This window comes from Pygocentrus nattereri, chromosome 21 (genome assembly GCF_015220715.1).
Source record: "Pygocentrus nattereri isolate fPygNat1 chromosome 21, fPygNat1.pri, whole genome shotgun sequence".
In the NCBI taxonomy this organism is placed as follows: Eukaryota; Metazoa; Chordata; class Actinopteri; order Characiformes; family Serrasalmidae; genus Pygocentrus; species Pygocentrus nattereri.
This window is the reverse complement of record NC_051231.1, coordinates 19855873-19988725: the sequence shown is the minus strand read 5'-3', so window position 1 is coordinate 19988725 and position 132853 is coordinate 19855873. Positions and strand designations below refer to the sequence as shown.

Below are 132853 nucleotides of genomic sequence, written 5' to 3'. Positions count from 1 at the left end.
GCCTGAGGAAACTTAAATTGGAATTAAATGAAATACTTGATAAGAAGACAATTTATGTTGCAGAGGTTGCATCTGGAAAACTTTGAACATGGAAATAAATCTGGAAAATTCCTGGCCAATCAGTTAAAACTGAATAAAGAAAAAACAGCTATTCACTCTATTAAAGACTCGCTCGGTAATATTACTCATGACCCACAACAAATAAATAACTCCTTTAAAGACTTTTATGAAGCCTTATACTCATCACCGATTAATCCATCTGATGCTGAAATAGAAGAATTTCTTAATTACAAATCTTCCTAAATTAAATGAGGATCAGATTACAACTCTTGATTCACCGTTTTCATCATCTGAATTCTATAAGGCAATACAGCACCTTCCAAATAATAAAGCCCCAGGCCCAGACGGTTTCCCAGCAGAATTCTATAAAGAATTTTGGCCTGTGTTAGAACCTACTTTTTTCAGGATGGTGACTCAAATCAAGAATAACCACAAAATCTCTCCAAACATGAACTCGGCCAACATTAGCCTGCTTCTTAAACCAGGCAAAGACCCAACACTTCCATCTAGCTATCGCCCAATCTCTATAATTTAGAACATGTTATTCATGATGGGACCTTTATTTCATTTGAAGATCTTATTTTAAAATATGAAATTAGCAGTAGCAAATTTCTGGAATATCACCAATTGAGGTCCATCATACAGGCAAGATTTAATCTAAATCTAGAAATCCCTGTGTGGATAACACTTTCTAAACCTCTATACCCCTAAACTGTTATCAAAAATATACAAGTTATTATTAAAAATTAATGATTCAATATCCCTTCCAATTACAAAATGGGAGAGAGATCTTTCCATCATCCCAGATGAAAACTTCTGGACACAGATATGTCTAAACACTTTTAAAATGACTAAAAATCCAAATTTACAACTTATACAATACAAAACTCTCCATAGAATACATTATACAGGGCACAGAATGTTCCAAATGGGCCTCAGAGAAACAAATATATGCACTAACTGCACAGGTAATTATACTGAAAATTATATGCATGCTATATGGTCTTGCATGCCTGTTCAGAGATTTTGGCAGACGATATGTGAAGACTTATCCACATGGTTCCATTGTGATATCCAAGTCTCACCAAAACTGTGCATTTTAGGTGATAAGTGAATTAAACATAGAAACGAATATATCACATATAGTTCTTACTGCCATATGCATCACCAAGAAAACTATCCTCATGAAGTGGAAATCAAAAAATTATTTATGTATCACTCACTACAGAAACCTACTTTTAGACCACATTACTCTGGAAAGAATGTCTGCTACCACTAAAAAACAATTGACTACATTTGAATCCCTCTGGTCCCCACTGATCAGCTCCATCACGTGATGGGGGGTAACCGGCTGTAGTCTTGTCTTGTGGTGTACCCAGCAGGTGGCTGTGGGTGGGCTGGGGGATTTGGGTGTCTGATGGCTCTTGGACTGGAGATGGGGGCTGCCGCTCTGCGGTTCCTGTGTGCAGGCCCTGTTGTTGATGGTGGGGGGCCTGGATGTGTGTGCTCACGGTCTTGGGGTGGGGATCTGGGGGCCCGTGGGGGTGGGTGCTGGCCCCGTCCGGGGGGCTGGCCTCCTCTGTGTGGGCCGGGGTGCGGGGTCTGGGGCCTTGGCGCCTGGGGTCGCCCGTCTCCCGTTTGGGCTCCTCCCTGCGCTGGAAGGGTCTGTGCCCCCCTGGGCGGACCGCCGGGTGGTGGGGGGTCTGGGGCGCGCCGGGGTGTCTGTCTGGCATTCCGGGATTCTGGATGCCTCCCGGGAGGAGGGGTGGGGCACTCAAGTAGGGGGACAACCACATAGGGCCGGTTGGTTCTGGACCCAGGAATGTATATGGGTGGGTGTGAAGTTTGTTGCGGGTGAGTGTGTTTGTGTTGGTATGTGTGTGTGTGTGTTTATGTGTTTGTATTGAAATCGGGAGTATGTGTATGTGCGATAATTGTTGTCTCTTGTGTGCGTGTGGGGGTGTATGTTTTGTGCTGTGTCAGCTGTGTGGGCGGGCGACGGCCTGGAGCAGGTTGGTGTCCTGGGGGCGTGGCCGCTTCGGGACCAGGGCCGGCCTTCCCTGCGCCGCGGCCGGGTGTAGGAAACCGGGGTGCCTAGTGAGCTAGCGCCAGCTGGCTCTCTTCCTCCGAGGGGTAGTTCTCTGCCTCTCGGTCTTTCTTATCCTGACCCTTCCCCTCCTCCCACTCAGTCAAACATCACACTACACATGGGGGTTCTGGGGGAGGGGGGCCCATGCTGCAGTGAGTAGGGCCATCTACCTGGCTCTGCTCGCGGTGATGCGTGATGTCCCACTCCTCCCCTTTTTTTCCCCCCTTACAATGACACATTTCATGACACAGTACAGTACACACAGGGCTTTGGGGGACAGGTGTCACTCAGTGGATGGTGGGTGGCGCTGCTGAGGTGACCTCACTTATCTGCTCACTGCTACCTGCCCCTCAATTTTATTTACACATTAGACATTGAGGGCCTTGTGGGGGCAGTGTGGCAGTGTGCTGTTATTCAGTACTACATTGCCTCTATCCCTCCAATTTTAATACCCCGGTTTGGTGCACCCTGCCTGGTGGGGGAACTGGCCGGTCGTTCGGGGCCGGGGTGGCTGCCTCCCTGGGTTGCCGCTGGCCCGTGCTGCCGCTGGCCCGTGCTGGTGTCCACCCGCTGACACTTTGAGTCCATGTATGTTCCGTGTGTGTGCATGAGTGGGTGACTGGCATGTGTGAGTGCGGGTGTGGGTGTGTGTGGGTGCATGTGAGCATGTGTGTGTGTGTGGACAGCTGGGCCTGGGTCTATGACTTGCTGAGCCTGGACATCTGTGGTACATGGTGGTGGGCAGGAGTTACCGCTCCCCGCTGCGTGCTGACTCCGCCCCTCCCCCCCGGGGGTATGGGTGTCCTGTGGGTCCCTGGGTGCATGGCTGGACATCTTGGCGTGGTCCCTGCCCTGCTCCCTTGGCGGTTGTGTCCTGAGGGTGGTTTGGGCCTCTTTGGCCTCATTGGTCCTGCCGGGGGTCGGCCGGTCTCGGGCGCCTGGGGCCTCAGGGGCCGCATGCTCGGCTCATGCTGGGGATGTTGGCCTGCCGGGGGGGGGTGGGCTGCTCATTGCCTCTGGCTCTCCGGTCACTTGCCCTTTGTCTGTGGGCGCTCTGTCTGGGGCCTCCATTCTTTGTCCTCTGGGGCGTGCACGCGGTGGCCATCGGGGCGTGTGGCCTCAGGTCTCCTGAGTTCCTAATGGGCTGTGGATGGTCCGGGTCCCCCGGGTCCTTCCCTATCCGTCTTTGGACCACGGGGGCATGGTTGCGGCTTCTTGCCCTCATTGCTGAGCACATTCCATGACACAACACGTGGACGCGTATACACACATATACACATTGCTGCAAACAGTAGAATTGTGTGTGGTGGGTGGGTGTATATGTATATATGTATAGATATGTAAACGTGTATGTATGTAGCAGCAAATAGTAGAATTATGTCTGGGTGTATATATGTATAGATATGTGAATATGTATGTATATCTGTATCATTTTTTTTCCCTTCGCTTTTTTTTTTTTTTTAATTAATCAATTAATTTATTTATTTATTTTTATTTAGTTGTCTTATTTACTTATTTTATTTGTTTTTTCTCTCTTTTTTTATTTTATTTATTTTTTCTTATTTATTTATTTATTTATCATTATGATTTATTATTATTATTATTATTATTATTATTATTATTATTATTATTATTATCTTTTTTTTTTTTCTTTCTTTCTTTTTTTTTTTTTTTTGTCTTTCCTCCCTTCTTCTCTTTCTTTCCTGTCCTCTTTTATTGCCTGTCAGGCCTGGCCAAACAAATAAAATACAAACTTTAACAAGAATAGGCTTTAGTAACCTATAGAGCTTTTTCTTGTGAAAACATATGTTTGGTACATCAGTACATTCGGATTACCATTCCGATTGCAAAAATGGCCAGACATGACAGGTTTAAAAAAAAATAATAAAATAAAAAAAATTAGACACATGAGTGCTGCTGTCATAAAGTGCTTCACACAATGTTAAGGAGTCAAGTGCAAGTTTAATTCCAGGTTCAAAGTAGATAATAACAAGCAGAGAGTCAGAAATCCAGAAAAGCAGGCAACAGATAGCAAACAAATCCAGAGGGGGCAAATCCAAAAGAATAGTCAATAACAAAGAAAGTGCAAGGTCAAAATATCAGAAAACTGAATCAGAAATATAAACGGACAGATTTGCGGATAAACCAAACAAGACTTTGCAATAAACATGTGCAAATGCAGGGTATATATACAAAATGGCCAACATAAAAGGTCAAAGGATCAAGAGACCATCTAATATTCTGGAGACAGCGACCTCCCGTGGCAGGCAGCAGATGTGACAGCTGCCAGCATTGCTGCAGAAGTGGAGGAAGTGGGAGGTCAGCCTGTCAGTGTCAGACCAAGATAAACTTGTTCGGCAAGATGGTGTCCAGCATGTGTGGTGGCACCCTGGTGAGGAGTAAGACAACTGTCTCTTGCCTTGCTGAAGGTAAAGGTGATGGACTGGCCAGGTATGTCTCCAGATCTAAAGCCAATTGAGCACCTGTGGCACATCCTCAAGCAGAAGGAGGAGGAGCACAAGGTATTTAACATCCACCAGCTCTGTGACGTCATCAAGGAGGAGTGGAAGTAGCAACATGTGCAACTCTGGTGAATTCCATGACCAAGAGGGTTGAGGCAGTGCTAGATAATAATGATGGTCGTACAAAATAGTGACACTTTGAGCACAATTTGAACATGTTCACTGTGAGGTGTACTGACTTGTGTTGGCAGCTATTTAGACATTAATGGTGGAGTGTTATTTTCAGAGGACAGTAAATCTATACTGCTATACAAGCTGTATACTGACTACTTTATAGAAATGAAACTTGGATATAACTTAGTATTGTCCTATGAAAAAATATAATAAAATATTTGCAGAAATGCTGGTGATGTTCTCAATTTTGTGAAATACTGTAAATGCTTAATGTAATGCATTAGTTACGTGTTTCAGGTAAACTACATTACAGCTCTAAATACTGCAACCAAACTTTCCCCTCATAACAGTAGTAACAGAAATAATTTTTTAGTTTATAAATAATGTTTACAATTTTTTGTGTAGGCCAGCATGGTAGATAGAAGTCCTAAACCTAATCATCATAGGTTAGTGTATACTGCCGTGGCATAAATGAACCTTTTATGTCTTACCTTTGATGACTTGATGCATTGAAGTAAATACTTGACATATTGACAGAGCCCATTTTAGTTTTTGTAGTAAAACAGTATTATAATGACAAGATTTGCAGACCGGTGAAGAGAACAACTTTTTTTTTATTAATTTTTGGCTTTGGATAGGTAGAAAACACATGCTTTAACACCTCAGGTACAGCTTTTGGCCACCGCTAGAGCATTAGTTACTGGTATGCAGATAAAAAAACTTATAGCAACAATAGAAGTAACAATTGCTAAGCAGTGATCAGAGAGCTGAGAATATAAGAGATTTTACATAGAGATTCTGATTGGCCATAATAGAAATTTCATCATATTAAAAAATGCAACTTGATAAATATTCTGTCCCCATTGATTGTGTATGCCTGTGATCAATCTGGCCTACCCATGGCTACACCAGTGCCTCATAATCTAGCCAATATTTAAAGAACCGCATTCAACTTAGAATGTTTTACACTAAAATATAATGACTGATTACCACACAAACAAATTATCACAAGGCGATGACAAATTACCACATGGTACCTCACATCATTGAGACCATTTTTATGCACTTAATAATCCAATCATAATCAAATTTCTGCAGTTATTTGATTATTCAAATGGTCATGTAAACAGCATACTCTGATTTCTTAGATTGGAGTAAGGTCTAGAAGTCTGATCAAGAAAGCTGGATTTTAGATTACTAATCAGATTTCTCTGTGCGTGTATGCTCTTATTCAGATTTCTTTTGGATTTCTCAGTTTATGCATGTGTGAAAACAGGCCACAGTACTGGAAACCAGCAAAAACCATTTAACACATTACTCACAAGACTGCAACAAAACTTTTGGAGCAATTCTGAAACCATGTACATGCTTAATGAAATAAGGATTTAAATATTTTTTGTCTTGTACATGATGTATGTTCATATTTTCAGGTAACGTGGCATGATGTTTTTAAAAAACATTTACATCACATCCTTTTCTGTGAATTTATTGTCTGGTTGCAAAGCAGACATCTGATTATTGCCTGGCTCATGTTAACCCAAAGATTTCCTGTTATCTGAATGTCCAGGTGCACATAAATGCATTGAACGATTTACTGACAAAATCTGATTTTCTGCAGTTATTGGATTATTAGGTGCTAGCAAACACACTCATTAAAATGCTCCATTGAAAGTCGTTATACACCCTTTCAAAGTCTGTAAACAAAGATGATGTTGCAAAGATGTGCAAATTAGGAATCATTTTATAGATTTTTTTGGTGCTATTCATGACAAAAGTGTCTGAATGTTGTGTATACAGTTGCTATTTGTCTGGTAATAGCTTGGACAATTTAATTCAATTGGGATTCACAGGGCTAATAACTATGATTGTATACACTGCACCTAGTTATTGTGACTATTGCTTGAAAGTTTTATATACCACTGGTTTGTAGCTCTAATTAAAGGAGAAATGTATAAGATGAGGTATCCTATGGAATTCATACTTCACATTCCAAACAAAGAGGGGGCAAGAAAGTTGTGGTGCCCACAAACCCTCGCTAAATGGCCAATGTAAGCTTTATCAGCTGTTTACTTACCAGACTAGATGAAATATTGCACATTTGCTGGAATGAAACATCAAACATCTTTACTCATTAAAAGCTGTCTCCAGTGGTGGAAAGCAATGCTAATATTAACTCTTTTTGCTTGTATTTATGTCAGTTCTTTTCTTTGCTGCTGAACGTGGTTTCTTGCCATGAGTGGGCAGCAGTGGTGATAATGGTCACTTGCCAAGAGCTGCAGCTTTTGTTGCTGTTTACTCAATGCTACAGTGACTCACTATCGTCTGTTGAGGTAGAAAGTAGCATTATGAGACACAGTGGGCTGGGGCTAGCTGGTTAGCATGTTAACTTGAGTGGATATCTTTGCAGCACAATACATAGACATATTTGAAATAACAACTTTATAGCAACATTATTACTTCACATAACTAAAAATCTTTCAAAATTTCCCTTTCACTGTTACACACCTTACACATACTCTCTCTAACTGCACTTCATTCTGCCCACTCTAGAATAGGGTAATGAGTGACAGCCAGGGATGTCAACTTTTACATTTTTGTTAGAGTGAGATTTCAGCTGTTAAGGCAGATCATAGGGTGAACAGTATGGGTGCGGGGAAAAAATCGATTCTTAGATGCATCGTGATGCGGACGTGAACGATTCTGAATTGATTTACAAAAATTGATTTTCTAAATTTTAATTTATAACGTAATGTTGAGGGAACAAAAAGGGCAGAAGCGTGTAGCGTCCGGACAGTCTGTGGCAGCACATAACAAAAATAACTGGATGAGCGAGAAATCTGACCGGCTCCCTCTGCATTAAAGCCTGGTTAGAGCAGGATCAACAATGAGCCATTTTGTCCTTTCAACAAAAATCAGACCACCTTGGTAGCCACAACATTTATATTGTATGTCTCAGTGTGCGCTAATGTCCTGGTATAGGCAAAAATATTATGAACGAAAACACAGACTTGCTTTGCTCTGCTTTAAACTTTAGCTCAGCTAAGAGCTCTTCGAAGCTTCTGCTTCACAACTTTTTAGTGTTTGACAGTCTCTCATCGCAGATGTAATGTTCCAGGAAACCAACTAAGGTGCATATGAATGTGAATAAGTCTCCAAATGTTCGTGTTGGCTAAATCTCTCTCTGCCTTTTCATTTGCTACTAGCCAGGAGAGACTGTGTTCCTAAGTGACCTGCAGTCTTGTTGAGAAACGGGGCTTTCGGGCTGTTGCACACATTCCGTCTCGCAGATATTTTACTGACACAGTGACCCCTGACTCTCTACAACGAGACCAAATCTGAAGTTATAAAATCACTAAAGAAAACAGGCAGAACAGCTGTAACATGCTGCGTGGACATCCATTATCACTGGATTTTATTTCATGATAACAGCACATTTTATCGCAGATGAGTGGCAGCAGCATCTCATGTGCACCAAACAAAAGCAGTGAATGAAAGCCTTCCAGTTCACTTGCCACATCACTTCCTTTTGTTTTATTAATAAAAGATATTGGAAGTAAATTCATTATAGATCATTACAAATACTTTGTTTTAAAAGTACCAAGTTAATACACAGTGAGAAAAAAGGAGATCCTGTATAGAAAAAATGACCCATAATCATTTTAGTCACATCATGGCCCTCTGAATTATAATTGAATCGAATCATGAGGTGCCAAGAAATTCCCACCCCTAGTGGACAGCATGGAGTTGGGGTCCACAACATTTGATTTGATTTTTTATTTTTTTTTAATACCGCTATTTTTAAATCTGTTCATAGCCACTGAAATTCCAATATATATGTGAGAGCGGTAGTAGTACAACTGGCCCTAGCAGGCCTAGGCCCAACCACTTTTTACATTGTCCCACCCGAAACCATGTTAAAAATTTCTTTCAATATTAAAGGTTTATGAATAAATAAAGCACAAATTAAATTACCTTCAAAATATATAACATTCGAAACTCTCCATTTTGATTGGTTGAGCTTCTCATCACTTTGGTAGGAGAAATGGGTTCGTGGATACTGTCAACATTTTGGAGATTAATGTGGGGAGGATCATTGTGTGGATTTCAGGATTATAAGCATATAAATGCACATAACATTAAATAAATACAGCGACTAAAATTGATTATCCAACATGGCACAATTACAAGGTGTAAATGCTAGAAATCACCAGCATATTGAAATTATGTTGGTTGTTATTGCTTGTATGTGTAAAGAGATACTTTTTTTTATTTTTAGTTATTTATATTATATATATATATGGTACTATGGACTTGATTTCAGTCTCCAAAGACCACTGAAACATCGTTCAGCCTCAGCTGAGGTCAACTGAAAAGTTTAATTTGTGATTTCCTTAGCTTTGGTTTTATTTTAGATTTAGTTGTATCAACATACAGTTTAAAACTAGAATAGCTTATGATCTGTTAAGTGTGCCTGATGGATGCACCAGTGAAAATAAACAGCAGGTCACGTCTGAGAAAAGCTCTTGCAGATAAGTTGCTTTTCTTCTTCCAATTTAGGTGTAAACCTTTTCTAGTTCAGATCAAAATCTATATCTTACACAGCGAAAATGCAAAACAATTTTGAAGGTTAACCAAAATTTAACCAAATAAGATAAAGATTCATTAGCAGTTGTAGTTTTTTTAAGCTACAAAAAATGATATCAATTAAGAAATCAATGTGAAAGCCTGCCTCCTGCCAAATGCAGATAAATGTTGGAGAAAGATTTGCCTCATTCACCAGAGAGTCTATTGTGCAAAGATAGACTACTCCATGTGGGAAAACAGCAGTGATGTACACAAATCATGTACTTGAGTTAAAGTAGAGATACTCAAGGTAAAATATTGTTCCAGTAAAAGTAGAAGTTCCTCCCTTTAGAGCTCCACTTGAGTAAAAGTACAAAAGTATTGACCTACAAATGTATTTAAGTATCAAAAGTCTTCTTCTTCTTCTTCTTCTTTCGCCTGCTCCCTTTAGGGGTCGCCACAGCGGATCACCTGCCTCCATCTTGCCCTATCTACTGCCGCCTCTACTGCCTCTTTTACACATGTCCACCTTCACTACATTCATAAACCTTCTCTGATGTCTACCTCTTCTCCTTCTACCCGGCAGCTCCATCTCCAACATTCTTTGACCAATATATCCACTATTCCTCCTCAACACATGTCCAAACCATCTCAACCTGGCCTCTCGGGCTTTATCTCCAAACTGCTCTACCTTCACTGTCCCTCTGATCTGCTCATTTCTAATCTTGTCCATCCTTGTCACTCCCAACGAAAATCTCAGCATCTTCATCTTCGCCACCTCCAGCTCAGCCTCCTGTCTTTTAGACAGAGCCACAGTCTCCAAACCATACATCATAGCAGGACGCACTACTGTCTTCCCTTTCACTCTTGCTGCTATCCTTCTGTCACACATCAGCCCTGACACCCGTCTCCACCCACTCCATCCTGCCTGCACCCTCTTCTTCACCTCTTTTCTACACTGTCCATTGCTCTGGATGGTTGATCCAAGATATTTGAAGTCATCCACCTTTACGATCTCTACTCCTTGCATCTTCACCTTTCCACCTGCCTCCCTCTCATTCACACACATGTATTCCATCTTGTCTCTACTGACCTTCATTCCTCTCCTCTCCAGTGCAAACCTCCACCTCTCCAGATTCTCTTCCACCTGCTCTCTACTCTCACCACAGATTACAATGTCATCTGCAAACATCATGGTCCATGGAGCCTCATGCCTGACCTCATCTGTCAACCTTTCCATCACCATTGCAAACAAGAAGGGGCTCAAAGCTGATCCTTGATGTAACCCTACCTTCACCTTGAAACCATTTGTCACTCCAACTGCACACCTCACCACTGTCTCACTATCCTCATACATGTCCTGCACCACCCTAACATACTTTTCAGCTACACCTGACTTCCTCATACAGTACCACAGTTCCTCTCTTGGCACCCTATCAAATGCCTTCTCTAGATCCACAAAGACACAATGTAGCTCCTCCTGACCTTCTCTGTACTTCTCTACCAACACTCTCAACGCAAAAATGGCATCTGTGGTACTCTTTCTGGGCATGAAACCAAACTGCTGCTCACTGAACTCTCGCCTTAGCCTTGCTTCAACAACTCTTTCCCATACCTTCATGGTGTGGCTCATTAACTTTATACCTCTATAGTTACTGCAGCTCTGCACATCACCCTTGTTCTTAAAAATGGGGACTAGTACTGTGCTTCTCCACTCTGAAGAGTGGAGAAGCAGAGTACTAGTCCCCATTTTTAAGCATCCTCTCACTCTCCAGGATTTTGTTAAACAACCTGGTTAAAAAGTCCACTGCCTTCTCTCCTAAACATCTCCATACCTCCACAGGTATGTCACCTGGACCAACTGCCTTTCAATTCTTCATCATTTTTAAAGCTGCCCTCACTTCCACCTTACTTATTCTCTGCACTTCCTGATTCACTATCTCTCCCCCATTGTCCTCCTCTCTCTCTCATTTTTCTCATTCATTAGTTCTTCAAAGTACTCCTTCCATCTACTCAACACTCTCTGTTCACTCACTAGTACATTTCCCTCCCTATCCTTTATCAGCCTAACCTGCTGTACATCCTTTCCAGCTCTATCTCTCTGTTTAGCCAAATGATACAAGTCCTATACTCCTTCTTTACTGTCCAGCCTCTCATACAGCTCATCATAGGCCTGAGTCTTTGCCTTTGCCACCATTCTTTTCAGTTGTCAGTTGTCCAGAACCTCCTTGAGGCCGACCAAAAGTCTTTTTCCATGGCTTCACCAAACTCTTCCCAAACCCGGGATTTTGCTTCTGCCACTGTTGCGACTGCTGAATCGGGAGTCCTTTGGGCCATTCAGTCCCTAAAGGCCTCTTTCTTCAGCTCCTCCCTCACTACCAGTATCCATCAGGGGGTTCTTGGGTTACTGTCCTGAGAGGCACCCACAAGCTTTTGGCCACAGCTATGCCTGGCAGCTTCCACAAAAGAGGTTTTGAACAGGGTCCATTCAGACTCCATGTCTCCTACCTCCTCTGGGACATGACAAACGCTCTTCCGGAGGTGGGAGTTAAAATCATTCTGAAAAAAGGCCTCCGACAGTTGTTACCAGGACACCCTCTCTATTCGCTTAGGCCTACCCTTCCCTGCCATCTGATTCAACTCACCACCAGATGGTGATCAGTTGACAGCTCAGCACCTCTCTTCATCCGAGTGTCCAGAACATATGGTCCTAGGTCAGATGAAACGACAACAAAGTCAATCACTGACCTTTGACCCATAGAGCTTTGGTACCATGTACACTTATGAACATCTCTGTGTTCGAACTTGGTGTTTGTCATGGACAATCCATGCCTAGCAGAGAAGTCCATAACAATTAACCACTCAGGTTTAGATCGGTCAGGCTGTTCTTCCCAATCACGCCTCTCCAGGTCTCCCAGTCATTGCCAACATGAGCATTAAAGTCTCCCAGTGACTATGGAGTCTGTAGGCAGGACCCTTTCCAGAACCCTACCCACTCGTTCCAGGAAGGCCAAATACTCCAACCCGTTGTTTGGTGCATAAGCACACACAACAGTCAGAGTTTTCCTCTCTGTGATTTTAATTCACATTGAGGCGACTCTCTTGTCCACCGGGACAAACTCCAAATGCACAGCCAGCAAACGGGGGACTCGTGAGTAGTAGTGAGGCCTCCCTGCAATCTCCCACTGCTTATATGGCACTGCACCACTCCTCCATTGTGGACTTTGCGGGTGGTGGGCCCACATGGTCTCCCCACATTGCCTCTTCTGGCTGAGCCCGGCCAGATTACATGGGCTGCTTGGCCACCAGGTGCTCACCAAGGGACACTACCCCCAGGCCTGGCTCCAGGTGTAGGTACTGATGACCCTTTCCTCGGCAGGGTGCTTGATCGTCTATGTCCATTTTTCCTACAAATTGGCATATGTTTAATATGAATTCTGACTAGTAAGAGGTCCACCTTAGATGTCTGAAATTGAGTTATAACTAGTCAGAACACAAATTATCTATCAATGAGTGACATTTTCATAATGGAAGTCTGTAATAATTATTGTTACTAGTAAAGAGGTAGAAGTTAATGTCTGTATTTACATTAAAGAGATCTGTAATTTATCATTTTGACTAGTAAAAATATAATTTTCATTAGTGAAAATATAATTACATTAAAATTAAATTACAGATAGATATAATTCTTATTTCTTCTAGTCAGAATGATATTTTGACTGGTTGGAATTATGTTTTTACTAATACAAACTGAGTTACAATTTGTATTGCTGGTGGCATTATGGGCTAAAACAGCTTGCCATAGACTGCAGTGTTTGAATGATGCTTACAAACATCTCAGTTAATGCATCATTTGTTCTATGTGTATGAACTGCCTGTCTAGTTAGCAAACATATGATACTGCTATTGTACTGTGCTATAAGAGATGCAAGAAAGCATGGGGGGATGATGGAACATTTAAAATGAGAAATATATATATGACTTAACTCAGTTACTGTCATATTTCACTCAGCTACAACAGATTTAACTAGAGAGGATTCATATGGTTCTTGATTTAACTCAGTTACTGCTGCATTTCACTCAGCCACTGTCAGATTTAACAGAGAGAGTTCAAACAATCATTCATTTAATCTTCTGGCACTGTTATTGTACTGTGCTATATTAAACCCCACAAAAGTCCACATTGAAAAAAGTAATTCCGCATCTCATAGTGGTATGTGGCCAACAATGGCATGAAGCTATGCAAACATTGGCTGGTGCCAGCAAAAAGGATTGATTATCAGAGGAGAGCTTTAGCAAAATAGATTGTTTATTTAAGGTGGGAAGGAGCAGGAGGGCAGTCTAATCTTTTGGATTATATACTGAAATTCAACAATGAGATTTTTGACATCCATGTCTCCCAAAAAAATCAACATCTGGTTCATTCCACTGCTGCAGTCAATGCCAAAAGTTAGGAAACCTGAGCTCTTGATGGAGTGTTTCACTTACCAGTGTGGTCTATGGACCGTTGCTGCTTGGCAAAAAGATCTGTTGTGGCAGTATTGAAAACAATGGAATGTCCTGTTTGCCATTGTCCGTCTACCGCAAACATCTGTATGCAGCATAACAGCAAGAGCCTCCCGAAAAACAAAATAAGAAAAAGAGATTGAAAATCAACAGCAACATGAAATTGGTTTTATCCTTCTCAGTCGCCCTTCTCACTGTGTCTGACTGCTTTGCAAAAATAGGCTACGGGTGGATGTGGAAAGTTGACATTGTGAATTGAGTTAACACAGACCTGCCACCCTTGGGAAAATATTTTAACGTTTATAATGTTAGCCTTACATTACATAATTTGCCTGCTTGCTTGTGTGTTCAACTGGCAATTAAGTTTGCAAATTAACACTGTAACAGGGAGCAAGGAGGCGGACGCATATGTGGAAATAAGCGACATTTATTATGGGCAAATCCAGGGTCATAGATTAAATGGTCCAGGGTCATAGATCCAACACGGATTGATCGGGGGACAGACATGACAGACCAGAATCAAACAAGCAGAACAGTACAAAGACCAATACATCCAACAAAGACCAGCAAACACAAGGGGCAAACACAGGGCTTAAATACACAGGGTGAACGAGGGACAGGCGGGAAACAGATGGAGACAATCAGGGGTGGAGTCACAAAACAAGGGGGCAGGACTACAATCAAAACCACATGGACTGGACTGGGAGGGGCCAATCGTGACAGTACAAAAAGGTGCACAACTCTGAGATGTGCCAAAAAAAAACTAAACAAAACAAAACCAAACAGACATGAAACCAAAAACAGAACCAAACTAGACAGGGACAGTAGCCGGGACAGGCACAGACACAGCAACCAGAACAGGAGCAGGAGAATGTGGAACAGGAACCATGGGCACAGGAGCAGAAACAGGCAGAGAAGCAGAAATGGGAGTGGAAGCCAAAGGCACAGAAGCAGACAAAACAGGAACATATATAGTATTTCCCCATCTGCTATTCTGTGTCTGTGAAAATTTCTACTGTTGCTGAGTTTGCAGGCAAAACTAATCATGATTATCCTTGGTCTATAGGAAAGTATAGGCCAGTCCCAAACGGTGCACTTGCATTCCTGCAGTCTACAATTGCATACGCACACAAGGTTTGAAGGGTGTCACATTTTCTCTTTTTAGCAATCATAGAGGTTCTCACCAGCATCTTCTAAGCACCCTTATTGCAGCATTCCGTGAAGACAGCAACAATGCAGACTCAGCAACGGCCTATTATGCAAAATTCTTTGAGACACAGGTGAGGACCAATCAGAATGGGCTGTTTTGTTTACAGCTTTCTGAACATTAGAGCAGAGATGAAGAGATGTTCAGATATGAGTAAAAATGTATATGTTTGCTAATTTGTTATCAAGTGGCATTATGCTTGTAATCCAAATTAAGCCACTGTATTGAAGGAAATTAGCTCATTTAAAAACACAATTATGACTGACGCACAGCAAATGGTTTATAAAGATCAACTGACCCTTACTAGTCCCACGGCGGGGAAATTTCACCTCCACATTTAACCCATCTGTGCAGACCCATCACATACACACTAGCACATACACACAATACACACATAACCCATCACATACACACTAGCGTACACACACACACACACACACACTAAGGGTCAGTGAGCACACTTGCCCAGAGTGGTGGGCAGCCCTATCCACAGATTTGGTGTCTTGCCCAAGGCACCTAATTTAGCAGTGTGTATTTGGAGTGATCTTGTCTAGGCAGCCATTTCTAGGGAGAGTAGACCCCAATAAATCAAGCTAAATCATCTCCATTCATAGACAGCTTGTCTCACTATAGACTGGTAATACTAAAAGTCTTCAGATATCTCTTATTTGTGAGGCATGGTTCACATCAGCAGATGCTTCTTGTGAATAGTTTCAAACTACACATCCAATCTCATTTCATTGACTGGTATGCTAACTCCTGATTTCACTTAGCTTTTGTTGAAGTCAGCTTTTGATGAAGTCACCTACACTGAGGATGTTTAAATGATGTATTAAATGTGTTGACAAGAACAATACATTATTATTTGTTGTGTTTATTGCGTAACAGATTGTGCTTGATCTTCATTGTAACTTAAATAACACCAGAACATATTTTAAGATGTCTTTATAAGTGTAGGTAATTCCAGCATCCTAGAATTAACAGTACATTACGTCCTGTTTCATTCCTTACTGTCAACAAACTTACACTTGTGGCTAGTACACTACATACATACATACAAAAACTTAGAGAAAAATAACTTTTCAGAAATAAGGTCAGTTTACTAAACAGCTATTACAACAATTAAGCTTCTAGCATTTAATTTGCCACATCATGATTATACATGTATGAATGCATGTGTATGTGTGCATAGCCAAGAGAACTGTGATGCTCTAAATTAACTGAATGGCTGAAGAGGAGATGATTAGTATTACATAAGCTGTATTCTTACCCCTTGTCCCTGTGACACAGCTCTGGAAGATCAACAAGTACAAACTCTGTACTTGGTACTTAATTGCTGTTGCTAAAAATAACCTCTTGCTCATTTTTTTTTCTTGTGTTCGTATATACAGCAAATGCAAATCTTGCAGAATACTCCACATGCAGGCAAACCTTGGCTGGTTTACTGTGTCTTGATGTAATAATTTAATGAAAAATATGCACATGACAGACCTATTATTTCTACCTTCCTCTTTAGGCAGTAATGCCTCTACTTTATGGGAACATATAAGAAAATGAAACTGCACACTTTAATTAACATTTTAAATAGCCTCAAAACCTCTTGGATAAATCCACTCTACATGTCTTCTCTGTGGGTTAGGACAAGAATAGATCATTCAGAGGCAACAGCTTGGTAGAAACCACCATGAGCACAAATCAATTTTTTTTTTCTTCCAGCTAATGTGGAAAGCACTTCATAGATTGGCTTACTGCTGCTTGCTTTTCTCAGGTTGACCCCTGACCCTCATTAGAAAGCAGCCTATTGGATTTCACGCCATTGTGATAGCACCACAAATAGACACTGACCAAACCTGAGATCAGCAGTTTTTTTTCCCTCCATTCCCTCAGACTTGGTCAGAGAAGAACTCAGACACAGAGATAACCACGCCACCTGCCCGCTGTTCCCCTTGCTCGACTATCTGGAGTGCAGCTGGAGGTATTTTTAGCCAAGTACTGCATACTGTGCTTGTGAGGCTCCTTTCAGAAAGATCCAAAATGGTGCATTCTGCTCATGTTCCAAAACACATGCAGATCTCAAAGTGAATAAATGGATGATGGCCTGCTCAGATCCACAGGCTCTACAGTAGCTCCACTGTGCTCTGTCTCAAACTGATTGCATTATAGTGGTGTTATCATCTGTCATTGTAAGGCAAAATAATGAACATGCCCTCACGTGGTTCAAATTTGGAAGCTTGGTGTGTGTGTGTGTGTGTGTGTGTGTGTGTGTGTGTGTGTGTGTGTGTGTGTGTGTGTATAATTTATTTCATGCTAAAATGTAGGCGGTAATCCAGTCTCTCATGCTTGTGATGTTAGATTGGTCTGGGTTACCATGTCCAATTTAAATGGAAGCCAGTCAGGTTTTTTCTAGTTTGCTTTTGTTCCATTCCCCTTGGATAAAAATGAGGCAGTGGTTTTGCATTCAGCAGTGTGCAGGACTCAAACACTATCCATCTTCTCACAGCTTGTGTAGACATTTTGTATTGTACTTTTCAGTAACTAGCTTTTTCAAGAAACCAGATGAATGTTCACAGGATCTATTAAATCTCATAATTGAAAGAAAAAAATGTTGTAAATGACTATCCTTTGGTTAATGTAAGGAACCTCAAAGAATGTGATCCTGGCAAGGAATGGCTTGTTTAACCTAAAATGAGATCTGAATAGCATTGCCTATCCACATTAACATTCAGGGTGTTTGGTCCTACTCTTTGTGTTTAGCAGTGTCAATAGGCAAAAAAACACTCCACTGCACCTCAGTAGGTCTTTCAGACGTGTCTAGCTGCTGAGATGATTCATTACATTACATTACCAGCATTTGGCCGATGCTCTTATCCAGAGCGACTTAAAATCTGATCATTTTTACACAATTGGCCTGTGGGAGGAAACCGGAGAACCCGTAGGAAACCCACGCAGACACAGGGAGAACATGCAAACTCCACACAGAGAGGACGCTGGTCGCCCGGCCGGGGAATCGAACCCAGGCCCTTCTTGCTGTGAGGCAACAGCGCTACCCACCATACCACCGTGCCGCCATTCGCTGAATAGAGCATGAGAAAATAATTTTTGTCGCTCTTTGTTTCACACAAAAGTGGAGAGTGGAGTGACTTGTCAGTACCTTTGTTCTTTCATCATTGAACTTTTGTTAGCACTACACTGGCCAAACAGAATGGCACAGCTCTTAATCTTGTCATAATATGATGCTTTGTGATGGCTGCCAGAGCCTCTGAAGAGCACAGTATTGATTTAGAGGACGCTTGGCAGAAAAATTGAGATGCTACAAGGGCTTGTATTTATAAAGTGGCTCAGAATTTACAGTCATGGAATCAGCATCATCTTCCATACAACCATTTTAATCACTCTTTTAACTGCTGTCATACACTGAAAGTTAATAAGTGGCCTGAGGAGGCTAGACTATAACTGACACTGTTACCTGTACACTATATCAGAGGCTTGCATCCATGCTTTTAAAGTAATACTTCCGTTTCTTTCACCTTTATCTTGTCTGTTACATCTCTATTTGTACCATGAATTACTGCAAACAATTTTGGTGTTTCCCTATTCATACAAAAACAGAAATCCTTTGGGCAGTTGCTGAATTCTTCAGTCAAATATATCTGTGAATTTAGCTGTACATTTGTATACAGAGATGGGTCTAGTTTCCAGAGGGTTATTTGTGGTAATACTTTAGCAGCAGAGTGATGTAGATGGAGTTTTTAATGGGTTCTCCTGATTGCATTATACAGTCATATGCAAATGTTGAAACACCACTGATCATACAGTTTCTTAATTGTCTATGTGAAAATAAGACAACACATCCTCTACAGGATATACAAATGTAAAGTGTTTTTTCTGCAAGTTTTACTGCACAAATTATTTGTATTTATATATTTATAAGTTATTATAAGTAACAAATTAAAAACATATGAAATGTGCCATAACTTTTACGTATACCTCATTCAGAAAATTCAGGAAATAAACTGTAATTATGCTTAATTAACAAAATGCAGCAAAACATTTGGTTGACATTGCTTCATGTGGAACATTTACATCTGCTGGAAGAAAACATTTTCTTTCTTTTTTCAGAAATGCAGCCTTGGTAGATAAAATCACTAAAAAGACCAAACAAAGTTAAAGTCCTTAAAATCCCTGGCTTATTACATACTAAGGCTTATTATGCAGTAACTACAGGGACTTCAGTACAAGTGTAACGAAACTGGGCCAGTCACGTGCTCTTGGTTTCAAACAAGCTTTTGAGTTCACATAGGGGTAGACAGTTTTCCCCATGTAATTCCTAGTAATTCAGGAATACATACTGCACAAAATTTAAAAAAGGAATGTGCATTTGAAGGCTACATACCTAACATCGTCCATAACATCTGACTACATAACTAAAGATAGAAGCTAAAGCCCACAGATCACAGTCAGAAATGGGGAAGCCTCATCCACTTGCTATCCATGTATAAGATGGAAATAAAAGATCAACATTGGTTCTAAGCTGTACGGTAGGTAAATGTAGGCCTATGTGCATTTTAAACATAACAGGAAGTGTGTATGTCCCAATGAGCCTTTTTCGGGTCTTATTTGGCAGGAAAACATTGATTAGATTTTCACATGTCCCATTACACTCTAAAGCCCATTAGGATTTTGTGTTATCATTTTGGGCTTAATCCACAACCTGCAGCCAATAAACAGCAACAAAGAAAAACTTGGTTTACTGGTACTTGGACATGGACATTTGTGCAGAATACTTTGAAAAAGTAAAGATGACTGAAAACTGAATACAGTGTCCTAAATGTAGACATATGTAAACATAAAGTATTAACATATTCAAAATACATTTAGAATACATACTGATAAGACACATGGGAAAAACTACAATGTGGTAATGTTTATTTAATTCACATTGTTCTTCACTGTTACTTCTTATGTAACAGTGAGAAAGGTTTTCTTATGCAATTCTGTTACTATGTTTTGTGAAAAATTGAAAATGAAAAATGAAATTACAAAATTCTCAACATAATTTTGGCTTTCATCACCTGCTTCATTCCACTCCTGCTTCCATAATACAACTACATCTGCATGAACTAAGCAAACAACTCTCAAGTGCTAAGCTATGTGAAGGCTTAAGATAGATAGATAGATAGATAGATAGATAGATAGATAGATAGATAGATAGATAGATAGATAGATAGATAGATAGATAGATAAAATAGTTAATAAACATTTATATATGTGCTTATTTGAAAGATGGTATACATGTTATTGTGTTTAAAATGTAAGAAGTAACTGTCTAGCACCCGCACTGTCTCTTGTAAAATGTCCGGAGTGTGGCTTGGTGCTGTCATGTTGAAATAAGCATAGATGTCCCTGAAAAATATGTCACCCAGAAGGGAGCACACTTTGATCCAAAATGTGTATATAACTTTCAGTGTTAATGATGCATTTAGAGGTGTGCAATTACTCATGCCATGGGCACTTATACAGCCCAAAACTGTGACAGACACTGGCTTTTGAACTTGCTGATAACAGTCTAGATAGCCCTTTCTATCTTTGGCCCATTATTTCCATAAACACTCTGAATGACTGACTCATCAGACCACTGTGCATCAGTCCATTTCATATTGAGTTTGATCCCAAAATAATCAGCAGTATTGTTCACATACAGCTTTCACTGTGTATAGTACTGTCTTAAGTTTTAATGATGATATTTTCATGATATTTTGATGATATTAAGTTGTATTTGTATATGTAATGACACACAATGTTTATTGAAAAGGTCCTGCCAAAGTATTCCTGAACCAATGTGATTATATTTGTCACAGAAGCATAACAGTGTTTAATGGAAATGCTGTTTGAGGGATCAAAAGTCATGAGCATTCAGTTTTGGTTTTTGACTTGCCGATTGCACGCAGAGATTTCTCCATTCACTCAGTCTTTTGATGATATTATGACTGATACCAGGTATAATAACTAAAATCCTTGCAAATGCTCATTTCAGAAGTTTATAAAGTAAAACAGCAAAATCTTGCCTTTGTATGGTTTTCATTAAATATTGGTGAAAGTAGATTCACAAATTTACACAGCTTTCTGTTTTTATTTTTTTTATTTTACATACTCTTCCAACTATTTGTAATTGAGTGTTGTAGGTGCATTTGAGCACCTATTTGGTCATCACAGTCTCTTTCCTCACCAGAATTTAGTTTGTGAGGGTTTCAGGGGTTCAGAGGGTCAGAGACCCACACCCCAGGCCCCCCTATATTTGCACTTTGGTTAGACCATTGAGGATAATGAATCTCCAGGACCTGGATTAAGGATGTGTGAATCTACTGTCATGCTCTGTCCTTTGCTCTACTCTCATTATTTCAAGCCACTGTGCAATTCCACATTGAGACTGATCACTAATGAGATCTGAACACATGACCTAGTGACTCAACTGGAAACAAAGAACCCAGGGCTGTAGATCACAGCCAGACCATGCCATCCATGAACATCCATCTTGTGTTGAAGTCCTCCATTGCCGCCAGCCAATGGCATTCTACGGGCTGTCACCCCTGTGCATGCTCCTCTGGACATCATTTGTCTTCATAGACGAGCACACTGTGGAATGGCTTACATGAGTTTATAGCATCAAGGTCCATTTACATGAGTTTGTACTGAGGGCTACAAAACGATGTTGGTCATTCAAATGGAGCATGAAGTGCATATCCACATTGTGTATGGTGTTGTAACCACAAGGTTAAAAAAAAATACTCTAGTTTATATATCTGTCTAACTATGCATGTGTGGATCTGGGGGGGCATTAGACAAGTTGAGAGTAAAAATGCAATGACTAGAAAAAAGACATTGTATATTACAAGTCATGAAGAAGTTGTTTAACTCTGAAGACCAGTGCTTTAATTTCAGAAGAATATCCTGTGGCGCCGGTGAGAAGTCTGGGTAATAACAGTATAACTGTTGAGATAAAAGTCACAATCGTTATTACCTGTGCTTGTGAATAATCAATTTAATCTGTTCATCTGTGTCATTAATCTGTTCTCTTTGAGTAACTTTGTTGTCATTTTATTTTGTGCTATTTTAAATTATTTTTTAAAGTAAAGTAATATTTATAGATTGCATTTGGGGGACCAGAGGAACCAGTGCTTTTCTGTATCCATACTAAATTTGTTTTCCTTGGGCCAGCTGAGGACTCTTCCACTAGCATGCGCTGTGCCACAGAGATGGAATTAATCTTCCTGTCAGTGAGCATGAAGTTCTTCGTCTGGGTCAGTGGAGGAAGCTCAGAACACAAACACAGAATCGAGGCAATTGATACTATTGCCACCCTGGCCTCTGCAGAGTTGATCTTCCGTAGGCAAACAGATTGTTAGCCTAAAGAAGAAAATTTTTACCATACAATTACGTGCTGTAGCTCACTTAACACAGAAGAGTGGAAACGATGTGTTAAAATGTTTTAAAATTAAAATAAATTAAAATCTGTGCTCCTTTGTTAGCTTGTATGTGTATACATTCTTGGAAAATGTCATGCTATCTGCCTAACACAAATGGTACATGAGTAAATACAAACTGAAAGGTTAAAATAGCAAGGTGCAATGATTCGTAAGGGATCCTGCAACAGAAACATTTGTGACTCAGTCTAAACACAGTACTTTACAGAACTCTGCTGCAATTAACAATGAAATTGGCTTGATATAAATCCATGACATGAAGAGAGAGAGCAATATTATCGTACAAGGGCAATTAGAATTACTTAAATATTTATTAGGTCACTTGCTCAAAGCATGAACTATGTTTTTCTTTGACAGTACTCATATTTTCTTTCCTAGCCTCATGATTTTATTATTCTTTTTTTTTTATTCTGAAGATTAATAGCACACCCATGACAGTAACTTGCTGGTAAGCTTGCTAGTTCATTTTGTAGACATGTAACGTTGTTTCGATGGGTCCCATGACAAAGAAATGACAAATGCAACTTAGCTTCACACTCCATTGAAGAAGCTGAGGTCCAGTGCTATTTATTAGAAACCAGAGGAGCAATCACAAGAGGCAATGCACAGATGCCACCACCTGTTTGTCTGGAATAAGTACACATATAAATAAACATAAATCCTGAATACTCAGGGAGAACATTCAACATTGTAAAGCTGAGGAAAATATGAGTTTGATCCTAGAACAATCATACAGACACAGCAAAGGGCACACGGAAAGCAGAAGTCATATCTTAATGATGCAGTGGGCTGGCGAGAGTGAGTTGAGCACTCAGTCATGCGTCAGCGTTGCAAAACGAGATTTGTTCACATGCTTGAGAAGGTGACACTTGCAATGCCCTCCTTCAGACTTTGCACGTTATTAGCAGGCCAACTGTTCCACTGATCAAATCATGAAGAATTACAGACCCATTTAGATCTGAAAATGGAATTCACATACAGACAAATTTCTGGGTTAGAAGAGAAAAGTGCTGAGAGCATGAATTTGGAGTCAGCATAAGTTGCTACCGAAAGAAAGAAACCTGACAAACTATTCCCCACACTGAACAATACATAAATAACAAAATGGTGGTATGTGGTCATTGTGTATTTATTGTTTCAGAGTTTTTTTATATTAATTATATTTTATTCCTCTCATGTGTTTCCATATGAACTCTTGAACCTCATGATCTGTAACTGGCCTAATAACCTGTCAATTGCTTCACAAACACCTAACCTACCCCTTAATCTCCTGAATCTGTCATGTACTCATACTGAACTTTTCACCTGACATATCTCTGTATACATCCAATACATTAAGTATTCGCCTCAGACTTCAGTATTTAGTTTTCTTTTTTTTTAGTTTAATAAAGTCAGTACAGAGGCCTACATTAACAGATTTTCCAGTTTATTCAGTTACATTATATTGCACTATACATTAACATCATTTTTTTTCTTTTCATCTCCTTACAGTTTTACCATGCATTAGAGCATTGCAGACAATTCAACAACTCAGTCCATAAACTTGTATGGATTACTTGGTGATTTAACCCCTTAACATCCCAGGCTTATTATCCTAAGGCTTAATATTCATTAACTGCAGTTTACTATAGTTAACTTCAATGTAAACTGGCTGAGCTACTCATAAATTACAGAAGTATGTAATAAAGCTTATAAAAATAAAAGGCATGTTTTTGTCTATCAAGGTACAAGCAACGTAAATGCACCCTCAAAGGTACAACAGTGGTTTTAAGGTCTAATTGTGTACCTTAAGTTAGTTTTTCCCATTTGCAAAGTCTGCATTTGTACCTTTTCATAACCGAATGTTTTAAAACAGAACAATAAAATAAAATCTTTCTTATGTGCCACAAACAGGGTTCTTCTGGAAATCTTCTCACTGATTAGTGAAGTATACAGTAAGGAAGATTGTTTCACCTGAGCAACCTGGAGACAGCTTTCAATCACTCTTTTAGCCCCTGAAACGAATTGATCCTCTTCAAACTAACCATTACATCTCAGAAAAATGGATCTCACCTGTTTTTGAGAGCAGCTCACCCAGAGAGTGATGACTGAAATTCATTCTGCAGAGAAAGGCCCTTGTCCCTTGCCACCGATCTCTCGGTTTCTTCAAATGGACTAGGCTGAGTCGGAGACAGCTGAGGCCCCTCGCCGTCAGCCCATAAAATATTAATCTGTGTGCTAGGCCTCCACAGCAGGGGCCACTGAGCCTGGTTAAAAACAGACACTCCCTTCCTCACATGTACAGGCACTAATTAGGTACAGCATTATAATTACTGTGGCATTATTTTCATTTTTACACCTGTTATGAGCTTGACCTAACACAAGTCCAAACCTTGAATTTCTGAAATGTTAACTTTATAGGGAACAGAAAAAGAATTCTTACTCAAATTAAATTTTATTCTGAGTAATGTTTATTTTAAAAGGTTCACACAAAGGCAAGGGCAATTGGCAATTTCAAATGGAAAAAAGATTTAAATAAAAATTGATTATTTTGATACAACAGTGACGCAGTGCTTTTCAAGTGACCAAGAACATATCTATTTTTTTCTTTGTCTAAGTAACAGTGGTTTTAATATTTGCACTTGACAAGCATACCTGCTTTGGAATCCAGTTTCAGTGGTGTAAGAAAGAAAACTGACTTTGTTTGGACTAATGATGCCATTGCAGTTGTTTGAGTCACACTGAATGGTTTAAAGTAATTTGCAGTTTAACTTACATTTACATTTACAGCATTTAGCAGACGCTCTGATCCAGAGTGACTTGTGAAAAAGACAGTCCTGAGCTCAGGTACTGCTAGAAAAAAAAGTCACTGTAGATACCCAGAAAAGAGGAACAGAGTTGAACACAGAACTCTGTACCGTACAATACAATACAGTAAACTACAATACAGAGCAAAATACAATAAAATATAATATATAAGTGCAGCACAATATATTGCAAACAATATTTAATTCAATGCTCATTTAAGTGTTGTGAACTCTTACTAGCACTGAAATCCTCATGAGCCCATAAATGGGGGTAAGTCACATTTCCACACCAAACCATATCTCTTAGAGTTAATTAAAGCTTATTGCAATCCACTAGTGACTTAAGCATCAACTGGCTCAAATTCTGGTTTGGTTGCACCCGTATTTCGTTTCTGAAATGTTCCTAAAAATTTTCAGATATGTTGTTACAGGCGTGCTGTCTAATGAAAAATAGTGGATAAATTAGTGAAAGGTTTTTTTTTAGCAAGGGACACTACAGATCATTTAGGCACTACTTTCTTTTTAAGCCCTCGGTATTAAATCCATGATTATAAACTCCACTACCACAACTGTACTTCTGTCCTCAAACAAGAACTGTAAGCTCTGATCTTTTAGGCACAGATCATGCAGTTTCAAATGCAAACAACTGTAGGGGTGACTACATTAGGCCAATGTTGATATAACAAGACCCAAAGGGTCTTGTTTCTGTTGTACGTTTACAGTGGCAAAAATGTTCTCAGCATGAAGAAAAAGGGACGTGATCTGTGAAGAAAAGAGGCTTCACATGAAAAGTTCACAGGCATTCTTATGACAACTGACAGGCACAGATGTTCCACTGAGAAAAAAGCATGTACATGCTGCAAGTACGGTGAGTTATTCCCCTAACTGTCTTCACTCAGATACATTAGAACTTTTTTCTTTTTTTCTTAAAGAAGAGTGTTATGGGCCTTCACATTAAATTTTCAGGCAGAGAAGCAAAGAGGCCAAGTTCTCACTCCAAACCCTCTCCAGTCTGTTAGTAAATTTTTAATAAATACATATTTTCACTACACTGAATTCCATATCTAGTCTAGAAACTCAGTTCCTGTTTGAAAGTGCAGTTAGATGCAGTTAAAGGAGCATAGCAAGAACTGCAGAACTGTAAGTCTGTTGTCATGTGTTAAACCTGGTGGGACAGCATAATGCAGTATTATATAAGAATTAGTCAAACATGACTTTAAAAAATGCAAGTGAAAGTATGAGGTAGCTTAAAACAAAAAAAACTGCTTTGTAAAAGCTCATAGGTATGTTTAAAGATTCAGCAGACATACTCTCTCTGTTTTCCATAATATAACCTAGAGGGTCAAATTTTTATGTAGCAATCAAGCCTGGAGTGGGAATGCAAACTGACACGTCCAAAATGACTGTGTGGATCAAACCACCAAATTGCATTAGCAAGTGGTTCAGAATAGATCATACTTATAGCATTAGTGTCATTTGTTAATGATTTATGTTTCTTCATAGCACATAAGAAATGTCATACTGGATACGCAATAGACATACGATAATCTTATACTTCAGCTTCTTGTACATTTTCTTCAATCCTGAAGGCTAAATAACATTCACACAGACACCTACTATATGTACTAAAATGCTGCCATGCTATTATAGATAAAGAGTTGCTATAATCTTTATTATTATCATCACTAGAGCATATGAAAGTGTGTCTTAATTGAGGCAAGGACAGATGCAATATTGTCTTTAATGGTGTTAAGCAAGCACAAAGCTGTATCTTGACAGAATTGCTCAGGTAACACTGTGAGGCTTACATGGTAATCAATACATATTCATTGAACAGGCGGCCTAGAAACAACAGACGCCCACTGCTTTCTCATAATGTAGTTGGACAGAGATAATTTGAGCAGGAAAAATGCAACCATCTGCAGTAAACTGGCTCAGTGGAGAAAGCGGAGGACATTTTCTTGACTGACTGCTTGGCCAAAAAAAAAGTAAGAAACCTTTTATCCCTTGTGTATTGAACCAAGGTCAAGATTAATGGGTTGATTGTGTCTTGCTGTATTGGTGTCTTTCTACCGTATTGCTAGCTTAGACACTAACCTTTGGCTAATGGATGCTTTATTGCTTTTTGCAATTTTACCAAATAGTGATGATCAATATTACTTACAATAGAGATTATGGCTTTGGTTTAAACCTAAAACTGCTCTTTTGTAAAAGATTGCTGACTGAATCTAACTGAATGCTTCAGTTTTGCATAGAATATATGGCTGTTGACCATCTGAGGCCTAATAAGTATTTATGAGCTTTCCAACAAAATGCTTCTTATGCTTCTTATGTTTCTTATGTGTTCTTATGTCTCTTAAATGTTTCTTATGTGTACTTGTGTGTTAAATGTTTCAGAAGAAGTACATCTACAATCTACATATTTGTCTTATGCTTTACTTAAATGTTGCTGCTTTTTATTAAATTAGAAAAATGAGAAAATGCATTGATGTCTTCATGAATCATGAATTATATTTGATACACACACACACACACACACACACACACACACACACACACACACACATACACACACATTTTCTAAGTTGCTTGTCCCTCTGGGTCACGGAGGGAGCTGGTGCCACTTATATAAACTCTTTAAAAAGAAGTTCTTTGTAGTGATGCCAGAGAAGAACCAGTTTTAGCTTCCAAAAATCTGTCAGTGGATTGTTCTTTAAAGTAATACTCCAGGCTTTTTCAGTCTTATCTGCATCTGTAACATATGGCCTCTTACCCTGGACAATAATCTCCACATATTTCTGTTATCTGTTTTATATACATACATATATATATATATATATATATATATATATATATATATATATATATATATATAACATACTCCCAGAAGAGTTGAAGCTGTTATAGCTGCAAAGGGTGGGCAGAAATGCACTGCGCAACTTTAATGAACAAAAACAAACTAAAACAAAAATGGAATATAATATCAAATAACAAATACATGGCTTTTATGAAGTACACACACTTAGACTGGACAACCAAGGTCTGAAAGAAAGGGGTAGATATAGTTACAGACGATCTATAAGCAGGTTGGAACCCTAATAGGGAAGACGGGCAAAAGGGCAGAGCAAAAGAACCAAAACAAAAAAAAAAGAATGCACATGGCTACCACACAGGCAAAAAACCAGGCACACTCAGAGGGGCATAGAGGAAACTGACAATATATAGGTTTGTTTTCATGGTTCACAATGTAACCATTAGTAGATACAGTATGCTCAAAATGACATATAATACATAACAACTTACATTTTCGTGAATTCATTACTAAAAGCTAAATAAAGAAGTTACATGTTGATGTGTTATCATTTAATTTTAAAAAGCTGTATGAAATCTTTAAACAAAATTGTATTTCATGCTTTTATTTTAAAGAAAAGGAGAAAAGAAGGCATACATGAAGGAGACAAAAGAGCAAATACTGATAAATATCAACTGTATGTTTTGTGCCTTGACATGATGGAGAATTATAGACCTTGTCCAGGAGGACTGCATTATTGAAAGTGAACCAGCCAATTGAAATGATAAAAACACTAAATCCGAGCTCTGCTCCAAGAGTCACTATGCATAGCCATACCCCATAAGCTCTTTACAGCTGCACAGAGCCTGTGGTGGATGCCACAAAATATCCTAATTCTAAAGTCATTGCCTGCAGTGCTCCAAAAAAGTAAAAACAGGAGCATGTTTTCCACTGTTACATCATTTTTTTAACAACAATAAATAATCACGCAAACTGATCCAGTTTTGAAAACAGAATTGTCTGTGCATTCTGTGCACTGTGCATCAGTCAGTGTTGAGCCCAGAGAAGCCAGCAGCCTTTCTGTACATTGGTTGTTTCTGTTGTCATATGGCTTCTGTCATTCATAGTCCAGTCTTAATTTGCATTTTTGGATGCAGTGATGAACTATGCTTATTGGCAATGATTTGTCAAAATATTCCCAAGCCCATGTGGTGATATCCAGCATGCTATTTTTTGTGATTTTTCAGTTGTGATTTTAGGCGTTGCCCTTTATGCACAGACATTTCTCTGGATTCTCTGCATCTTTTAAAGATATTATGTACCGTACAGGATAAAAAATCCTAAAACAAATGCAATTGCACACTGAAGAATGTTATTGTTGGATTTTTTACTGATGGATTTTTGTGGCAAGCCTCACCCAATGTTTGCTCATAAAGGACTGTTTTTTTTTATACATTTCACTGCATTCCTGGTCTTAAACTGCCCTGTCTCAACTTTTTTTGTAGTGTCAGAATGAGAGTATGTTTCCAAAAAAAAACAATGATGCAGATGAAGTAAAGCTCTTTGTACTGTTTTTGTTCAAATACAGGTGAAAGCAGATTTATAAATTGCTGCTGTCTGTTTTTATTTGCTTCCCCTTAGCACAGCTTTGATAAAATGCATTCAGTGAAGCTATTTATGAGTATATTGCTTTTTTGGCATAAAATTATGATTTAGAAACCCTTTTTTTTTTTTTAATAACAAGCACAGTGCAAAATGTCAAAGTCAGAGTCATTCCTTATGGATGGACATGGTTTATTTAACACATTTAACACAGCTGTCACAGACAACAGAGCAAAAGGCAACTATCATGCTCTTTGGAGTATCACAAAGGACATAGTCACATCAGGGGCCACTCTGGTGAGGTGGAATGCTGCAAAGAACATCTATTGCTAAGTGATGACAGAGTAGTCATGTGATTCCCCATTGACTTATGGGAAATGGAGTTCTCTAGACAATCCATTGATTCAAGTAAGCCTGCAGGAGGGAATAGGCAGAAGAGGCGCCCTCAGAAGAAGGCATAACAACAATAAATACGGACAATAGACTTCAGAAGCACTATGAAAATTCTTATATTCAATAAGTGTACAACTATTTGTACAAGACAGGATAGAAATAGGCCACAGATTGCATTTGTATTATTTTCAGTGCACTGATAATTAGTAATTGTCTATATCAACACAAGCACTGTGAAATACACACAAAAATGGGTTTTCTGATTTCTGTCTGAGAATACACCCATAGCCTTCCTGTTTTTTAGTATAACAATTACATGAATTATTACTGTTATTTTAAAAGCAAAACTCCAAAATGATTCAGAGTTCCTCTCTAATTAGCAAATTCAGCTACTAAAGGTGCACCCATTGCTGACACAGACATTCAATTGCACATGCACAGCTTATATTCTCCATAGGAAAGCATTACCATTATAAGAAAGCATAACTCACAACCTAATTGAAATACATTCTTAGTTTATTATTGGTCAGTGTATTTTGTATCAGACAAAATGCATTGCTCTCTTCATCAGCTTCATCTGAAATTCCTAAACAAAATTGATTCCACAGGCTGAACTGCATGAAGTACCACATTAAGCCCTGCTGAACTGCATGAAGTACCACATTAAGCCCTGTAGTGTTCAAGAAAAGAAGCAACCACAAAAGTAAGGCAAAAGCGTTGTAGTGTGCAATTAAATATTAATATTAAAAGATGGAGACTCAGGGAGGAGAACTGGGGGAACACCAATTTGTTGTTTCACTTGGTTTTATAATGGCCACCTGCCAACTCCTGCTAGGAAAAGTAGAGGAGAGGAGGACAAGAGGAGGAGTGAAAAGAGGGACCTCCTCTTCCCCAGCCAGGCACTATCCCATGTGAGAGTGGCTCAGAAAGAGATTAGAACAGCAGGGAAAAAAGAGAGACCAAACGCAGGAGCAAGGACAAAGAATATCGAACCATAACGCAAAGCTGAGTTGGATCTGATGTTGTGCAGCACTTTTGCCCCCAGAACTCGTAGGGCTTCCTGGGGGTTCACTAAGCCCCTTCCCGCCTACACACTCACACACATGCCCACATTCAGGATCCATCGAACAAGACCTAGAACTAGTAGCATGTATTTTTGATGTGCTGCCAGTCATCTACTTTATCTTAGACCTAGATGGTAGTGACAGACCTTGGGCAAACAAGGCTTGAACGATGCATGTCGCCGCCCCAGCTGAGGAGCATGATGTGTTTTGTGAAAAAGCTGTGGCCCTAATCGTTGACCTCTGCCTGGACGACAGCCCTCTGCTGGACACGGACACATGTCAGGACTTCCTGGTGTTGCTGACCAACCACAGCCATGACATCTCCAGCTCAGGTAAACATCTGAGGTTTCGCCGAAGCAATTGTTCTTACCTGATTGAAATGTGTAGGTAATATTCACATGAGTAACTTACATTACATCAACACAGTACCAAATGTTTGGAAACTGAAATGTACAGTTGGGCAAATGTAATATATTTCATTTACCTGGAGCCAGAGTATTTAATTGAATCAAGTAATTCAAAGTACTGTTATTTCAGTAAAAGAAGAAAAAGAACACATAAAATGGCTGGACAGAACAGGTTCACAGACAGCATAGAGTATGGTGACCTTTTGAACATCTCACTAAAATCAAAGCAGGACTCTGAGCAGGGAGTGTTTTTTTAGCAGAGGTTATTTTTAAATGTAAGGAGTACTTTCTCATGACCCGTGTTAATGGGATTAAGGTTTGTTTAATGAGGGAAGTTCTCGCTTACTGGGAGTTCATTATGAAAAAGCAAGAATGTTAAGCCTCTGAAAATTGTATGCAGTATTATATGAATGGTTCACTTAATTGTGCACATTTTCCCATTGAATTATAATACAAGTATTTGTTTATTTTAATAGTTACATTATTCTTGTTAATTAGTTGCAATGTGAAACTTCATATAGAGCATTCACATACATGGTTACATACATCACTGGTAACTGGTAGCATTTCTCATATCTAAAAAGTGGTAATCTAGCCTAAGATGGTCTGCTCATAAAAATATGTTAATCATATGACATATACTGTACAGTAGGATGGTCATACCTATTGGAATTGTGTATGTTACCTGTTGATTGGCACTTTTATGTTCCCTTTTCAGTCCATTAGGAAAGCAATTTGTGTTTATGAAGCTAGATAGCCTCCAGGAGCAAGCAGATGTCTGCTCTGCACACTGTGACACCAGTAAGTCTTGTAGAATGTGAAAAACAAAAACAGTTTGTATTTGGTGGTTTTGCCAGTTATTCAAGTCGGAGCTTTGTGTCAATGTAGGCGGTTCTTAGTTGTGTTAAACAATGAAACCCTACAAACTCTCTGATGACAGAAGACCGGCTCGCGGGACTATTCTTGTGGTAGCTGGCCAGCTATGTTGATGTGTAAGGGAAAATTTTGTGGTAAAACATCTTTGCTGACTGGTATTAAAAACGTCTTCAGTGATGTCTAAATTAAGATGGATTCTGACTCAGTGGATGTGCAACTCCCACTCTCAGTTTGCATCACTGGAGAAATCAAGCAAAGTGCTGTAGGGCCCTCATCACCCAGCCCTAACTGTAGGGAAAGTAAATGCCACTGGATGACCATTTCACTGCTGTCCTAGAAAGGCTATTTGTTTCTTCATTGTAACCTGCTTTTTACCCTGTTGTGTCTGAATGTAACGAGTAGTGGTGCTCTTACATAATAAGCAGATTCCTTTGGTGCTACAAATTACCTTCAGACAGTAACCTCTAATGCCATTCTCATTGTCATGATTTTCAGTCAGCTCAGCTTCAGCACTTTCAGCTGTGCAGCTCCCTTTATGCCATTATGCTCTGCCATGATTACTCATGTTAACTAATGACAATTAGAAGTCAGGAGCTTGCATTCATACATAAATGTCATAATTGCAGTAGTCAGCATTTTATTCTCAAGAGCCTCTGCTGTGCTCAGTATCAAAATATTAACATATTAACATAATATGAACAATGACTTGGGCTCACAATCAGTGCATGCTGTAGTCTGTTCAGTTTGTTAAAGTGCTGGGTGAGATACTGCCTATATTAGCATTAATCTATCCATCCATCCATCGTCACCCGCTTATCTGAGACCGGGTCATGGGGGTAGCAGCATAAGCAATGAGGCCCAGGCCTCCCTCTCCCCCGCCAGCTCTTCTGGAGGGATACCGAGGCTTTCCCAACATGTCCTGGGTCTCCTCCCCATCGGACATGTCTGGAACACCTCCCTAGGGAGGTGTCCAGAGGCCATCCCTACCAGATGCCCAAACCACCTCAACTGGCTTCTCTCAACGTTGAGGAGCAGTGGCTCTACTCCGAGCCTCTCCCGAATCGCAGAGCTTCTTACCCTATCTCTAAGGGAGAGCCCAGCAACGCTGCAGAGAAAGCTCATTTCAGCCACTTGTATCTGCGATCTCATTCTTTCGGTCCCTACCCAAAGCTCGTGACCAAAGGAGAGAGTAGGAACATAGATTGACCGGTAAATTGACAGCTTCGCCTGCTGGCTCAGCTCTCTCTTCACCATGACGGACCGGTATAGGGTCCACATTATTGCAGATGCTGCACCAATCCGCTTGTCAACTCGCTCCATCCTTCCTTCACTTATGAACAAAATCCAGAGATATTTGAACGCCTCCACTTGGGGCAAGAATTCACTCCCGACCTGAACAGAGCATTCCACCCTTTTCCGACTGAGGACCATGGTCTCAGATTTAGAGGTGCTGATTTTCATCCCAGCCACTTCACACTCGGCTGCAAACTGCTCCAGAGAGAGTTGTAGAGCTGATGACGCCAACAGAACCACATCATCTGCAAAAAGCAGACGTGAAATCCTGAGGCCACCTGTAACGGAGCTTGCGTCCATTCCATGCTGTAAGCTATTGTAAGGGACAAAAACACCAGACAACCTCCAAGTTTTAAAGACTCTTTTATTGTTACCCACATGGCTGCAGTGGCAAACACCAGGCGGACCTTTTTGAGACTCTGCAAATCAAAACAATTGTGATTATCTTGCACTGTTCTGGGTGGCCATCTGATGGTGTAGAGAATGACCAATTTATCTATTACTCTATTTATTTGAAATAACTTTGTTTTGAGAGGAGTTTGACTTACCTGCTTGTTCCAGCATGGCAGCAGCCTGTTGCAGGTCAAAGGATCCGAGCCTAGGGGGTTGTGGGTTATGTAGTCTTGGGGTTGTCCTATAAGTGGAGTGTTCCATCTCCCATGCTTGACCGGTGGGAGGGGGACCAGCTTTCATGGTTCCAAATAGTAGTTGCAGTAGGAATGTTTTAATATTAAATGTTTTATATTTATATTAAAATATTGATTAAATAATAAAATATTTTAACTAAAGTAAAATTTATAAATATAATTTGAATTTGTATGTTTTAAAACTTACCTGCAAACTTACCTGTGGTTGGTTAAATCCAATAGGTTAAGGGGTTTATAAAATGGAGAACTCGCAAGTTTGTTGAGTTAGTGAGGGTGAAGCTGGCTTAGTGTGCAGTTCTGTTTGAAAGGCCATGGTTGAAGGCATTTTTTTTTATAGGAGTTTGTATCAAGTTGATCAGTTTATTTTGTTTTGTTTTCCCTTTATTTTCATTTTTCTTTTTGAATTAATTATTTTTGGGATTTTGGAACACCGTGCACTTTTTGCTGTGGACTTAATAAACCTTTCTGCATCGGAACTTCCCGTTTTCCAGTGTTTTTAAACCTCCACTCAGCTATCCTGTAACACCACCATACCGGACATACTCGGGCTGTTCCAAGAATTCCGTTATGAAGAGAATTAGTAACAACGCACAACCCTGACGGAGTCCAACCCTAACTGTAAACCAATCTGACTTACTGCCGGCTATACAAACCAAGCTCCTGCTCCGTTTGTACAGAGATGGAATGACCCATAACAACAAAACCCTCACCCCATACTCCCGGAGCACTCCCCACAGGATCCTCTGAGGGATATGGTCGAATGCCTCCTCCAAATCCACAGAACACATGTGGACTGGTTGGGTGAACTCCTACACACCCTCCAGGACCCTGGTGAGGATAAAGCTGGTCCAGTGTTCCATGACCAGGGCGAAACCCGTATTGTTCCTCTTGTAGCGCTTCTCCAGTACCCCTGCATACACCTTACTGGGTAGGCTGAGAAGTGTGATCCCCCTAAATTGGAACACACCCTCTGGTGCCCTTTCTTAAAAAGTGGGACCACCACCCCAGTCTGCCATTCCAGGGGGACCACCCCAGATGTCCATGCGATGTTGCAGAGGCATGTCAGCCAAGACAGCCCTACAACCTGCAGAGCCCTCAGGAATTCCGAGCGGATCTCATCCACGCCCGGTGCTCTGCCACTAAGCAGTTTTCCAACCACCTTGGCTACCTCAGCCCGAGTGATGGACGGACCCTCACTTGGATCTCCAAGCTCTGCCTCCTCTAGGGAAGGATCATTGGTGGGATTGAGAAGATCCTTGAAGTATTCCTTTCACTGTCCAATTGTATACAGTGTTGGCTGGGAACTGCTTTCCTCTCCTGAGGTGCCTAATGGTTTACCAGTACCTTCTCAGTGCCTGTCGATAGTCTTTCTCCATGGCCTCACCAAACTCCTCTCACACCCGAGTTTTTGCCTCAGCAACTGCCGAAGCCATGACCAACATGGCCCTTTGGTACCCATCTTTTGTCTTCAGAGTCCCACAAGCCAACCAGGCCCGATACGAGGCTTCCTTTACCTGAGGTGTCCACCAACGGGTTCGGGGATTGCCGCCACAACAGATATGTACAACCTTGCGGCTACAGCTCCAACCCACTGCATCAATAATGGCGGCACGGAACAGGGCCCACTCGGACTTGATGTCACCGGCCTCCCTCAATATGCAGTCGAAGCTTTGTTGGATGTAGGAGTTGAAGATCTTTCTGGTAGATTCCTCTGCCAGACGTTCCCAACAAACCCTCACAACACGTTTGGGTCTGCCAGGTCTGTCCTGTATTTTCACGCGCCATCTAATCCAACTCCCCACTAGGTGGTGATCAGTTGACTGCTCCACTCCTCTCTTTACCCGGGTGTCCAAAACACAAAGTCGCAAATCCGATGACACAACTACGAAGTTGATCAATGAACTGCGGCCTAAGGTGTCCTGATGCCATGTGCACTTATGCACACCTTTGTGTTCGAACATGGTGTTTATTATGGACAGAATGTGGCGAGCACAGAACTCCAATAACAAACCACCACTTGGGTTCAGATCAGAGAGGCCATTTCTCCCAATACACCCTTCCAGGTCTCGCTGTCATTGCCCAAGTGAGCGTTGAAGTCACCCAGCAAAACAGTGGAGTCCCCACAGGGGGCACTTTCCAGTACCCCCTCCAAGGTCTCCAAGAAGGCCGGGTACTCCAAACTGGTGTTTGGTGAATAAGCACAGGCAACAGTTAGAACCCATTCCCTGACCCGAAGGTGCAGGGAAACAACCCTCTCGTCCACCGGAGAAAAGCCCAACATACAGGTGCTGAGCCGGGGAGCTATGAGTAAGCCCACTCCTACCTGACACCTCTCACCCTGGACAACTCCAGAATGGAAAAAAGTCCAACCCCTCTCAAGAGAGTCTATTCCAGAGCCCCCGCCATGTGTTGAGGTGAGCCCAACTATATCTAGTTCGTATCTCTCAGCCTCATACACTAGCTCAGGCTCTTGCTCTGCCAGAGAGGTCACGTTCCATGTTCCGAGAGCCAGTTTCAGTAGCCAAGGATCAGAACGCCAAGGCCCCAACCTTCGGCCGCCACACAATCCACATTGCAACGGACCCCCATAAGCGCCTCTCCCACAGGTGGTGGGTCCATAAGAGAGTGGTCCCATGTAGCTCATTCAGGCTGAGTAAAGTGGGTTAGGTGGGTAAAGGCCTGGCCACCAGGTGCTCACCAAGGAACCCCATCCCCAGGCCTGGCTCCAGGGTGAGACCCCAGTAACCCTAATCCGGGCGAGGGAAACTGGGTCCTGATGGTCTCCATCATATGGAGTTTTTGGATCACCCTTTGTCTGGCTCATCACCTAGGACCTGTTTGCCTTGGAAGACCCTACCAGGAGCTTTTGCCCCTGACAACATAGCTCCTACGATCATGTAGGCACGCAAACCTCTCCACCATGGTAAGATGGTGATCCAAGGAGACGTACTAGCATTAATGTTGCACAATAATATATATGTATAAAAAAACACAATACTTAAAGAAATTTTCACAATATATGCTGTATATCACAATATTTTTCATAATTTGGAACAGACAAGAGGGGCAAAGTTTATGATACGTTTTTTATACTGATTACCAGCATTACAAATGTGCTATATTGAGAACATGCCATGAAACGGTGTAATGTGGAGCGATGAGGCGGACGCATGTGCAACTTTTATTAAAGGCAAATCCAGGGTCGTGGTCAAAACGGTCCAGGGTCAAAGAGTCAATAAGGACAGATCGGGGTTCAGACATGACAAACTATAGACAGATTCAAACAGGGTAAGGACATACAACAAAGACCGATACATTCATACAAAGACCGGCAAACACTAAGGGCAAACGCAGGGCTTAAATAATAAAGGGTAATGAGGGACAGGTGAACACAATCAGGGGCGGAGCAACCAAACAGGGGGCAGGACTTAACCCAAAACAAACGCACATGGACAAACCAAAACAAAAAGGCACATGGAGTGGCAGGAGCCAATCGTGACAAACGGTTATAAACTATGCAAAACATTATGACCTTAAAATTACTATAAATTACATTTAAACAGACATGGTGACCTATAAATCTCCCTGTCACTAGAAATATTCACACATATAGTGCAGCATCACAACAGTGCTGTGGCTATATCCTTAATAAACTTCCTGAATGTTTTTTAATATATAAATTGCTTACAGCAATAGAAACCTCATTAACATTGTATTTTTAAAAAAAATAAATTCTATTAAATTTGAAACTGTGACATATTTTTTTTTTTTTGAAAAAGATTTTGATCATTTTGAATTTGATGCCAGCAACATGTTCCAGAAATTAGCAGAAATATTTATATTTCTGCTAAGCACTTCTGGGTGGATGCAAACTGCATTTCGTTGCTTTGTACTTGCGACATACACAATGACAATAAAGTTGAATTCTATTCTATTCTATTCTATTCTAAAAAATTGGGACAGGGACAACAAAACGTTGTGTAATGCTAAAAAAAAACACCTGGTGGTTCATTGGAAACTTGATTATGTATAAAATGAGCAGCCCAGAGTCTTTCAGAAGTAAAGTTGGAAAGGGGTCTATCACTCTGTGAAAGACTGCATGGGCAAATAGCGCAACAATTCAAAAATAAAATTTCTAAAATAGCATAGCATAAAATAGCAAAGAACTTTTGCTTTTCATCATCTGTGGTACATAATATCATTAAGCATTTCAGAGAATCTGGAAAAATTAAAAACAGATATGATTCTGTAGTGGAAATAATTGCATGGGCTCAGGAACACTTCTGAAAATGACAGTCTGTGAAAACAGTTTGTCACTGCATCCACAAATGCTAATTAAAACTCTTAAACACAAAGAAGAAATTGTAAATAAAGAGGATACAGAAATGCTGCCACATTCTCTGGGCTTGAGCTTATTTAAAATGGACTGAGGGGAAGTGGAAAAGTGTTCTGTGATCCAACAAAACAGCATTTGAATTTGTTTTTTGGAAAACATGGACATAGTGTCCTTCGGGCTAAAGACCACTAAGCTTCTTGTCAGTGCACAGTTCAAAAGCCAGTATTCATGATTGTATGGGTTAGCATTAGAGCAAATGATATGGTTGACGTGCACTTCTCTGAAGGTGCTATTAATGCTGAATGATATACACGTTTGGCAACATGTGCCACCATCCAGACAATGACATTCTCAGGGAAGGCCTTGTTTATTTTAGCAAGACAATGTCAAACCTCATTCTGCATGTATTACAACAGCATCGCTCTGTATTAAGAGTCCGGTAGCTAAACTGACCTGCCTGCAGTCCAGACCTGTCACCACTGATAACATTTGGCACATTATAAAATGTGATATCATAAATGATATGTTACTTTATGTTTATATGTTATATCATAAAATGTGACAAATGTGACAGCTGAACAGACTGGTGCAGTACCAACAATCTGTCTCTGAATGTGGACAAAACGAGGAGATGGTTGTTGACTTCTGAAGAGTGCGAGGTGACCCCCCCCCTCCCCCACCAACGTAACATGTGGAAATCATCAGGAGCACCAAGTTCCTTGGTGTCCACATCACAGAGAACCTCACCTGGTCCCTCAACACTCACAATGACTGTACTGAAAGCTCCCCTCACACGCATACTCTACACTCACACACTCTTCTCTTTTGATGCTCTTTTGCACTATCTGGAACAGTGTTGCTAACACTGTGTCTGCACTGTTTACTCAAGTTTTACTACCTCAGTAACTACTGTGTTTATGTATGTTATGTGACTGCATAAACTCACAGATCACAGCATGTTTACTATCTATGCACCTTATTCTTACTACCTCATGTCCAGAAATGTATGCTGTGTCAGTGCTGCACTGTCCTGTCTGTTTACTATGTCTAATGTCTGTTTAGTTTATCATATTTATTGTATTGATTCTAGCTTATTTTTTTGTTTGCACACTATGTCTGCATATTTGCACTTTGTACTTTCTTCTTGCACCGTGTTGCTCCTGGAGGAACATAATTTCACTCCACTGTGTAGTTGTACATAGATGGAATGACAATAAAAGCCTCTTGACTTGACTTGACCTGAAATCCTATGTTAAACAAGAACGGGATAACATTTCACTTTCAAAACTACAACAATTGGTCTCTTCAGTTCCCAAACATTCACAGAGTGTTTTGTACAGAAAGTCGTCCCAACTTTTTGGAATATGTTGTTGGCATCAAATTCAAAATGGGCATATATTTTTAAAAAACAGCAAGGTATCTGACTGATTTCCTGCATGTTAAAACATTTCCATAAGCTCAAACTTTAGCTTTGATGCTCTTCTTAATTACTGTTTACACATACAGACCTCTGATCTCTCTAACATAGATCAGCTGTTAGACAGAGGGCTGAGAGAAAAATGCAATAACAGGGCTAGAATGGTGTTTAATCAACAGATCAAATGCCTTTAGAATGAGACTCATCCACACATTTTAACATCTGGCCAGCAGTACCAACCAGGTGCACAGAGTTCAAAACTGTTCTAAATCCAGACACTTGGCAATCCTAGTTAGACATACCTAAGTGTCATTTTTGGAGTCAATTTTAACAACCAAAAGCATTAATACTACACTGTTAAAAAGCATTATTACTGTTAAAATGTCTAATTTATCTTGAGAATATATTCATTCATTACCCATACCTACATAACAATAATAGTTCATGGGGTGACACTTTATTTGAAGTGGTCCTTTTAGATGAAACAAACACTCAACAGACTGTCAGTAACATGTCAAAAACATGAGGGTTAGGAGCAGGTTTTGCCTTGAGGTTAAAGTTTGAGTTGGAATCAGGTCCAGGGTTAGGGCTAAGTTTTGGGTAAGGTTGGGTAAGGTTAGGTTTTGCATGATAGAGGTAACATATTAACAATACATCTAATTAATGTAAGTAATGTTCAACAATACATCAACAAGATATTCAGATGCTTCATTACTGCTACTTTGCTGACATATTGTCGATGTGTAACTGATAGTCTATTAAGAGTTTATTAATCATCTACAAAGGGCCACTCCAAATAAAGTATTACCGTTCATGGTTTTAGTGGTATTCAGAGATATCAAGAACAAGAAGAAGTGTTTCAGATTGTTGTCAGTTAAACATACATCAACAAAAAAAGTAAATGTGCTTTCTAAGAAAAAAAAACATACATCAACAACAACAACAAAAAAAGTAAATGTCCTTTCTAAAAATCCAGTTTCTGTCTGGTTACCATTTAGGGTTCCCTTCAGTGTAATTTTAGGAGAAGTACAAAATCAAAACCGTCCAGTAAAAAGCAAGCTATAGCAAGGTAACCTTTCTATGCAAACTTTAATTTATGCAAACTTTATCATCTGGAAAATACTGTGAATTGTAACCATACTGCCCAGCACTAGACTCTTAATGCAAATTCTCAACCTTCTGAAAGCTGTATTGCACTTTCTGACCATGTATTAATTGCTTTGCTATTATTTCAATTCATTTGTGTTCCTAAACCTGTCATGTTTTTCATGCTTCTGCAGCTTGGGTGTCAATGAAGGTTCATCAAATCTCATCTTATCTTTCTCAGATTGGTGATAAAGGATTAACACAATGTTTTCAATGCTCACCTTTAAATAAGGTAAGAGCACTGTAGTCTGGGCTTTGAGCTGCCTGCCGTTCAGGCAGGAAGGGAGAGGTGGCTTTGGGAGGAGGAAGCCACAGGCACTAATGCTAGATGAATGGAGGCCTGCCGCTGGCCTCAGCAGCCCTGCCGCGAGAATCCAACCTGCCAAAAAAGCAAAGGTCATGCAGTGGGAGGGGTAGCTGCTGAAGCACCCATGCAATGCCAAACCTGCTGCACTTATACTGCAATATGGCAAAGACTTAGTTAACCCTTAGAAGTCAAGAGTTATTACTCCTATTTTGCAATGCTATTTAAATGCAATGATGTCATTTTACAATTAATAACTTAGTGACATAATGAATTACAGTTAATTTACATCCTGAATCAGCAAATCTAACTACAACTTTTTTCCACTTGTTCCGATGTAAAGAAATTACACAAATATGGCAAAAATGAATGTTTCTGGTATGCACACAGCAACTTTTCCTCAAGTAAAATTATATCTTCTGTTCTACATACAAACAAATTAGGATATCAATTGAAGATTTAGAATATGCGCTCAGATTTGAGCTATTTGTTTGTTGTAAAAGTGTTCTTGATTGAATAGTAACTTTATATGTCCTTCTATATATTACTAGCTCTATACTATAGTTATTTTGATTGCTTCTTCTCTATTTTAGTGTATTCTTCTGCTAGCTTTTCAAGCTTAGCTGCTGTAGCTAAAAGATTTTAAAGGACTTTTTGATACATGCAGCACTGATCCTCATCTAACTTTAACTTTAGACTTGAAAGTTTTATTTTAAGCTTCTATTTTTAAATTTACCTGCTGCCATGCATGAAATACATTTTTGTAAAAAATCTACCGTCACGTTTCACTATTTAAATTATTTGTCCATAAGCTTAAATTCCTAAGACTGTTGGGTTAAATCCATACTGCACATGACTGCAGCACAGTGCTGAGCAATACATCATCTTTTTCAATATTGGTGTCACACTGTAATATTGTTGTTCAATTTTTGTGTCATTATATATTGTTCATACAATGGGCCCAAAAGTATTTTGAGCACATTTAAGTCATACTTACAGATGCATTACATTGGCTGTGTTAGGTAACAAATTGTCAAACCAAGTGGCATTAATTTTAAACTGACTAGTCCTAGACTGCCTCTTTCTGTTTGGCAAAGTGTTCTTTAAAAATAAAGATGATGTGTTTCACATTGTTGGTGTATAAGACATTTCTCTGCAAACTTCATGCAAAATTCCTTTATGCATTTATGAATTCATGATCCCATCAAACTCACCAACACCTGTAAAACTAAATAGACTATGTCGTTTTCATCAGCCATTTTCCTATGTCATATAAGAATGCTTGTTAGAAAAATCAAATTGTGGTCAATTATTTCTACTGGAATATATAGTGACATCTTGAATAAATTGATAGTGATGAATGCATGAATCATAAAAAAAACAAATTTTAAATGTTTTACTACTTAGAATAACATAAAAGCAGAGACACGTGAAGACAGCATAATACAAGGGAATAAGGATAGAGAGCACAATAAAAGACAAATATTTGAAATATATTTCTAGGCTGTGTTTGTTATATTACAGACACTGCACTGTTTCTTCAAAATAAAGCCTTATACTCAAAAAGGTGGTTCTCAGATGTTCTTTGTTGAAGAAATTGTTCTATATAGAACCATGAACACTCAAAGAACCCTTTGCATGATTAAAGGATTCTTTGTATTGTGAAAGGTTCTTCAGATTGATGGAGAATGTGAAAAGGGTTATATATAGCACCAGAAAGTGTTCTTTCTTTTACAAGCTTGACATCGTAACAATAGAAGAACCCTTTCTAGTTAGTGAAAAATTCACTTTTGTCATCATATTTTATTGTCATTCATATTTTCACACATCCTAGATCTGAATGAATGAAATATTCTCATTGAATACTTTGTTCTGTACAAAGTTGATTGTGCTGACAACAAAATCACGCAAAAATCATCAATGGAAATCAAATTTATTAACCAATGGAGGCCTGGATTTGGAGTCACACACAAAATTAAAGTGGAAAAACACACTACAGGCTGATCCAACTTTGATGTAATGTCCTTAAAACAAGTCAAAATGAGGCTCAGTATTGTGTGTGGCCTCCACGTGCCTGTATGACCTCCCTACAATGCCTGGGCATGCTCCTGATGAGGTGGCAGATGGTCTCCTGAGGGATCTCCTCCCAGACCTGGACTAAAGCATCCGCCAACTCCTGGACAGTCTGTGGTGCAATGTGGTGTTGGTGGATGGATCGAGATATGATGTCCCAGATGTGCTCAATCGGATTCAGGTCTGGGAAACGGGCGGGCCAGTCCATAGCATCAATGCCTTCATCTTGCAGGAACTGCTGACACACTCCAGCCACATGAGGTCTAGCATTGTCCTGCATTAGGAGGAACCCAGGGCCAACCGCACCAGCATATGGTCTCACAAGGGGTCTGAGGATCTCATCTCGGTACCTAATGGCAGTCAGGCTACCTCTGGCGAGCACATGGAGGGCTGTGCGGCCCTCCTAAGAAATGCCACCCCACACCATTACTGACCCACTACCAAACCGGTCATGGTGAAGGATGGTGCAGGCGGCAGATCGCTCTCCACGGTGTCTCCAGACTCTGTCACATCTGTCACGTGCTCAGTGTGAACCTGCTTTCATCTGTGAAGAGCACAGGGCGCCAGTGGAGAATTTGCCAATCCTGGTGTTCTCTGGCAAATGCCAAGTGTCCAGCACGGTGTTGGGCTGTGAGCACAACCCCCATCTGTGGACGTCGGGCCTTCATACCATCCTCATGGAGTCGGTTTCTAACCGTTTGTGCAGACACATGCACATTTGTGGCCTGCTGGAGGTCATTTTGCAGGGCTCTGGCAGTGCTCCTCCTGTTCCTCCTTGCACAAAGGCAGAGGTAGCGGTCCTGCTGCTGGGTTGTTGCCCTCCTACGGCCTCCTCCACGTCTCCTGGTGTACTGGCCTGTCTCTTGGTATCGCCTCCAGCCTCTGGACACTATGCTGACAGACACAGCAAACCTTCTTACCACAGCTCGCATTGATGTGCCATCCTGGATGAGCTGCACTACCTGAGCCACTTGTGTGGGTTGTAGAGTCCGTCTCATGCTACCACGGGTGTGAAAGCATCACCAACATTCAAAAGTGACCAAAACATCAGCCAGAAAGCAGAAAGGTACTGAGAAGTGGTCTGTGGTGCCCACCTGCAGAACCACTCCTTTATAGAGTGTGTCTTGCTAATCGCCAATAATGTCCACCTGTTGTCCATTCCATTTGCACAACAGCATGTGAAATTGGTTGTCAATCAGTGTTGCTTCCTAAGTGGACAGTTTGATTTCACAGAAGTTTGATTTACTTGGCGTTATATTGTGTTGTTTAAGTGTTCCCTTTATTTTTTGAGCAGTGTATATCATACCACTTTTAAAATGCATGAAGGCAGCTATTTCTACTTTGTGATCTAGTCTTCTGCTTCGCATTTATTTCAATGTATAAAGGACATGATCTAAGATTAAATTTGTTGCACTGATTAAACTAACAGAGAAAAAGCACTATACCTTAATGCTTGCTACTTCTAGCACCCCTATGATATTTGTAGTTGTATGTTAGTGCTACATACAAGATTCAATTTAGACAAGATTGTTAAAGGTTCCATGTTTCATTTGAAGCTCACACCAACAGTTAGTGTATCTAACCCTATGCCAGAACATCTAACAATAAAGACCAAGTGTTGTTCCTTTTAAGTAATGATAGAAAACATAGAAAGCTCCAGTTCCATATGCTGATACATTCTACTGTGGCCAGTGGAGACATGCATACACATAACTCTTATAGTGAGTTAAAGGTGTCGTGTACAAGTCTTTTGCAGTGTGTTCCTGAAGGAACATAATTTCACTCCACTGTGTACTTGTACATAGATGGAATGACAATAAAAGCCTCTTGACTTGACTTGACTTTTGACAAGTCGTTTGATAGGGTTAACTAAAAAAATTGTTTTTTTGATTGTTTCAGCAAGTGTATGGACTATTTTACATTCAAAGAATACATTTAAAAATGACATATTTAGACATATTTATGATCTATTTATAGGCATGGCATTGATAGAGACTGCAATAAGCTAAATATTTGATTATAATCATAATTTATAGGGTACATTCTATAGAGAGGTCGCTGTCCCAAACCCTAACCCCTAAATTTAACTAAAATGCTTAATTTTTGTGACTATAATAATGTTTTTATTATTTGTAATCCATTTTTAAGATATTATTTAATTTCTTAATTTTAAGTTATGTTGGAAGATTTATCTACATCGTATGTTTTTTCTTTATTTTATTCAAAAAACGCTGTCCCATGTTTTCATCTTACCATCAAAAGTGTTTTGAAGTTTTTTGAAGTTGTTTAAAGTGTATCCCAAAGTTTAAAAACCATAATGTATACTTATGAATTGACACTGCTTCAACACATATCTTCTGCAATGAAAAAGTAAACTTTTTTGTGTTTTAATAAAAAACATGATTTTATGTTTGTACCACTGTCTAAAACTGTGTTTGTAAGCCATATACTGGCTAGTGTTTTTTTATACTGCTAGTCACTACCAAATTGCCAATACAGAAATCATAGTGTTTCAGTAATGTTATGATTATTTTGGTAGGGATGTAATGGAATGTTCAGTTATTTGTTTTAATAAACATAATTAAGATATCGGGTCACTCAAAGCCAAAAGGATTTTAGTCTAAAATTCAAGTCAGCTAAAAGCCCAAAATCAATTCGGAAATATTTCTGTTGAATGATCCATATTAAGTATTAAGTATTCTTTTTCCTTTATATCTGGTTGCAATACTGTGCAAGGTTCCATTTAGAGTAATTTTACATAATGAAAACAAAATAAACCTAATAAATACAAGCTATGTCAGAGTTAAGATGTTCTTGTAGCACAGAGTAGCAGCACTCAATGAAATCAATGAAAATTGGAAAATTTGGTTATATTGAATTTTATGAATACTACTCATCACTAGTGTCTTATCTGTATTTTTTGCTTAGTACATCAAGTTGTTACATCTAGTTTGTTAGTTCCATTGCTGAAGTTATGTGCCATTTCTGGCTCATCAGCTCGCAGACAAGCTGAAATAGCACAGAGTTTGTAAAAGTAAGATCCACTTGTTGGGTCATTCCAATACTCAGAGTGCCTTGTGTAAGGGATGACCACATCTACTGTCTCATTCATCTTGAACAGAGGCTGGCTTTACTCCAGTATGGCCTTTAAGGTTAAGTCAATTGCACTTCTTCTCAAACACAACAAGACACAGCATGACTAGACTTGGCAGTTAACTGGTGGAGGGCAGAGGGAGGAAGGTGGTAATATTTAATTTCTAGTATTTCATAAAAGGAACATGAGAAGAAAATGGGTAATAATTTTTCAATCAGAGAGCTTCTCCACCTGTATTGCCTTAGGACACCAAACTAACCATTAGTGTCACGCTGAGAAGTGTCATGCCACAGTAGATTGGTATTATCAACCTGATCCCCTGCAGAGCGCTATGCAGCTTATTCCAGTGCTACTGATGCTGCTGCTACAATATGTGACCATGAATAAATAAAGCAGTAAAACGACACTAGGCCGGCTCAGAAAATAGCGCACACACACACACACACACACACACACACACTTACAATTTCTGTGAGAAACCCTGCTGGGGAGAAAGAGAGAGAGAGTGTCTAGTCTAGAGAATACCACTATGCTAGCAGAATACTGTTGAACCATGGTGAGCTTTTTATCAGACCTCAATGTGTATGTATGTGGTTGCCGGGAATATTACTGGCAAGCAATTCAGACCACTGCTTCCTGGACTGGTCAATTATTGAACAGGTGTGCACCGAGGTCTCTATTCAGCACTAAAATGCCTCTGGATTTGTTACATTCACCAAATGTTGAGCATCCTCACTCGCCTTAAACTCTCCCCTGTGATGAAATAATCCACTGCAAAAGTCTCAGTGCCAGCTTTCTGAGCCTGTGTGCTGTATTTTTTATCGATTTGGTCCGCTGTGAGGAAGCAAATGGGAGAAATAACGTCATGTCAAGCCTGTTCTCACGCTTTGTTTCACACCATCACACTGACGTCTAATGTCATCTCTTCAGTTAGCACTTCATCACAACCACACAGTTATTTAACAGGGTTTTTTCATTTACACATTGCATAAGAAATCTAGAAAGGTGATAGTTAAGTGTAGCTACAAGACTTCACCTAATTATGTAATAAGAATTTTGGAGATTTTTTAATGCTACAGTCATATTTTAGGGATTGCTCTTTTACTCATAGTAAGACTAACCTATGTTGTGTATATTATTTAGTCAGAAGCAGAAGTAATGGCATTCTCTCTGTGAACAGAGTTTATGAATGTTCTATGAATATTTGAATTTAAGCATTATCAATATTTATCCAAAATATTTCATGGGAGCATAGGGCATATTTGGGTTTTTGAGTAAGTCATATTTAAATATTTGATTAAGATGAGTACATTTTTATAGAAGCAACCTTCATATCGTTGCTGCATATGATAATGAAAACAGTCTTTAATTGAGAGAACAATATATACAAAAACAATATATTTTGTCAAATGTTGTCAGGTAGCTGTTAAAATTCACAGATGATGTTGCTACGTGAATGTGAGAACCAAAATCATGCTTCAGTTGGACTTGTTTAAGTTTTACCCCATGTTCTGTATTGTTGATTTAATACCTTACATTACATTGTGCACTACATTATCATTATCATATATGCTTTGAATAGCATTTGACATGCTTTAGGGATGCAAAGAGGATTCCAACTTTTAGCTTTATATTCTTCCACATTCACTGAAGGCTCTGGCTGGTTTTGAGGGGTTTTTGCTGAAGGAGGAAAGAAAGAGCAAAAGGACTATTTAAAACAGCCTGCCTAAGATCTGCAGCAGAGGGAAATCAAATAATAGTCTTCTCTGTTGGTAAGACAGGGAAGCTGATTTAGAATGGGTAGGGCGCACGGGGTGGATAAGGGGACATTAGGAGAGCTACATCCAAATGGACCCATTTCAGAAATCTAATTTCCAAGAGGGTCTGTCTGTTATGAGTGGCTGTGACATTTCATCCCTGATTGTGTTAAATTTCTCCTCTGCTTAGCAGCCCTGGGCCGAGGTTAACAAGCCAGACGGGGCTTGACAATCCAGGGGAGTAGAGGTGGATTCTGACAATTTCATTACTGCCAACAGCCAGAAATGTTAATGCTAAGCAGCAACATATTTCTCACATTATATTCAAAATTAAGTATCACGTTCATGAGCCCTGACTAGCTGTGAATCAGAAATTCCAGAAATTCCACTAAATAATATTTGATAGCTCACTGGTGAAATGTCGATAAGAAAATGTCACTGAAGACATTTTATATAGATGTACCACATCATAAAACATATTGTCACTGTTATGAGAAAACCTTACAGAAGATGGAAAAACATTCTTAATTTTATGTGAGTTAATTTAACATTAAAAAGTAAATTTTAAAAAAAAATTACATTTCTTTTTGGTCTATATTTCTGCTGTTCTCAAAAACAAACAAAGAAACATACAAGAACAAAAAAGCATGTTTCACTACATTGTCAATTTTTTTATTCTGCATCATTTAAACATGGCAGCTACTCTTTACATTGTGTGAAAATTTCATAATGAACGGACGAGTACAAATGATCCAAAATTACATTGGAATAAAATCTCTTTACATCAACTTACATTAAAAGTTAAAGGGGAATGTCTTCTGAGTTTTTATATGTAATTTTGTAATAATGGTAAAATAGCAGTAAGCCAGAAAAAAAAAATCATCATCATCATCATCATCATCAATAACAGCTTAGTATTTTCTTAGTTTTTCTAGGGCGGAGACGTACATGCAGGGCATCTTAAGGCAAAATAGTTCCCAAAAAACCTTGTTTTTATGGTTTTAGTTTTATCAACATTACACATAAAACTCAGAAGATACATCAAGTTTTACTGACAATTTTGTGTAGAGAATAAAGATGACGACATTCATGTTAGGGACATTGTGACTCCTGGTTCTTATCACCAACAGTGTAAAAAAACATTCTACAATGTACTGTTTCACATCAAAATACTATGAATGATTTTATTGTATTATATTTTTGTACAAGTCTGTGGAATTCCCCCCATGTCAGTAGCTGTATAAGATGGCAGTGCAACATTAACCCATGCCTTAAGGGGGATGTACATATAGATTTAGCACATTTTTACCCAATGAGATGTAATCTCTGCCTATAGCAGTCATGTAGTATGATTTGATATGATATTATGCAGAATATTTGTGACAAGCATGTAAAAGCAAAAGAAAAGAAGAATCATAAGAAAGTGTCATTTGTTTCATGCACAAAGCACCCTTCAGTGTTGCAGTGCAAAGAAACAGTTCAGTACTTGGACTACAAATTCATAATAATTGCAAGAACAACAGCTCTTTTGTTGTTTTTCTTTTGTCAAAAACGATTAGGGTGAGAAAGTGAGAGCCTGTCTTCTTGTACACTTGCATTAAGCATAAGAAGTGTCACTGCTATTCACTGTGTGGTTCTTCTGGAACTAAAGTCTGCTTATGGCTGTGCTTTCTCTCTTAAAGTGATATAATGCCTCTCAAACTTTATATGAAATATGACAATCTGATTTTACCCATTTTATCATTTTATCACTCACTTTGTCATCAGAGAATGCTTTTCTTGAGTTTCCCTGTTTTTTTTCAAGATGTCCTTCCTCTGTTCTATTCTTCTGACCCATCCTATGAAGTAAGCAAAGGACAAATGCACTGCGTGATAATTTTTAATTTCTTTTCATGTGTGATATTAATTTATAGTGTATATGCATCTACACATTTCCACACACAACATACTACCTTTACCCTGTAGAAATACAATTGAATAGTCAGTGACATTAAGTCCAGCAGAATCACTCAGGGAATGAGAATAGTGATTTTAAACATTGTCCTGTTGGAAAATGTGAATGAAAGTCTGAACTGTGCAAGAAATGTCAATAAATTTCTCAAAAAATAATGGTTAAATAAAAAAGGTAATATACATTCTTATATGCAAACACTGTCCCTTTTATGTCCCATTTATGTTGAAAGATCTAAGCTATGAAAATGACTGGAGATCTGTATCCAAGGCTTCGGTCATCATGGATTTTTAAAGGGAAAAAAAGACGATCATTTGATTTCAAAATGTTCAGTGGAGATTAAGAAAGGTTTTCCCAGGCCTCTATATTGTCTGTTGTGTTCTTTTGATTTTATATAGTATTCTTTGGCATATGGTGTGTCTGGTTTAATAGACAGTCACAAGATTATGTTATACACTTGGAAGACATGGCAAAATTCTAATGCCAAAACGCTTTAAACATTTTCTTGATACACTACATCCTTTTTTAAGGTGTGGGTCCACATTGATGTTACAAGTGTAGAGGAAAAAAAGTCTCATTCATGCCTGAGAGAGCAAAATCCAGTGACTGGTGTTGGAGTAATAGTAGGCCAGACCCAAACCTGTTCTGTAGTGTTTTAAACTGCAGCCTGCCAGGCTTGGCTAACGCCAGGGTAATGTTAGTTAGCAATCTAAAGGTTCCACCCACTGCAGCACAGATTCCAATAACTAATGCTCAAATTACAAATAAATGATAAAGATTCTGAGAGCACAAAACTGAATGGCTGGTGTTGGCTTGACAGCCAGAGTCTAATGTATTCTTTACCTTAAACCTATTAGCTGTTGCTCAGCCACTCTTGTATGTAGTTTTCTTGAGAATTTCCTGGTTCTGATTTATCAGCACAGCAAATGGAAAAAGAAACCACAACCCATCTCACAAGTCAACACCAGCATGGAACACAACAGTGTGGCCCTGGAACCATTTGGCGCTACAGTGGAAAAGACGCCAATATGCACTGCAGTATTTTATTTCTGAGGTCTGATCATTTGGAACAGATAGACTGCACCAGTAGTGTCATGTTTAAAAAATACTATCCAAAACAGTTAATTCAATGACTGTTATTCAATGTTTCACATATGGCACTGCACTAAATGTATTTAAACAGGATTAATTATGCTCTCTTTGTAATGAATCATGCAGTTAGTCAGTGTTCATACTATTAATACCCATGATATTCTCAGAAAAAGATATTTTGACAAAATGTGATGTCATTTATCATGTCAACATTGTACATTGTCATTATTACCCACCCCAGTATATTATAATATTACTTTATGCATATCTACTGAATACAATGTCATTAATGCAGTGCAACCTTTGGTATCAGCATTGTTAATACAATGTAGGCCTGCCTGATTTTGCCCTATTTATTGGAAGTTAATATAACCTCAAAGCCAGTGCAATCAGTTTGCTTAAAAAAATAATACAATTTTGTGGTTAATATGAACCCCTTAATTACCATTTTCACCTTAGTCATTACTATTCTAGTAAGATCTTACAGTAATCTTGTTCTACACACAACCTGAGGTCCAGAAAACCGATTGCCAATTAAAACCTCAATGCAGTGTTTGCACACCATTCAATTAGAGGATGACACTAGGCTGCATGGCAAAGCCTAGCAGATGCAAATGAGTGCATGCATAATGAGTGTGTGATTTCCATTAGAATAAGATTTGTACAGTACCCATTTTTAGGCAGAATATGAAAATCAGTGTGGACCCTGTCCTTTAGGCCAAGCACCCTGATGAGCTTGTACATACAATCAAATTCAGTCTAATCTTGCATGTCATCAGCATATTTTAATCAGTTACCAAATTTCAAATTCCTAATGGTCTAGCAGAGATTAACTCTCTGGATTAACTTGATTAATTGCATACATGCATGTCAACAATAGCTGCCATCTTCTAATGTTCTGGGTAGTTTAATACACACCTGGCAGAATTAGGAATAGAAACTAATAGATAGAAAAAAAATAGAAACAGCAACCACACTTAACCATTTAATAGCTATTATATTTCAAAGAAAAAGCTAATAAAGTCAGAAGCTAATTAAACAAGATGTGAATGTAGTTGTGGTTCTATGAATGCAGGACCACCAGAAGAAATAATAAAATAGATGTGAAAAGAGAAATGGACCTAAAATAAAAATAAAATATATGCTCATATATGCCACAGGCATGTAGTGTGAGATCTTACACCAATAAAATAATACAGTAACGATGAAGTTTGACTGACAATTCTGATGGTCCTCCAAAATGCATACAACCTCAGCTACTCTCATAACTTTCTGTTTTATTCCTAATGACTGCCAGTGAAAGTACAAATCAACATAGATAATGAATACGAACAAAAGCATGATATATGATGTATGGGACTCACCTAATGTAAAGCTCATTTAGCTCCAAGTAGGACTGCCAAACTTACAGTGTGAGGGGATGCCAAACTTATCTTACAGAATCAGAAGAATATGCAAGGTGATATCTAAATAGCTACTGCACAGATTACCTCCACCTCTCATTGTGAAAGCTTGTTTTAACAGAAAAACTGCTTTATTCTTACCATTAATCCAGAAATACAGCTGATCTGTCTGATGAATGGCACTGGTATGATCCACATTATGATCCAACACCTGAATTAACCTGGATTAGGTCATTAGTAAAGGAAGCCAGTACCACTCAGACTGCACTGCAAACATAACAGTTTGACAGACAATGTATGCAGCTTGTGCGGTTAGCTTTAGCTGTGGTAATCTCCTAAAAAAAAAAAAAGCAAACTCCACTTGAAATGTGAACTTCTCTTACATCTTACTGAGAGGGAAGGTATTGCATGTCCAAGCAGCAGTGGAAACTATGGTCTGGCAGTACATCGTAATACCACAAATATAATGCCATAGCTACAGCTCTGAATTCTGCACATTTTAATTCTTCTAAAATGAGGGGAAATGTGGGTTAGGATTACATGTCTAACCAGTTATGCAGTAATACATTTTAGATCCAATGGGCTTGGCAAATGTGACAGGGATAACCACAGAGGGTAATCACTCAGGCCAGTGCTGTTAAATAAATTGAAGCTCTGTCTTATCTGACCAAAATCATCTAAGCCACTTTCTGTGGTAAAAGAGTCCCTGCCTTTTCAGTGCTTCTGCAATCTGCAAATCAGGGAAGAACAAATGACAGCAGGCAGTATGAGAGCTGAATGCATCCCCTCCTTGGAACAGTGCATAATCGAAGGTGAACTGGTAAGTAGGTTTAATATGTCTCAGGTGTAGTGGGAGATGTAATGTGAGCCCAGAACTCTGTAAACAATGTAGTCAGTGAAAAGGACAATTGTCCCAATTCACAGTAAGCTCCAAGGTATGTACATACTCTGTATCCACCGTGATTTGACTTGGTGTACATTAACCAGTTGTGTAGACAAGAAATATTTGTCATACTCATACCTACAGCCTGCCCACACTTTATGGACATCTTCAACATTAGTGATAAGCCAAAGGGCTCAACCTTGAAAGAAATGAGGCATTGGCTGTTGCAAGCTGACATCACACGAACCTTGTATATATGTAACATGAGAAATGCCAAGCAATTTAAGAATGAATTTAACCTGTGAAGATTCAGTTTGGAGCAAAGTTTTGGTCTTTTCTGGGGACCAAAACATAAATCGGAGACAACTCTTCAAACTGAACAGTAAGGTCAGCACTTCTTCAATGTATAATTTGTATTCCCGTGAAACACCAGGTGGTGTAGGAAATGCACCATTACTGGCTTAATGCTCCATTCTGAGTCATTTTAATTTTGGTAGCATTTGGGTGGGCACCAGAGGCAAGACCTGGGAGGTGAGGTCATGTGGCTCTGTGAGATGGTCTCTTGATTGACCACTAAGGTTATCAAAGGGCAAAACTATCCAAATTGGCAATATTAGTGGTGGTCAAAGTGTTTAAAAAAAAACTCCAATCAGAAGCTGAGATAGACACTAACTAGTTAACAGGGATGCTGCACTGGAGAAGCTGGTAGGCAATAACCTGAGCAATTACAGTTTGGTGATAGTGAGGGGCTCTTCTGGGGAAACCAGTGGCAGATGTTTAACTAGTTAACCTCTGGGGAAACCAGAGGTAGGCCAACAGCTAGTAATAGGGCTCAGTGAGGAGTTTGACCAGCAGTATAAGGCCAGGCCAGTTAAGTCACATCCCGTGGAGGATTGTAAGAGCTGTGAAGCTTTGACTGAGTTTCCAAGCTACATGTGAGCAATTGCAGCTGTTGACCTGTGTCACTGTGATGAGATTAAGGCTGTGCTGTGGCTGACCTCATGTCACTGCATAACTTTATTGGTATAATATGCCAACCTGCATGTAGGTGTGTAAGAGGTGTCCTCTGTGCTTCTCTTTCTGAAATGAAACTAATCCATGATGCTGTCAGCATCATGCTGTCAATGGAACTCAGGAATTCCTTCCTCGCCCAACATTAAGTCCCCGAGAGAGAGAGAGAGAGAGAGAGAGAGAGAGAGAGAGAGCGTTTATCTCCTTCTTAATGTTGTGTCACAGCATCATGCTAATCAGTCCAGAGCTAGATTAGGAGATACTGCAACATCTTACCTGAATGCCATCAAAACAGAGCCTTAGTGTGCATTAAGAGCATATTAATGTTGCTCTTAACTTGAGAGAGCATGATCCACAGATCTCAGATGCTGCATCACCACCAACGTGCACAGTCAGAGCTGAGTGTGACATGTGTGAATGATGCAAATGAATTTTTATGAAGAAATCTCTTCACTGTGGAGCAGAACTGTGTTCACCGCTTCAAAAGGGGCATGGTTTAGGCTTTCACAAAACATGTCAGTCTTGTCATTTTATCTTTCAAGATCTTAGCGAAAGTATTGTTGCCTCGCTACGTTTGAAATTCATGAGGCTCTCCAGTTAGTATGCATGCACTCCAAATTCTCATCTGTGGACATAAAAGAAAAAATCTAGGTCTATTAGCAGTATATTTCTTTCATTACACTGAAGGTAAAGTAATGGCAGTGGCTTCTATATATCCTTGCAGATAACAGGCTACGTAAGCCAGTGTCTGTAGTTATGAGCTTTAGTGCAAATACGTAATTCAAATTAGCCGCTCGTTTATTCAGTGTCTAGGTTTGAATCCTGTCCCTAGACACTTTGCAATACAGCACCTCGCGCTGAACGGTGACTGGCTTCCTCAGGGTACCATAGAAACGGGGTTCCGTGTGCGAGGCTACGTGGAGCTCATTCGGCTGCGAGGTTGTGAAGGGAGAACATCTCCAAAGTGGGAGCGCGGCAGAAACTGATCAGAAAGCGAGTTGGAATACTGCAAGGCAGAGGGAAAAGAACTCTCTTCGCGGTAAGAAATCACAGTTTCCATCAAGTCATATGTGGTTTCGTTGTTTCAAAGCCAATTCAGTGTGGTAAAGGAAAGGCTGCGCCGTAGTGTGGCGAATGTGTTTTTTTAACTTGTAGATGCCGAGGTAGCAGTTTTGAGTGTTCTCAGGCTATATGCTGGCTATGTGTCTCATTCCGAACTGAAACGTCTTAATAGAGTCAGTATTTTTTCTTTGGATAGCGTTTATTGTTTGAATGAATGGCTTCTTTAATAGTATGCAGCAGCCTGATTAAAAATCAGTGGCGTATCAGATTCAACTTTTTTTAAAGCAGTTTTTCGTTTTCCTTGTTTTAAAGCTGCTTCTTTCTTTTCTGTCTTCTTTCTTTCATCTCTATCCGAGACTTTTCGTTATGTGTGGAAAAAAGTCTTTACTGCCGTGTTCAGTTGTTTACTTGTGCATTTTCCTGCATGTTGAGCTGATCTAAATGCTTCTCCATAGTGCTTCGGTCCATTAGCTTTGAGCGCGTTGTTAAAACACACTGCAGCGAACGCAGGAAACACTTTCGTCTTTTGTACTTTATTCAGAGCAGCCCCGAGCCCTCTGCAGAAAGCAGCAGGCATGAATGTCTTGTGCTGCACACAAGCACACTATCCCTTAAAGTGCAGCCTATAGAAGCGCATAAGGCGTATGTGCATGGGGGCGGGGGGTGGGTTGGATGCTGAGGTGTGTATGTGTACATTAAGGGTGCTGCAAGTGCAGCGACCTGCTTCTCTGGTGCAGTGACAAGCCAGTCCATCTCAGCATGGTGCACACTGGCTCAGTACCTCTGCACCTCAAAGAGGGTCTTAAAGAGTCCAGGTGTTTCTAGATGCACCTCCTTTTCTGCTGCAAATGTTTGAATGGGTGATGTTCTGTTAAGCTTTGAATGGAGCGCTGCCATCACCCCCTCTTGATATTACACTAGCCAACTGAATCAGGATGTAATTGACAGTGACAGTACTGTTGCTCACATCAGTTCTGCAGCTGCCCCGAGCTCACACTCAACAGCCCATCACTGTAAACAAAGTGGAACGATGGAAGACACACGCACACACACACACACACACGCACGCGCACACACACACACACACACACACACACACACTCAATGCAATTTGAAGAAGGAAATGCTCAAAAGGAGTATTTTGTACAGCAAAGTGCAAGAATGTGTCCCAGTTCTTTGTAGTGGAATCTGTAGAGTCTTGGTTTATATTTTATGCATTCGGAGCTGAGGGCTGTGAAACTGCTACAGTTACCGCATGCAGAAAACACTGCTGTTATCTGCAGGCCCTATACACACCACCAGGTTCAGGTTGACTCCACTACTATGCAGTTAATGTTTGATTCTACAGTGGCCTACATGAAATGTGATTATGTTTTCATGAGAACTTCTTGTTTCACTGCCTGAGCTGTTATGCACACTCAAGTCTCCTGACAGTACATTAAGTAACTCTAATAGAACTGGATATGATATCTACACATTCCTAAAGTGCCATTAAGGAGACCGCTGATTTGCTCACAATGATAAAATAAGTCATCCAGGGCATTCAGAATCTGATGTGGCTTTATTTGATTGAGCTTGAAACCAAGGGATCAGGCTGTCATGATTACCCAATTAAATTGGATTGCTTGATTAAAAAATGATTAGTTAAATTTGAGTTACTCAATAAACTGCCACTAATTAGTTTCGCATGAATGCAATGCGTGCTTCAAATTCTTTTGCTGGTTCCTTTTTCTGTAAAATAATACTCTGATGAACCTGCTTAAACCACGTCAGGCAGACTTGTGTGTGTGTTTAAGGACCCAGTATGGGGTACTATTAACTTTAAACATGAACAATACCTCATAGTGTAGCTGAGTGGGCAGCCACTTTATGCTGAAGTCTGACACTCCCACAGAATTCTAATCCCCTTGATATGTACAGATATAACGCTTTTGTTATTTTTATTATATATATTATCAGTTTGAAAATTCAAGATTATTTATGAAAAGTTAAGAAATTGTGGCCGTAATTCGTAGCTTCCATAAACCTGCATGATGTGTGTGCGTGCGAAGGGTAGTTGGAATTACACTACATCTGTTGTCTAAAATGGTTGCCCCTGGCGTTCAGCTACATGGTGAAATTTTGTTCATTTCTATTAGTCTCAATAACAAAACACAATACTTTTTGTCTTGTTTTCTCAATACTTTCATTCTTCTTCCACTTTCCCTTATATAATTTTTAAATATGTCTTTAATAGTTTTGGTCTAAAATGTAACTTAACATTGTCATTATTATTATTATTATTATTATTACTATTATTAAGTATTCATATAAATGATTTGAGTGAGAGTCTTTAAATTGTGGAAGTGCATTTAACAAGCATCATAATAGATGCATGTAAAATGATGCTTTGTTATTATCCTGCACCATCAGCCTAACACGTCTGTGCTGTTAATTAGAAGGCTGTGTGCAGCAAGGCTGTGGTGTGTTTTATTAAAATCTTTTCTCAAGGGGTTTCAGTGGAAGTTGTGGATTGGCATCTTCTTTTTCATTGAGATCTACAGTGAGCATAACAGTAGCTCAAGCTGCAGCATGTGGCAAGTTACAAATTAAAGAGTAAATACTTCAGTTCGCTTTTTTTTAGTCACCTGCACTCTTAAAAAAAAGGTGCTTTCTCACAGAAGAAACACTTTTGGTTCCCTAAAGCAGTAGTTCCCAAATCAGTCCTCAGTGTGCACCCCTCAGATGGGTCGCATTTTTGCTCTAATCAAGCTCACAAAATACCTGTATCAGGTGTTTTCCTAGACTAGATTAAGTGACCCTTATTAGTCCCACAATGGGGAAATTTCACATACATACTAGGGTGCAGTGAGCACACTTGCCCGGAGGGGTGGGCAGCCCTATTCACAGCACCCAGGGAGCAGTAGGGGGTTCGATGTCATGCTCAAGGACACCTCAGTCATGTACTGAGAGATTGAACTGGAAACCTTCTGGTCACAGGGCCGGTTCTGTAACCTCCAGCCCACAACTGCCACCAGGGTTTGTAATGGTTTGGCTCAGGAGGTTTGTCAGGATATGACAAAAATTTAGACTGTTTGGGGGAGTTGATGACCGGTTTGAGAACTATTGCCCTAAAGAACCTTACAGTGGATGGTTCTTCAAAGCACCATTTATTTGTAATTAAGATGTGCAAGTGTGAAGAATCTTTTGAAAGTTCAAATAATGGCCTTTCGGCTCTAGATGGATATTGTAGCCAAGACTACAGTTAATACTTTGATGCTAATATTTGGTTGTAATTTTCATCTTCAAAGGCCTACCTTTAAATAGCCAAATATTCTCTCCTGTGGGCTCCTCGTTGTTGCTTTTCACTGCAAGCAGAGCTTTTCAAGTGTTCTAAAATGGAAAAAAGAAAATATCAAAACACATGGCAAAAAATGTGTCATACTTCTTTCTGTACTACTATTTCTTTCTGTAAGAGAGAGGACAGTTAGGTAGGAAAATTACAAATATGCATTAAAATATACAAACTCTCACTGCTGATTCATTGAAAAGTTACATTTTAATAAAAGGTTTTAAAAAAAATAGAGTTTAACCAATGAATCTTGACAGCTCTGCACTGTAAAAAGTGGAACAGGGCAGAAGCCTACTGGAGTGCTTTTGAGGCTGGAATTGATTTAAAACATTGGTTTTGTTCATCTAAACAATTTTTAAAGGATTTGTTTGAGTTGAACAAAACTAGGTGTATTGCTTGTTACACATTTAAGTATTTTTTCACTTTCGTTGAATTGACTTGAATTGACATCTTTTATTTTGTACATTTGATACTTAACATTAATTTCCTGCTTATAGTATCAACACGATCTGATGTGTATCACCAGTATGGCATCAGCTCTCTCTTTAGTGAGTAAGAACCATTTAGGTTTCTCTCACCTGACAATTAGAAATGTAAATACTTTACTGGTGGCACCTTTGCAGACTTTGAATTATGTCTTAGTAAGAAAGATAAGGGCTTGATAAAAATTGTCCCTTTAAAAAAAAGTGAGTTCTTTGAGGAACTATTTTCTCTCTGTATTCTAAGCAGCAGTGGGTTACCTAAAATACCTTTTAAAAAGGTTCTGGGACAGGGACAAAAAGGCTATATAACATTCTTACATTTTCTTCGATCAAATCTTCTGTAACACAGAAATTTGTATCTCCTGATGAAAAACCTGCCATGTTGTTTGGCCTTTTGTCCTTTGGCTCTAGATTGATATTGTAGCCTAGGATACAGTCAACGTTCTGATGCTAATACCTGGTCACAATTGTCATCTTCAAAGGCCTACCTTTAAATAGCTCAATATTCACTCTCATGGGGACCTTGCTGTTGCTTTTTAAGATGAGTTGACAGGGAGATTTGGGGATATTTGTGCAGCTGATTGGTCCCATTGGCCCCTCAGTCCAGTTCCTTCTGTGAATGACTGCCCTTGTCCCTCAAAAGGGTTGAGCCTGCCCTTTTCCTTGCTTATCTCTGGCTTGCACTCCCCCAGTCGCCAGCATAACAAATGCCAATCTAACCCACTTTCACCAGAGAAGGAAGGTGAAGGCCCACTTGGAGTGGCTCATGCCTTGATTTTCTTAGCTTATCTGTGAGGGACACTGTCCTGCATAATGCCTTCATTACTGAGACTATTCTTGTCGTCATGAGGGTTGAGAACAACGCTTTTGTGGGGTTTTTTTGCATGTAATGAGCTGTGTTTCTCTTAGTAGTCCCTGTTTACACTTCCTGTTTCACTCATTTCTGTTAAGCATATACGGACTTGAAGGAAGCTAAGAGGGCGAGGAACATGTTAATATCTTATTAAGAAGCAAGCCAGATTTTGCTGCCTTGTTTAATTACTAGGATTATTTCACCAAATTTTGATCTTGCTCTGTTAATGATGTGGCTAAAGAGTCTAATTAAAAGTTGAGATTAATTACATTTTTTTTTCCAGATTTATTCTTCTGCTAATGTCTTGGGATTAGTGCTTTATTTTTACCTGGATCTTATGAAAAAGACTCAACTAGGGCAATTATTATCAATTATTTTAGTAACTGTGTTGCTATATTATTGAAGTTTTCATTAGTATTTATTTAAATTAAAATTTTTATCTATTTCAATTTAGGTTCCGTTTGTTAGTTTTGCTTTTTAATATTTTATTATTATCTTGTTATCAACTAGGGTATAAATTGAAGGTCAGAAATCCACTTCTAGACCATCCTTCATGGGGAGCAGTCATGGGCTGGAGGTTAGGGAACCAACTCGTGACCGGAAGGTCACTGGTTGAATTCCCAGAGCCGACAGCACATGACTGAGGTGTCCTTGAGCAAGACACCTAACCCCCAACTGCTCCCCGGGCACTGCAGATTGGGCTGCCCACCGTTCCAGGCAAGTGTGCTCACTGCCCCCTAGTGTGTGTGTGTGTGTGTGTGTGTGTGCTCACTAGAGCGTATGTGGTGTTTTACTTCACGGATGTGTTAAATGCGGAGGTGAAATTTCCCTGTTGTGGGACTAATAAGGGTCAGTTAATCTTAATAATCTGAAACTCGAGAACACTCTTTAGGTGTGTTTTTATTACAGTGAACAGTGATTCCATTTTCATATTTTGAATTTTATTACAGTTAACAGGTACATCTTAATTTTTATTTTGCTAACGTTATTTAGTAAGAATAATAATCTCAATTAGTAATGAAGTAGTTTACTAATTATTCTCGAGACTGATTGAGTAATCAGTAATCAGAGATTGAGTAATAAGAAGGCCAAACTGTACTTAACTGAACAATGATAAACCACGCAGATTGCAGATTACTGGAGATAAAAGATAAACTATAAAAGTTCCTTAAAAAAACTCTTTATTAAACATTTATAAAAGCACAGTGTACCAAACATTCTGACTCTGTTTCTTAGTGTAAGAGAGAACAGTAGGAGAACCAGCATACAGATAGCCAAATAATCATTGATGACTCATCAAGAAGGTACCTTTTTAATAGATAATTTGAGTAAATTGAGTAATTGTAATTAGTAAGTAATTATGACAGCCCTAAATCTAACATACAGAAATTAATAGAATACAGGGGTGGAGCAATTCTCAACCAGAAAATGCCAAATGGTATCTTGAGTTACATCTGAGTTATGTACATGAAATCTGACAGAAATATATAAAACTTTTGTTATTCCATTTTTTCAAAAACAATTTCTTGACCAGAATGTTAAGAATCTGTATAATGTTAAGGATACACTTGGAGACACAATGAGATGCTGAAAAATGTGCAGTGGCCTTAAACCAGCATGTAAAAAAGCACAGAAGGATCAGTGAGAGACTGTCATCCTAAAACACCTGTAAACAGCTGCCTCACCTACACAAAGAGGTAGTATATTATTTAATAATAAGAATAAATAGTAATAATAATTTATTCTGTTACAATTAAAGTGTGTACTGTACATGGACATTTAACATGACATTCATATCACATTTATATCATATCACTAAATAAATTGAAAGTAAAACTATTCTGTTATATAACACCAGCTACTCAGGTAACTTATTACAGCCAAAGCCAGTTAACTACAAAGCTAGACAAGCTTGCTGATTTGCCTGGGGTATTTTAGTGAGGTTGCAAATCTCATTATGTTAGTTCAATGTGCAGAAGTGTTAGTGGGCATGTAGCGTATGTAGCAATAATTCTTCTTTGTCCTTGGTATTCAAATAACATTGATATTCAGGGGACATTGATATTTTCCTGTTCACAAAACAGCTTAGAGCCAGGGTGTGTCTGTATGCGAATGAAAAACTGCAAAATAGAACATTTCTTCTGATTAGTGCATTTGCTGCTATGAAAGAAGTATCAAAATATACTAGATTCACAAATTTCATTATGTTAGGAAAAACATTTTCAACTTGTGTATATATTGTTCATTGATAAAACTAATTTAAAGAAGTGTATTAGTTCAAATAAGTGGTCCTTTTCCATCCTTAGAAGCATTATCGAATGGAGTGATAACATGAGAGCAACCATTATGGTGTGGAAATGAGATTCTATGCTCAGGAGACAGACATTACATCAGGCTTACCTGAACACGAGGTTATCATAGTCCAGCCTCAAGTCATCACAGTAATTTTGTGAATTTTGTCTGTACATCACATGCTTTCATAAGGTGATGTTAAAGTGGTATGTTTCTGCATTGTTTTTTGTGCAAGCACAATACTACCTTACTATATGGCTGCATTAAAGCATGTTCAGTATTACACTGTAAACTGCCCTGCATGTAGAGGATTACAGTTGTCACAAGGGTGTACAAGGAAGCTGTATGAATGGCTGCGAGCTAATGTCAGGAGCACTCTTCAGTGGATTTCATGTCTTTTTGAATGCGCAGCACTGTGAAAGAGATTGATATTGGATGTGCTCACAGTCTTATGAGATAGGAGGTGGTTTTAGGCCACTTGGAATTATTTGCCAGATCTTCTCACTGATGCTGACTCTTGTGATTTACCACCCCATGTTAAATCAAAGTACTAGATTATTACAGCTTTTTTGCAGCCACGGCCGTAGTTTACTTTGAAAGAATTCTGCATCCACAATCAGTCATAATGAAAAAGAATGGATGAGAACAGCAACAATGCTTCCTCCTACTAAGCCACTGTTACTGGAAATAATCGAACGTTTATGGTGAGCACTGTCCATATGATGAGGCACAGGGCAAAAGCGCTGCTGAACATAGCATTTGATGCTAACCATATTGAATTAGTATAACCCACGCCTTAACAGCTATAACTGCAACTATTGCTATCAACATTGCTACTAACATTTTTTTTGCGCTGAATCCTTTTTTTTCCAAAGTAGGCAAGTTAATGTAGGGTTTGGGAAATTACTAATGGACAGGTTTCTATGGAGACCAGATAAAATTTGAAGGCACTTGAAGAGGGGAGAAACCCTGGGGCATTGGTTGCTCTCTGCCTTTGATACCAAAGAAGACTTAATTAGATTTATTGGTCCCAGGAAATGCTACACAAGTCCTGGGTTTGCTTCAGCCTCAGCTAGGAGTGCAGGAAATACATTTGTCTCTCTCTCTCTCTCTCTCTCTCTCTCTCTCTCTCTCTCTCTCTCTCTCGCTCTCTCTCTCTTTCTCTCTGTCTGTATACCTCTCTCTTTAAAAGTCTTCTTTAATATGTTTGTTCAACAGGCTTATGTCTTGCATGTTTCTTGTTTTCTTTTCCCTGAATTGTTTCTCCCTTGATTCATCTGCTTATGATGTCTAGGTATGATGTAATTATGATGTAGTTTGCTTATGGCTGTTTGTCTAAGGATTGCATTTTGTTTCAGATCCCTTCTCCTATTTTTAAGATACCATTCAAATGAATGAATATAGTTTGAATGTACACATACTCACCCATTAAAGGAGCCTTATCCTAAACATTTTAGCAATGTTTACATGCTGCATCAAAACAAAACAAAAAAAAATGTTTTTGCATAATATGGGTCCCTTAATACTGTTTGTATTACTGTCAGATTGTAGTGCCAGGAAGGTCCATATTTTTTTTCTTGCTGTGTTTTGTCTGCAGCCAGATATCACTGACATTGATGCGACCTTGTTGCTAATCATGAGTCAATCGAAAGCATAAGCTCTGTAATGGCTGTATAACCTTGCATCACACAATATCTCATTTGAGACAGAAGAGAGAGTCTGGCTGTCTGAGAATCTGATGCATCTCTCACTGATCTGCTGAGCTTTGAAATCATCCCACCTCTAAATCTGAAACTCCCGTTAATGTATTCAGAGCAAAATGTAACACTGAGAAGTTTTTTTTTTCTGCTGAAACAGGAGATTCATACACCTGTTGTAGAATGTGGAATGATATTACAGTCAGAATAGCATAGATCAGGGGTATTTAATTCATATTCAGTAAGGACCAGTTTGAGAAAATTTCCTCAAGCAAAGGTCCAGAACATCATAATGTCTAACTTACATAATGATTTATGGCCATATACTGTATACTATATAGCCTAGTAGGTATATCAACATCTTATGTACTCAAGAACTGAATTTCAAACAAAATAAAGTACAATTCATTAATATTTCAAGAACATTATTTATTTTCAGTCACTTTTCTCTTTTTAGAGCACACCATGTAGAATAACCTCCCTCTGACTCACTTTCTTCTCCGACTGCTGTCTCACCTCGTCCCTCCCCTGTATGTGTGTTACTCATTTGAGTCTCAGTACTCATCGTAATGCACAGATCTGATTGGCTGAGTAACGTCACGTGTGATATTTACAACACATGCAATTGGTCTGGGAGTTTCCCAGGACAATAAACCAGTACTGTAAAGGCTACAACAGCAACGCTAATTAAAATAGCACCACTCCATCAAAATTAAATAATTCTCTACAGTTTATCGGTTATAGGTCCAGGTCTGCATAGGACAGAGTTTGAAGTCGGTTTGAATGTGCATATATTAGTCTATTAAAGGGCTTATATCTTCCATTTTTCTTGTATTTTTGTGAAAAGGCAACACCAGAATAAATAGAACCATGCTGCTTTACAAGGTAGTGCAATATAGCAAAGTTTTATTACAGGAGGTTGCAAACTTTTGAGATTTATCTGGCATGAGATTGACAAAGACTGACCAAACCTTTTCCATGAGATCAATTTATTTCTTTGCTTGCTAGCCTGAAACAGGACTGTGGTTAGATGACCTTCAGCATTCAGGAAAACTACAAAACTCAGTAGAGAGGGATGACACAGAATGGCTTACACAGACAAAGTAGCAGTCTTTCCTAAATAACATTAGCAGGTATGTACACTGCTGTCAGATTTTTGTTGTTTTCTTATTAGCCATGAGGCTGTCTTGCATCCTTTTATTTCTTTTAGCCCTTGTTAATGAGTAAAAGCCAGTTTGAAATTTACTCTTGTCTGGTCTCTTGCTCAGTCACCATCTCTTCTTTGCTTCCTTCGGCAACATTTTCTTTAGTCTCTTTGCAGCCTCTGACATACTGGGAATACTAAGCTGACTTCTTCTTGTAGCTAGTTGAAGATGCATAGCTGTTGGTGTGTGGCATGGTGCCGTGCCTGCTCTACCAAAGTTACATAGTGCTATAGCAGACATTCTGGAGTGGCAATGACAATTATGCGTTCTCCCTATTGTCAGTATATCAATAAAATTATTTTAAAGCTATAAGGTACATAAGGTTTTTACATAATGTTGCTTTAACATACTACCTCCCATATGTTTTGCAATTGACTGTATGTAGTCACAGTAGTCTTGGCCAGGTCCATGCCAAACATGCTGAACCCCATCTGATCCAAACAAATTAATCTTAGTTTCATCTGACCACAGAATGTACTGCCAATGTTGATCAGGCTTCTTTTCATGTTCTTTTCATAATCTAAAAAAAAAATCCGGAAATCACAATGTATGATTTTTAAATTATTTATTTGTGTGTTACTGCTGCAAATAAGTATTTGAACACCTGTCAATCAGCAAAAATTCTGGCCCTCAAAGACCTGTTAGTCCACCTCTAAAAACTCCCCCTCCACTCCACTTATTATTCTAAATTAGAAGCACCTGTTTGAGGTTGTTAGCTGCATAAAGACACCTGTCCACCCCACACAATCAGTAAGACTCCAACTACTAACATGGCTAAGACCAAAGAGCTGTCCAGAGACACCAGAGACAAAATTGTAGACCTCCACAAGGCTGGAAAGGGCTACGGGGCAATTCACAAGCAGCTTGGTGAAAAAAGATCAACTGTTGGAGCAATTATTAGAAAATGGAAGAAGCTAAACATGACTGTCAATCTCCCTCAGACTGGGGCTCCATGCAAGATCTCACCTCGTGGCGTATCAATGATCCTAAGAAAGGTGAGGAATCAGCCCAGAACTACACAGGAGGAGCTGGTCAATGACCTGAAGAGAGCTGGCACCACTGTTTCCAAGGTTACTGTGGATAATACACTAAGACGTCATAGTTTAAAGTCATGCATGGCACGGAAGGTTCCCCTGCTTAAATCAGCACACATCCAGGCCCGTCTTAAGTTTGCCCATGACCATTTGGATGATCCAGAGGAGTCATGGGAGAAAGTTCTGTGGTCAGATGAGACCAAAATAGAACTTTTTGGTCTTAATTCCACTCGCCGTGTTTGGAGGACGAAGAATGATGAGTACCATCCCAAATACACCATCCCTACTGTGAAGCATGGGGGTGGAAGCATCATGCTTTGGGGGTGTTTTTCTGCACATGGGACAGGACGACTGCACTGTATGAAGGAGAGGATGACCGGGGTCATGTATTGCAAGATTTTGGGGAACAACCTCCTTCCCTCAGTTAGAGCATTGAAGCTGGGTCGTGGCTGGGTCTTCCAACATTACAATGACCCAAAGCACACAGCCAGGATAACCAAGGAGTGGCTCCGTAAGAAGCATATCAAGGTTCTGGAGTGGTCTCCAGACCTAAACCCTATAGAAAATCTTTGGAGGGAGCTCAAACTCCATGTTTTTCAGCGACAGCCCAGAAACCTGGCTGATCTGGAGAAGATCTGTGCGGAGGAATGGGCCAAAATCCCTGCTGCAGTGTGTGCAGACCTGGTGAAAAACTACAGAAAACATTTGACCTCTGTAATTGCAAACAAAGGCTACTGTACCAAATATTAACATTGATTTTTACAGGTGTTCAAATACTTATTTGCAGCAGTAACACACAAATAAATTATTTAAAACATCATACATTGTGATTTCCGGATTTTTTTTTTTAGATTATGTCTCTCACAGTGGACATGCACCTAAGATGAAAATTTCAGACCCCTCCATGATTTCTAAGTGGGAGAACTTGCAAAGTTGCAGGGTGTTCAAATACTTATTTTGTTTTTGTACCTTTGTACAGTAGTGCAAAGACCATTGTTACAGACGAGTCACTGTAATACGGTAGGAGAGGTTTGTTGGTTCACTTTAAGGTGTAAAGTGTCCACTGTGCTTGATGAGCTTGACATATGTTTTTCCCTTTTCCATCTCAGTGAAGTTTTACTGTCTTTTGTTTCCTACTTTCTGTCTAACCTGACTATTGTGAAGACTAAATCAGAAGAAGTTGGGATGTTCTGTTAAATTATAATTAAAACTGAAAATGTAAAACTTGTGTTACATGGAAAACAATACAAGAGCATATTATTTGATGTTTTACCTCATAAATATTATTATTTTTTCAAATAGAGAAGGGCCTGACTTCGATTCCCAGACAGACCATCCTTTCTGTGTGGAGTTTGCATGTCATCCCTATGTCTGCAGTCAAGCCAATTGTACATGCTAAATTGCCCCTAGGTGTGTGTGTGTGTGTGTGTATGTGTGTGTGTGTGTGTGTGTGTGTGTGTGTGTGTGTGTGTGTGTGTGTGTGTATGTCTGCCCTGTGGTATACTGGCAACTTGTCCTGGGTGTTTCCTGCCTTCCACCCAGCGACCACTGGGATAGGCTCCGTGATCCAGAAGGATAAGCAGCTTAGAAAATGTGTATATATATATATAGTACATGTAGTACATGTATACATATAGTAAATGTGTATATATATAGTACATTTACAATTTTATTATATAAGTAATTATTATATTATATGATATTATTCAGGTATTTTTTGGAAGAAATGGACGCTGAGTACACCAGACCAAAGACGACCATCAGAATCTCAGAAAAATCAGACGTTCGAGGATTAAAGCCCAATGTAGAGCTTTACTTGAGGCTAACGGATTCACAGAACAATAATGGTTAAAACAGTCCGAGGTCAAAACCAGAAAGCAGGATATCCAGAACAGGAGAATCATGAAGGGTAGTGCAAAAAATGGTTCAGGGTCACGCAAAACAACAACAACCAAGCAAAAGGGCAGTAGCAAAAGACAGGTCAGGAAAAGGCAAAAACAGGTAATCAGCAATACAAAGAACACTCTGTATGCAACTGGAAATGCAATTGGAAACAATGGCAATACTTCGCAATGGACTAAACTAAAGCTTAGGCTAATATACTACCTACTTGATGACATGTAATGAAAAACATGTGAGACATTAAAACTCCAGGGATGCAGAGCATAGAAAAGAGAATCAATTGGCTGACAGAGTTGAGGGCAGATATAGAGGTTAGTTTAGAATAGGGATGGGGGAGTAGCTAAGTAGCATAATACTTTTTGTAGTTAGCTACAAATATTTGTAGCTAATAGCTGTAGCTGCTAGTTTTATGAAATGGAGCTAGTAGCTGTAGTGCCAACAAATTTTTGTGTAACTATAGCATTAATTTTCGCTACAATTTTGCTACAGACTTCAGGCAATCCAAGCAAAATGTGGACCATAGAACGTGGTCGTTAACTGGGCAGGTGATGGTTGTGCAGTTTGTGCAGATTCTTGCTCTCCGTGACTTTCTTATAAAATGTCTCTCAATGTTTAACTTTTTTTGAGGCTGAAGTTACGTCTCATTCAACACCTTGTTCAAACTGTCCCGTTCACCTTAAATGGTGCCTGAGGTGCCAGATTGTACTGCTGTGCCATTTAAGGTGGAACAGAACAAAAAACGAGAAGTTGGAGAATGAGAAATGACTGAGAATGAGGAAACAAGCTGAGTGATTATAAATGCAAATAAGTCCATTCATCTCCAAATTATTAATGTTCATCCAAATCTCTCTTTTCCATTTTGTTGTCTGCACTGCTGTGTGTCCAGAAGTCTGTGTCACTCCTCAGCATTAAAGGTTGATGAATTAGCAGTTCTACATTAACTATTAAGCGTTCAAGACTATTTATTGTGAAAACTGTGTTAGAACTATGTGTTATAATGATTTTACAATAAAGGAGGATTATATTATTTTACCTAAAAACCTAATTCTGTTGTGGAGCCACAACAGCTCTGCAGCAGTGCAGAGACTATTCAGGCTTGATTTTCACCCCAAACAGAACCAGAGTCACTGATTAGAATTTTGAGGCTAAAGTGTTGCTGAAGTTTAACAAAGGACTCTAAATGTGAAATGTGATGTCTGTACATATGGGGCTGAAATGTGTGAATGTGAGCAGTTCTATTTCAACAGATGACAGTGCTTTGTACAAAGCTGTTTGTTTTTTATTCAGTTATTTTTGTTCATATTTGTTAGGAAAAACCTGAATGATTGACTTTGCCTTTAGCTAGTTTTATTTAGTTTACTTAGTTTTTGTTGGATATCACGCCTTTGGTTGCATAAGTTTGGCTGTTGGTTACACTTTTTGGTGATCTCTTTGTATATTTACAGCTTTTCAATTGTATGTTTCTGGTACAGGATTAAATGCAATGTCTTGTTCACACTGTCAGTTGGGCTTGTTTGGTGTGCCAGGTGGAGATTCACAAAAATTCTGACAATCGCGCTTTGAAAGTAGCAAAAAAGTAGTGCACTGCTTTTCAAAAAGTAGCTAAAAATAGCTAACTACTAATTTTTCAGTAGCTATCCCAACCCTGGTCTAGAGACATGAGCTCCACTTTAGGCACTGATATTCCTTCAGATTTCTTGTCTCTTTTAATTGTTATACAGCACAGAAGGTGAAATATCCAAACAAACTAACTTTGAGAAACATTGTTTTTAAAGATTTCAATAATTTGAACTGGTGATCCTCAGCCCACCTTTACTTATAAAGAAGCCTTTACTGGATTCTGCTTTTGTACCAAATCATGATGGCAGGAATTGGTGTATTTTTACAAATGAAATTAACCAGAAAAACATGAAATATCTTGTATTCAGACATAAAATATCTTGTAACAAGTCAAAGTAAATATTTGAAATCACTGCTTTCTTTTTTTATTTGCATTTTCCATACCGTTTTTTTCTGATTTTGGGATGTATCTCAAAATAACAGCAGCTATATTGTTTTTCAAATAAAAAGGTATATAGTCATAAAACATCTAAATATAAAATACTATTTGTATTCATTTGGAACGTGGTTGGGAAATCAGAATGCATAAGTTCATTTTTTGGACTGATCAGATGCTTCAGGAAAATAATTCCAGATCTTAATTCAGGACTCATGCTAACCCTTTGAAATCTGATTTAGGAAATATACATTAAACTGATGACTATTTTTTTTATCACATGGCATCACTTATTCTTTATTACTAATGAGTATGACACTCTGAATTAGATTTTTAAAATTGTTTAGTGCTATTAATGTATATACAAAGTATGGTACACTGTTTGCAGGAAAGCCTCCTAATTACAAAGCCGGCCACTGAAACTGGAGGCAATATAAAAGTAATGACTTTTTTATATTTTGATCCTGAGTGTACTAATAACTTTTTGCAAAGTGACTTGTAAAATCCACTCAACACTAGCAGAGTGATTAGGCTTTTCTGTTAAGACCATGGCCAAGAATTGCCTTTCCGATAGATTTTTCAGGACTCCAATTATGGTGTAGTGCTTCATTTGGAGAGATTACAGGCTCCCTCCTCATTTTCCACTATAAGAGATTTGCTGACTGTATTCATGAATTATAAAAGGTGTTGCTCAAATTAAGGTCTGATGTTACACTAAGTTAAGCCATGTCTTCTTTGATAAACGATGCTGATTAAAAGTTGCACTGGCAGACATACATTACAGAAAGCAGAATTCTTCTTACCTACATACTGACCAGAATACAAACAGAAAACTGTTCTCAAATCAGAGCTACAGCAAGCAATAATGCAAAGAATTCCCTAGACTAAAAGTGTCCGTGCTGCATTTGTTGTAGCACTGCACAGAGAAAGAGATAAGATATAGAAGAAATGTGAATTGACATATCAGCTGCCCACATCTCTCCTGGAACACTGGAGTCTGCAGAGCAGCTAGATAGTAGTGTTGTGTTGAACCATGAGAAGACAACACTAAAATGAAAACAAGTCATTAAAATAACTGAAGAAAATAAAGAAGTGAAAGATAAAGAGAAAGTTCTATAGAAATGCTATAGTGATGTGTTAAAGGGAATTCCAACAATTGTTCTAATTTTCTCAGTAATTCATTGGTTGAGATGTAAACAAAGTCACTCAGAGTGGTTTGATGTGAAATGGTGCACTGTAGAGAAACTTACTGTCTAATATTTCTTTACAGTGGTGGTAATAGGAACCAGCTGTTATGATGTCTATAGCACAAATGTAGACATTTTAGTTACTATCCAAAACCACTATTGTAGCTCCATGTGTCTTTATATGTAATGTTCATGATGATAAAATATTGGGACATTTTAGGCTGAAATGTCATAGGAAAAGTGTTATAAAACAATACCTCTGACATTATGCAGTGTATTCATAACCATTTCATGCAATAACTTTCTGTGAGGCAGCTTTTGGAGGTGGATGTCTACTTTCTATCACCACAACTATGACTTGGTAACAGTCTCTAGAATGTAGCATTTTTTAATCAGTGCACTTTAAATTACTTTGTTTACTTTTTATCTTTTTACTTCTTCAGAAATTTAGAAAAATCAGTAAAATTCAGTTTTAAGCAGTGCTCACATTGGCATAGAAAAAAGGGGCTTGGTTATACTTGGCATTAACATCTGATCGTACAATGACCATCTATTCAAGATACAGTACATTTGTGGTTGACCTTTTCAAATGTAACAATTTGCAACTACAGTGCAGAGCAAGACAGCTAGTTGTGTAACAGCCACAACTTCTGCACAGTTGAAAGAAAAAAAATGTTATCAATAGAGACCGGAACAATAATAATGCCTAAAATTGCAAATGCTGTACTTCAGGCTTTCTTGGATTATTTACTATACTAGTATCAGTTAAACTATAATGAAAAGGGACCTTTTTTACCTTAGTTCATATCACTGGGCTTATTAAACATTTGTAATACAAAGTTCTTGTTTTCCTGCAGTCTTTGAAGATTGAAATGTAGTGACTTTAGTCTGTCTCTAAAACATTTAGAATATATCATGCACAAACAATTCATAAAATAATATCATAATATCAATGTCACCTACCCCTTCTCCCACCTTTGTTCAAGGGAAATTCTCAGCTAGCTCAGAGACCTTCCCTAATACAGTGCTTAATTTGGAAATACTTCTCAAGCTGGAAGGAAAATGCTGTATAATTTCATATTTACATTGACATACACATTCACATGGTGTTTCAGACATTTGAGTCTCTGATAGGTCGTGTGGACCTGTACAAAGCCCTTTCCAATGTAAATGTTCCTGTATAAGCCTAACGACATGTTTTGTTTGGACTGATTTGTTGTTTTTTTTTCTGCATAACTTGATGTACATATACAATATTTTAAACATTAACCAGACAGATATCAGATTTCCAGAGAGGAATCATACTATTTACTTATTTTTTATGGAATTTGAACTCTTTCAGCACAATCTGAAGTACTCATGACATATGCTGGCAACGTTTTTATCTATCCATACTGGTACACCTAGAAATCAACATCATGGCATACTGAAGTGTGGTTATGAATGTCTAACAACTTCAGCTTAGTTCCCCAGTAACCACAGTCCTGCATTTAAAGTAGTGTTAATTACTCTGTCAAATTGTTTGTTTGTAAAACTCCTTGAATGGCCCCAGTGGGAGAAACTAATAATGCTCCAAGCACCTGTGAAATTTCAATTCATATTGATGCTCTCCCCGTTTGTTTTCTTGGATGATGTCCAAATGTTCCATCCTCAAGGGGATCTTGCGGCAACACATTTGTAATGATCATGAAAAAATGCATAGATCAGCACTTTCTTATCCATTCATATGTATAATCATCTGAGCCAGAGGCCACAGACTGCATTGAGAAATTTCTTTGTGGTTTGATCTGCTCCTGCAGAAAATTGTCCATGGCCTTGTTTTTTTTTTTTTCGGTTTCTTTTTCTTTTATTACTGAGAATTCTGTAATAACTTTTTAACGCTTTTGGAATTTCAGTAAGATCTGCACTTTGTGATGATGATTCTTGAAAGTTGGGCCTGATTGAAGGCTTAGTTATTACCCACTGAGAATGCAGGGAGTGCCAGCTTCAAATGGAATGTGACACTTAATCTTCATTTTGTGAATAAGTGTGTTCCTTTTTCATTATTGTTGACATAATTTCCTCAAACATAAGGGATGCAAAAAGAAGGCAACATTATTACAGCAGTCGTATTTTGAGCTATTGAGCTATTCGTATTGATGAGCTAAATTCATTACAAGCCAGCCAGAGCAAGAGCAGCTTGAGGCAAAGCAGTGCCTTTAAAGTAGGCCTTCTGGATGGAAGACTAGATGTTCAGGAAGGCACAATATAACTTTTTCTTTTCCAATATTAATACTGAAACCTTGAGAATTTGCTAATACTGATCCAATAGGTTTTAATTAAAACAACTACATTTTCAAACAAGCTATTTTTTAATTGAAGCACTTTGATCACAGCCTGGTTGCACCTTGCATGTACATGTGTTTCATGTCTAAATCTTATCTGGATGTATTTTGGCTGGATTCCATTTGCACTTTTCACTAAAATGTGTAAAGAGTTTGACCAGATGAGATCCGATTTGACTTTTTCCATAAATAGTACATCAACACTCAAGTCATTTATGTTTTATTTTTGTTTACTTTTTCCCTGTTACGAGTCAACAAGTTTGGCCTGGACACTTTCAGTGTCCCAGAGCATGAAGGCTCTTGGTTAAAGACTAAAGTAAATCTAAGATATATTCAACAACTAAAACCCTTTCCAATGCTGTGGTTGTGACTCCCCCTATTGTTCTGTTTATGGGGAAAAATGCCCACTGTGCTTCGTCCACTAAACATAGGCATCACTGCTTCTTTAGTTCATCTACTGATGTGAGCTTCTCCTCTGAGATTAATTCATAGCCTTCAGCAGTGCAAGGCAGTTAAAATAAATTAGTAGTTTGGTTAATCTTTACTTTGCCTCATTGCTATCGTACATTATGTTTTAATTTCCTTATGGTGTAAGGAAACTAATAATGACATGAAAAATTAACAATTTTGAGGTGACAATTTTTTGAATAGGAACAGGAAAAGCAAAACAACACTTGTGATCTATGTGGTGGATAATATGCAAATCAGCTCACATGCAACATATAAGTTGATTTGCATATTATGCACCATATAGCAATCAGATTTCAATCTGAATAATCAGAGATGCATTTGAGTACCAAGTGTAAAGGCATGTGGTTAAACTCTTGTCAGATTACAATCCAGATAGCAGTTGCCTAAAACAGTCAGGTGTAAATAAATTAGAATGCTATTATGATGAAACTACTCAACACTCTGCTACACCACGAGCAAGAAATATACAGTTAACAACATGACATTAAACAATGCAAGTGTTTTTTTTCAGGCTAGATTTGGTACACGATTGGATCAGATTCATTCTTTTTTTCTCTGATATCTGATCCAGCAGGATCAATACCCATTAATACTGATATCTATCCCATTGTCTGTCTGTCTCATTTAATATAACCCCTTCTCTATCTATCCTATCAATACTTACATTTCGAGATACTTTTTTCAGCTTTATGGTAGGTTTTGTCATATGCATGAATATCAGTATCAGTTTTGGGAATGATGCTCAGAAAGATACATAATTTCACCCCAGACCATCTCAATTTATTTCCCTGTCTTTTTTATACTGTACAGCTTTAGCAGGAAGAAAAGATTTTGTCAAGTTGTTATAATATTAGTTAATTTTGTTGTGCTATTTGAGGTCTGTTCTATGTGTGCAGTCATAAACTCAAATAATGAAATGATTATATGATTTTTTCTTTATTTTATTTTTATTTTATTAGTGTTGTGTTTCTAATCTGGCCATTGACCTACCAATACTTCGGCCACAAATGTATTAATTTATAGCAACATTTGTGGAATGTTGTAAAACTTGCTAATAGAAAGTACTGGAAATGTGCTAGTGCTAATTGTTTGTTTTGTCCACACAATGTGAACTTCATCTTTAAAAAGGATCAGTTAATGTGGCTGCAAAGATATGATAATCAGCCATAAAAAGTTCCAGACAGAGACAGAGTATTGACTCACCCAGTATTGTATCAGTTTTCTGTATGTTTGATTACTTTAGATTTTAAATCTGGTCATGTAGCCACCATCACATTTGGGAAGTTTTTTTTTTTTTTGGTTTAATTCTTAAGTGCTCTCTCTTTGTGTCATCCTCTGTTACATACATCTGCCCTGTGTCTGCCCTACCTCCTTTCCTATCCATATCATCCTCACTAGACATTTCTTTCAGTGTCTTGCTGCTGGTGTTTGTGCTGTGTGGCCTGGCCCTGCTGGGTGTCATCAGCCTTGCCACCTGGAAACTGTGTTGGGTGCCCTGGCGCAGCGAAGCCCTCTCGTCCAGCGCCACTGCCCTCAACCCCTCCCGCCTGGACAGAGAGCGTATCAGAAAAGTTGACCAAGACTATTACTCAACCCAAGGACACATCATGGCAGACGACAAGCTGAAGGGTCCTGGAAACTTCCTCGAGGCAGCAGTGAAGATCAGTCACACGTCTCCAGATATCCCTGCAGATGTGCAGCTGTCCATGAAAGACCACCTGCTAAGACGCACACGCATTGCCAGGCAGACCACCGAGCCAGCCTCCTCCAACAGGTCAGTTCTTAGTCAAAGATTGATAGATCAAAAGATTACCACTTACATTACCATACATTATATACAGCTGATTTACCAGACCCAGATTAATCCTAAGATTTAACTAAATGGGCTTTTTCATTATGACACAGCAGTTCAGTCAAAGACTAGGCTTAATCTATGTCCAAGAAACATGAATAATGTTTTATATTTACTGCACAATACTATTATAACCATATTAGACTGATATTGGACTTCATTACCAGTAGTCATTGCTAGTGCTGTGGTTATTCTAAATAACATACTGAATTGTGAAATATCCGTGAATGTAGTTATTATACAGAATGCACTGTGGTTTGAACATAGATTACTGGTAAGGATTCTTGAGGTTAGTCATTCCTAATTGAGTTAATGCTTAAAAGTCCATAATTGTCAGGGAACATTATACCTGAAGGTGGTCCCTGACTTTTATTGCATGTGTTTAGCTGACAGGAAATCTTTCTCTCATTATGATTGAGCTAGATGGAGACAGACGCTTGAGGCCAACAGTAGTGCTATGATCAGTGTGAACACAGTGTCATAGCCAAGCTATATTCCAGTCCCTTTTTACACAGTGTCATCCTCAGAACTATATTCCAGTTCCTATTTTCCCCAAAGATGTCAAGGGTTATTACTTCTCTTTTGCTATACCTTTTAAATTATGTAAAAAGATACTTAATTACACAAATATTTATCTTCTTATGAACACAAAAGCGGTATTGACAGAAATACAAACCCAAATGTGGTATCAATTAAAAGGTTAGAATCTTCATTTTTGACAGAATGTCTTCTTTCTTTTTGCAAGAAATAGTTTATATTCATTACAACATACAAAATATCAAATTATAAAATATGAAATTGCTAGAGATTACTGCAACTTCTAAGGATTAAAAGCACACTGTTGATTAGCATTTTGTTTCAAGGCTTAATTCAAATGCAGATCGGCACCTGGTGTATTATCTGTGAAAACCAAATGCATATGAATGATTCAGTGGCTTAACTGTACGTATATGTCACCAGGCATAGTTCCTTCAAGAAGCACCTACCCAGACAGATGCACCATGTTACAAGTGTGGACCGTGGCAGCGATTTTTTGGATGTGGAAGACCACTCCACCTGCACGGCGGCCTCTCTTGGCCGAATACAGCCTGAACTTTACAAACAAAGCCTGCAGGAGACTGAGGAATCATCCAAGAACGGAGCAGCAAAAACCTGTGGCAAAATCAACTTCTCACTAAAGTACGATTATGAAGGTGAACTTCTGCTCGTCACCATTCTCAAAGCCATGGACCTGCCAGCCAAGGACTTATGCGGTAGTTCGGACCCCTATGTCAAGATTTACCTGCTGCCAGACCGCAAATGCAAGTTCCAGACCCGTGTGCACCGCAAGACCCTCAACCCCATATTTGATGAAACATTCCAGTTCCCTGTGCCCTACGAGCAGCTGACAGGCAGGAAGCTTCACCTGAGTGTCTTTGACTTTGACCGCTTCTCACGTCATGACATGATTGGTGAGGTGATACTGGAAAACCTCTTTGAAATGTCTGACCTCTCACGGGAGACTTCCATCTGGAGAGACATTCAGTATGCCACTAGCGTAAGACAATACATCCTTTTTATTACTCCCATAAGCTGATGCAGGAAAGCCGCTCCTCTGCCCTAGTGATATGTCACTTTAATGTACTCATAATGAGCCAGACTCTAATATAGAAAGCCACTCATATATATTCATGCATGAATACATAATATTCTTATGAAAACATTACTGATTAGATAGATCAAGATTTGACATGATTTCTTTAGCTGAATAATAGATGTGTTGTCCAAATTTAAATTAGGCCTATGTCTTTGTATAAAATACATACCAGAAGGTAGAAAATGGCTGTAGATAGGTACTGCTTGTTTTTCTGAACTCAGCTTAAATCCATTTCCATATGGAACAGAATGTCCTATGGAGGGACAAACGGAAGAACGGAAAAATTTAGAATGGTCAACAACGTAATGGTCAACAGTTTAAACTAGGTTTAATAATTTGATTTTCAATGTTACACAGCTTTCTCAGTCATTTTACAGTCACCATCATTATAATTACAGTGAGGTAGATCTGGTTTAGAGTGGGGGTTAGTGAAAAGTCTTCAAGCACACTTATAGTCAGTTAATGGGACTGTAGGTGTCTAATGCTAATGATGCTTCTGTCATATGACCCCAGCAAGCTGAGATTTAAATAAGCTGGTGTTAGTCACTCATGTGAGATCTCATTGTGAGATTTGAAATACAGTAGTCTGCCTTATGAGTTTTCAGTCTGACATAGGTCGGCTAAGTGGCTACATAATGCAAACGACTTTTCATGTTAAATATAAAATAGACTCAGAGGGGTGAAATATTTTATAGAGCAAATGGACAAATATACTTCTGACATCATGGGTCATTTTGCAGTCTGTAACATGCCCAAATATGGATTCTTGTTCTAGGCCGTTTTAGTCTATAGGAAATATTTATTTAATTTTCAAGAATCTCACCCTATAGTCAGCTACCATATTCCAAAGCCAATACCTTTTATCCTGTTATTCATCTAAATGTCAGTGGTACTATAACTACACATTTCAACAGTATTATGTAGTAGTTACTCAGAATGTAGCCTACAACTGTCAAAGGCACTTGACTAGTTCTACATTGATCATTCTACCGAATCGATAGTACAAAACCCATTTCAGACTTTTAACTGACATGGACTTCACACTAAAATCATTTTACTTTGAAAGATCTTATACCTTGATTGTGTTTATTTTGTTAATTACTTAAATAAAGTAACTCTTAAAAATGGTTGAATATTTCATTTTGTCTCTACCAAAACAGTCATAATACTGCCAAACCTTTACAAAATGTTTTGGTAGACAATTTTAGCTTATATTTTTCACCAAAACACAAAAAACTTTACTTAATTGCAGAAAATGTGTGTTTCAGTAGTGGCAATACTTGATGCTTGATACTTGACACACTGACCTTTAGACTTTGGATCACATTTATTTCAAAACAATGGGATCTAAAATGCAAAGGCATGGCCTTTAAACTTAAACTTTTTGTTCTTCAGAAGTGACATGAAAACATTTGACAGCATATTTTTTGTTGAAAAATTAAACTCATGATAAACCTAAATCATTTAACTTCACTAGAAGTGGCTTGAATTTTCACAAGTTGAGCCACTTCCTGATAGAAAGTACCCTAAGAATTATGATTTTGTGTATATTTAGATGATTACCATCTCAATCAATGTCTTTGACTTAAATATTTCAAAACATAATCTTTGTAAACGTTATAGATATTTAAGGTCTGAAAAAAAAAATTAAATGTATTTATTTTTTGCTTGTTTTTACTGTGGTACCACAGTTTGAACTAATACACACTTGCAGAATACCAAGCTGGCTAGTTTGCCCAGGGTGTTTTACGTTAATATGTTAAAGCAGAGTTGATTAAATGGTCCTTTGTTGCTGTTTAGACATTTGACACATACTGCTTTAGCTTTCAGGCTACAAATATTATTTGGCTATATGCATTCCTGACCACCTCCAAAGGTGGTTTAAGTTATTGAATCACAATGCATATCACAGACACATTCAGATCCGTATTTAACACCGGCCACTTATGATAGGACCACCCGGGACATATCCATTACATAAGTTAATGTCAGTGTAAACTGGGCAATCGATATGGGGGGAAAATGATGGTAGCACAGAGGAAAAAATGTCCTTAAGACAAAATATACAGGCTTCAGAACTCAGCAAATACATCCACATAGGTCTACCATTATTTAAAGGTACTTACATGTTTCTTTTTCAAATATTTTTTAGAACAAAGTTGTGGCATGTTTAATATATATTTTAATATATTAAACTCATCAAATAATGTAATAGAGATTGTAATATATTGTACACAAAGATGGAATTGTTTGGCCACAGTACCAGAAGCTATGTTTGATGAAATTCAAAGACAGTATGTGAGCAGAAAAACTTCATACCAACTGTAAAGAATGGTGGTGGAAATGTTATGGTATGAAGCTGCTTTGCAGGGCCTGGACAATGTGCAATCATAGGCATTGACTGTTTCATACAAGAAAGTGCTTAAAGAAAATGTAACACCTTTTGTAAAAGGTTGAAGCTGAAGAAGTGGACCTTCCAACAGGACAACAATCCCAAACAGACAAGTAAATGCACCAACAAATGGCTAGAAATAAATGTCTATGGAATGGCCTAGTGAAAGCCCAGATCTGAATCCCTTTGAAATGCTGTGGAGGAATTTGAAACGGCTTGTACATTACCATACAAAAATTTCTCCTAGTAGATGTCAGAAACTAGTAGACCATTATAGCAAATAGCTGCATAAAGTTGTTGCTGCCAAAAGGGGCATTTTCAGTTACTGAAGTCCTGGGAGTACTTACTTTTTCAACAGTTGTTTATTACATAACATTTATCTATACACACTGATGTTTTAAGACCTGTGGTCTTCTCACAAAGGACAGAAACACCTGTGGATTTTTTCAAAAGTGATGAAATCTTAAATAAGTACTGCTTACCTGATGGCAACAGTTTTGGTGGCCTACCACGTTTTTTTTCTGTATCAATACATTTCTTTAAAAAATTGCTAACTCCTGTTCTTTCACTTACTTTCCTCATGTGATGTTTCCCTTCCTCTCCTCAGAAATACCTCCTGAAAAATAATGAAGCAGTAATTTACTTTATGGCTGTTTTGACTGAAAATTAATTATATAAAGGGCAGTCTCTGACATAAGTTGTATTTGTTGTAATCAGGGCTCATAAAAATTTTGCGCAGATGTTCTTTTTAGTTTGATTTACCGGATGTTCACTTTGGGGTGTTTGGGAGTTGGCTTCAGAAATTGATCAAATGATCTCTGTATCTGATATTTGTTGGCCGAGAAGTCACTTGGGGCTGCATGTTGCTCCAAATCCTACAATCCAATGGAAGTCAGATCTTTCTACCTTCAGACTGCATTCTGTATTCTCTTTTTACAGAGACAAAATGGGACAATGCAGCTGTAAGCAAAATGTGTGAATTAGAAAAAAAAGTGTGAATTTGCACTGGAATCAATTAGCACTGAATAACTCAATATATGTGTGTTGTTTGTTACTTTTTTAGGAAAGCGTTGACCTGGGGGAGATAATGTTCTCCCTTTGCTATCTGCCCACTGCAGGACGACTTACTCTTACAGTCATTAGGTGCAGAAATCTCAAAGCCATGGACATAACTGGTTACTCAGGTACATCCATATGTGTGTGTGTGTGTGTGTGTGTGTGTGGGTGATTTGTGTGACATGACTTTGTCATAAATCTTCATATGCACAGTCTGAGAAAGACATGTAACACTTATTTGTTTTTCTGACAGATCCATATGTGAAAGTGTCACTGATTTGTGATGGGAAGCGACTTAAAAAGAAGAAAACTACAATAAAGAAGAACACCTTGAACCCCACTTACAATGAAGCCATAATCTTTGACATTCCTCCAGAAAACATGGAGCAAGTCAGCTTACATATATCAGTTATGGACTATGATTTGTGAGTTACAGTATCTAGCAAATTTTTTATTTAGTATGTAAACACAGTCCAGTCTTGGAACACAGCATTTTGAGTTAGCTGTTTTTGTGATGACTCAAAAAACTAAAAAAATACATATTGACATAGACCAATTGGACACTTAAATAAGTACACCTACCTTATATCTACACTCTTTGTCTATTTAAACAGCTCCACTTACAATATAAACTTTGTAGTCATACACTCACAGACTGTAGTGTATCTATTTTTCTGCATACATTGTAAGTCCTCTTTTGCTGTGTTTTTCAATGGGCAGGACCCCCACAGGACCTCCACAGAGCAAGTATTATTTGGGTGGTGGATCATTCTCAGCACTGCAGTGACACTGATGTGGCGATGGCATGTTAATATGTGTTGCAGTGGTGCAGCACTGCTGTCCTGACCACTAGAGAACAGAGGTGTACCAAGAAACTATAGTCTGTAGTTGTAGAATTACAGGGCACCTATATGGTAAGTGGAGCTGATAAAATGGACAAAAAGTATAAACACAGGGGGGACTATGTACTCGGTGAAGTGGCCAGCCAGTGTATATCCACCTGCATTTTCACACCCTTCCATTCACATTGAAATCATAAGCAGGGTTTCAGTCCAGAATGCTGTTTGAATTAGGTACAATACAAGGCAGCCAATCAGAACAGGGGTCGTTTACTTATATCAGCCTTAATGCCACAATGCAGCCTGTTTAATTGTAAGAGATAAAGACAATAGTCATATCATTTTGGTCAAATAAGCATACACAACATCATTACACAGATCTTGAAGGATTTGTTTTTAAAAAAACAGAACAAAAAAATATAGAATATTTGCCATGTGTGACAAATATGTTATATAGACTTTCGATAGTGACTATTCCAGTAGAGATTTAACACAGTTCTCTGTTGCATCTGTTTGCTATTTTTGAAAAACAGAGTGGGACACAATGAGGTCATAGGTGTGAACCGAGTGGGCAGCCATGCTGAGGGGCTTGGCAGGGACCACTGGAATGAGATGCTGGCTTACCCTCGGAAACCCATTGCTCACTGGCATCCACTCCTTGAGCATAAGAAATCTGAGAAAGAGGTGACTGCCTTGCATGAAACTGAACACAGATTCGAATCATTTGACAGCACAGTAAACCTCAAAGATAGGTTTCCAATTAAGTGCAGCATTTCAGTTCAAAATACAGTTCAATATATTGTGGCTGTCTCAGGGAAAACCTCCAAAATAGTAACTTGACAGGAGAAAGTAAGTGCTCTCAACTTTTATTAACTTTTTATAAAGTTAAAGGAGCAATATGTAATATATTTGCTGTACTAAATGATAAAATGACCATGATATGTCAGAGATTAAGAAAACACTCTAAGTTGTAATACTGGCCTCTCTGACAACAGTGCTACGGCCAGCATGTTCTCCTTTGAAATTTCTGTTCCAGAGTGGAAAGTCTGTTTGTGTTTTGGTCTGTGATCCCACCCACTGCCTATTTCCCAGTACAATCAACATCCATTGTTAGATATGAAATAAATTGGGAGACAAGCACAGTGTGCTTTAGCAAACAAACAAACTAGATCCTGTAAAGCCTCTGCATCCTTCTAAAATGCTCTCATTACCAGAGACATAGTAAAACACGAGTAAATATTGGCAATGCATTTGAAATTCAGAGACAGCTTACAACCCAGAAGGACTTCAAGATGGATGCCAAGTTCACTTATTTTCTCCTGATCAGGTAAGCATTAAGCTTCAGCTAAAATGAGCAAATCTTCACTAATTTATTGCTGCTATTAATAGGAATTGGCATATTAAGGACAATTATAATTTCACTAAGCAGTAATCAGAGGCTGCCTTTTAGCTTCCAGATTATTCTACTGTGAGCCATAAAGACAAGTAAGGGCTCTGACAAAGTTCACTTATTTTCTCCTGAATAGGTAAGCATTAAGCTTCAGCTAAAATGAGCTAACCCTCACTAATTTATTGCTGCTACTAATGGGAATTGGCATGTTAAGTACATGCGAGATCTTGAGAATTCATTCTCTGTGGTCCGTGTGCAGCTGGCTTATCAAAGTAGACAAGGCAGGAGTTTAGCATTCTATTCACTAGCTTCTTGCTTAAATGTTCCTGTTCCACTTTAAATGGCACCTCAGGCACCACAATGTAAATGCTGCAACATTTAAGGTGAATAGGAAAATTCTAGCATATAATGTGGCACATAAGAAGCTGACTTCAGCTTCTTCAAGGTAGTGAATATTTTTGGAACAGTGGGCTTTTTATTTTTGGCTAAACATACTTGCTATTGTTAAAGTTTAATGTTACACTCGTTCATGTAGGTTCAGTGTCCTCAACCTGGCAACCCCGGTGAGCTTTGAGTCTGGGGTGAGGGAGCAGCGGGGCTCCAATATTTTGAGTTTGGACTGCAGTACTCATTTTAAACGGTTGCTGACAGTGCTACATATTGCTCCTTTCATGCAAAGAGATTTCATTCTAAATACCTTTAGAGAACTTACGTTGGTTTGTTCATCATGACGTATTCATATAACGCACAGGACAGCTGCTGCATTCAAAATAAATTTAAAAAATATATTTTTGTGAAAAAATAATGTAAATATATTGTTTAATTTTTTATAGCACTGATATGTTTTCTGATGCTGAAACATATGTAGTCAAATAATTACTAGATTGCTTGGTCACTAATCTAATCAAAATTAGTGTTGATCTAGGCTGATCTTTCTCTCTCTATTTCCGGTCCACCTCAGTGGAAGACCCGAACCGCAAGCTTTGACAGTCAGGGGTCCTGTCCGTCTCCTCGACTCCCCTCCAGTCCGTAGGGCAGGGGCCTGAAGCACATGCCTCTCTCTAAGGCTTCTCAAAAGCCAAGGATCTACCAGGGAGCTGTGGTAAGATTCACACATCCTGAGATGACCTGTGGTACGTCTGTCTGTGGACATGGCTTATAGCTCAGAAAGAAAGAAGACAGAGTCAAAGCTTTTCATGTATATTGAGCCTAGCCAAGCTTCTGGTGGATAATCAGGTTTATGTTTTTTTGTTTCAGCAGAGGTTTAATTTTCCCTCACTGGCTGAATTCATGAGCCAGTCCAGAGTGTTATGTTACTGAATTGCCATGTATGGATTTAATTGCTCCAAAGTAGGCAATTAATAAATGTATAGTGTATTTTATGCTTGAAATGTTAATGTAAAGATATAGTTCATTAAATATTAAACCAGTGTTTCCTTTTGTTTGTTTTAGTGAAATTTATGGGTTTTTTGTTTGTAGCATTTGTAAACTGGTTTTAGACAGAGGAAGTGCATAACAAATGCACTGTGAGACGCACATCTGGGTTTGTGTGAATTAATTCAGGAGAACTGCTGTGTGACATCAGAACAGAGGTACTCCTTCAGTTGATGATGCGATCCTGTTTGCCACCCAGCACGGTTTAAGCTTCAAGCCAAGAGACAAGTCTACATTGCTTAAATAGTTTCTGGTTGGCTGTTTACAAATAATCTTTTAATTATATTTATATTTATTTGAAGCCTTTCAGAATTATTTAGGCTTTTGTGAAATTTTGTTGAAATCTCAAACATTAGAATATTGGAGATATTTTGATACAAGAAGCTATTAAAGGTTATGTGATTATCCATGGAAACAAAATCTTTTTCATTCTTGCATTTATCTTCAGTATTTTTCCTAATTCCTATGTTTTTCTATGTTTCCCCAGTTCCAGTAGTTTAGATTAGAGTACATTCTCAGAAGTGTTATATAAACATAAGGTTGGACCTATTCTGTATTTCTCATGTGGTTAAATAGGTAGCAGAAAACATGGCAAAGCGATGGCATCCTCAAATTGTTCAGTACACAGAATGGCTGCTAGTTATTTTTTGCTGTTTTTTTATTATACTAGAACTGTTTTACTGGGTAAGTTTGCGAATTTTTACATTTTCCAGTGTACATGCTGTTTAGCTGGAAAAAAAACAACCCCAAACTTTCTTATCATTGCCATTTTTATGTGACTGGCTGAGTATGTCTTGAACTCTCTTCCTATATAATGAAGATCATATACTCTGAAGGCAGCCTTGGCTGATGTTAAAGCATATCATTACCTAGATCTGAGTGATTGTATCTGGGACACTTAATATCTTATCCTCATTTCACTCTTCATAATGTGAAACTGGCACTGTCGAAGACAATTATAATTTCACTAACCAGTAATCAGAGGCTGCCTTTTAGCTTCCAGATTATTCTACTGTGAGCCATAAAGACAAGTAAGGGCTCTGACAAAACATTTGCTAGCTTCACTCTTCACATCCCTAAAGCCACAATCAGGAGCTGCAATAATCAGGACCTCGGCTCTGATTTTATGACAAGGGTGCACGGCCAACATGCATGTTGCATTTTTTAGTGACGGCAGTCTTGCTGCATTATTCCTGTTTTATGTGTCTTTTGTGTGTTAGCACAAAAAAATTAGCCTGTCTACTGCAGAAATTCCTGACTGGGCTCTTAAAGTCTATTCATTTTTTCTTTTAATATCAATTCACATTTGAGCAAACTGTGTCCATTGTAGTGTATTTTTCTTGTTACCTAAATTGTTCATAAGATAATGTATTTTGTTAGTTTGTTAGTTGCTTTGGCAGAAACCCCTTGCTATAGTAATCATATTGATCAGCGTTTCTGAATCAAAGACCTAATGTACTTCCATTTTTCAGGTGGTAACAAGTACCTTTTCACTTTTATATTGAGAATTTGTATTTGTAATGTAAAATTATTAAGTTATTTGTTTCAGAGCACCCCTTGTATTTCATTAGTTATTAAAGTTGTTGATTCTAATTGTGTTTTTTGTATGAATTGCTTTTACTCATATCAGAATATACAATATTCTGGAAAAATGCATGATAATTTTGTTTATCTTCTGGATTTTTATTACATGATCATTTATTGTTTTATAGGACAATGTCAGTAAATAACACAATTATGCAATGCCAATAAACAGCTACAAAAAATTGTTAAACATAATAAATGGAAATATTTAGAGTTTAATGCTGCGATGGCTGCAAACAACTATAAGTTGTACATTTTGGAATATACAGTTTTAATTCTCTGTTGTTTTCAAAGTCAGTACAGTAAGTGGTCAAGACAACACCTGCATTTAAAAACAAGCATACATAGTTCATCCGTAGATAACAACGCATTTTTATGATTTTTGCCCATATTTAGATTTCTCTGCATTGCTAATACAGGTAGATGTAGTCCCAGGTTCTATATTTTATACATGTTCAGGCATTGGCATTATTATCAGCATCAGCTGATCATTCCCTAAAATGATTATTTTTTATTCAGATTTACCACTATTTTTGTGTAATTGCATTTTTTCTGAAGACAGATAAAATGTCTATATTTATGTTATAGACATCACTATCCTTGGTACTTACCAGCACCACTGTAAAGGCCTCTGACGCTTCTCTAAGTTTCTCTGAATGACTTTATACGTCAATGATTGAATTATCCAGAATTTTTTTTTAAATTGTGAAGTAATAGCAACAGAGAAAAATATGCTATTTTTCCAGATCACAGACTCAAAGATTAAAAGTAGAAATGAATGGGGCCAATAAAGGAGTGTTTTTGGGCAGGTAGGCAGGAATAGTAGAAAACAATTTGGTATCTTCAAATTACCCTGAAAGGTGCAGTGTTTTTTGTGCCTAGAAGTGAGACTGCAGATTGCAACCAATTAAATACTACTCCCTCACCCTCGCTTTCTAAGGATGTAGTAGACCCTACGGTGGCCAATAAGTATGCATAAATGTGACAACCATGAAATCACTCAGAAAATTTTTCAACATTGAGATGGCTAAAAGGGTTACTTTAAATTACCTGTCCAGCAGAAAACAGGCAACTTCTGCATGACTCTGAAAACATCAGTGCTAATAATTATTTTCTGCCACAGTCTGTCCCAATTTCATTTTGCTTCTTCATGTTTTCACTTACTTGGCAAAGAGGATTCAACTTCCCTTGCATTTTCCTGTGCTAAATAATAAGCATGATCCTCCATGCAGCCTGTGTTGGAAGAAGACCTTCTCCCTATGTAACTGTGAAGGGCTCATATTAACCTAATGAAAACACAGTTCGTACTCACAGGTGATTATATGCTAATGAAAGCAAGATTTTGTATACTAAATTCAGTTTCAGGCAATGGATCCCCTAAATCTGAAACACTGCACTTTTAATGACTGTCTAACCATACTTATTTTTACTATTACAGCAACACTACTGTAGAGAAAACACCCTTTACTGTCCTGAAGTTACAATTCAAAGCGAGCAAAGGTAGGCCTACTGTGAAAGAAACTTAAACAAGTATGTCAAACCTTAAGTATAGCTATAGTATAAAAATCTGGGCATTATTCTGTTCAATATCACCTACACGTCCAATTTCTTCTTCATTTGCAGCTTGTAAAGAATCTGATATCCATCATCCCAGGCATAGAGTAGTTGCTCCAGGGGACTGTATTTAAGACTTGAATGAGTTCCATAGCGCTTTGGAAAATACACTGTAGGAGCATCATCATTGGTCACCATGTCACTTACATCAAAAACACACTGGATTCGAGAGCGACTTGGGAGCTTGGAGTTGTACACCACATAGACAGTGCCACAGACCACAAAAGCAGCCTCTGCATTCTCCCTTTGACACGGGGTGTCCCACATTTGCTCGATGGCCAACGTTTTGGGGTCCACCTTGGCTAGAGAGACATGGTTCTCATTTTCTTTTGTAGCATAAATGGCCCACAGACCTTCTTCATCTGCAGCTAGGTCAACATAGGTCTCTGGGTTCAGGGTATAGACAGGCAGTTGGTCTTTAGCTGGAAATACTGCACTGTCCACCACCTTACTTTTCTGCAGGTCAAACTTGACCAGCCTTATCTCCTCACCATCCTTTACATAATACAAGTGATTGTTGTATATGGCATGACCCATACCACCCCAGGCTGAAGGCAGCTGGATGGTGGACGCTGCTGAAGTACCTTGGGAAGAGGTGAAGTCCCGGACAGAGCTGAACTCGTACAACGTGTCTTCCCCTGTGCTGTTGAAAATGTAAACTTTCCCTGAGGAGCTCCCCATGTCTTTGGTCCACATGCCCTTGCTGCCGCCCATCCGTTTGAGGATCTTCATAGCTTTGACGCTGGAGATCATGTCACTGCAGTCTTTGAGGGTGGTACAAAGTACATTAGAGCCATAAAGTTTTTTTTTTTTAGGAATATAGCATCAAAAGTAGAACAACTATCTTACCATACTAAGAGGGGAACTATATATATATATATATATATATATATATATAAATAAACACTGCTCAAAAAAATAAAGGGAACACTTAAACAACACAATATAACTCCAAGTAAATCAAACTTCTGTGAAATCAAACTGTCCACTTACGAAGCAACACTGATTGGCAATCAATTTCACATGCTGTTGTGCAAATGGAATAGACAACAGGTGGAAATTTTTGGCAATTAGCAAGACACACTCAATAAAAAAGTGGTTCTGCAGGTGGGGACCACAGACCACTTCTCAGTACCTATGCTTTCTGGCTGATGTTTTGGTCACTTTTGAATGTTGGTGGTGCTTTCACACTCGTGGTAGCATGCGACGGACTCTACAACCCACACAAGTGGCTCAGGTAGTGTAGCTCATCCAGGATGGCACATCAATACGAGCTGTGGCAAGGTTTGCTGTGTCTGTCAGCATAGTGTCCAGAGGCTGGAGGCGCTACCAGGAGACAGACCAGTACACCAGGAGACGTGGAGGAGGCCAGAGGAGGGCAACAACCCAGCAGCAGGACCACTACCTCTGCCTTTGTGCAAGGAGGAACAGGAGGAGCACTGCCAGAGCCCTGCAAAATGACCTCCAGCAGGCCACAAATGTGCATGTGTCTGCACAAACGGTTAGAAACCGACTCCATGAGGATGGTATGAGGGCCCGTCGTCCACAGACAGGGGTTGTGCTCACAGCGTCCGTGCAGGATGCTTGGCATTTACCAGAGAACACCAGGATTGGCAAATTCACCACTGGCGCCCTGTGCTCTTCATAGATGAAAGCAGGTTCACACTGAGCACATGTGACAGACGTGACAGAGTCTGGAGACGCCGTGGAGAGCGATCTGCTGCCTGCAACATCCTTCAGCATGACCAGTTTGGCAGTGGGTCAGTAATGGTATGGGGTGTCATTTCTTTGGAGGGCCGCACAGCCCTCCATGTGCTCGCCAGAGGTAGCCTGACTGCCATTAGGTAGATGAGATCCTCAGACCCCCTGTGATACCATATGCTGGTGTGGTTGGCCCTGGGTTCCTTCTAATGCAGGACAATCCTAGACCTCATGTGGCTGGAGTGTGTCAGCAGTTCCTGCAAGATGAAGGCATTGAAGCTGGCCCGTTCCCCAGACCTGAATCCGATTGAGCACATCTGGGACATCATGTCTCGCTCCATCCACCAACGCCACGTTGCACCACAGGCTGCTTTAGTCCAGGTCTGGGAGGAGATCCCTTAGGAGACCATCCGCCACCTCATCAGGAGCATGCCCAGGGGTTGTAGGGAGGTCATACAGGCACGTGGAGGGCACACACAATATTGAGCCTCATTTTGACTTGTTTTAAGGATATTACATCAAAGTTGGATCAGCCTGTAGTGTCTTTTTCCACTTTAATTTTGTATGTGACTCCAAATCCAGGCCTGCATTGATTAATAAATTTGATTTCCATTGATTTTTGTGTGATTTTGTTGTCAGCACATTCAACTTTGTACAGAACAAAGTATTCAATGAGAATATTTCATTCATTCAGGGTGTGTTATTTGAGTGTTCCCTTTGTTTTTTTGAGCAGTGTGTATACACATATATATACATAAATGGTTAATAATATTTTTGATGTTTAGCTATAGCTTATAGCTAGTCATGCCAGCGGACCCCTAACAAGTGGACTAGTGCTATGCTAATAAATGTCTTGTCCTCCACTAGACCAGATTGGAAGGACCAGAATCTTTGAACTATGACTAAGACATTCCAAACAAGGAATCAGATGTTTGGAAGGTACTTTCAGATCTCATTTCAAAAACACTGAATGATCTTTTTATGAACTCTCTTTTCAGATTGCCTAGGGACTTTTGGTACAGTCCTTGAATACTTTCGCATTAATATCCCCAGCTAATATGTAATGCAATCTTTTGTAAAGTCTCTTTACCCGTGAGCTTGGCGTACTTGGCCTTGTTCCTCTCCTTGGCCACAGTCACCTGCTGCTCCACCAGCTTATCGTCCACATCCACGCATGGCTGCGCACCACTCTGTGTCTCTAGGTAGTCCATCTCCCGCTCCACTCGATCTACTCGTGCACCCACCGAGTCCAGCTCGGTCCGCAGTGCCTCCTTGTTCTTATCCAGGCCCTCAAGCTGAGTCACCATCTGCTGCTTGAACTCGCGCAGCTCCGATGCATAGCGGCTTGTCTGCTCATGCCACAAGGAGATGCGGTCCTGAAGGAAGACATAAGGAAGAGACTTGCTTGAATTTCAATAGGGTGAAAGCTTTATATAAGCTGGAGAATATATGCTAGAATATATGCAGAATGTGTATATTGGTCTTTATGAGCAATCTTTTATCTCTAGGTGGAATCTGATGGCTTTGTTGTAGCAACAATACACAATTCTGAGCATGTGTCTATAAATAGTGCCATCAAAAGTCTTCTTGAAGGTCATCCAGGCAAATGTTTTAAATGCATAATGCATATATATATATATATATATATATATATATCGAGAGAGAGAGACAGAGAGAGACAGAGAGAGAGACAGAGAGAGAGAGAGAGAGAGAGAGAGAGACAGAGACAGAGACACAGAGAGAGAGATATTAGTATCAGGTAAGTTCATATTTAAAATATATGTTAAATTCAAACATAAAATAAATATAAATAAATATATTACAATATATTCTATTTATATTTTGTAATATACTGACAACATATAACAATATATTTCATTTCACAGAAGTATTTGTGTGTGTACATTCCAAGAAACAACTGAACCCTGGAGATTTTACTGTGGGTGTAATCTTTATTAAGTGTTTATTTTGGAGAAATTATAGTAAACCACACTGGGTCTTTCCGACACAGCTCAAAGACCTCATTACGACTTCAGCTTTAAAAATAGCTTCAGTTGCACTGCAAAGGGATCAGCCTCTGGCTATGCAAACTCATTTTCTCATCTGTGAGTCAGTGGAAAGAATTAGAAGTGAAGTGTCTTTGAACACAATTACATGAATTGACTTCCTTGTGCTGGAGCATATGTGCAGAGTCAGCATGGAGGCGGGGGTTAGAGATACTTTCTTTTACAAGAAAAGCTCCAAGACACAGAGGCAGATAGTTAGAAGGAGGAGGAGTGGGGAATAGAGAAGATAAAGATAAAGAGCCGGCTAGGGAAAGAGGGGAAATGAGCATGTGTCTGTGTGCATATAAACCCTGAGGGAGCACTATGTATGGGGGCAGTCAAGCAGAAGGGAAGAAAGAGCAGCCTGTGTTATGCGTATGAAGTGTCCCATGTAACAGCCACTAAAATTATGCCTGTATTGAAGATGCTCTTAGAAAGCAGAATAATAGAATGTGCAGGTCAGGATGAAAGTCCGCTAAACAGGCTGCTGTTGCATAAAGGTCCTTTTACTGGATGCTACATGTCCAAAAGTATCCAGACACCTCTCCTAATATCTATATTAAGGTGCACCAATTCATTTGTGAAAACACAACTAGTGCAATCTCCACTGAAAAGCATTGCCAACCAAATGAGGCACTCTAGAGCAGCCAAATATATGCCTAAGGTCACCATGCACCAATGCCAAGCAATGGATAGAATTATATAAATATATATCCCCAGCAGCAGAACTGTATTCTCTGGAGTGATGACACACATTTGAGAAGAGCTGGAGTGGCATTTGTTTTCTATAGCTAATCATCCAACAACATTACCTGACCTCACTGCTTTTGTGGCCGAATTGCAATCAAAACCTCACAGCAGTGTCCCAACATCTATTGGAAAGCCTACTCAAAAGAGTAGAAGCTGTGACTGCAGCAAAGGGGGAAACTCCTTATTATTACTCTTGATCTCATAAGAGCAGAAAGAAGCAAATCTTTGGATATACAGTGTGTTTTCATGCCTGTTTATACTAGTCAATTATAATGTTTGCAGGAGTTTCCTTAATCCTCCCAGCCAGATTCCTGGGGGTGCAGGGCAGAGAGAGGGAGAGCAGGGGCTAGCTTACCTCGATGGCTAGCAACCTCCTCTCTAAGTAGTCCATCAGGGCTTGCTGCTGGGCTGCGGCCAGGCCACAAAGCAGCACGACAACAAGCTGAAGGGTTCTCATCATGGCCGAGAGACGGAGAACTCCTGGTCGTCTTTGTGTGCGAGGCAAAAGCAAAAGCCCTCGTGCAGAGTCTCCAGCTCCACTGGAATGTTTTACTTAGACAGAGAGGAGGAGCCAGACACATCTGGCTCTGCTTTTTCTTTTCTTTTCCCTTAACTTTTTATGTCTTTCTCATTTTGTCTTTCCATTTGTTTAATCACAGGTTATGATAACAAGCTGAAAACATGGCAGTCATTACAGGTAGGCTTTTGATGTCTAGCAAAAAAAACCTACATTTGGTCTTCTAGACTTTAAATCCACAAAAAAAAAACTAAAGGTTTATGCCATGCCCTCTGTTCCAGAAAATTTCAGAGTATTCATTTTCCCTTTTGAGAAAAATGCTAAATGTTCATAGGATAGTCTTCACAATTACGTATAGCAGAAAAAAGGCTTTTTATACTATAGCCGCTACAGAGGTTGAGTTTCTCAGGAAAAAAGGCCTTATTTGTCCTTTTTTCTTTTCATTTTCTCCTCTCCGTTGCATAACCATGAAGCAGCTTGCCAACTGAACTTATTTTCCATGTCTGTCTCCTCTAGTCTAAACCTTGAAGTGCTCCCACTGCCAGCAGTGCTCCATTGTGAAAGAGACACACACTGCCGGTACAGCTGGACCTCTGTTTAACTGAAACAATCTGATATTTAAACTTGGGTAAAACAAAACTACAGATTTATGTTTCTAAGAACATTATTTATTGTGCATTCATTAATTAACCTATGTGGGTAGATGAATTTTAGTCCGTTAACAGCCCCATGACACAAGCTATATGGCTTTTCATAGAAATGTTTTTGAAAATTTAGTTTTATTGTTAATTACAATTATGATTAACATTGAGAAAGAAAAAAGAAAACAAAAGAAAAGAAAAAAGAATTGACATGGTAAACAATGAGGGAAAAAAAGCTACATGAAAAAAAACATTTAATATTTCGGATTATCAGCCACTGTGTTTGTTTTAACCATAGGCATGTTCACATTTCCCATGAGCATGATATAAATTTAACAGTACAATGTTTTAGAATTATAATATGCCCTTTAAAGATTACCTGTACCACATGCAATTTTTTTCTCTCTACTATGGTGCAAAATGCCTTGTGATGTTTTTTTTCACTGTCTGTGGATATATATCACTGGTCTCAGAAGAAAACCTTGTATCTCCATTCTTGGTGTTTTTCAGTTTTTGACACAAACACAAAACAGTTTTCCAGGACATGTTCCACTTGGAACAGGCCTCACCAGGGTTGACCAAAGAAGTGAGTCCTATGCTGTTCTTGAGCTAATCTGAAGGCCACATGAAGTTTGGAGGTCTGTAGCGACTGACTCTGCAGAAAATTGGCGACCTCTGCTCGCTATGCGCCTCAGCATCCGTTGACCCCGCTCTGTCATTTTACGTGGCCGACCACTTCGTGGCTGAGTTGCTGTCATTCCCAATGGCTTCTACTTTGTTGTAATACTACTGACAGTTGACTGTGGAATATTTAGTAGTGAGGAAATTTCATGACTGGACTTGTTGCACAGGTGGCGTCCTATCACGGTACCATGCTGGAATTCACTGAGCTCCTGAGAGTGGCCCATTCTTTCACTAATGTTTGTAGAAGCAGTCTGCATGCCTAGGTGCTTGGTTTCATGCACCTGTGGCCATGAAAGTGTTTGGAACACTTAATTCAATTATTTGGATGGGTGAGTGAATACTTTTGGCAATATATATATACACACACACACAGCTCAAAAAAATAAAGGGAACACTCAAATAACACATCCTGAATGAAATATTCTCATTGAATACTTTGTTCTGTACAAAGTTCAATGTGCTGACAACAAAATCACACAAATCAATGGAAATCAAATTTATTAACCAATGGAGGCCTGGATTTGGAGTCACACACAAAATTAAAGTGGAAAAACACACTACAGACTGATCCAACTTTGATGTAATGTCCTTAAAACAAGTCAAAATGAGGCTCAGTATTGTGTGTGGCCTCCACGTGCCTGTATGACCTCCCTACAACAAACAAGCCAGTCCATAGCTTCAATGCCTTCATCTTGCAGGAACTGCTGACACACTCCAGCCACATGAGGTCTAGCATTGTCCTGCATTAGGTCCATTAGGTCCTGCTGTGCGGCCCTCCAAAGAAATGCCACTCCACACCATTACTGACCCTCTGCCAAACCGGTCATGTTAAAGGATGTTGCAGGCAGCAGATCGCTCTCCACTTCATCTCCAGACTCTGTCACGTCTGTCACATGTGCTCAGTGTGAACCTGCTTTCATCTATGAAGAGCACAGGGTGCCAGTGGCGAATTTGCCAATCCTGGTGTTCTCTGGCAAATGCCAAGCGTCCTGCACGGTGTTGGGCTGTGAGCACAACCCCCATCTGTGGACGTCGGGCCCTCATACCATCCTCATGGAGTCGGTTTCTAACCATTTGTGCAGACACATGCACATTTGTGGCCTGCTGGAGGTCATTTTGCAGGGCTCTGGCAGTGCTCCTCCTGTTCCTCCTTGCACAAAGGTGGAGGTAGTGGTCCTGCTGCTGGGTTGTTGCCCTCCTACGGCCTCCTCCACGTCTCCTGGTGTACTGGCCTGTCTCCTGGTAGCGCCTCCAGGCTCTGCACACTATGCTGACAGACACAGCAAACCTTCTTGCCACAGCTCGCATTGATGTGCCATCCTGGATGAGCTGCACTACCTGAGCCACTTGTGTAAGTCCATCTCATGCTACCACGAGTGTGAAAGCACCACCAGCATTCAAAAGTGACCAAAACATCAGCCAGAAAGCATAGGTACTGAGAAGTGGTCTGTGGTCCCCACCTGCAGAACCACTCCTTTATTGAGTGTGTCTTGCTCATTGCCAATAATTTCCACCTGTTGTCTCTTCCATTTGCACAACAGCATGTGAAATTGTCAATCAGTGTTGCTTCCTAAGTGGACAGTTTGATTTCACAGAAGTTTGATTTACTTGGCGTTATATTGTGTTGTTTAAGTGTTATTTTTTTGAGCAGTGTATATATATATATATATATATGTATATATATATATATATATATATATATATATGTGTGTGTGTGTGTGTGTGTGTGTGTGTGTGTGTATGTGTGTATGTGTGTATGTATGTATGTATATATTAGTCCCCTCAAATTGTTGGCACCCCTGGTAAAGTTAACATTCTGAAAAACACCTGATAAAATGTGAAAAATACAACCTTTAAGTAAGTTTTATTCTGAGATTAAATACATCTTTTATCAAAAAATAAGTATTTTTAACAAAACCACATGTGCCACAATTATTAGCAGCCCTACAAATTCATTGAAACAAAATGTAACTTAGGCATCATTTTCCATTTTTTACTTTTTTAAGTTGATCAGGGTGTCTAATAACTTGCAAGCAACGCTCCATGACGGTGTGTGTGTGTGTGTGTGTGTGTGTGTGTGTGCGTGTGTGTGTGTGTATATATATATATATATATATATATATATATATATATATATATATATATATATATATATATTTTTTTTTTTTTTTTTTTTTTTTTTTTTTTTTTGGAGATATGAGGTTTTGTTCCGACATTATATATATGTCGGCACAAAACCTCATATCTCCAAAATGACAAAATTATAACTTTACAGGAGAAGGAAAAATATACTTTACTCTTAAAGTGAGCCAATGGAACTACAGTTTTTCCCAAGTAATTCTGGGCCGTTTCTAATGTTTCATTTATCATGTAAATGTAAATTAATTTATCAATTTGCACACACTGTAAAAGGCAAGAGTTTTTTAAAATTATGTTAAACTGAAAAATGGAGGAACGAGGTTTTGTTCTCATAGCAGCACAAGGCAAAAATTATCCCCAAAGATCACTGTTGGAGATTTACAGTAAAGAGCAGCATCTTGGGGTTACCAGTTTTCCAAAACTACCACCAGATGCCACCTCCAGGCCAACAGTTTATTTGGAAGACTTGCCAGGAAAAAGCCTTTCCTGTTATCTCATCAGAAAAGTAAGTGCCTGCAGTTAAACACTACTGGGCCTTTGACAGGAGACATGCTTTATGGTCAAATTAAACCAGAATTGAGCTTTTTGGCAACAAACACTCCCGGTGGGTTTGGTGTAAAAAGGATGACTACACTGTAAAGAACCTTATATTAAATATTGCGGAGGGTCTGAGATGAAATTGTTTTTCCTCCAAAGGTCCTGGGAATCCTGTTAATGTATATGCCATCATGAAATACTAGGACATTTTAAATGAAAATCTGTCTGCGTCTACCAAAAAAAAAAGAGTCATCACTGGATTTTCCAGCAGGACAATGGTCCAAATCAACGCAAAATTGGTTTACTGAACACAAAATCTAGCTTCTGCCATAACATTCACAATTCCCTGATCTAAACCCCATATAAAACAATGCACAAGAGAGTACCTAGGACCCTGGATGATCTAATGAGATTCTGTGCAGAGGAAAGGTCTGTGCTGTATTCTCCAATCTTATACAACGTTATAGGAAGACTAAGTGTTGTTTTGCCAAAGGGAGGTTGAACAAAGTAGTAAATGTGGGGTTGCCAATAATTGTAGAACATATGGTTTTGTTATATTTGTCTTATCTTGGAATGAATTTACTTCACTTAAACGTTGGATTTTTTATTTTTCAGTGTGACACTAAGCAAATTCACCAAAAGGTGAATTTCTTACAAGCCTTTTAACTCCTTTTTACCAGGAGTGCCAATAAATGTGAATTGTGCACATAGGCCAAATTTTACTCTGCATATTCCACAAGCACAGTGCAGTGAACTGCAATTAAATCTTATAGCTACCATCATTACCCTTGGTATGGCCTTCATGTTCAATGTAATAATCAATATTATAGCCCTAAAGCTTGCTAATTAGTCTGCTTATTGGATAGACACTTGAAAGCTTATCTGCATTAAAAATAATCTTGTCATTATTGTAATGGATTGTACAGAAATGAATCGTTCAGTACCTCTAAACTGCAACTTGTAAAGCTTTTTTGGTAAACATCATCTGTTCTGTATCTATCAACAGTTGATTCTTGAAGATGTCGCTTTTTATACACCTTGTGTTCTAAATGCAATTATCCTGCACTATTATCACACAAAATGATATAGATATTTAATCTTGTAAATGTGATTATTTCCTCAATTATGTGGTCTTGCATTTAAAATTCTTTCTATTTGTTTTGCAAAAAGCAAACTGCTACTCCCATCCACGACCTCATTTTTTTAAATGTATGATTATTTATGAATATATTATTTCTTGATCAACTTCATCAACAGACAATACCCTGTTTAAACACAAGATGTCATTGTTGTATAATTTTGTTAGTCAAGTTTTGCCAACACTAGTGATAATGCATTTCTTGCATATTAATTAATTAATATAAGAGTAGCAAGTACCACATTTATTGAGAAATTATTCTACAGTACCTCACACCGCTCACATTTCTGTAAATATTGTATTATATCTTTTCATGGGACTACACTATAGAAATGAAACTTGGATATAACTTAAAGTAGTCGGTGTACAGCTTATATAGCAGATTTACTGTCCTCTGAAAATAACACACAGCCATTATCTCACAGTGAACATGTGCAAATTGTGCTCAAAGTATCAATATTTTGTATGACCGCCATTATTATCTAGCACTGCCTTCACCCTCTTGGGCATGAAATTCACCAGAGCTGCACAAGTTGCTACTTGAATCCTCTTCCACTCCTCCATGATGACGTCACCGAGCTAGTGGATGTTAGACACCTTGCGCTCCTCCTCCCTCCACTTGAGGATGCCCCACAGGTGCTCAATTGGATTTAGGTCTTGAGACATACTTGCCCAATCCACCACCTTTAAATTCAGCAAGGGGAATGGTATGCTTGGGATTGTTATTGTGTTGGAGGGGATCATGCTCTGCTTCAGAATGTCACAGTACATGTTGGAATTCATGTTTCCCTCAATGAACCACAGCTCCCCAGTGCTGGCAGAACTCATGCAGCTCCATACCATAATGCTACCACCATCATGGTTGACTGTAGGCAAAAGACAGGTGTCTTGGTACTCCTCACCAGGGCACCACCACACATGCTTGACACCATCTGAGCCAAACAAGTTCATCTATAGCTCAGTTTCAGGGTCTTAGCAATCTTCTCATAGCCTAGGCCACCTTTGTGGAAAGCAGAAGTTCTGTTTCTCACAACCTCAGAGAGTTCTTTGCCATGAGGTGCCATGCTGAATATCCAGTGGCCAGTATGAGTGAATTGTACTCAAAACAGTCCTGTTCGCCATTCACACCTGGAACCTTATAACTCTAATGAGTCACATGGCACTCAACATTCACTTGTGTTGCCAGATATTTAGACATTAATAGCTGTGTGTTGAGTTATTTTCAGAGGACAGTAAATCTATATTGCTATATAAGCTGTAGACTGACTACTCTAAGTTATATCCAAGTTTCATTTCTATAGTGTTGTCCCATGAAAAGATATAATACAATATTTACAGAAATGTGAGAGGTGTACTCACTTTTGTGAAATACTGTCTTTTGGCCTGTGTTACCTACTGCAAACTAAAACATAGATGTCTCCACAAGGGGGCACTTCATTCACAGCATATTTGATCTTAACTTGCACATCGAATTTCGCAGGTCATACTTTTCATCTAAAAACTTATTTTCTTTTAGATAATGTTGACCCAACTTTATATTAAATACAGAAACCATTAGTATTACATAAATATTGCTTTATTTACATTATAAAAAAATAAGAGGTGATAAAAGATTCCTCAAAGTACAAATACTCATTTTAAAATTATAAACTTTGAAGCAGTTTTTCATTTTAATTAAAGGACAAAAGTACACACTTTGAAACTTATTTGAAGTGGAAAAGTACAAGTAGGAAATGGGATATTCTCTTTGTATTAAATTGATCAAAAAAAGTATCATGAATGAGATATTAAGAATGTCATGGATAGGAAATGGCTTGTGACGAAAACACTTCCACACCATTGGCTGGCTTACTGTTGGTAGAAATATCATTCACATTGTAGACCATCATCACTACAGAGATGTTCCCTAATCACTTATTTCGCTACTTTACTCTTCTATCTGTCTCCCTCTTTTTCATTCACTTTTATGCAACAAATTTATTTGTTTAATGCAAACAAATACATCACAGGACTTACTGAGTTCTCTGATCTTGATGTTACATATGTTAAGAGTTTAGATTTGTTAGGACTTTGGTGAATAAGCAAATGCTGGAAAGTATCTGGTGTGACAATCAACATGTGATTTTCAAAATTATATATTTTGTAGAATAACAGATGTGTCGGAACACCATGAGTGGAAAATTGTTTTAAGGGAAAGAAAATCTCAAGTAAAGATACAGATTCTTTGAAAATGTACATGTGTACAGTAACAAAAGTATCATTTGAAATGGTCACTAAAAATGGATATTTGGACTCCACTTCTACCTATTTTCACTTGTATCTTCTAAATGCTTTAATTCTAATCCAATGGAGTTAAGAATAAAGAACTGTCAAATGATGATTATTATATATGAGTGACTTAAGTAAATAAGTAAAAAAGGGGAGTAAATAAACAATTTGATCAAACCATCAAGTGCAATAAAAGCAATATTTATGTGAACATTTTGGAATTGGCAATGATTTAAAAGAGAGGGAGCAGATAACTAAGTAATTCTTTTTAGCCATTTCTTTATAAGATCAAGTGAGGAATTTGCCAAATATTACAAGCAATCCAATACTAACTAAATGTTCTGCAAAGTGAAATGACAAAATAATTTGCATTAAATTAGAATAAGTGAGGAAAGGTCGTGGGGATAATAGGTAAATTTACATTTTGCACCCACTATAGCTTGTTTTTTTTTCTGTACAGAGTGTGCAAACATTGATTGAACAACTGAAACACATTATGGACAAAAATAATCTGTTGCGGTGATCTTAAATAAAGCATTTGACACATTTTAATTAAAAGATTAGTATCTCTGAATTTTCCAAGTTCAAATTATCTGCTTGAATGTACAGTTCAAAGGGAAAAACTTTAATATACAGCATTTATGTAATGTGGAAAAAAGTTCTTCATAGTGACATGTCATTTACAAAAGTGGTTGTTCTGTGCTACCACTCCAAAGAATGTGCTTTTGGTCATTTCATATTCCTAAAGTCATTCCTTTGTCATCAATGATTTGACACCAGTCTTTTTTTCTCAAATAGTGTCACAAACAACATACCTGTGTTTTCTTTGTACCTAAAGGTCTTTATGTGGGTCCAAGCACTAATTTCTGTCAAATTTATTACCCTTAAGATTAGTTTTGTGATAGTTTCAGGATCTAGTTCTGTTCTATGATTAAGTGAAACTTCTTTAGGTGCTTGGTTCACTTATAAAAGTTGTATGTATCAATGTATGGAAAAAAATCATCTTTTTTTATAAAAAAACATCCAGTGGGTCAGGTTAGATGTTCATCTATTGTATAACTGCATGAAATTCCACCAAAATTACATATACACTCACTGGCCACTTTATTAGGTACAATTGTTAGGTACAATTGTTAGGTACAATGTTGAATTGCTTGTTAACACAAATAGCTAATCAGCCAAACACATGGCCGCAACTCAATGCGTTTAGGCATGTGGAGGTGGTCAAGACAACTTGAAGTGCAAACCGAGCATCAGAATGGGGAAGAAAGGTGATTTAAGTGACTTTGAACGTGGCATGGTTGTTGGTGCCGGGCTGGTCTGAGTATTTCAGAAACTGTTGATCTACTGGGATTTTCACGCACGACCAACTCTAGGGTTTACAGAAAATGGTCAGAAAAAGAGAAAATATCCAGTGAGCAGCAGTTGTGTGGACGAAAATGCCTTGTTGATGTGAGAGGTCAGAGGAGAATGGGCAGACTGATTTGAGATGACAGAAAGGCAACAGTAACTCAAATAACCACTTGTTACAACCAAGGAATGCAGAATACAATCTCTGAATGCCCAACACGTCAAACCTTGAAGAAGATGGGCTTCAGCAAAAGAGGGTCCAACCTTTTACTAGCACCGGTGAGTGTAATTTAAAAAACCTAATGGATGTTGTTTGATGTTGGTCCAAGGGGTTTAGGCCAATGAGAACAAGTTATGTGGTATTTTTCTTTCTCATACTGAACCCCACTCTGGCCTGCACACACAAATCTACCAAAAGTGGTGCGGTAAGAGAGCACTTCCTGTGAGAAAATTAGATAATATTTTAAGTATGTTCACATTATCAAGTGAGTCAGACTGCAGTGCTGTGTTTAAGTGCACATTAGGAAGTTGTACATATTTGATTTTTGAAAGGGATTTCGGCCTAAAACTAGCATTGTTTGTGCTATTTGTTAAGTTTTACAGTAATCTGTAGAGTAGCACTGCACTCAGCCTTGTTTATTTTACATAATTCACAAGGTTTTTTTATTGCTTTTGTGTTTTTGTCCATAAGTGTTCTCTCACCATAGTACCCAGCTTGCATTTCGACTGATTTAGATCTAAGAAATACATCTGCGGTGCTAGCTAACACAGGCATAGTACTAACCTTAAATGGTTGTCAAACTAGTTTTTCATTTTTAAAAGAGTGATTCAGCAAGCAAGAGGAAAAATGCATGATCACATGTGGGCTTTCCTTGTCTTTAAACCAGGAAATCTTCCTTTAGAGACTGCTGCAGCACTGCTTTAAGAGGCGAGTAGGCATGTTTACTACAGATGCAGAAATGGTTAAAATCTTTTACTTTGGCCAGAGTGTTAATTTAACTACATTATTCCAACAGATGGTTGTCCTGCCAGTTAGATTGGGGAATTGAAATGATCATGGCATAAGCTTGATTTTATATTCAGTAAACAATTTTTGTGTTGATCTGGATCCATGTTTTGGATCATTGTCCAGCTTGGCAGATGCAGACAGATTTTGATTTAAAGTGTCCTGGTATTTCATGGACACCATATTGCCATGTAATGAGGTTTCTAGGTCCTTTGGAGGAAAAAGCTCTACATCATCATAAAATCATAAAATCCTGAAAGAGGTGTGTTCAACTTCTATGGTCTCAATCTAAGCTCTAATGTACACTAAATACATATTTTTTAGAAATGTCTAAAAATATGCATCTGGAAGGTTATGTTGCAAGACTTAAAATTATTTTCTGTACTGTAATTTTAACATTTATCAATGTTTACCTTTTACTTTATAGTATTACCACTTTTATAGACACTAGTAAAAGTGGTAGAGAATGACTGACCGGTTGTGCAATTTAGTAATTGTACATTCTGCAGTAGATCTTTGAGGTAGGTGGATATCATAAAGTAGATAGTAAGTGAAACACTTACAAGGAAAGTGTTTTTTAAGTGGATGCTCAGTGCAGTGGTACAGTGTTTAATATCCAAGTGTATAATAAGAGATGTGGCAGTAGTAGCTGGACGGCACTCACAAACAAAAAACAGATCAGACATGATTGTAAAACATGACATTTGGCCCAAATAAATGCATCAAAGTAAACCCAAAGGTTTCCAGGTCAGGAGATGCATTCAGATTCAAAAAGGCTCATTTGAATTACTGACAATACAATTGGCAAAGAGGATCTAATTGTGTTATTTCCAAGTGGTACAGGGGGAGTTATTTGCAATTTAGGGTGCATGATCAGAACCTGCCAAGATTACATGTTTTTTAGCCACAAATGAACAAATTGGCAATCACCAATTTATTTATTTATTTTTCTGGCTGATCTGTGTTGCAATTGTATTATATAACTGCCGCATGCCAGGCAAGTGCATTGTACTTGAATGTTGCTGTTGCTACATACATTCCAAGTGTCATATTGTAGAAATTATGCATTACTCATTATGCAAAACAGCCAGCTGCCTCTCACTTGTATTTCTTGATTTCATTCATGGTAATTAAATAGGTAAGAAATTTTTAATCTTAAAATGTTAGATTTCAGTTTGGTGCAACAAAGATTAAATAATGTTGTTTATATTAAAACTTTGATAATACAAAATAGTGAAAATGTGCTAGTGTGTTTAATCTGTTCATTTATCCTGCATAGTGTGAATTTGCATAAAATCAGCCCAAGAAAATGGTCAGTCCAGCATAAGCATCGATTAGCACTTTTTTTTCTTAATCTGTGTTCATAAATTTGGTGGCTTTCTGACGGCTTTCTACTATCAAACACCCATGCTCTGTTTTGCTATTGGCATTCTGCTACTCAGCAGTTTAAGTATGCCACTTAAAATATACATAAATTAAATGCTACAATTGCTGAGTAAGGTGCATATAAACATGACAGTGGTTGTTTTCTTCTTCATTTGGTTTGCGGAGCCTATGGTTAAAACAATTACCAGTTTCATTTTCACTCACATTCAATGTCAGCATTCACACACACACCTACACACACACACACACACACACACAATCCCTGACCATCAACTCCTACTAAGACTGTCATGATCTTTATCATAAAATCATTGTAAGGCTGTGACACCACATTCACTATAAATGAACTAATACCTACAGGATATTGTATTCTTATATATATATAATATAAATAAAAAATCTAAATAAAAAATCTCTAAGTAAATGTGTAATATTTATGTGGCTTTGTGTATGAAAAATACTTAATCACTCAATACTTAATTTACATAATCACTTTTTACCCTCTTTTAATTCCTAAGAATCAAACAAACAGCATTTGTTATTGTACCTTTTGAGATATGTGTAAATGACCGCTTTTCTGAGTACATGAAATGTAAGGTGCCTCATTCAGGAAGCACTTAGGGCAGAAGTACAGTGTAAACTAAACTACACATTGAGATGTCAAAAACACTAATGCTTGTCCTGCTGTATCACCCAGCTAATACTGAGCTTCAGCCTGCAGACAGGCACATGATCCTGTATGATACCCTGATTAACCTTTGAATTCATTTTTCCCTCCATGATGGCAATCGGTTTAGGCCCAGAGGCAGCAAAACAGCCCCAAATCATGATGCTTCTTCCACCATACTTCACTGTTGGGATGTTTTGTTGCTATGCAATGCCTTTGTGTTTTTTTTTTCTTTTTGGTCAGCAGCAATTTGTGCCCTGCAACTCTCTGTCATTTTGTCCAGTGTCTTTCTAATTATGGAATTATGTACATTGACTTTAACTGAGACAGGTGAGGCCTGCAGTTCTTTAGATGTTCACCTAGGTTCTCTTGTGACCTCCTGGATGTGTTGTTGTTGTTGTGTCATAGTTGAAATTTTGATAGGCCAGCCCCTCCTGGTAGAGTTTACCACTGTTCCAAATTTTATGAGTTTGTGGCGTTCATTGTGGTTCGCTGGAGCCCCAGAGCCTTAGTAATGGTTTTGTAACCTTCTAGCCTGCTTCACATTGCCTGACAGGTTCTTTTTAAATGATGTTTAGATTCAACAGGTCTGACAGTAATTATGCCTGGGTGTGGCTAGTAACTGATCCCAATAGTCAATTGATAATTGTTGATAGTGATTTTGATTTAGTAGCTAAGGGGGCAATGACTTTTTCACTTACCCAGGTAAGGCTGAACAGCATTTTTCCTTCAGTAAGTAAAATTATCATTTAAAGCAGTATTTGGTGCTTACTTGGGTTATCTACACTTAAAAGTAGGTTAATGCTCTGAAACATTTAAATGTGGCAAACATACAAAAATATAAGAAACTGTTTTTCCAGCAAAAACTTACTGTCAAGATAAATGTTTTTAAATGAATGATGTGCTTAGATGCAAGAGAATTACACAGTACTATGTATTTAGATTCTTGTTTCTACGCTTTTACATGTTGATTTAACAGTAACCAAATAAGCCAACTAAACAAATAATAAAGAACTTACTTGGCTAAATTTACCATCATATGATTTCATATAATTTCTCAACTGTGATGTAAGAAATCATAATATACTGTTTACATGATCACTTGAATAATCTGGTAACTGCTGAAAACAGATAATGATCAAACTATTCGTACAGCTTTTTAAATGTTTCAATTCAGGGCAACTGTCTGTCTACTTCTTAGCCTTGTGGTTTGCAACAGTGCTGTCATGAAATTTCACGTGTCATTTTGGGAAATGCCATTTGACAGTCTAAAGACAGAAGGTGTGCACTAGTTTGAAACTGGTAGAGAAGGATATTATTACATATGTATACTCATATGAACTGTCAAAATGTTTCATACCTTGTCAACTTTTAGAGTCATTGCGCCTTCTATACAGTCAGAAACTTGGACTAAAGACCTTAAAAGACAAAGTTGCCATGTTAAAGATGTCATGTCATCACATAAGTTGACTGTCAAAAGGATGGCATCTCAGTAAATTAAATGTTTATACAGGAACAGACTCAGACAGATATTATGTAGATATCAATGCCAAAAAGTGTCTTCTCTCTGTCTGCTAATGCTATCTAGAAAAACAGCAGCAGTTTGTGGAATTGAGCCTAGCCATGACTACAAAAACATGTTAGTCACACCAGCATGAGAATACAGAATAACATCTATCTTTATCTCATGGTAAAAAAAAATTATCCAATATACAACCAACAGCAGCTTCTATGCGCCCACAAAAAAGCACTCAGCATCAAGTCATGCATTATTTGTACACAGCAAAATTGGTGGGAAAGTTACAGCTCTTTTTCAGTGTGTCACCACACCATACCACACTACACCACCAAGAGCTAAGGCTGTTGTCATACATGTGAGGTCTGACACCAAAATAAGGAACTGGGAGTCAAAAATCCATTTCACAATAAGGCATTCTTTAGTACTGTATTCTTTTAATTAAGCCTTAAAATTTGTTTAAACTGGAATAAATCACAATAACTAAACTGACCAACAGTCCATAGTGAGGGTGGAAGGACATGGTAGGGTTGCTTTGGGGATTTTAGGGGGGTTGGAGGTTGTGTGTGTTTGTTGCAGGAGTAACTGTTTTCAGAAGGATCCTTCACCATCTACAACATAATATATTCATTATTTTACTTTTTATATCAAAATATATAAGCAACAATGACAGCCTTGACTAGATCATTGATATATGAAAGTAACAACAGTTATTTTGTTTTAGTTGCTTGTTACTCAATGCTATTTGCTTAGCATTACTTTGACAGTATTTTCATCCAAATTAGGTTGAGTAGTGTAGGAAGAACTTTGAATGTAGCCAAATCAGGTATTTGGTAACTTCTTGAAAGGAAAGAACACACTGCTGAGCTTAGAAATGCCAAAGGGTCCAGAAAACCACAAAAGACAACTGTGCTGGATGTGTTTACATATCTTGGAAGGATTTTCCAAAAAAATCCTTTAAAAACCTATATAGTCCTGGAACAACATCTTATGGCAAAATAGGTTGCTGTTCCAGAACACTTGTACCAGAATGATGGGACAAGAGGAGTATGGAGAAAGGATGGAATTGTTCATGATCCAATATATACCATCTCATTAAGCATGGTGGAGGTAGTATTATAGTATGGGCATGTATTGCTGCCATTGGAATGGGCTCCCTTGTATTTATTCATAATGTCACTACTAACAAAAGGAGTAAGATGAAGATTTATGACCGCCATTATTATCTAGCACTGCCTTAACCCTCTTGGGCATGGAATTCACCAGAGCTGCACAAGATGCTACTGGAATCCTCTTCCACTCCTCCATGATGACGTCATGGAGCTGGTGGATGTTAGACACCTTGCCCTCCTCCTTCTTGAGGATTGCCCCACAGGTGCTCAATTGGGTTTAGATCTGGAGACATGTGGCACAGTTTCTGAAGTGAGGGGATCATGCTCTGCTTCAGAATGTTACAGTGCATGTTGGAATTCATGTTTCCCTCAATGAACCGAAACTCCCCAGTGCCAGCAGCGCCTCATGCAACTCCAGACCATCATGCTACCACCACCATGCTTGTCTGTAGGCAAGAGCCTTATACTCCTCACCAGGGCACCACCGCCACACATGCTGGAGCCAAACCACACCATCTGAGCCAAACAAGGTTATCTTGTCAGACCACAGGACGTGGTTCCAATAATCCATGTTCTTGGACTGCTGGTCTTCAGCAAACTGTTTGTAGGTCCTCTTGTGTGTCAGCTTCAGAAGAGGCTTCCTTCTGGGATTACGTCCATGCAGACCAAGTTGATACATTGTGCGCCATATGGTCTGAGCACTGACAGGCTGACCTACCTCTTTTTCAACCTGCTGGCAGCACTCATGTGTCTATTTTTTGAAGTCAATGTCTGGATATGATGCTGAACACTCAACTTCTTTGGTCGACCCTGGCGAGGCCTGTTCTGAGTGGAACCTGTCCTGGAAAACCACTGTATGACCTTGACCACCATGCTATAGCTAAATTTCAGGGTGTTAGCAATCTTTTTATAGCCTAGGCCATCTTTGTGGACAGCAGGGCTCTCAAGTTTTTAAGTTCGGTGGGAGTGAGATTTTTTTTTTGGGGGGGGGGACCTCAGCACCATCATCACTTGCACCCTCTTCTTCTGACCCTCCACCTTCTGCTGCATTCACCTCTACCCTTTCTTCTTCCAAAGTCTCCTCTTCTCTCTCTTTCACTATATCCAAAGTCTTCTCTGCTATCTCCCCTGATGTAGTAGCCATTTCAGTCTCTTCCATCGTCACATTATCTGCCTTCCTTGCCTTTGGTTTCTGAGCCTTTTGCCAGAAGGAATTAAGGCTCTTCTGTTTCTTCCCTGACATTCTAAATAAACAACAAATGGTTAAAAACTTATCCATGTTCATGACAGCTCTAAGGTGACTAAACCAAAGTTATTCTACACTATAATACCCGGAAAGACCCTATAAATACCCCAAAAAGTCTCTGACTAAACGAACATTTAAAACATCATCAGGCTACAGTGGTGCCGTTCTCCTTCAGTTGTTCACCGACGTGTGTTAGTCAGAATCGAATCGGACAGTTCTTCGCGCCTGACACTCTGGCTGAAACTCCACCCTCTTTGACTAGATCTGCCAAACAACAGAGCGATCTATATTCTGATTGGCTCAACGAGAGTACTTTATAATATGCAACCGATGGATTGGCTGAATAGGGTGTGGTAACTGGGTAACTTCTCTGAGCAGAGAAGCGCTGTGACCAGTGGCTGTGACTCGTTTGTAGACAGGGCGAATTAATTTTTGATTGGATTTTTTTTTTTAGAAAAAAAGAAATAGCATGTGTGGCATGTGAGGGCTAAGGTGCGTGTGTCACACGCTCAAAGCGTGAGACTTGAGAACAATGGTGGACAGCAACAATTCTATTATTCACATCCTCAGAGAGTTCTTTGCCATGAGGTCCCATGTTGAATATACAGTGGCCAGTATGACTGAATTGTACCCAAAACACAAAATTTAACAGCCCTATTCCCCATTCACACCTGGAACCTTGTAACTCTAATGAGTCAGATGACATCAGGTAGAGACAACGACACAATTGGGCACAATTTGGAAATGTTCACTGTGAGGTGTACTCACTTGTGTTCCCAGCTATTTAGACATTAATAGCTGTGCGTTATGTTCAGAGGACAGTAAATCTATACTGCTATACAAGCTGTACACTGACTACTTTGTTATACAAGTTTCATTTCTATAGTGTTGTCTCATGAAAAGATGTAATAAAATATTTGCAGAAATGTGAGGGGTGTACTATTGTGAGATACTCTGTATATCATTCATATGGTGCCTTCACAGGTGTGCACATCACCCATGCCATGTGCACTAATGCACCCCTATACCATCATGAGTACTGGCCTTGAAACTGTGCACTGATAAGCTGAGTTGTCTTCAGCCCGGAGGAAAATAATTTCAATCAAATATAGGGTTTAAATGATTTGCACATCATTGCATTTTGTTTTTATTTACATTTTGCACAGCGTCCCAACTTTGTTCGAAATGGGGTACTGTAGTTTATAAAGGTGGTCACGTCAGTGTTGCATTAACCTCCACAGGTATAGCTTTAAAGATCGAATGATCAAACTGTACTCCACAGCAGTGTTGTCTAAGCACAACCTAAATGATACATGTAATGCTGATAAGTAACGACAAGGTCTGAAACATAGTCCACGCAAGGACGTGAATGCAGAAGTGAAAGCAGACGCTTCAAGCTACGCAGGCGGGGGTTCACGCATAGTTGCGTTCAAAAATGTGTCTCGACGCATTCCATAACGAGACACAAGCATGAGGTGCATTCTAAGTGTCACAGCAAGGGGCGCTATGATGACAGCCAAGCCTGACCAAGTGGTCTTGTACCACCAGCGCGCTTTCTCAACTGCCATAGCAGATGACCACTTAAGTCTCACGCAAAGATGGCATAAAAATATGATTAAATATTGCATTTCCAATCCAAGAGAAGAGGTAAAGCAGCTCACTCTCCTCTACTGTCCACGTTTGGCTGTTGAGGCTGCTGGAATAACAGTAGATCCCTCTCTGATCTGTACTCTATTGCCCCCTTCAGTAGTGTTTTAACCTCCACAGCAACATAAAAACGCAAGGTGAGTTTTTATAGAAGGACCAAGCGTAAACATTTGTGTTCGCGTCCTTGCGTTGAGTATGTTTTTGGCCTAACTCACAAACGGATCTTTTCACTTTTAACTTTTGCTTTGCTGCCATGTTGCCATGTTTTGTTTTGAAACTGCAGTCAAAAAAGTGGTTGTCTGCTGTATAAAATATATCCACAAGTTATCCAGATACCAACATAAGTATTTCTGCTTTGGCAGTAGCAAAACCAGAGCAACAATGTACCCAATCTTATTATTGTCAGTACTATTTAGTTACAGGCAGGGATGGGGGAGTAGCTAGCTAAGTAGCATGCTACTTTTTGTAGTTAGCTACAAATTTTAGTAGCTGTAGCCACTACAGTTCTACGAAAATGTATCTAGTAGCTGTAGCGCCTACAAACTTTTGTGTAGCTATAGCAAAACTTTTCGCTACAGACTTCAGGCAATCCATGCAAAATGAACCACAGAGTGCGGTTGTCCACTGGTGGTGATTGTGCAAACCTGACTGAGCGCGAACAGCTCAAGCAAGTGGGCACGCGCGCGCCACATGCCCTGATCACCCTTTACCAGTAGGCCTAACTCCGGTCGCAACCGAAATGATAAGAAGAGACGTTTTGTCAATTCAGAAAAAAATCTAACCACCTTAGGAGCCTTTTATGTCCATTTTACCGTCTTGTAAGTATATCTCAGTGTGTGCTGATGTGCAAATACAGGCTAAAAATATAAACAAAAACACAGACTTAACTACTTTGCTCTGCTTTGAGCTTTAGCTCAGCTCTAGCCGCTTTTCTCACATCTCAGGAAACTTTTCTGCTTATGAGGTTGAAGTTCCCATTCCACCTTAAATCGTGCCTGAGGTGCCAGATTGTCCTGCTGCGCCATTTAAGGTGGAATCTCCAAATGATTAACGTTCGTCTTCTTTCTATTTGCCGTTTCCTTATCTGCACTGCTGTGTGTCCAGCAGTCTGCGTGTCAGTCTTCAGCTCTAAAGGTTGGTGAATTAGCAGTTCTACATTAACTCCAGCGTTTAAGACCATTTATTGTGAAAACTATATTAGAACTGTTTGTTATAATGAGGATTTTGAGGCTAAAGTGTTGCTAAGGTTACACTTTAACATTGCATTTAGTCTTAATTTTTGTTGGATATCACGCTTTTGGTTGTGTAAGTTTGATTGTTGGTGTTCTCTTTGTATATTTGCAGCTTGTGAATTGTATGTTTCTTTCTGCCACTGGATAACATGCAGTGTCTTGTTCACACTGTCAGTTGGGCTTGTTTGGTGTGTCAGCTGGAGATTCACATTCTGACAACCACACTTTGAAAGAAGCAAAAAAGTAGCCACTACTCCTTCTTGAAAAGTAACTAAATGTAGCTAGCTACAAATTTAGGGAAAGTAGCTACAAAGTAATTAACTACTGATTTTTCATTAGCTATCCCAACGGTGGTTACAGGTATGGTTCACTGAAGAATCAGATTCAAGCATATTTCCTTTACCAGACACCAAGGTTGGGGTAGTTACTCAAAAATGTAATCGATTACAAATGACTATTTACTTCTCTCAAGATGTAAAAGAATTACTTTGTGTTTCTCTGTAAAAACCACTCATACCAATTGTACAAGGAAAAACCCAATTGTGTAAACATCATTTAAAATACATGTCAGTATCCCTACCCTTTAACAAGACAGCTAGTTGTACTGATTAAAACAAAAAATGACTGATACTGTTTGAAAATTAATAAACTGGCCAGTAGAAACAGTCAAAAAACAGCAAAAATCTTTATGAATAAAAGGCTAAAGTTAAAGAGGTAAGTCTCGCATGTTTAACAATAGCATGTTCTCTGTCAGAGATCTTCACCCATCATATTAGTATTCACATTAGCGTGCACAGATAGATAGACCTCAGAGAGGAATTGGGCTCCTGCTTTTTTGCCCTTAATGGTGCCCTTAATTGTTTAATGTTGTTTAATATGGCCTCTGCCATTGTGAAAGATCTGTTTCAGGGAGGTGAGGCTCATCCTCACTCTAGTAATAGTGCTAGTGGGTTGGTTTGGGTTTCATAAGGTACATTGCCCTTGGGTGCTCCTTCTAATATGATTATTTTGAATATCTAAACATAATATTGGCAGCAAGTGATGCTAATGTCCAAATGTTCTTTTACTGTAAAAATATGAATTTGGCTTTATGGAGCTGTTAATTAGACCATCTGATTAAGGAGAATTATAACTCAGTTTTCTCACTTCGTTATAGCCATATAGAGTAATGAATAACACTACAATCTTGAAAACAGAAGAATGCTGTTTAATGCCCTGCTAAATGCAAGAACAGTCTTATATCAGTATGTACTATGTTACTTTTGGCAAGAGTCTAAGGCTCCTAACACTACACAGTCCTAACACTAACATTGGCCTTCTTTTTCAAATAATTAGACAGTCTGTCTGAATAAAAGTGCATGCCATATGCTAAATATTAAATGAAATTAATTCACATTCAGGTTGCTTTGTTTTTCCTTTGAGCACTTGCACCCCCCCAACATTTCTGTCCACAGGCCTGGGCCCCTTACTTCAAATGTAAACAATCAGCCAAGAAATGTTTATGTAACAGTTGGGGCACTCAATGTCATCATAACAGGCGGGGGTCAGAAAACAGGCAGGTGGCAACAAGACAAAGCCATGACACAAAAACCTGTAAACAAGCAGTTCACAATATTATCTGCAGTTCAGAACTGAAGAGAGTTAACACCCAAAATCTAAAGCTCATTTTGCACGTTTTGAAGTTTGTATGCACATTTTTGTTACTTCGTGGGTACGTTTTCTTTTTAATTCGTGATCACTAATTCTCTAATTCGCTCTCTGGTTTTCTTTTAATCGTTCTCATGTTTTATTTTTAACTGAACGCATGTTTTTTTGTTTGTTCTTTTTTTTGTGTGTATGTGTGTTTTTGATTAGTTCTCAAAATCAGTGTAGTAGATATTGGCCGTGTTATTTGTCCTGTGCAGGAGTAACTAACAGCTCTCTGACTCTGTCTGATGGCTTTTGATGTGATGATGGACAGAGATGCTCACCAGGTCTGATTTTGATCTGGGGCATTATGGGGAAACTCATCTTCACAGTAAACGGCCCTCAGATTCATCCGTGCAGCTGCAGTTTGGTGGTGCAATGAAGACAACAAACTACAACCACAGTCTTCACTAAACTGCACTTTCTAATGATTATATTTAATATAGATACAGACGCAGCGCGGCCGCTTAGCGCTGTTTCTGCTCCCGCGACAAGCTGCGGTGTTGGAGACCATCACACAATTACAGGAAGAAATGATCAGCGTCGACGTTTCAGCCAACTCACATTAAACGCACACAGAAACGTTCATGTGAGATGAGCTCAGTAGCAACAGAGTTTAACAGATCTGTGTATTAGATGTAGATATATTAATGTGAGGATATTGAAACGCTGATTATTTCTTCTTGTAATTGTATGATGGTCTCTAACACCGCAGCTTGGCGCGAGAGCAGAAACACAGTGGGCCGTTTGCTGTGAAGAGGAGCTGCAGTTTCCTCATAACTCTCCAAATCAAAATCCTTCCATTCTTTGCAGAAGTGCTTTCATTCAGCCGGACTGAAGGGCTTTTGTCATGAGCTAATCAGTCTTGCTACAGCATTGCAGTGGAGTTCAAGTCAGGACTTTGACTAGGCCACTCCAAAACCTTAATTTTGTTTCTTTGGTGCCATTCAGATGTGGACATTCCCTTGTGACTTGGATTGCTGTCTGGCTGCATAGCCCAGTTGCCTTTGAGCTTGAAATTGTGGACTGATGATCAAACATTGTACTGCGGGATTTTCTAATAGACAAAGGAATTCATGGTTGTGTCAATTATGGCAAGTCACCCAGGCCCTGAAGCAGAAAGGCAGCCCCAAAACGTCACACTATCACCATGTTTGACTGTTTGCCTGTTTGATTATTTGGCTATTGGTATTATGTTCTCATTGTGGAATGCTGTGTTAGCTAGAGCTTTGGCTTTCAAAGCATTCCACTTTTGACTCATCAGACTAGGATACATTACTCCAAAAGGCTTAGGGGATATCAAGGTATTTTGGCAAATGTGAGATGAGCCTTTATGTTCCTTTTGGTTAGGAATGGTTTACACCTTGTAGCTGTCCCATGTATACCTTTTTTGCCCAGTCTTTTTCTTATGATAGAATCATGAATGCTGACCTTACCTGAGGTGAGAGAGGCCTGCAGTTTCTTAGATGTCTGGGTTTAATAAATAAAATGACCATTTTAAAACTGTACTTTCTTTTTATTCAAGTTGCTCATTAAATTTTGGCTGAAGATGTGAAACAATTGAGTTTGACAAACATGCAGAAATAAAAGAAATCAGGAGGTGGAAATTACTTTTAATGGCACTATATAACTGGTCATTTTAACCTCCACCAGGTGACTGTGGCCTGCCCAGAGGTAGGCTGTAACTAGTTTTATTTACTCAGCTACAAGTACTTGAGTATAATTTTGATGGTTTTGACTTTCAAATTCCATTTTAAAATGGTATTTGCAAATAGCATTACTTACAGTGCAATTCTCTTTTAGGTTCAATTCTGTTTACATTTATGGCATTTGGCAGACGCTCTTATCCAGAGCGACTTACAGTTTGATCATTTTACACAGGTAGGCGAAGGTGGTGTTAGGAGTCTTGCCCAAGGACTCTTATTGGTTTAGTGTAGGGTGCTTACTCAGGTGGGGATTGAACCCCAGTCTACAGCATGGAACGCAGAGGTGTTAACCACTACACTGGTCTGTTGGTTCAGTTTCTGTACTGCTTTGCTATCTTCGCATCTTTCATTTTTGGGCTTTAACATTATATGTTAGACCAGAAGGATCTATAAAATTACACCTAGTAAACTAGATTACTAGATAGTTTTTTGATCTGATTGTTTTGTACTCCTGTTCAAGCTATTTTGCTTGGCTACTTTTACTTCTAGTTGAGTCATTATTCCGCAGAAATAGCAATACTTTTATTTGAGTACCAGTTTAGGCTACTCTACCCACATCTGAGCATGACATAAGCATTTACACAGAACGTGCAATTTGAAACCAATCTATGAAGAAACCAGCTTATGAAACCTAACATATGAAAGGAAACATATGAAAAGAAAGTGAAATTTAACACAAGGAACTATAAAATGTAAACCTATATAGCCTTCACTTTAAGGAGCTGTGCACAACGCTGTGTGTTTAACTCACTCATATGAATGTGGTTTTTATGGGGTTTAACGGTCAAAATGCAACCTGTTACCGGATATGCATAAACTGTGTGGCAAGCTGACACAGAAAAAGAAATGAGTGCCCTGTATACGTGTCTCTCTCTGCTCATTTTTTCAAATGGGAAGCACAACAAAATCACAGCATAGTATGTGAACAAGTATGAACCCTACATATTCTCCCTCAAATATGTGTAATAAAACAGAAACACATCTGTCAGCACTCTTAGTTAAATTATAAAAATCCACAGTTAGTGGATCAAATAAGTATGAGCTTAAGTAGTGATAGGCATTTAATAAAAAAAATAGAAATATTTGATAAGACCCAATTAAAACAAAAAAAATGTATATCACCATTTACAACACAATAAAGCCAGCTAATGCCAACATCTTAAACATTTTATTCATGAAACTACACAGACTGAATTAGCAAAACTTATGGGTCCACAGAAAAGAATACATTTATGTGTGTAATGAATATAGTGGATCAGAATGGTTTTCATAACAAAAAGAAAAAATAGCATGGTTCATGGAACAATTAAGAAAATGATTTTAAAGAATCTTTACAGTTTGATTTATAAGAAAAGTTACATAACTACCTGAATCTTACTTGTGAGTTAAGGCTAAAGGCCTGATGGGTTAACAGGTGAATTGGTCATCTTGTCCTCTTCTGAGGTATATTAATTAATTGTGCTCACTTCTGCTAAGGACCCACTGATCTTTGACAGCATATTTCAAGTATTCAATATCTGAAATGTTCAAACATTCAACATTCCTCATATGTCAAAGGTATGAGAGAATTCATTCTCCTTTCTATCCATGAATCTGGATGTATACACTCTATCTCTGTAAAATAAATAAATAAATAAAAGTTTTTTTGTCAAGTCAATTTTTATGCCTTTAAGGTGTTAACCAATCATTGATGGTATTTTGCAAACTAAATGAAACATTAAACGAAAATTAAACATTCACATTAGCATCACGTGCCAGTTAAGAAAGTTGTTTTCTTCTCCTCAAAAGTCACTGTTTTGGAGATGCCTGATAAAAAAAAACTATTTACATTCATGTTCATATTCATGGTTTTATCCAAGTAATTATAGACATTACTTCACCAGTCTTACAATACTCTGAGTTCTTCTCATATTTATATTAACATCAATACAGGCCTCTAAAAGTAGTCATTGATGATCAGAGTTGACTAATAGTAGTTGCTGGTTTTAACTGGTAACAGTAAATGATTCTCACAGATCTATTTCTCATTGTTACTATAATGTGGAGCGAGGAGGTGGACACAAGTGCTGAGATAAACAACTTTTATTGAGGGCAAATCCAGGATCGTGGTTCATATAACCTACAGGGAGAGATCAATAGGCAGACATGACGAAAAACACAGGATAAACACACCAAACAAATCACCCCACACGAACATACAATCAAACAAACAAAACATCCAGCAAACAAAGACTAGCAAGACAAACAACAATTCAAACATATCAAACAAAGACCAGCAAAAACAAAGGGCAAACACAGGGCTTAAATACGACACTGGGAAGATGAGGGACAGGTGAAAACAATCAGGGGCAGAGTCACAAAACAAGGGGGCAGGACTAGGGATACCAAAACAAAGGCACATGACAGGACTAAAAGGTAAACAAAAGTGCATGAGGAGACTGGGTGGGGTCAATTGTGACAGTTACTCTAATGGTAGGCCTCTAATGGTAGTCATCAGTTATTATTGCTTAGTGTAAATATTTCTCTTCCGTAATAGACTGTTTTTGCCCTTTTCTCAATGTTTAATATTTTACCATAATGGTATAACCTAATTTTCTATTCATATTGCTCTTATGTATTTGTTTTGCTATCTGGTGTCCACAAGAAAATGATAGGTTCCCCTTTTGAGTCCTGGTTCTTTCAAGGTTTCTTTTTCTTGCTCTTAGGAAGTTTTTCACCACTGCTTATGGGGGCTTGGACCCAGATTCTTCGTGTAAAGATGCTTTTGTGCCTGTTGTAAAAAGCTCTATATAAATCAACTTTGACTTGACTTGATTTGATCTGTTATTATGCCTCTAAAATGTGGAATTACACCTTGCAACATTCAAGGTCAGTACACACTTTTAAGAAACATTTGAAAATGTATCTCTTTAATTAAGTGTTAACAATCACATTTCCAAATAAAAACAAAATGTAATGATGGGCAAATCATTTTTTTTATATAATATTTGCTCATTTTGAGTTTTATGGCAGCATCACGTCACAAAAAAGTTGAGACAGAGGCAACAAAAGGCTGGTAAAGTTGTGCAAAACTAAAAAAACACCTGGTGATTCATTGAAAACAGGTCAGTAACATGACTGTGTACAAAAACAGCTTCTCAGAGAGGCTGAGTCTTTCAGAGAAACGAGAACTTTTGCTTTTCATCATCTACAGTAAATAATAACATTAAAAGATTCAGAGAATCTGGGGAGTCTCTGTATGCAAGGGACAAGGCCAAAAACCAGCATTTGCTAGCTGTGATCTTTGGGCCCTCAGGCAGCACTGCATTATAAACAGACATGATTTTGTAGTTGAAATCATTGCATGGGCTCAGAAACACTTCTGAAAAACACTGTCTGTAAAAACAGTTTGTCACTTCATCCATAAATGCAAAGAAGAAACTGTACATAAACAGAATCTAGAATGATGAACTGAGGGGAAGTGGAAGAGTGTCCTGTGGTCTGACAAATCAACATTTGAAATTCTTTTTGGAAATCAAGGAAACTGTGTCCTCTAGGCCAAAGACCACTCAGCTTGTTATCAGTGCACAGTTCAAAAGCCAGTATTCATGATGTCGGAGTGTATTAGTGTACATGGCATGGGTGATGTGCACATCTGTGAAGGCACCATTAATGCTGAATGGCATATACATGCTTTTGGAACATATGCTGCCAGACACTGTCTTGGAAGGCATTGCTTATTTCAGCAGGACAATGCCAAACCACATTCTGCATGTATTACAACAGCATTGCTCCATATTAAAAGAGTGCTAAACTGGCCTGCCTGCAGTCCAGACCTGTCACATCTGATTACATTTGGCACATTATAAAATAAAAAATATGACAAAGGAGACCCGAGCTGACAAGCAGCTGAAATTCTATAACAGACAAGAATGGGAAAACCTTTCTCTTTCAAAAATACAGCTGTTGGTCTGCTCAGTTCATAATCGCTTACAGTGTGTCGTTAAATGAAGAGATGATGAAACACACTGGTAAACATGCTCCTGTCCCAACTTTTTTAGAACATGTAGTTGGCATCAAATTCTAAATGGGCAAATATTTTTCAGTTTCAGACATGTTGTCCTTATAGTATTTTCCTTTAAAATGTAGTTTACATTATTTGTACACTGCTCAAAAAAAATAAAGGGAACACTTAAACAACACAATATAACTCCAAGTAAATCAAACTTCTGTGAAATCAAACTGTCCCCTTAGGAAGTAACACTGATTGACAATCAATTTCACATGCTGTTGTGCAAATGGAAGATTAGTGACTTCGCTGCAAACTTGGCTGTGTGTAATGATAAAGTAATAATTGTAGGAGATTTTAATATTCACTTTGAGAAGGTAGACGACCCATTAAAAAGGGCATTTACCTCAATCCTAGACTCTGTTGGTTTTACCCAAAATGTAACAGGGCCGACACACTACTGTAGTCATACGTTAGATTTAGTTTTAACACTAGGTCTTAACATAGACAAGCTTAATATCTTACCGCAAACCACAGCGATCTCCGACCATTACTTAATTTCATATGAGCTACGATTTAGCCATAACATATATACGTCCCCTCGTTATTCAACAAAGCGCACAATAAAACCATCTACCGCCCTACAATTTATAGAAAATCTCCCAGAGTTATCAACCCCAGTCTCCACTCCTTCAGATCCAATAGAACTAGATTTACTAACCGATTATTTAGAAAATACCTTACGATCCACCTTAGAAAATGTGGCCCAACTTAAAATAAAAAGAATAAGGCAGAAAAAGTTCGCCCCGTGGTACAACGATAAAACCCGGACCTTAAAACAAAACAGCTCGGAAATTAGAGCGGAAATGGCGTCATACCAAACTAGAAGTGTTCCACACTGCCTGGAAGGACAGCCTTATAGAGTATAGAAATGCTCTCACTGAAGCTCGCTCAGCATATCTGGCCTCGCTGATCGAGAATAATAAGTATAATCCTAGAGTTCTGTTTAATGTGATTTCCCAAATCACACAAAATCAGGCAGGTAATGAACCAGAAATCCCAGCAACTCTCACCAGTGAAGTTTTTATGGACTTCTTTAATAATAAAATTGATAATATTAGACAACAAATTCAACCCACAGTATCAAATTCAAATCCAGCTTGGCTGCCATCTGACTTGGCTGATATAGAACAAAACACAGCTGTAGAAAAGAGTCTGGAAACCTTTTACCCCCTCCCACAGCTGGAGCTAGAGAAGATGATCTCTTCTGCAAATTGCACAACCTGCACACTCGATGCAATTCCATCAAAATTACTCAAAGAAGTACTGCCAGTTATTATAAACCCTATCTCAACTATTGTAAACTCGTCCCTTAGTCTGGGCCATGTACCCAAAGCTTTTAAACTTGCTGTTATCAAACCTCTGATCCAGAAACCAAATCTTGATGTCACTGTTTTGTCCAATTACAGGCCTGTTTCTAACTTACCGTTTATATCTAAGATCTTAGAAAAAGCTGTGGCCCAACAACTTAGTTCATATCTACACAAGAATCATATATATGAAAAATTTCAGTCTGGATTCAGGCCACACCATAGCACTGAGACAGCTCTAGTTAAGATAACTAATGATCTTCTTCTTGCCTCTGATCAAGGCTACATATCTCTCTTAGTGCTACTTGACCTTAGCGCGGCTTTTGATACAATAGACCACAATATTCTCCTAGAAAGGTTAGAAAACATGGTTGGAGTCACAGGGACGGCCCTATCATGGTTCAGATCTTACCTATCAGAACGTTATCAGTTTGTTAGAGTAAACAATTTAGCTTCCAATTATTCAAAAGTGAGATTTGGAATTCCGCAGGGGTCTATATTAGGACCATTACTATTTACACTATACATGTTACCGTTAGGCACAGTTATAAGTAATCATGGCGTAAACTTTCATTGTTATGCAGACGATACTCAACTGTACATATCAGCCAAGCCTGATGACCAACACAGGTTAAAGAAAATGGAGGACTGTGTAAAAGACGTGAAAGGCTGGATGTCACGCAACTTCCTCCTATTAAACAATAACAAAACAGAGGTTCTCCTTCTGGGTCCAAAATTAGCAAGAAGTAAATCATCAGATTTAATCCTAAATCTCGCCGACTTTCCAGCCGCACCTGGATTAGCAGCAAAAAATCTTGGCGTTATAATGGATTCAGATTTATCATTCGATCAACACATAGGCAGCATCACTAGGACAGCTTTTCTACATCTTCGCAACATTGCCAAGATCAGAAATGCCCTATCCCTGCGTGATGCAGAAACACTAGTACATGCCTTTATTACTTCTAGGCTAGACTACTGTAATGCGCTACTGTCAGGATGTACGAGCAGGAATTTAAACAAACTCCAACTAGTCCAAAACGCCGCAGCTAGGGTCCTCACTAAAACTAGAAAATTTGAGCATATTAGTCCAGTGCTATCATCACTTCATTGGCTACCTATTAAATTCCGTATTGATTATAAAATCCTTTTACTGACTTATAAAGCCCTACATGGTCTTGCTCCTGAATACCTGCAAGACCTTATTTCTCATTATGAGCCATCATGACCACTCAGATCCCAGAGCGCTGGCTTATTAATAGTTCCTAGAATTCAGAAGGTTTCATCCGGGGGAAGAGCTTTTTCTTATAAATCTTCCAGAAACTGTTTGGGACTCAGACACAGTCTCAATCTTTAAGACTAGGCTGAAAACACACTTGTTCAGTTTAGCTTTTGGTAGGTAATGTTCCCCCTTAGATAAAGGCAGCAGATCCAGGGGTCCATGGACACAGGGAATTATAGTAAACTGAGACGCTGGTGCTGTCGTCCCGCTGCTCGCACGCGGTCACTCAAGTTTGTGGACGGTGGAGTGGAGGGATGCCGAACTGTTTCAGAGTGCTGCCGTGTCTGTGTGTCCTTCTGGTTCTCTCCTTTTAGTTAAGCTGTCATAGTCAGATCTGCCGGAGTCATTAGCCACACTCTGTAAATGTTTACATTCCCTGTTTATGTACAAACGGATAGAACAAAACTAATTCCATTTACCTGCTTTTTTTTCCGAGTATACAACCGCCCACATGTCCGGCTGGACACTGAAGGACGACTGACTGCCGAGCCCCCCTGCTACCCACTTCAGACCAGCTGCCCACTATAGCTGCCCTGCTACCCACTTCAGACCAGCTGCCCACGCCCCAGCTACCACCAACTACCTTGGATGAGCTGCCCACCCTACGCTGATGTTCTCATAGACTCCTAGATATTCCTAATATCAATATTATTGCTGATAATATTAGTAGTATAATCACTTGTAGGTAGTTTGACCAGAGGAGGATGGGTCCCCCCTGGTGAGCCTGGTTCCTCCCAAGGTTTCTTCCTCAGTATTGAGGGAGTTTTTCCTTGCCACTGTTGCCCCCGGCTTGCCCACTGGGGGGTTTCTGTACATTCTGTACATTCTTACAGTCCTGTTGAAACTTTGTCTTTTCTGAAATTCTGTAAAGCTGCTTTGTGACAACATCCGTTGTAAAAAGCGCTATACAAATAAATTTGATTTGATTTGATTTGAATAGACAACACATGGAAATTATTGGCAATTAGCAATACACACTCAGTAAAGAAGTGGTTCTGCAGGTGGGGACCACAGACCACTTCTCAGTACCTTTCTGCTTTCTGGCTGATGTTTTGATCACTTTTGAATGTTGGTGGTGCTTTCACACTCATGGTAGCATGAGACAGACTCTACAACCCACACAAGTGGCTCAGGTAGTGCAGCTCATCCAGGATGGCACATCAATGCGAGCTGTGGCAAGAAGGTTTGCTGTGTCTGTCAGCGTAGTGTCCACAGGCTGGAGGCGCTACCAGGAGACAGGCCAGTACACCAGGAGATGTGAAGGAGGCCGTAGGAGGGCAACAACCCAGCAGTAGGACCGCTACCTCCGCCTTTGTGCAAGGAGGAACAGGAGGAGCACTGCCAGAGCCCTGCAAAATGACCTCCAGCAGGCCACAAATGTGCATGTGTCTGCACAAATGGTTAGAAACCGACTCCATGAGGATGGTATGAGGGCCCGACGTCCACAGATGGGGGTTGTGCTCATAGCCCAACACCATGCAGGACGCTTGGCATTTGCCAGAGAACACCAGGATTGGTAAATTCGCCACTGGCACCTTGTGCTCTTCACAGATGAAAGCAGGTTCACACTGAGCACATGTGACAAACGTGACAGAGTCTGGAGATGTCGTGGAGAGTGATCTGCTGCCTGCAACATCCTTCAGCATGACTGGTTTGGCAGTGGGTCAGTAATGGTGTGGGGTGGCATTCTTTGGAGGGCCGCAGAGCCCTCCATGTGCTCGCCAGAGGTAGCCTGACTGCCATTAGGTACCTCAGGTAATATCATTTTTGGTATTAATGTTTTTAAATGAATCAATGTAATTGAATTATATGACATTCTTTCTTTATTATATGACTTATTCTTTCATTATTTGGCTATTAAGCTTAATCACCTGTTTTGCTTACTGAATTAGCATTTTTTCAGATTAAATATCCATTATCATGGACATATACAGTGGTGGCTCTTTCCGTTTTTCTTGAGTCTGTGAGGAAGTTGAGGTAAATCTCAGATTGTTAAGCTCAAATATAATCATAGGATAAGCAACAGTTCACACCCCAGATCTTACCACAGATCTTATGTGGAGCATTCAAAAATGTGGAATTGGCCCTGGTACATGTCAAGAAAAATCAAGTTGAAATGTATTAACTAAATTGACTCATTTTACAATATAATTAAAGTATTCATCTTAAAACAATATAATTATTCCAAGCATTAAATCAGCCAAGTCAATCAAGTCAAATATAATGCATTTAGTTTTTCCAAGTCTCTTGAAATTCCATCAGGGATCTCAAAACATTGTGCACTGTTTTGCCATGGTTTCCAGGTTAAATGTTTCAAAAACATGTTTCAAAACAGTCTGAAACAGAGAACAACAGGCTTTAAGGTACATTTGTCTCATTTCATTGTTGTGTCAGCGGTATTACCCAGTCAGCAGTGAAGTGTATATAAACCCTGCTATATTAAAAAAGTAGTGCACACAATGGATTGTAATAAAGTCCTCTACAAATGCAGCCACTGCACCCTAGTTCCTGGATCCATATGTTTGCTCTTTCCTCTTGCTTTACTTGCACATTTTGTGTCTTTCCTGCTAGGCTACATCCTGTACATTTTGGATGTACAACTTTTTTATTTTAGTTAGTCTCCAAGTGTTGTCATGTTCTGTACTGGTGAATGTGGTAAAAAAAAAGACCATCTTTAAACCAACTGTAGGCAAACAAAAAGTGAAGTCAATGGTGGTAAGTCAAGTTCAATGAACGTTTACAAACTGATTGGCCAATATGAATAAGTTGAAAAATAAGTTTAGCCAATTTATGTTTAATACACAAAATTGCTTTATTTTGAAGGAGAGCCTTTTCCATAATTTTGTCAGGTTCAGGTCAAGAATGATTTTTGAGTGAGGCAAGGACGGGGCAGCTTACGAAAGTATACTTTTGTTAATTTTAAAGTAAATCAGATTTTTTTTACATTTCAGAAATGTTTGTGCCTGTTGATGAATTTTAGTACAAAGTCAGAATTAACCTTTTAAATTCATTGAAGTTTCTTAAGTGTTTTTGTCACTGTTCTATTAATATTCTGGAAATGTTCTGGAAATCAGACCCATGTTGTAATGAGTTTTTCCATAAAAATATAATACTTTAATCTCATGAAACCAAATTGTTAGGGATATTTACTTCACTTTCAAGCATATGGGGTCATTTTTACAGACCAGAGGTAATTACACTGTAAAATGGCCCATCAGATCACCCTAAAAAACAACTTAATGTAGTAACAAGTGAATTAACTAGTTTTATTCAACCAAAATAAATATTCTACATGAACATCCATCCATCCATTTTCTAAGCTGCTTCTCCGTCAGGGTTGCGGGGGGTGCTGGAGCCTATCCCAGCAGTCTTCGGGCGGAAGGCAGGATACACGCTGGACAGGTTGCCAGTCCAGGCAGACAGTCACTTTGGACTGTAGGAGGAAACCGGAGAACCCGGAGGAAACCCACGCAGACATGGGGAGAATGCAAACTCCACACAGAGAGGACCCTGGTCGCCCAGCCGGGGAATCGAACCCAGGCCCTCCTTGCTGTGAGGCGACACCGTGCCGCCCTTTAAATGAACAATTCTTTCAATCAATGTAGTTTTATAAGTTGAATAAACTAGTTCAATTGCTTGCTCCCACTTTAAGTAAAGGGCCACTTTAAACTGTAGCTGACACACAGTAAAAATTGGCTTGCCAGTTTAACCTAAAAAGATAATTTTATGTGGTAACAAGTAAATAAACTAGTTTTACTCAACCTACATAAATACTTTGAATGAATGGTTCTTTCAATCTTGTTAGTACATAAAGTCATTTTTAGCTTGATCTGAAGAGCCATTTTTTACAGTGTGTATAGATGTATAGGGTGTACAGGTTTTAAACAGTGTATGGTTTTAATAGCCTAAACTGTGATCACAATTCTCAGGCTCACACAAACATCAAAATACAGTGAGAGAATATCTTTAAGTGTTTAGCGTTACACTGTAAATTTTGCTCATCAGATCTACTTAAAAAATTACTTCATGTGATAACACGCAATTGAACTAGTTTTATTTAACTTTAAAAATTACTCTTATTGAAAGAATTATTCATTCAAAGTATTTATTTAGGTTGAATAAAACTAGTTAATTTACTTGTTACCACATTGAGTAATTTTTAGGTAGATCTGATGAGCTATGATGCAGCTGAAAAACCTAGATATGACAAGGGTTAATGTTAAAAGGAAATGGAGTAATGCTAAAAATCAATAATGAAAAATTTTCCATGCTTGGCTCACAGGCACAGCAAACCACTTCATAACATTCAACAACTAGATAAACTGTAGTATGAGAATAGTTATATCTGTATGTAGCAAGTATGAACATGTATGGACACATACATTTATAGAGATGTTGACAAGATTATGTAAGTCTAGCGATTTGCATTAAGTTATTGTTAGTATACAGTCACATAAAGAGTTTAAATACCCATGGTTAATTCACATGTTTTGTGAATTTTCTAAGTGAAAATAAATTAACACATACTCTACAGGGAACAAACTGAAATAAAGAAATAAAATATATTTTATTTCAACATACTGAAAAAGCATAAAATGTGCTTTTGCACAGGCACCATTTTGTTTTATATTTCATGTTATGTTAAATTCAGCAAGTAAACAGTAATTGTGCATTAAAATGGGCAGAAGTGAGTTCCCTGTAGAGAATCTGTAGTTAGTTTCAACAAAACATGTAATATGAGCAATTACAGCTAACTTTTGCACACAGCTGTATAAAGATTCCAGTGCAGATCTTCTGACCACTGGTTGACATTGTGAATTTGAGGCATTTGATGGTTTAATGCTTGTTTGTAGTGAGGAAGTAGGTAAAGAACATTATAGTTCATGAAACAACTGTCCAGTAAACATGATTAATGTTCCTTTAAAACAAGTCCAGAATATTTTGGAGGACAGTTGTGTTAAGATTTTTCGGTCAAATTTCACTTTAAAAAATTAAGTTGAATAGCAAATAGCATTGGTTTTTGGTTCCAAACATTGTGAAGATTATGTAAAACATTCAAGCAGGTGTGTCCAAACTTTTGACTGGTACAATATGGTAGTTAATGAGCCCCATAAAGTCATAACATAAATATAAGGTAAGGATATAAATCTAGGCCAAAATCATAACTCACACATAGCCACCCAATGCAAGATTCATTAAGAATATTTTATTTTCATATTTGTACATTTTATATTCATATTACAATCTATCCAGAACTGACAGGTTAATTTGTTTGAGTAATGAGTAGTAGAAGCACTAGCATATATGCCTGTTTCACTTATTTTATTTATTTTAGTAAGCCTGGCAAGCAATTTTTGAAATAAAAATACTCTACAGACTGTTGTGGAAAGGCCATGCTTTTTGAAACCTTTTAATATCTTTTCACATCTCAAAAGAACGAATGTCTGCAGGTTTTGGAAAGGAAAGCCACAACATATCACAGTCACAGATTTATGTTATCCTGCCCACATACGATCTGAAAACATTGTTTTTCAGTGTCTGCATATGTAAAAATTCTTTTCTGTTTTCTCATTTTTTATGACAAATACAAACTGAGCAAAGGCAATGTTTTTCTTTCTTTATATGCCCTTTTGCCAGTGTGTTTGTGTGTGATCTGTAATATATGACTGTCACACTTTTATTTTGTACTCCTATGTAATTTCTAAGAGCAGAAACACTAGTTGTCTGCAAAGATTTTGCTAATCTTACTTCAGAGAAATATCAGGAAACCACAGTGACAGTTAAAAAAAAACACCTCAAAATGTGTGTAATGGTGTTTAAATATGCAGCACAACTGCAATAAGTGATAGACAATGTTGCTAGAATCATATGTACAGTTGTTGTCCAGTGTACTGTCATGTCATGAATGATACATTTTGTTTACCAGATTTTTTTATGTTGTGAGCTAGTGTGGAAGTGTCGAATCCTTGCTCTTGACAGTACTGAGTATTAGATATATGGCAGATATAAATAGATGGCATTCATAAATCTCTATACCTACTCAAGAATATCACAAGTATTGCATAGCTGAAATACTGATGTAAGTATGTATGTATTTTGCAAATGATGTAGTCTTTTGTCTTTGGTATGTCTTATTATGGCAGGTTTTTTTTTTATAACTTATACAGCAATTTCAGTGATTCAAATCTTTTTGCAGCAAGCTAGATCATTTCTTTGGTGATGAAAGTGTTAAAACAGATACTTTAGACAGACGGCAAATGCTTCAGGTCAACAGAAAGGAGAATCTGCTGTTACAGTTTGTGGTTTGCAAGCATGTGACTGAATAGGTTTTCTTTCCTTTGCCATTCAGATGTGCACAGATGGCAAGCAGCTCTTAAGCAGCACACTTTCATGCTACAATGGACAACACAACAGAGCAGGCTATAAACTATGAATATTATTATGACCTTGCTGTTACAGATACTCCAGGATCTGCCAGCTTCCAAGTGCTCTATATGTCCCACATCTATATTCCTATGCTGTACTTCATGATGTTCTTTGCTGGATTCTCCGGGAACCTGTTTGTGCTCATTGTCATTGGTAACAGACACAAGAGGAGCAGGCGTCTGGTTGACACCTTCGTGCTGAACCTGGCTTTAGCAGATTTGGTGTTTGTCTTCACTTTGCCCTTGTGGGCTGTCTCAGCTGGGCAGTTTGACCACTGGCCCTTTGGAAATGTCTTGTGCAAGATCAGCAGCTACATCATCACCGTCAACCGCTTCTCCAACATCTTCTTCCTCACATGCATGAGTGTGGACCGCTACCTGGCTGTGGTGCGCCTCATGGACTCCCACTTTCTCCGGAGCAGCAAATGTGTACACCTCACCTGTGGTGTTGTGTGGGGGATATCTCTGCTCTTTGGCATCCCATCACTGGTTTACCGAAACTTGTATGAACAAGATGATAAGGGCTTCTGCTTAGACAATTTGGAGTCTTTCTTCTTCAGAGCTATGATTCTGCTGACAGTCTTCCTCACCTTCATGCTGCCTGTGTTGATTATCGTGCTGTGTTATGGATCCATCCTGGTCAAACTGCGCAGCCACTCCATCACTGCGGCCAACCCTCGCACAGAAGCCCGACGACGTCATTCTCTAAAAATTGTCTTCACCATTATCACAACCTTTCTGGTGTCCTGGTTGCCCTACAATGTGTTCAAAACCATCCAGGTGATCTCCAAGATGAGTGATGCCGAACTAAGCCATGACACCCACATATATTTGGCTCGGGGACTCATAATTTCCTCCTGCCTGGCCTTTGTCAACAGCTGTGTGAATCCTGCAATTTACCTTTTTCTGGACAAGCAATTCAGACGGAGCGCAGCGGCAATGTGCCTGAATTGCCTGCGCCATGGAGATACGCAGCAGAGCTATTTCTCCTCCAACTCCATCTCAAACGGCACCACAGAGAGCCTGGGAAGCACAACAAGTCGTGCCCGTCTCTTCTCCCTCACCCAGAAAAACTGAATTCTTTTTTTTTTCTTATTTTTTTCAGCTGCCTTTATTGCTTCAAATGCCTTATTCTTAAGGACGCTGTCAAGGTATTTTTGTATGCATTAATTGCGATCATATATATATAAAAATATATATATATGAGCTATAATTATATAAAGGAGATATATATTTTTTTTAATGTTCTATATATCCATTCATTATTGGTTCTATGTGAGAAGTATTACAAAATAACTTTTATATATAGTCAAAACTCTTTTAGATTAGTAACAAGTTTGAACTATGTTCTTAAAATCTGATGATGTACATAATTCACAACTGTTAATATGATCAGCATTCATTCAAAATAATTAATTTTTCTGTATATTAATACTTTTCTTTAGAGTAACACCACATCAATATTTCAGCAGTCTTTTCTGTCTTTTCATCATTTATGTTAAACAGTGATATATTCATTTGAGCCCTGTGAACAGTATGTATCTAATTAATCAAATCCTATTTTAAAACATCACAAATTTAAAAGTTCTAAAAACATGTTCTTTTAAATTCACACAAAGCAACAAATTCCATTCCATTCCAAATTTTAAACAATAATAATTTAATGATCATAACATGATTTAAACATCAACTGTTTGACAACTATTGACATAGTTAAGCACTTTCCTACCTCGTTCGGGTTACTATAGCTTGTGTTTTTTCAGCTCGCCCTGCCTTTAATGAATACGTCCCGCTCTCAAGATGGACTGGGCTTGACAATTCATTCTGGACATTTGCACAAGAATGATGAAATGAAACATTACAGCCAACAGCAGTAATTGTTCATGAAATAAATTTTCTCATGAGAACCTGAGTAGGCAGATGCGAGACATGAGAGGTCAATGGTTCAAGCTTGGCCACATAGCTGTGCCGTTCCCCTTAGAAATGACTCACATAGCGGATTTTGAGAGACAATGGTTACCGTATGTGCCAACGTGAACTTTCGGCCTAAGTCTCAGGTCTGGCTGGCTAAAAATTACATTACCTGAATTGCTTGTCCTCAAGGCAATCAGCCCAACTGAGGTATGCATTAACCTTGAGGTGTTCCACATACTGTACATATGAAATAAATTTGTCTCATTTTTTCTTGCTGATTGTTAATCATTTTAAAATAAAATAAAATGTGAAAAAATAACGCAAACAAATTCGTTCTGGTCTAAAATGAATGTGTCATTTTAGTGACTGAACATGGATAAGTTACGTTTGCTAATTTACTGGCAAAAATGGATTATGCAGTGACAACAGGAATATGTGCTGAAATAATCTTAAAAGCAAATAACCAAAAAAAATTAAACTTACAAAACTTATAATGCGCATAACAAAAGGCATAAAAGATGTGCTACATTGCAGATCTATGAAAAGATGAGCCTACTTTTGATGCCTATAATTTAGCTGTCTGAGTCAAATTAATCACAAGGGCTGATTATGAGAGTTCAGTGGTTCATGTTGTTGGCATTGAAGTTTTGAAATGAATTGAGGTGATCTCTCTGAGTTAGCAGGGGAAAAACATTTCGGTTGGCATTTCCATTTTTTGAGTTCATTAAACAGGTCACTGCAACGTAGGGTACATTTTTACTTTTTAAAATATTACTATTTGTTATATTGATTAAGGATGCATAGTCTACCTAAACTATTAGATATGGTGCTTTTTAGAGGCAAATAAACATACAGCTGCATCTTATTTTTTATTTTCTGATCTAATCCATTACAGTGAAGCAAGTGAGGAAAAGGATAAGAGTTGAGGGTTTACAAAGCAAAAAGAATCGCATCACTCAGCAATACTTCAGTAAGTGTGTGGGCAACAGTTCTCGGAAGAACGCTTCAAATGAGACACGAGTACCATCTGGCCACATGGAACACTTAAGGTGTTTTTGAAACAAATCTTAGGAGAAAGAACAAAGGCATGAACTGCTCACTGATTGTATGTTTACAGACATTTAACTCTACATTTGGTCCAACTGTTTTAAGAAAAACCTTTACATTGTGCAATGAAGTTCTTCAAACTTTAAAAAGGTTCTTCATACTCACTATCTAATTTACAAAAATGGAACCATCCATCAAATAAGCATCCATTCAACTGTGGACTTTTCATGAACCTCCAAGGAACCCTTTTTAAAAATTGTAATGGGTAGATATGAACATGCCACTGAGAATTGCTTTTTAGAAACTTTCCCATGCCCCTCTCCCTTCTGCGTGGCTGTTATACTGTCACCACTTACTCTCGGTTTGATTGTGAAACCTCTTTACATACATGGACATGCTTTTTCATTTTCTATCTAATTTTCTCAACTGAAATAAAACTAAGACCCCTTTTTGTGTTCACATGGAATTTTTTGTGATATCTACTACTTGTTTGTTAATGTTAGTTTCATAAGATGCAATGCAGTAGGTCTTGGAGACAGGGAAAGAGAAAGCAATCAAAAGACCAAAGAAGATGGTAAATGTAAAGTGAGTGAATGCACTATAACCTAAAAATAACACCCCCGCCCACCCCCCACCCCCCACCCCCCCGGAAGTTTTGAAACTTGTCTAGACTCTAGAAGGCTCAGATAGAAAACTGATCACATGACAGACTTTCTTGGTAGCTTTGCATACTAGTTTCACACTTAAATGAGCAAATAATAGAATATGCTCATTGTGGATACATAGCAGGCTACTGAAAAGAGAGCTGTGTGAGCCATTGTGGTTCTTGATTTGGTTGAACTCATGCTGAAAACTGTATGCCTTTGTGAGCAAAGTGAATCCGAAACCTCTGTCTGCATGCATGATGAAAAAATGCACATGTGTTTATGTGTTTATCATACACAATATTTGTTCATCTACGTCTTAATCAGTAGTCAGTTTCAGATTACAGGAACATTTCTGACTAGATGGTTTTGGTTGATGAACTATTCTTAAACCATCAGTGGTGAATTTAAAAACCTCAGCAATACATATCTAATTCACTTTTACCAGCACCACACTGCCAGTAGAGTTTATAATTATAAACCTTCAGCGTGCACCTGTAGTGTACATACAAGGTGTTTGTAGCAAATAAAGTGGAAAGTCAGTTTTTCTGAAGAATAATTTAGCCCTTACTACCCAAACCAATCAGTAAACCTATATGTTTCTTCTGAGTGATTATATGTAATGTTGTACACTATTATATGTAACATAATAATGTTATACTAGCAGGGAACAAAATAAGCTCACTTATTACTTTGTCTTACAATCCC

At 38.7% G+C, this 132853-nt stretch overlaps 3 protein-coding genes across 6 annotated transcripts; 2 read left to right on the top strand and 1 right to left on the bottom strand.

Moving 5' to 3' along the window:
- The first annotated feature begins 31060 nt into the window (after nucleotides 1-31060).
- On the top strand, nucleotides 31061-94658 carry syt6b (synaptotagmin VIb). Of its 4 annotated transcripts, XR_005129264.1 has the most exons (9): nucleotides 31061-31510; nucleotides 76103-76478; nucleotides 77517-78093; nucleotides 81648-81768; nucleotides 81894-82065; nucleotides 83013-83163; nucleotides 84831-84971; nucleotides 93657-93694; nucleotides 94031-94658. XR_005129264.1 is itself a non-coding variant. In XM_037532020.1 (7 exons), the coding sequence occupies exons 1-7, from the start codon at nucleotides 31348-31350 to the stop codon at nucleotides 84900-84902; spliced, it is 1632 nt and encodes a 543-aa protein (XP_037387917.1). In that variant the 5' UTR covers nucleotides 31061-31347; the 3' UTR covers nucleotides 84903-86896. The 4 variants fall into 4 exon arrangements, 2 of the variants coding, with proteins under 2 accessions (XP_037387917.1, XP_037387918.1); XR_005129265.1 differs by lacking the exons at nucleotides 93657-93694; nucleotides 94031-94658 and adding an exon at nucleotides 88326-88341; XM_037532020.1 differs by lacking the exons at nucleotides 93657-93694; nucleotides 94031-94658 and having other exon boundaries at nucleotides 84831-86896.
- On the bottom strand, nucleotides 86876-93582 carry olfml3b (olfactomedin-like 3b). Its single transcript, XM_017681920.2, has 3 exons — nucleotides 93353-93582; nucleotides 91293-91578; nucleotides 86876-89265 (listed from the first exon to the last, which is right to left on the bottom strand). Exons 1-3 carry the CDS (start codon nucleotides 93455-93457, stop codon nucleotides 88481-88483), a joined length of 1176 nt encoding a protein of 391 aa, XP_017537409.1. The 5' UTR covers nucleotides 93458-93582; the 3' UTR covers nucleotides 86876-88480.
- Nucleotides 94659-127615: 32957 nt separating the features above from the next.
- On the top strand, nucleotides 127616-129760 carry gpr25 (G protein-coupled receptor 25). Its single transcript, XM_017681915.2, has one exon. It carries the CDS (start codon nucleotides 128514-128516, stop codon nucleotides 129615-129617), a length of 1104 nt encoding a protein of 367 aa, XP_017537404.1. The 5' UTR covers nucleotides 127616-128513; the 3' UTR covers nucleotides 129618-129760.
- The last annotated feature ends 3093 nt before the right edge of the window (nucleotides 129761-132853 follow it).

Excerpts from the sequence above, each read along its gene's own strand:
- syt6b (XM_037532020.1), top strand. The coding sequence starts at position 31,348 with ATGCATGTCGCCGCCCCAGCTGAGGAGCATGATGTGTTTTGTGAAAAA. Across the intron at positions 78,094-81,647 it reads ACATTCAGTATGCCACTAGC|GAAAGCGTTGACCTGGGGGA; the intron begins GTAAGACAATAC and ends TTACTTTTTTAG. Across the intron at positions 82,066-83,012 it reads TCAGTTATGGACTATGATTT|AGTGGGACACAATGAGGTCA; the intron begins GTGAGTTACAGT and ends TTTGAAAAACAG.
- olfml3b (XM_017681920.2), bottom strand. The coding sequence starts at position 93,457 with ATGATGAGAACCCTTCAGCTTGTTGTCGTGCTGCTTTGTGGCCTGGCC. Across the intron at positions 91,579-93,352 it reads GGAGGTTGCTAGCCATCGAG|GACCGCATCTCCTTGTGGCA; the intron begins GTAAGCTAGCCC and ends GTCTTCCTTCAG. Across the intron at positions 89,266-91,292 it reads CAAGTACGCCAAGCTCACGG|ACTGCAGTGACATGATCTCC; the intron begins GTAAAGAGACTT and ends CCACCCTCAAAG.
- gpr25 (XM_017681915.2), top strand. The coding sequence starts at position 128,514 with ATGGACAACACAACAGAGCAGGCTATAAACTATGAATATTATTATGAC.